General features: G+C 48.4%; 3 protein-coding genes across 4 annotated transcripts in view; 2 read left to right on the forward strand and 1 right to left on the reverse strand.

The window, feature by feature from the left end:
• The window catches only part of atp1b2a (ATPase Na+/K+ transporting subunit beta 2a), an 8,010-nt gene extending 873 nt beyond the window's left edge, over positions 1–7,137 (forward strand). The window contains 5 exon segments of the mRNA XM_063901248.1: positions 6,105–6,184; positions 6,267–6,392; positions 6,581–6,640; positions 6,774–6,869; positions 6,973–7,137. Of these exon segments, the coding sequence (XP_063757318.1) occupies positions 6,105–6,184; positions 6,267–6,392; positions 6,581–6,640; positions 6,774–6,869; positions 6,973–7,137 (527 nt within the window).
• A 4,042-nt stretch (positions 7,138–11,179) lies between these two features.
• On the reverse strand, positions 11,180–20,159 carry hmgb2b (high mobility group box 2b). Of its 2 annotated transcripts, none has more exons than XR_010167331.1 (5): positions 19,997–20,159; positions 17,936–18,094; positions 17,526–17,677; positions 16,265–16,554; positions 11,180–11,689 (listed from the first exon to the last, which is right to left on the reverse strand). XR_010167331.1 is itself a non-coding variant. In XM_063900899.1 (5 exons), exons 2-5 carry the CDS (start codon positions 18,083–18,085, stop codon positions 11,561–11,563), a joined length of 606 nt encoding a protein of 201 aa, XP_063756969.1. In that variant the 5' UTR covers positions 18,086–18,094; positions 19,997–20,159; the 3' UTR covers positions 11,180–11,560. The 2 variants fall into 2 exon arrangements, 1 of the variants encoding a protein (XP_063756969.1); XM_063900899.1 differs by having other exon boundaries at positions 16,380–16,554.
• Positions 20,160–48,214: 28,055 nt separating this feature from the next.
• Positions 48,215–88,601, forward strand: ctc1 (CTS telomere maintenance complex component 1). Its single transcript, XM_063900551.1, is given in 25 exon segments — positions 48,215–48,393; positions 56,788–56,887; positions 57,000–57,078; positions 57,165–57,387; positions 58,535–58,592; positions 58,595–58,766; positions 59,302–59,449; positions 59,575–59,874; positions 62,089–62,315; positions 62,461–62,602; positions 63,282–63,329; positions 63,331–63,470; positions 64,458–64,609; positions 68,126–68,240; positions 78,178–78,535; positions 79,186–79,278; positions 79,385–79,519; positions 79,598–79,644; positions 79,768–79,998; positions 80,200–80,268; positions 80,344–80,503; positions 85,905–85,960; positions 87,149–87,305; positions 88,108–88,222; positions 88,295–88,601. Coding segments are annotated over 25 exon segments (3,468 nt in total). The 5' UTR covers positions 48,215–48,342; the 3' UTR covers positions 88,387–88,601.
• The last annotated feature ends 13,899 nt before the right edge of the window (positions 88,602–102,500 follow it).

Raw genomic sequence — 102,500 nt, forward strand, 5'->3', positions numbered from 1 at the left:
GAGACTCAGGCTGTGAGAGGTTAACGAGACCCAGACTGTGAGAGGTTAACGAGACCCAGACTGTGACTGGTTAACGAGACTCAGGCAATGACTGGTTAACAAGACTCAGGCTGTGAAAGGTTAACGACACTCAGGCAGTGACAGGTTAACAAGACTCAGCCAGTGACAGGTTAACGAGACTCAGGCAGTGACAGGTTAACGAGACTCAGGCAGTGACAAGTTAACGAGACTCAGGCTGTGACAGGTTAACGACACTCAGGCAGTGACAGGTTAACGAGACTCAGGCAGTGACTAGTTAACGAGACTCAGGCTGTGAGAGGTTAACGAGACTCAGGCAGTGACAGGTTAACGAGACTCAGGCAGTGACTAGTTAACGAGACTCAGGCTGTGAGAGGTTAACGAGACTCAGGCAGTGACAGGTTAACGAGACTCAGGCAGTGACTGGTTAACGAGACTCAGGCTGTGAGAGGTTAACGAGACTCAGGCAGTGACAGGTTAACGAGACTCAGGCAGTGACTAGTTAACGAGACTCAGGCTGTGACAAGTTAACGAGACTCAGGCAGTCACTAATTAACGAGACTCAGGCTGTGACAGGTTAACGACACTCAGGCAGTGGTGGTTAACGAGACTCAGGCTGTGAGAGGTTAACGAGACTCAGGCAGTGAGAGGTTAACGACACTCAGGCAGTGAGAGGTTAACGAGGCTCACACTGTGACAGGTTAACGAGACTCAGGCTGTGAGAGGTTAACGAGACTCAGGCTGTGAGAGGTTAACGAGACTCAGGCTGTGACTGGTTAACAAGATTCAGGCTGTGACTGGTTAACGACACTCAGGCAGTGAGAGGTTAACGAGACTCAGGCTGTGACAAGTTAACGAGACTCAGGCAGGGACAGGTTAACGAGACTCAGGCAGTGACAGGTTAACGAGACTCAGGCAGTGACAGGTTAACGAGACTCAGGCTGTGAGAGGTTAACGAGACTCATGCAGTGACAGGTTAACGAGACTCAGGCAGTGACAGGTTAACGAGACTCATGCAGTGACAGGTTAACGAGACTCAGGCAGTGACAGGTTAACGAGACTCATGCAGTGACAGGTTAACGAGATTCAGGCTGTGACTTGTTAACGAGACTCAGGCAGTGACTGGTTAACGAGACTCAGGCTGTGAGAGGTTAACGAGACTCAGGCAGTGACAGGTTAACGAGACTCAGGCAGTGACAGGTTAACGAGATTCAGGCTGTGAGAGGTTAACGAAGCTCAGGCAGTGACAGGTTAACGAGACTCAGGCAGTGACAGGTTAACGAGACTCAGGCAGTGACAGGTTAACGAGACTCAGGCTGTGACTTGTTAACGAGACTCAGGCAGTGACTGGTTAACGAGACTCAGGCAGTGACAGGTTAACAAGACTCAGGCAGTGACAGGTTAACGAGATTCAGGTTGTGAGAGGTTAACGAAGCTCAGGCAGTGACAGGTTAACGAGACTCAGGCAGTGACAGGTTAACGAGACTCATGCAGTGACAGGTTAACGAGATTCAGGCTGTGACTTGTTAACGAGACTCAGGCAGTGACTGGTTAACGAGACTCAGGCTGTGAGAGGTTAACGAGACTCAGGCAGTGACAGGTTAACGAGACTCAGGCTGTGACTTGTTAACGAGACTCACACAGTGACTGGTTAACGAGACTCAGGCAGTGGATGGTTAACGAGACTCAGGCAGTGACAGGTTAACGAGACTCAGGCAGTGACAGGTTAACGAGACTCAGGCAGTGACAGGTTAACGAGGCTCACACTTTGACAGGTTAACCAGATTCAGGCTGTGAGAGGTTAAGGAGACTCAGGCAGTGACAGGTTAACAAGACTCAGGCAGTGACAGGTTAACAAGACTCAGGCAATGACTGGTTAACGAGATTCAGGCAGTGACAGGTTAACGAGACTCAGGCAGTGACAGGTTAACGAGACTCAGGCAGTGACTAGTTAACGAGACTCAGGCAGTGACTGGTTAACGAGATTCAGGCAGTGACAGGTTAACGAGACTCAGGCAGTGAGAGGTTAACGAGACTCAGGCTGTGAGAGGTTAACGAGACTCAGGCAGTGAGAGGTTAACGAGACTCAGGCAGTGACTGGTAAACGAGACTCAGGCAGTGAGAGGTTAACGAGACTCAGGCTGTGAGAGGTTAACGAAACTCAGGCAGTGACAGGTTAACGAGACTCAGGCAGTGATAGTTTAATGAGACTCAGGCAGTGAGAGGTTAACGAAGCTCAGGCAGTGACATGTTAACGAGACTCAGGCAGTGACAAGTTAACGAGACTCACGCTGTGATAGGTTAACGAGACTCAGGCAGTGACAGGTTAACGAGACTCAGGCAGTGACAGGTTAACGAGACTCAGGCTGTGAGAGGCTAACGAGACTCAGGCCGTGACTAGTTAACGAGACTCAGGCAGTGACATGTTAACGAGACTCAGGCAGTGACAGGTTAACGAGACTCAGGCAGTGACTGGTTAACGAGATTCAGGCAGTGACAGGTTAACGAGACTCAGGCAGTGACTGGTTAACGAGACTCAGGCTGTGAGAGGTTAACGAGACTCAAGCTGTGACAGGTTAAGGAGACTCAGGCTGTGACAGGTTAACGAGATTCAGGCAGTGACTGGTTAACGAGACTCAGGCAGTGACTGGTTAACGAGACTCAGGCAGTGACAGGTTAACGAGACTCAGGCAGTGACTGGTTAACGAGATTCAGGCAGTGACTGGTTAACGAGACTCAGGCAGTGACATGTTAACGAGACTTAGGCAGTGAGAGGTTAACGAAGCTCAGGCAGTGACAGGTTAACGACACTCAGGCAGTGACAGGTTAACGAGACTCACGCAGTGACAGGTTAACGAGACTCAGGCTGTGACTAGTTAACGAGACTCAGGCTGTGACTGGTTAACGAGACTCAGGCAGTGACTGGTTAACGAGACTCAGGCAGTGACAGGTTAACGAGACTCAGGCAGTGACAGGTTAACGAGACTCAGGCAGTGACTGGTTAACGAGATTCAGGCAGTGACTGGTTAACGAGACTCAGGCAGTGACAGGTTAACGAGACTCAGGCAGTGACAGGTTAATGAGACTCAGGCAGTGACAGGTTAACGAGACTCAGGCAGTGACTGGTTAACGAGACGCAGGCAGTGACAGGTTAACGAGACTCAGGCAGTGACTGGTTAACGAGACTCAGGCTGTGACAGGTTAAGGAGACTCAGGCAGTGACAGGTTAACGAGACTCAGGCAGTGAGAGGTTAACGAAGCTCAGGCAGTGACAGGTTAACGAGACTCAGGCAGTGACAGGTTAACGAGACTCAGGCTGTGAGAGGTTAACGAGACTCAGGCAGTGACAGGTTAACGAGACTCAGGCAGTGAGAGGTTAACGAAGCTCAGGCAGTGACAGGTTAACGAGACTCAGGCTGTGACAAGTTAACGAGACTCAGGCTGTGACTAGTTAACGAGACTCAGGCTGTGACTAGTTAACGAGACTCAGGCAGTGACTGGTTAACGAGACTCAGGCAGTGACAGGTTAACGAGACTCAGGCAGTGACAGGTTAACGAGACTCAGGCAGTGACAGGTTAACGAGACTCAGGCAGTGACTGGTTAACGAGATTCAGGCAGTGACTGGCTAACGAGACTCAGGCAGTGACAGGTTAACGAGACTCAGGCAGTGACAGGTTAATGAGACTCAGGCAGTGACTGGTTAACGAGACGCAGGCAGTGACAGGTTAACGAGACTCAGGCAGTGACAGGTTAACGAGACTCAGGCAGTGACTGGTTAACGAGATTCAGGCTGTGACTGGTTAACGAGACTCAGGCAGTGACAGGTTAACGAGACGCAGGCAGTGACTGGTTAAAGAGACTCAGGCAGTGACAGGTTAACGAGACTCAGGCAGTGACAGGTTAATGAGACTCAGGCAGTGACTGGTTAACGAGACGCAGGCAGTGACAGGTTAACGAGACTCAGGCAGTGACTGGTTAACGAGACTCAGGCGGTGACAGGTTAACGAGACGCAGGCAGTGACTGGTTAACGAGACTCAGGCAGTGACAGGTTAACGAGACTCAGGCAGTGACAGGTTAATGAGACTCAGGCAGTGACTGGTTAACGAGACGCAGGCAGTGACAGGTTAACGAGACTCAGGCAGTGACTGGTTAACGAGACTCAGGCAGTGACAGGTTAATGAGACTCAGGCAGTGACAGGTTAACGAGACTCAGGCAGTGACAGGTTAATGAGACTCAGGCAGTGACTGGTTAACGAGACGCAGGCAGTGACAGGTTAACGAGACTCAGGCAGTGACTGGTTAACGAGACTCAGGCTGTGACAGGTTAAGGAGACTCAGGCAGTGACAGGTTAACGAGACTCAGGCAGTGAGAGGTTAACGAAGCTCAGGCAGTGACAGGTTAACGAGACTCAGGCAGTGACAGGTTAACGAGATTCAGGCTGTGACAGGTTAACGAGACTCAGGCAGTGACAGGTTAACGAGACTAAGGCTATGACAGGTTAACGAGACTCAGGCAGTGACAGGTTAACGAGACTCAGGCAGTGACAGGTTAACGAGACTAAGGCTGTGACAGGTTAACGAGACTCAGGCAGTGACAGGTTAACGAGACTCAGGCAGTGACTGGTTAACGAGATTCAGGCAGTGACAGGTTAACGAGACTCAGGCTGTGAGAGGTTAACGAGACTCAGGCAGTGACAGGTAAACGAGACTCAGGCTGTGACAGGTTAACGACACTCAGGCAGTGAGAGGTTAACGAGGCTCACACTGTGAGAGGCTAACGAGACTCAGGCAGTGACAGGTTAACGACACTCAGGCTGTGAGAGGTTAACGAGTCTCAGGCAGTGACAGGTTAACGAGGCTCACACTGTGAGAGGCTAACGAGACTCAGGCAGTGAGAGGTTAACGAGGCTCACACTGTGAGAGGCTAACGAGACTCAGGCAGTGACAGGTTAACGACACTCAGGCTGTGAGAGGTTAACGAGTCTCAGGCAGTGACAGGTTAACGAGGCTCACACTGTGAGAGGCTAACGAGACTCAGGCAGTGACAGGTTAACGAGACTCAGGCTGTGAGAGGTTAACGAGACTCAGGCTGTGACTGGTTAACGAGACTCAGGCTGTGAGAGGCTAACGAGACTCAGGCAGTGTGAGGTTAAGGAGACTCAGGCTGTGACTTGTTAACGAAGCTCAGGCAGTGACAGGTTAACGAGACTCAGGCAGTGACAGGTTAACGAGACTCAGGCAGTGTGAGGTTAACGAGACTCAGGCTGTGACTTGTTAACGAGACTCAGGCAGTGACTGGTTAACGAGACTCAGGCAGTGACTGGTTAACGAGACTCAGGCAGTGACAGGTTAACGAGACTCAGGCAATGACTGGTTAACGAGACTCAGGCACTGCCTGGTTAACGAGACTCAGGCAGTGACTGGTTAACGAGAGTCAGGCAGTGACAGGTTAACAAGACTCAGGTAGTGACAGGTTAACGAGATTCAGGCTGTGAGAGGTTAACGAAGCTCAGGCAGTGACAGGTTAACGAGACTCAGGCAGTGTGAGGTTAACGAGACTCAGGCAGTGACTGGTAAACGAGACTCAGGCAGTGGATGGTTAACGAGACTCAGGCAGTGACAGGTTAACGAGACTCAGGCAGTGACAGGTTAACGAGACTCACGCAGTGACAGGTTAACGAGGCTCACACTTTGACAGGTTAACCAGATTCAGGCAGTGACTGGTTAACGAGACTCAGGCAGTGAGAAGTTAACGAGGCTCACACTTTGACAGGTTAACCAGATTCAGGCAGTGACAGTTTAACGAGATTCAGGCTGTGAGAGGTTAACGAGACTCAGGCTGTACTAGGTTAACGAGACTCAGGCAGTGACAGGTTAATGAGGCTCAGGCAGTGAGAGTTTAACGAATCTCAGGCTGTGAGAGGTTATCGAGACTCAGGCTGTGAGAGGTTAAGGAGACTCAGGCAGTGACAGGTTAACGAGACTCAGGCCGTGACAGGTTAACGAGACTCAGGCAGTACATCATTAGGGTTCTGATTCAACCTGTCTGTCTGTCTGTCTGTCTGTCTGTCTGTCTGTCTACAGCTTACAACGACAGTTACCAGGTCCCGACCAACGTTAACTGTAAGCCAGATCAGTTTTTCATCCAGGAGGACAGTGGAAAGGTAACACTGTTTCACCCTCTCCTGCAGCCTGTCTTAGACTTTGTTTCACCCTTTGTCTCCTCCGCTGTCTCCCCCTCTCCAGGTGAGGAACAATCCGAAGCGTTCCTGTCAGTTCAACAGGACGTTGCTGCAGGATTGCTCTGGAGTCTCTGATCGTTTCTATGGTTATAGCCAAGGGAAGCCCTGCGTCCTCATCAAACTCAACCGGGTACACGACCTCTGACGACCTCCCACTTCTAATGACCTCTGACCTCTAAGGCCCTCCCATTGCCTTCTGACCGCCTCCCATTCCTTCTAATGACCTCTGACCTCTAAAGACCTCCCGATGAACTCTTAAGGTCAGTCCCTGTAAGACCATCTGTCCTTACCTTTCTCTCTACCTGTCTGTCTCTCCAGGTGATCGGCATGTTGCCGGGGAAGGATCGTCAATCTCCGTACGTCACCTGTGGAGCCAAGGTCAGAACCTGTCTGACTCTCTTACTTCCTGTCCGTCAGTCAGTTAAGATGTAAATGTGTCACTGTTATCAATCAGTGTGTGTGTGTGTGTCTGTGTGTGTGTGTGTGTGTGTGCGTGCGTGCGTGCATGCAGAGGGAGGACAGTGATGATATTGGTCCCTTGGCATATTTTCCTCCTAACGGAACCTTTAACCTCATGTACTACCCATACTACGGCAAGGAAGCTCAGGTAACGCACACACACGCATACACGCACACACACACGCACACACACGCACACACACACACACACACACTTCCTCATGTCACTAATGGTGCGTTCATTGTCTCAGGTGAACTACACGCAGCCCCTGGTGGCAGTGCAGTTCCTGAACGCCTCCCTTAATGTGGACATCGACGTGGAGTGTAAGATCTGGCCCAACACTCTGCTGGAGGGCAGTGAGAGAGACAAGTTCGCCGGGCGCGTTTCCTTCAGGCTGCGCATCAACGAAAAATAGACACACACACACACGCACGCACACACACACACACACATTAAAGCTGCACTTTCCCACGTCTTTGGATGACACTCAAACACACCCTCTGTAATGATGATGCGTTCACTGACTATCTGTCTTCCCTTTAGTTACAGCCTGAATGTGCCTGTGCTCGTTTTGTAATTCTTCTACAGCTTTAACACAAACACACACACACACACTGACCAGTCAGTCCTGTAACCGACCAATCAGCTGGCTCTCAGGTTAATCATGTTGGTGGTCTTGATGGCTCTTTATTTATTATTTATTTATTGTCATTTGTTTATTGTTATTTATTTATTGGTATTTATTCTTTATTTATTGGTATTTATTTATTGTTATTTATTTATTGGTATTTATTCTTTATTTATTGGTATTTATTTATTGGTATTTATTTATTGGTATTTATTTATTGGTATTTATTCTTTATTTATTGGTATTTATTCTTTATTTATTGGTATTTATTTATTGTCATTTGTTTATTGTTATTTATTTATTGGTATTTATTCTTTATTTATTGGTATTTATTCTTTATTTATTGGTATTTATTTATTGTCATTTGTTTATTGTTATTTATTTATTGGTATTTATTCTTTATTTATTGGTATTTATTTATTGGTATTTATTTATTGGTATTTATTTATTGGTATTTATTCTTTATTTATTGGTATTTATTTATTGGTATTTGTTCTTTATTTATTGGTATTTATTCTTTATTTATTGGTATTTATTCTTTATTTATTGGTATTTCTTTATTGGTATTTGTTCTTTATTTATTGGTATTTATTCTTTATTTATTGGTATTTATTTATTGGTATTTATTTATTGGTATTTATTCTTTATTTATTGGTATTTATTTATTGGTATTTATTTATTGGTATTTATTTATTGGTATTTATTTATTGGTATTTCTTTATTGGTATTTATTCTTTATTTATTGGTATTTATTCTTTATTTATTGGTATTTATTCTTTATTTATTGGTATTTATTTATTGGTATTTATTCTTTATTTATTGGTATTTGTTTATTGTTGTTTATAAATGTGACAGTGCTGAGACCTGGCTCTCCATGTGTTTTACCCTGACAGCCGAATCACGGCCAATCAGATGATAGCTCTCGTAACCAAGGCAACAGTGTTAATGTGTGACGTCATATCTTTTTGTGTTGGTCTGTTTTCAGGGGTTAACCAGTTAATGAGTTAGTGAGGGGTTAACCAGTTAATGAGTTAGTGAGGGGTTAACCAGTTAATGAGTTAGTGAGGGGTTAACCAGTTAATGAGTTAGTGAGGGGCTACCCAGTTAATGAGTTAGTGAGGGGTTAACCAGTTAATGAGTTAGTGAGGGGTTAACCAGTTAATGAGTTAGTGAGGGGTTAACCAGTTAATGAGTTAGTGAGGGGTTAACCAGTTAATGAGTTAGTGAGGGGCTACCCAGTTAATGAGTTAGGGAGGGGTTAACCAGTTAATGAGTTAGTGAGGGGTTAACCAGTTAATGAGTTAGTGAGGGGTTAACCAGTTAATGAGTAAGTGAGGGGTTAACCAGTTAATGAGTTAGTGAGGGGCTACCCAGTTAATGAGTTAGGGAGGGGTTAACCAGTTAATGAGTTAGTGAGGGGTTAACCAGTTAATGAGTTAGTGAGGGGTTAACCAGTTAATGAGTTAGTGAGGGGTTAACCAGTTAATGAGTTAGTGAGGGGCTACCCAGTTAATGAGTTAGTGAGGGGTTAACCAGTTAATGAGTTAGTGAGGGGTTAACCACTTAATGAGTTAGTGAGGGGTTAACCAGTTAATGAGTTAGTGAGGGGTTAACCAGTTAGTGAGGGGTTAACCAGTTAATGAGTTAGTGAGGGGTTAATGAGTTAGTGAGGGGTTAATGAGTTAATGAGTTAGTGAGGGGTTAATGAGTTAGTGAGTTAGTGAGGGGTTAATGAGTTAGTGAGGGGTTAACCAGTTAATGAGTTAGTGAGGGGTTAACCAGTTAATGAGTTAGTGAGGGGTTAACCAGTTAATGAGTTAGTGAGGGGTTAACCAGTTAATGAGTTAGTGAGGGGTTAACCAGTTAAGGAGTTAGTGAGGGGTTAACCAGTTAATGAGTTAGTGAGGGGTTAACCAGTTAATGAGTTAGTGAGGGGTTAACCAGTTAAGGAGTTAGTGAGGGGTTAACCAGTTAGTGAGTGGTTAATGAGTTAGTGAGGGGTTAACCAGTTAATGAGTTAGTGAGGGGTTAATGAGTTAGTGAGGGGTTAATGAGTTAGTGAGGGGTTAATGAGTTAGTGAGTGGTTAATGAGGTAGTGAGGGGTTAACCAGTTAATGAGTTAGTGAGGGGTTAATGAGTTAGTGAGTTAGTGAGGGGTTAATGAGTTAGTGAGGGGTTAATGAGTTAGTGAGTGGTTAATGAGTTAGTGAGGGGTTTATGAGTTAGTGAGGGGTTAATGAGTTAGTAAGGGGTTAATGAGTTAGTGAGGGGGTTAATGAGTTAGTTAGTGAGGGGTTAATGAGTTAGTGAGGGGTTAATGAGTTAGTGAGGGGTTAATGAGTTAGTTAGTGAGGGGTTAATGAGTTAGTGAGGGGTTAATGAGTTAGTTAGTGAGGGGTTAATGAGTTAGTGAGTTAGTGAGGGGTTAATGAGTTAACATTCGAAACCCACCTGTTGAGACCAGCCTGTGCTGCTGACCACCCTGTCCCCTGAAGACCCTGTCCCTATTGGTCCCCTTGACTGTCCTCCCTCACTACCTGTCGGTTTGTCTCATGATCGGTTGCCTAACCTCTGAGACTATTACCAAATTGTACGGTGTCCTAAGGGTGTCATGAAAGGAGTCCTTAGAGAAAAGGTTTTATTGTTATTTGTTTGCTGCACGTTTTTTCTGTTTGATATCGTCGTCACAGGGACTGAGCATGACAGCGGTCACCATGACAACGGGTCATATGGGACTTTGTGTCTTCACCTGTCCATCACTCATTGTGCCACACAGCCTTTCCGATGGTCCTGCTGTATGATGTCATGAGATACTCGTTTGTGATTTGTTGAATTCTCCTGCCTGAAAAAAAGATAATAAACCAAAAAACACCTGTGTGTTAAAGACTACAAACTGCATCACTTCCTGGTTAAAGACTACAAACTGCATCACTTCCTGGTTTAAAGGCTACAAACTGCATCACTTCCTGGTTTAAAGCTACAAACTGCATCACTTCCTGGTTTAAAAGACTACAAACTGCATCACTTCCTGGTTTAAAGACTACAAACTGCATCACTTCCTGGTTTAAAGGCTACAAACTGCATCACTTCCTGGTTTAAAGACTACAAACTGCATCACTTCCTGGTTTTAAAGGCTACAAACTGCATCACTTCCTGGTTTAAAGACTACAAACTGCATCACTTCCTGGTTTAAAAGGCTACAAACTGCATCACTTCCTGGTTTAAAAGGCTACAAACTGCATCACTTCCTGGTTTAAAGACTACAAACTGCATCACTTCCTGGTTTTAAAGACTACAAACTGCATCACTTCCTGGTTTAAAGACTACAAACTGCATCACTTCCTGGTTTTAAAGACTACAAACTGCATCACTTCCTGGTTTAAAGACTACAAACTGCATCACTCCTGGTTTAAAGACTACAAACTGCATCACTTCCTGGTTTAAAGGCTACAAAACTGCATCACTTCCTGGTTTAAAGACTACAAACTGCATCACTTCCTGGTTTAAAGACTACAAACTGCATCACTTCCTGGTTTAAAGACTACAAACTGCATCACTTCCTGGTTTAAAGGCTACAAACCGCATCACTTCCTGGTTTAAAGACTACAAACTGCATCACTTCCTGGTTTAAAGACTACAACCAGTTCATCCCAATTGCGTATTTGGCCTCCTCGTTTCCCTCCTTTTACCATAGACGCAAGGACGGAGGAGGAGTCAGGAATATTTCAGACACTTTAAAGTTCATACTGAGTATGATGTCATCACTCATTAGAGATGTGTTTATGTGACTACAGATTAAAGCACAAACACACACACACACACACAGGCTGTGTTTTCCCTCGGCCGTTTTATTATAAAAGTTGAGTTTCTACTGACAGTGAACAGGAAATAAAAAAACATGAAGAAGAGGGGGGGTAACCATGGTGACTGTGAGGGGGGGCAGTTTAACATCTGACGACCTCACACACACACACACACACACACACACACAGAGGTCCAGTGTGTGTGTTTCAGAGTTGCTGTCTGTCTGTAACCTGTCTGTCTGTTATACCCATTATAATGATGACTGAAGTATTAATATGTCAGCGTGATTAAAGTCAGCCACCTGTCTGTCTGTCTCAGAAGAGGCGGAGCCACAGGAGGCAGGATATGTGTTCACCTGTCTGTCTGCTCTGAAACACACACACCTACAAGTCTCACTCTATCTGTCTACTCGTCCTCTTCGTCGTCATCGTCGTCATCCTCCCCCTCGTCGTCATCGTCCTCCCCCCCCGCCTGGGTTGAGGATCCAGGGGTCCTGGCGTACGTAGTGCCACCGCCACGGTACGCCACCATGTCCTGCAGACAGACAGGTACAAGTTAGATTCAGACAGGAATCAAAAGAAACTCTGGTGGGTGAGACAGCATACAAGCCCTGTGGGTATCTCCAAGTTATCTGGCTTAACCAACCCTAACCAACGCCGGTTATCTGGCTTAACCAACGCCGGTTATCTGGCTCAACCAACGCCAGTTATCTGGCTTAACCAACCCTAACCAACGCCGGTTATCTGGCTCAACCAACGCCGGTTATCTGGCTTAACCAACCCTAACTAACGCCGGTTATCTGGCTTAACCAACCATAACCAACGCGGTTATCTCGCTCAACCAACGCCGGTTATCTGGCTTAACCGACCCTAACCAACGCCGGTTATCTGGCTTAACCAACCCTAACCAACGCCGGCTATCTGGGGTCAACCGACCCTAACCAACGCCGGTTATCTGGCTCAAACCAACGCCGGTTATCTGGCTTAACCAACCCTAACCAACGCCGGTTATCTAGCTTAACCGACCCTAACCAACGCCGGTTATCTGGCTTAACCAACCCTAACCAACGCCGGTTATCTGGCTTAACCGACCCTAACCAACGACGGTTATCTGGCTCAACCGACCCTAACCAACGCCGGTTATCTGGCTCAACCAACGCCGGTTATCTAGCTTAACCAACCCCTAACCACGCCGGTTATCTAGCTAACCGACCCTAACCAGCGCCGGTTATCTGGCTTAACCGACCCTAACCAACGCCGGTTATCTGGCTTAACCAACGCCGGTTATCTGGCTTAACCAACCCTAATCAACGCCGGTTATCTGGCTTAACCGACCCTAACCAACGCCGGTTATCTGGCTCAACCAACGCCAGTTATCTGGCTTAACCAACCCTAACCAACGCCGGTTATCTGGCTCAACCAACGCCGGTTATCTGGCTTAACCAACCCTAACCAACGCCGGTTATCTGGCTCAACCAACGCCGGTTATCTGGCTTAACCAACCCTAACCAACGCCGGTTATCTAGCTTAACCGACCCTAACCAACGCCGGTTATCTGGCTTAACCGACCCTAACCAACGCCGGTTATCTGGCTTAACCGACCCTAACCAACGCCGGTTATCTCGCTCAACCAACCCTAACCAATGCCGGTTATCTCGCTCAACCAACGCCGGTTATCTGGCTTAACCAACCCTAACCAACGCCGGTTATCTGGCTCAACCAACGCCGGTTATCTGGCTTAACCAACCCTAACCAACGCCGGTTATCTGGCTCAACCAACGCCGGTTATCTGGCTTAACCGACCCTAACCAACGGCGGTTATCTGGCTTAACCAACCCTAACCAACGCCGGTTATCTGGCTTAACCGACCCTAACCAACGCCGGTTATCTGGCTTAACCGACCCTAACCAACGCCGGTTATCTCGCTCAACCAACCCTAACCAATGCCGGTTATCTCGCTCAACCAACGCCGGTTATCTGGCTTAACCAACCCTAACCAACGCCGGTTATCTGGCTCAACCAACGCCGGTTATCTGGCTTAACCAACCCTAACCAACGCCGGTTATCTGGCTCAACCAACGCCGGTTATCTGGCTCAACCGACCCTAACCAACGCCGGTTATCTAGCTTAACCGACCCTAACCAACGCCGGTTATCTGGCTTAACCGACCCTAACCAACGCCGGTTATCTGGCTTAACCAACCCTAACCATGCCGGTTATCTGGCTTAACCGACCCTAACCAACGCCGGTTATCTGGCTCAACCGACCCTAACCAACGCCGGTTATCTGGCTCAACCAATGCCGGTTATCTAGCTTAACCAACCCTAACCAACGCCGGTTATCTAGCTTAACCGACCCTAACCAACGCCGGTTATCTGGCTTAACCGACCCTAACCAACGCCGGTTATCTGGCTTAACCAACGCCGGTTATCTGGCTCAACCAACGCCGGTTCTCTGGCTTAACCAACCCTAACCAACGCCGGTTATCTGGCTTAACCGACCCTAACCAACGCCGGTTATCTGGCTTAACCAACGCCAGTTATCTGGCTCAACCAACGCCGGTTATCTGGCTTAACCAACCCTAACCAACGCCGGTTATCTGGCTTAACCGACCCTAACCAACGCCGGTTATCTGGCTTAACCAACGCCGGTTATCTGGCTCAACCAACGCCGGTTATCTGGCTTAACCAACCCTAACCAACGCCAGTTATCTGGCTCAACCAACGCCGGTTATCTGGCTTAACCAACCCTAACCAACGCCGGTTATCTGGCTTAACCAACCCTAACCAACGCCAGTTATCTGGCTCAACCAACGCCGGTTATCTGGCTTAACCAACCCTAACCAACGCCGGTTATCTGGCTCAACCAACGCCGGTTATCTGGCTCAACCAACGCCGGTTATCTGGCTTAACCAACCCTAACCAACGCCGGTTATCTGGCTCAACCAACGCCGGTTATCTGGCTTAACCAACCCTAACCAACGCCGGTTATCTGGCTCAACCAACGCCGGTTATCTGGCTTCACCAATCCTAACCAACGCCGTTTATCTGGCTCAACCAACGCCGGTTATCTGGCTTAACCAACCCTAACCAACGCCGGTTATCTGGCTTAACCAACCCTAACCAACGCCGGTTATCTGGCTTAACCGACCCTAACCAACGCCGGTTATCTGGCTTAACCATTCCTAACCAATGCCGGTTATCTCGCTCAACCAACGCCGGTTATCTGGCTTAAACCGACCCTAACCAACGCCGGTTATCTGGCTCAACCGACCCTAACCAACGCCGGTTATCTGGCTCAACCAACGCCGGTTATCTGGCTCAACCAACGCCGGTTATCTAGCTTAACCAACCCTAACCAACGCCGGTTATCTAGCTTAACCGACCCTAACCAACGCAGGTTATCTGGCTTAACCGACCCTAACCAACGCCGGTTATCTGGCTTAACCAACCCTAACCAACGCCGGTTATCTGGCTCAACCAACGCCGGTTATCTGGCTTCACCAACCCTAACCAACGCCGGTTATCTGGCTCAACCAACGCCGGTTATCTGGCTTAACCAACCCTAACCAACGCCGGTTATCTGGCTTAACCAACCCTAACCAACGCCGGTTATCTGGCTTAACCGACCCTAACCAACGCCGGTTATCTGGCTTAACCAACCCTAACCAACGCCGGCTATCTGGCTCAACCGACCCTAACCAACGCCGGTTATCTGGCTCAACCAACGCCGGTTATCTGGCTTAACCAACCCTAACCAACGCCAGTTATCTAGCTTAACCGACCCTAACAACCGCCGGTTATCTGGCTTAACCGACCCTAACCAACGCCGGTTATCTGGCTTAACCAACCCTAACCAATGCCGGTTATCTCGCTCAACCAACGCCGGTTATCTGGCTTAACCGACCCTAACCAACGCCGGTTATCTGGCTTAACCAACCCTAACCAACGCCGGTTATCTGGCTCAACCGACCCTAACCAACGCCGGTTATCTGGCTCAACCAACGCCGGTTATCTGGCTTAACCAACGCCGGTTATCTAGCTTAACCAACCCTAACCAACGCCGGTTATCTAGCTTAACCGACCCTAACCAACGCCGGTTATCTGGCTTAACCGACCCTAACCAACGCCGGTTATCTGGCTTAAACCAACCCTAACCAACGCCGGTTGTCTGGCTTAACCAACCCTAACCAACGCCGGTTATCTGGCTCAACCGACCCTAACCAACGCCGGTTATCCGGCTCAACCAACGCCGGTTATCTAGCTTAACCGACCCTAACCGACCCTAACCAACGCCGGTTATCTGGCTCAACCGACCCTAACCAACGCCGGTTATCTGGCTCAACCGACCCTAACCAACGCCGGTTATCTGGCTCAACCAACGCCGGTTATCTAGCTTAACCAACCCTAACCAACGCCGGTTATCTGGCTTAACCAACCCTAACCAACGCCGGTTATCTGGCTTAACCGACCCTAACCAACGCCGGTTATCTGACTTAACCGACCCTAACCAACGCCGGTTATCTGGCTTAACCGACCCTAACCAACGCCGGTTATCTGGCTTAACCGACCCTAACCAACGCCGGTTATCTGGCTTAATCTACCCTAACCAACGCCGGTTATCTGGCTTAACCAACCCTAACCAACGCCGGTTATCTGGCTTAACCGACCCTAACCAACGTCGGTTATCTGGCTTAACCAACGCCGGTTATCAACTCATCCAGCCTGGCCAAGTTCCAATCACATGAGAGGGGCGGGGTTAGCATGAGACCAATCACAAACGTGAGCGCACTGACAGCGTCACAGTGAACCCTTACAGGCAGAAGGGCTGCTTAGAGGAGCCCCCCTGAAGAGCTCTGACTCTTTCAACTCACTGTTTGAAAAGCTTTTACATCCCATAATCAAATAGGAACAGCACGCTTTCAGACAGCCGTCATCAAGTGTCCCTCTGATTAGCAGTGTATATCCTGTCCGTCTCTCAGCCTGTGTCTGTCTGTTAATCTATCTGTTTCTCAGCCTCTCTATGTATCTGTCTCTCAGACTGGCTCTATCTGTCTCTCTCTCGCTGTGTCACTCTCTGTCTCACTCTGTCTCTCTGCAGGTTGTCTCACCCGGTCGTATTTCTCTCTCAGTTTCTGGGCCTTCTCCTCGTAAGGCAGCTTCTCAGACTGGCTCTATCTGTCTCTCTCTCGCTGTCTCACTCTGTCTCTCTGCAGGTTGTCTCACCCGGTCGTATTTCTCTCTCAGTTTCTGGGCCTTCTCCTCGTAAGGCAGCTTCTCAGACTGGCTCTGCTTGCTCCACATTTCCCCCAGCTTCTTGGCACAGTCTCCTATAGAGAGACCCGGGAACTGCTGCTTCACACTGGGCCGGTACTCACTGCAGAACACAAAGAACGCAGAGCTGGGGGAGACAGGGAGGGGGGGGAGAGAGACAAGGAGAGAGAGAGAGAGATACAGAGAAAGACAGGGAGAGAGAGGGGGAAAGAGGGAGAGAGACACCGGGGAGAGAGAGAGACAAGGAGAGAGAGAGAGCGAGAGGGAGGGAGACAGGGAGATACAGCGAAAGACAGGGAGAAACAGGAAGAGAGACAGGGAGGGGGGGGAGAGAGAGACAAGGAGAGAGAGAGAGAGATACAGAGAAAGACGGAGAAACAGGGAGAGAGAGAGGAAAAGAGGGAGAGACAGGGAGGGGGGAGAGAGAGAGACAAGGAGAGAGAGAGAGAGATACAGAGAAAGACAGGGAGAAACCGGGAGAGAGAGAGAGACAGGGAGGGAGGGAGCAGTTATAGCAGAGGTCTGGGGTTATAACACCTGAGTTAGGGTCAGACACACACCTGAGTTAGGGTCAGACACACACCTGAGTTAGGGTCAGACACACACCTGAGTTAGGGTCAGATCAAGTATTTATCTGAATTCAGGCAGGATATTCTATGGGGGTCTCTGGGGTTACAGTAGGGGGACTTATGGGGGTCTCTGGGGTTACAGCAGGAGGACTTATGGGGGTCTCTGGGGTTACAGCAGGAGGACTTATGGGGGTCTCTGGGGTTACAGCAGGAGGACTTATGGGAGTCTCTGGGGTTACAGTAGGAGGACTTATGGGGGTCTCTGGGGTTACAGCAGGAGGACTTACGGGGGTCTCTGGGGTTACAGCAGGAGGACTTACGGGGGTCTCTGGGGTTACAGCAGGAGGACTTACGAGGGTCTTTGGGGTTACAGCAGGAGGACTTACGGGGGTCTCTGGGGTTACAGCAGGAGGACTTACGGGGGTCTCTGGGGTTACAGCAGGAGGACTTACGGGGGTCTTTGGGGTTTCAGCAGGAGGACTTACGGGGGTCTCTGGGGTTACAGTAGGGGGACAGTAGGAGGACTTACGGGGGTCTCTTGGGGGCGTTGGGATCTTTCCTCTTGCGGCCCCTCTTGCCGAAGCCTTTGGGGGGGATGTAGTCGCTCATCTCACGGTTGTAGCGTACCTTGTCCGCCTTCGCCATGTCCTCGAAACACTTCTTATCGTTGGCCGTCAGACCCTGGAACCACAGCAGACTCTTATTGTGAAGGACTCTTATTGTGAAGGACTCTTATTGTGAAGGACTACATTTATTCTGATTCACACAAAACCACATTTACTTCTCTCGAATCATAGTGTACCTGTCTGTCTGTCTGATTGCCTGTCTCACCTTCCACTTTTCAGAGAACAGTCCCTCTAGCTGTCTGTCTGACTGCCTGTCTCACCTTCCACCTCTCAGCGCAGTCCCTCTACCTGTCTGTCTGATTGCCTGTCTCACCTTCCACCTCTCGGAGCACTTCTTGGAGAACTCGGCGAAGTTGACCGACTGCTCTGGGTGCTTCTTACGATGCTCCTCCCGACACGTCTGGACGAAGAAGGCGTACGCCGACGTCTTCCCCTTTGGCTTGTTTACATCTTTGCGCATCATACTGGCGGCCTGGCAGACAGACAGGAAGACAGACAGGTACAGAGAAACACAGAGGTTAGGGTCTGACTTATTATTTATTTCCCATTTTATTCAATGACTTGTACATCTAGACAGAACACGGAAATAATAATAATGATAATAATAAGTTGTATTTGTAGAGCACGCTTTAAAAACAACGTTTTCTCAAGGTGCTTCACAATCCTATGGGGAGAAAGAAACACACTAAAATGAAATAAAATAAAAGCTACTTAAGAATCATATTTAATCAAATACATGAAAAAAATGATAAATTAAAAACATTCAGCGAGTGAGCTGAGAGTCAAAAAGATAAAAGAAAAGGTTGAAATATAAAGTGAAGCACAGTCAGGGAGACGCGGCGAGGAACAGCTGGGTCTTCAGGCTTTTCTTGAAGACTGAGAGCGATGCAGAGGTCCTTAAGTCTTCTGGGAGCTGATTCCACAGACGAGGGCCGAGGGAGGAGAAAGCACGCTCTCCCATCCTGGCCAGTTTTGTCGGGGAACAGCTAGGAGATTGGTGCTGAATGACCTGATGCAGCCGAAATGATATGTTTGCCTGGGGAGCATAGGGATAGGTATAGGGAACGGTGCCTTGCTCAGGGACGCCACGGTAGCACTTGGTCTTTTTCGTGGACTTCGCCACCACCGCCCTACTAAGCTGCTGCTGAAGATTAATTTTCATGTGAACAGAAACCCCTGTGAAATATCATAACCTGTGTGAAGCTGTGTGATGAATCCAGAAAGAAGACAGTGTCTAACAGCTGGACAGCAGTGTACACAAAGAGATCAGAGGATAATGAAACCTGTTCATATAATGATGACTCTTCCTTATTAACTCCGAACAGAAGAAAGACATATCTTTATAGTTTCTTTGTAATCTAAATGTAAAAGGTTTGCTGTGTTTTATAAATCAGACTTGATATTGAACATACTGACTGACCCACTGACAGATCCTAAATCAAAGCATTATCTATTACTAAGATGCGTGTTTTTACTGGCGGGTTGACCCTTTAACCTGTGAGTCTGTTTGTCCCCATAGTCGGAATTTCACCAGCTTTCAGCTTGTAATGTTGTATTTTAAACCCTTCAGGGACGTGCAGCTCTTTAGCCTGCTCCGGTAGGATTCCCGGAGGTTCTCCGGTATCCGGAGCCTACCGGCCGTGTGACGGAAACACAAAGAGAACAAAGCGGGTCCATTTTCTCCCGGGGGTCAGAGGGCCTCCGAGCAGAGCAGGAGGCTCCTCCAGCCGGGTTGAACCGGGAAGAGTCCCGGTGCTCCTCTGTCCGGGGGAGGCACAGAGATTAACCATACTCCCGCTAACCAAGGGTCCTGTTGAGGACTGCTGCAGTTAGCTTAGCCACTAAAGCCTAGCCTAGCTAAAAACTAGCAGCAGAACAATGGACCACCATTTGCTTCCCGCCCTCTGCGGAGCTAGCCGCCTCATCCCCCTCTGCGAGGAGGTTCAACCTCAGCCTTTCTGCTGGAGCTCCGACACAACTGTTTATACAGAGCACCTGTGCATTGGAAACATAAGGAACAGACGATGGGCTCCGTCTATGTTCCGGAGAGTCATTGACTATAACCCGGACCCGGCTAGTAACTGGCATTCATGCTCCCTAAATGGGCGTTTCTTGTTCACAAAAACACGTCGGTCCGCAGAACACACACACACACACACACACACACACACACACACACACACACACACACACACACACACACACACACACACACACACACACACACACACACACACACACACACACACACACACACACACACACACACACAGTTATTCACAGCGGCCATTTTCCCGTTATTCCTCGTTATTCGCTCTGCAGTCAGACTGTCCTTACAGAGACTTTATAAAGGTGATTACAGGAGGGTACTCACTCTGAGGAGCTGCAGGCTGATGGTCTCTGGTTCTCTCTGGTTCTCAGGTGTTGGTGTTGTTGAGTTGAAGCAGCGACTGCAGATCTGCTTCTCTTTCAAACTGGGTCGAGCTCGCGCACGGACACGCCCCCCAGCAACGCCCCCGTTGGTTGTTCCTATTCAGAGGGCGGGAACATGGCAGGCAAGCCTGGGCGGAGTTTGGAGGAATACTCGCCTATGATTGGCTCAGGGGGCCGCAGGTCAGAGCTGCGTTGCTACACGGCTCCGCCTGCCCAGCAACGCCAGCAGGGCGCGAACTGTACACGCAGGGCGGCGGGGCTAGTGTACGGTCCTGCGTCTGATTGGACAGAAGTGCTGTACGTCAAAACAACCAGCCAGTCCAGGAGGAGGTGGAGGAGGGACAACGGACAGCAGCAGCACGAAGATGGAGATTGTATAATTACGGTATACATTTTGTGGTAGTCATTTATTAAAGTGCTTTGTGATTCACAGTGACACAGACAGGGATATAGATGAAGAGAGAAAACATGTTTTCTTTATCAAATACCACAAGCAGTCTGTGTTTGTGGACCTTTGTTTCTGGTGTTTGACAAAGACATCCGTGTAAACATATCAGAATCAGAAGAACTTGATTTATCCCAAACTGGGAATTGTTTTCGTTGCAGCAGCGAAAAACAAAAGAAATTAAAACAAATACAAATAATTAGAACAAAAAAATGAGAAATATACAAAAAGGTTTTTGTTTTTTAAACACAGGGAGCTGCAGGCTGAGGTTGTGCAGTCTGCAGGTTGTGGTCGTACAGTCTGCAGGTTGAGGTTGTACAGTCTGCAGGTTGAGGTCGTGCAGTCTGCAGGTTGAGGTCGTGCAGTCTGCAGGTTGTGGTCGTGCAGTCTACAGGTTGTAGTTGTGCAGTCTGCAGGCGGAGGTTGTACAGTCTGCAGGTTAGGTCGTACAGTCTGCAGGTTGAGGTTGTACAGTCTGCAGGTTGAGGTTGTACAGTCTGCAGGTTGAGGTCGTGCAGTCTGCAGGTTGAGGTCGTGCAGTCTGCAGGTTGTGGTCGTGCAGTCTACAGGTTGTAGTTGTGCAGTCTGCAGGCGGAGGTTGTGCAGTCTGCAGGTTGTGGTCGTACAGTCTACAGGTTGAGGTTGTACAGTCTGCAAGTTGAGGTCGTGCAGTCTGCAGGTTGTGGTCGTGCAGGCTGAGGTTGTGCAGTCTGCAGGCGGAGGTTGTGCAGTCTGCAGGTTGTAGTTGTGCAGTCTGCAGGCTGAGGTTGTGCAGTCTGCAGGTTGAGGTCCTGCAGTCTGCAGCTTGAGGTCGTGCAGTCTGCATGTTGAGGTCGTGCAGTCTGCAGGTTGAGGTCGTGCAGTCTGCAGGCTGAGGTCGTGCAGTCTGCAGGTTGAGGTTGTGCAGTCTGCAGGTTGAGGTAGTGCAGTGTGCAGGCTGAGGTCGTGCAGTCTGCAGGTTGAGGTCGTGCAGTCTGCAGGTTGAGGTTGTACAGTCTGCAGGCTGAGGTCGTGCAGTCTGCAGGTTGAAGTCGTGCAGTGTGCAGGCTGAGGTCGTGCAGTCTGCAGGTTTAGGTTGTGCAGTCTGCAGGTTGAGGTCGTGCAGTCTGCAGGTTGAGGTCGTGCAGTCTGCAGCTTGAGGTCGTGCAGGTTGAGGTCGTGCAGTCTGCAGGTTTAGGTCGTACAGTCTGCAGGTTGAGGTCGTGCAGTCTGCAGGTTGAGGTTGTGCAGTCTGCAGGTTGAGGTCGTGCAGTCTGCAGGTTGAGGTCGTGCAGTGTGCAGGTTGAGGTCGTGCAGTGTGCAGGCTGAGGTTGTGCAGTCTGCAGGTTGTAGTCGTGCAGTCTGCAGGCTGAGGTCGTGCAGTCTGCAGGTTGAGGTTGTGCAGTCTGCAAGTTGAGGTCGTGCAGTCTACAGCTTGAGGTCATACAGGTTGAGGTCGTGCAGTCTGCAGGTTGAGGTTGTGCAGGTTGAGGTTGTGCAGTCTGCAGCTTGAGGTTGTGCAGGTTGAGGTTGTGCAGTCTGCAGGTTGAGGTCGTGCAGGTTGAGGTCGAGCAGTCTGCAAGTTGAGGTTGTGCAGGTTGAGGTCGTGCAGTCTGCAGGTTGAGGTCGTGCAGTCTGCAGGTTGAGGTCGTGCTGTCTGCAGGTTGAGGTCGTGCAGTCTGCAGGTTGAGGTCGTGCAGGTTGAGGTCGTGCAGTCTGCAGGTTGAGGTCGAGCAGTCTGCAGGTTGAGGTCGTGCAGTCTGCAGGTTGAGGTCGTGCAGTCTGCAGGTTGAGGTCGTGCAGGTTGAGGTCGTGCAGTCTGCAGGTTGAGGTCGTGCAGTCTGCAGGTTGAGGTCGTGCAGTCTGCAGGTTGAGGTCGTGCAGGTTGAGGTCGTGCAGTCTGCAGGTTGAGGTCGTGCAGTCTGCAGGTTGAGGTCGTGCTGTCTGCAGGTTGAGGTCGTGCAGTCTACAGCTTGAGGTCGTACAGTCTGCAGGCTGAGGTCATGCAGGTTGATGTCGTGCAGTCTGCAGGTTGAGATCGTGCAGGTTGATGTTGTGCAGTCTGCAGGTTGAGGTTGTGCAGGTTGATGTTGTGCAGTCTGCACGCTGAGGTCGTGCAGGTTGAGGTCGTGCAGTCTGCAGGTTGAGGTCGTGCAGGTTGATGTTGTGCAGTCTGCAGGCTGAGGTCGTGCAGGTTGATGTTGTGCAGTCTGCAGGCTGAGGTCGTGCAGGTTGAGGTCGTGCAGTCTGCAGGTTGAAGTCGTGCAGGTTGATGTCGTGCAGTCTGCAGGTTGAGGTCGTGCAGGTTGATGTCGTGCAGTCTGCAGGCTGAGGTCGTGCAGGTTGAGGTCGTGCAGTCTGCAGGTTGAGGTCGTGCAGGTTGATGTCGTGCAGTCTGCAGGTTGAGGTCGTGCAGGTTGAGGTCGTGCAGTCTGCAGGTTGAGGTCGTGCAGGTTGATGTCGTGCAGTCTGCAGGCTGAGGTCGTGCAGGTTGAGGTCGTGCAGTCTGCAGGTTGAGGTTGTGCAGTCTGCAGGTTGAGGTCGTGCAGTCTGCAGGTTGAGGTTGTGCAGTCTGCAGGTTGAGGTTGTGCAGTCTGCAGGTTGAGGTCGTGCAGGTTGATGTCGTGCAGTCTGCAGGTTGAGGTCGTGCAGGTTGAGGTCGTGCAGTCTGCAGGTTGAGGTTGATGTCGTGCAGTCTGCAGGCTGAGGTCATGCAGGTTGATGTCGTGCAGTCTGCAGGCAGAGGTCGTGCAGTCTGCAGGTTGAGGTCGTGCAGTCTGCAGGTTGAGGTCGTGCAGTCTGCAGGTTGAGGTTGTGCAGTCTGCAGGTTGAGGTTGTGCAGTCTGCAGGTTGAGGTTGATGTCGTGCAGTCTGCAGGTTGATGTCGTGCAGTCTGCAGGCTGAGGTCGTGCAGGTTGAGGTCGTGCAGTCTGCAGGTTGAGGTCGTGCAGGTTGATGTCGTGCAGTCTGCAGGTTGAGGTCGTGCAGGTTGAGGTCGTGCAGTCTGCAGGTTGAGGTCGTGCAGTCTGCAGGTTGAGGTTGTGCAGGTTGATGTCGTGCAGTCTGCAGGTTGAGGTCGTGCAGGTTGAGGTCGTGCAGTCTGCAGGTTGAGGTCGTGCAGGTTGATGTCGTGCAGTCTGCAGGCTGAGGTCGTGCAGGTTGAGGTTGTGCAGTCTGCAGGTTGAGGTCATGCAGGTTGAGGTCTTGCAGTCTGCAGGCTGAGGTTGTGCAGGTTGATGTTGTGCAGTCTGCAGGCTGAGGTCGTGCAGGTTGATGTTGTGCAGTCTGCAGGCTGAGGTCGTGCAGGTTGAGGTCGTGCAGTCTGCAGGCTGAGGTTGTGCAGGTTGATGTTGTGCAGTCTGCAGGCTGAGGTTGTGCAGGTTGAGGTCGTGCAGTCTGCAGGCTGAGGTTGTGAAGGTTGATGTTGTGCAGTCTGCAGGCTGAGGTTGTGCAGGTTGAGGTCGTGCAGTCTGCAGGCTGATGTTGTGAAGGTTGATGTTGTGCAGTCTGCAGGCTGAGGTCGTGCAAGTTGAGGTCGTGCAGTCTGCAGGCTGAGGTCGTGCAGGTTGAGGTTGTACAGTCTGCAGGTTGAGGTCGTGCAGTCTGCAGGTTGAGGTTGTACAGTCTGCAGGCTGAGGTCGTGCAGTCTGCAGGTTGAAGTCTTGCAGTGTGCAGGCTGAGGTCGTGCATTCTGCAGGTTGAGGTTGTGCAGTCTGCAGGTTGAGGTCGTGCAGTTTGCAGGTTGAGGTCGTGCAGGTTGAGGTTTTGCAGTCTGCAGCTTGAGGTCGTGCAGGTTGAGGTCGTACAGTCTGCAGCTTGAGGTTGTGCAGGTTGAGGTTGTGCAGTCTGCAGGCTGAGGTCGTGCGGTCTGCAGCTTGAGGTCGTGCAGGTTGAGGTCGTACAGTCTGCAGGTTGAGGTCGTGCAGTCTACAGGTTGAGGTTGTGCAGTTTGCAGGTTGAGGTCGTACAGTCTGCAGGTTGAGGTCGTGCAGTCTGCAAGTTGAGGTTGATGTCGTGCAGTCTGCAGGCTGAGGTCGTGCAGGTTGATGTCGTGCAGTCTGCAGGCAGAGGTCGTGCAGTCTGCAGGTTGAGGTCGTGCAGTCTGCAGCTTGAGTTCGTGCAGTCTGCAGGTTGAGGTCGTGCAGTCTGCAGGTTGAGGTCGTGCAGTCTGCAGCTTGAGGTCGTGCAGGTTGAGGTTTTGCAGTCTGCAGCTTGAGGTCGTGCAGGTTGAGGTTTTGCAGTCTGCAGGTTGAGGTCGTGCAGTCTGCAGGTTGAGGTCGTGCAGTCTACAGGTTGAGGTTGTGCAGTTTGCAGGTTGAGGTCGTACAGTCTGCAGGTTGAGGTCGTGCAGTCTGCAGGTTGAGGTTGATGTCGTGCAGTCTGCAGGCTGAGGTCGTGCAGGTTGATGTCGTGCAGTCTGCAGGCTGAGGTCGTGCAGTCTGCAGGTTGAGGTTGAGGTCGTGCAGTCTGCAGGTTGAGGTTGAGGTCGTGCAGTCTGCAGGTTGAGGTCGTGCAGTCTACAGGTTGATGTCGTGCAGTCTGCAGGTTGAGGTTGTGCAGTTTGCAGGTTGATGTCGTGCAGTCTGCAGGTTGAGGTTGTGCAGTCTGCAGGTTGAGGTTGATGTCGTGCAGGCTGAGGTCGTGCAGGTTGATGTCGTGCAGTCTGCAGGCAGAGGTCGTGCAGTCTGCAGGTTGAGGTCGTGCAGTCTGCAGGTTGAGGTCGTGCAGTCTGCAGGTTGAGGTCTTGCAGTTTGCAGGTTGAGATCGTGCAGTCTGCAGGTTGAGGTCGTGCAGTCTACAGGTTGAGGTTGTGCAGTTTGCAGGTTGAGGATGTGCAGTCTGCAGGTTGTAGTCGTGCAGTCTACAGGTTGAGGATGTGCAGTCTGCAGGTTGTAGTCGTGCAGTCTGCAGGTTGAGGTTGTGCGGTTTGCAGGTTGAGGTCGTGCAGTCTGCAGGTTGAGGATGTGCAGTCTGCAGGTTGTAGTCGTGCAGTCTGCAGGTTGAGGATGTGCAGTCTGCAGGTTGTAGTCGTACAGTCTGCACGTTGAGGTCGTGCAGTCTGCAGGTTGAGGTTGTGCAGTCTGCAGGTTGAGGTTGATGTCGTGCAGTCTGCAGGCTGAGGTCGTGCAGGTTGATGTCGTGCAGTCTGCAGGCTGAGGTCGTGCAGTCTGCAGGTTGAGGTCGTGCAGTCTGCAGGTTGAGGTCGTGCAGGTTGATGTCGTGCAGTCTGCAGGTTGAGGTCGTACAGTCTGCAGGTTGAGGTTGTGCAGTCTGCAGGCTGAGGTCGTGCGGTCTGCAGCTTGAGGTCGTGCAGGTTGAGGTCGTACAGTCTGCAGGTTGAGGTCGTGCAGTCTACAGGTTGAGGTTGTGCAGTTTGCAGGTTGAGGTCGTACAGTCTGCAGGTTGAGGTCGTGCAGTCTGCAGGTTGAGGTTGATGTCGTGCAGTCTGCAGGTTGAGGTCGTGCAGGTTGAGGTTTTGCAGTCTGCAGCTTGAGGTTGTGCAGGTTGAGGTCGTACAGTCTGCAGCTTGAGGTCGTGCAGGTTGAGGTCGTACAGTCTGCAGGTTGAGGTCGTGCAGTCTACAGGTTGAGGTTGATGTCGTGCAGTCTGCAGGTTGAGGTTGTGCAGTCTGCAGGTTGAGGTTGATGTCGTGCAGTCTGCAGGCTGAGGTCGTGCAGGTTGATGTCGTGCAGTCTGCAGGCTGAGGTCGTGCAGTCTGCAGGTTGAGGTCGTGCAGTCTGCAGGTTGAGGTCGTGCAGGTTGATGTCGTGCAGTCTGCAGGTTGAGGTCGTACAGTCTGCAGGTTGAGGTTGTGCAGTCTGCAGGCTGAGGTCGTGCGGTCTGCAGCTTGAGGTCGTGCAGGTTGAGGTCGTACAGTCTGCAGGTTGAGGTCGTGCAGTCTACAGGTTGAGGTTGTGCAGTTTGCAGGTTGAGGTCGTACAGTCTGCAGGTTGAGGTCGTGCAGTCTGCAGGTTGAGGTTGATGTCGTGCAGTCTGCAGGCTGAGGTCGTGCAGGTTGAGGTCGTACAGTCTGCAGGTTGAGGTCGTGCAGTCTACAGGTTGAGGTTGTGCAGTTTGCAGGTTGAGGTCGTACAGTCTGCAGGTTGAGGTCGTGCAGTCTGCAGGTTGAGGTTGATGTCGTGCAGTCTGCAGGTTGAGGTCGTGCAGGTTGAGGTTTTGCAGTCTGCAGCTTGAGGTCGTGCAGGTTGAGGTCGTACAGTCTGCAGCTTGAGGTCGTGCAGGTTGAGGTCGTACAGTCTGCAGCTTGAGGTCGTGCAGGTTGAGGTCGTACAGTCTGCAGCTTGAGGTCGTGCAGGTTGAGGTCGTACAGTCTGCAGGTTGAGGTCGTACAGTCTGCAGGTTGAGGTCGTGCAGGTTGAGGTTGTGCAGTTTGCAGGTTGAGGTCGTACAGTCTGCAGGTTGAGGTCGTGCAGTCTGCAGGTTGAGGTTGATGTCGTGCAGTCTGCAGGCTGAGGTCGTGCAGGTTGATGTCGTGCAGTCTGCAGGCTGAGGTCGTGCAGTCTGCAGGTTGAGGTTGTGCAGTCTGCAGGTTGAGGTTGATGTCGTGCAGTCTGCAGGCTGAGGTCGTGCAGGTTGATGTCGTGCAGTCTGCAGGCAGAGGTCGTGCAGTCTGCAGGTTGAGATCGTGCAGTCTGCAGGTTGAGGTTGATGTCGTGCAGTCTGCAGGCTGAGGTCGTGCAGGTTGATGTCGTGCAGTCTGCAGGCAGAGGTCGTGCAGTCTACAGGTTGAGGTCTTGCAGTTTGCAGGTTGAGATCGTGCAGTCTACAGGTTGAGGTTGTGCAGTTTGCAGGTTGAGGTCTTGCAGTCTGCAGGTTGAGGTCGTGCAGTCTACAGGTTGAGGTTGTGCAGTCTGCAGGTTGTAGTCGTACAGTCTGCAGGTTGAGGTCGTGCAGTCTGCAGGTTGAGGTCGTGCAGGTTGAGGTCGTGCAGTCTGCAGGTCGAGGTCGTGCAGTCTACTGGTTGAGGTCGTGCAGTCTGCAGGTTGAGGTTGTGCAGTCTGCAGGTTGAGGTCGTGCAGTCTACAGGTTGAGGTCGTGCAGTCTGCAGGTTGAGGATGTGCAGTCTGCAGGTTGTAGTCGTGCAGTCTGCAGGTTGAGGATGTGCAGTCTGCAGGTTGTAGTCGTACAGTCTGCACGTTGAGGTCGTGCAGTCTGCAGGTTGAGGTTGTGCAGTCTGCAGGTTGAGGTTGATGTCGTGCAGTCTGCAGGCTGAGGTCGTGCAGGTTGATGTCGTGCAGTCTGCAGGTTGAGGTCGTACAGTCTGCAGGTTGAGGTTGTGCAGTCTGCAGGCTGAGGTCGTGCGGTCTGCAGCTTGAGGTCGTGCAGGTTGAGGTCGTACAGTCTGCAGGTTGAGGTCGTGCAGTCTACAGGTTGAGGTTGTGCAGTTTGCAGGTTGAGGTCGTACAGTCTGCAGGTTGAGGTTGATGTCGTGCAGTCTGCAGGTTGAGGTCGTGCAGGTTGATGTCGTGCAGTCTGCAGGTTGAGGTCGTACAGTCTGCAGGTTGAGGTTGTGCAGTCTGCAGGCTGAGGTCGTGCGGTCTGCAGCTTGAGGTCGTGCAGGTTGAGGTCGTACAGTCTGCAGGTTGAGGTCGTGCAGTCTACAGGTTGAGGTTGTGCAGTTTGCAGGTTGAGGTCGTACAGTCTGCAGGTTGAGGTCGTGCAGTCTGCAGGTTGAGGTTGATGTCGTGCAGTCTGCAGGCTGAGGTCGTGCAGGTTGAGGTCGTGCAGTCTGCAGCTTGAGTTCGTGCAGGTTGAGGTTTTGCAGTCTGCAGCTTGAGGTCGTGCAGGTTGAGGTCGTACAGTCTGCAGGTTGAGGTCGTGCAGTCTACAGGTTGAGGTTGTGCAGTTTGCAGGTTGAGGTCGTACAGTCTGCAGGTTGAGGTCGTGCAGTCTGCAGATTGAGGTTGATGTCGTGCAGTCTGCAGGCTGAGGTCGTGCAGTCTGCAGGTTGAGGTTGTGCAGTCTGCAGGTTGAGGTTGATGTCGTGCAGTCTGCAGGCTGAGGTCGTGCAGGTTGATGTCGTGCAGTCTGCAGGCAGAGGTCGTGCAGTCTGCAGGTTGAGGTCTTGCAGTTTGCAGGTTGAGGTCGTGCAGTCTGCAGGCTGAGGTTGATGTCGTGCAGTCTGCAGGCTGAGGTCGTGCAGGTTGAGGTCGTGCAGTCTGCAGCTTGAGTTCGTGCAGGTTGAGGTTTTGCAGTCTGCAGCTTGAGGTCGTGCAGGTTGAGGTCGTACAGTCTGCAGGTTGAGGTCGTGCAGTCTACAGGTTGAGGTCGTGCAGTCTACAGGTTGAGGTTGTGCAGTTTGCAGGTTGAGGTCGTACAGTCTGCAGGTTGAGGTCGTGCAGTCTGCAGATTGAGGTTGATGTCGTGCAGTCTGCAGGCTGAGGTCGTGCAGTCTGCAGGTTGAGGTTGTGCAGTCTGCAGGTTGAGGTTGATGTCGTGCAGTCTGCAGGCTGAGGTCGTGCAGGTTGATGTCGTGCAGTCTGCAGGCAGAGGTCGTGCAGTCTGCAGGTTGAGGTCTTGCAGTTTGCAGGTTGAGGTCGTGCAGTCTGCAGGCTGAGGTCGTGCAGTCTGCAGGTTGAGGTTGTGCAGTCTGCAGGTTGAGGTTGATGTCGTGCAGTCTGCAGGCTGAGGTCGTGCAGGTTGATGTCGTGCAGTCTGCAGGCAGAGGTCGTGCAGTCTGCAGGTTGAGGTCTTGCAGTTTGCAGGTTGATGTTGTGCAGTCTGCAGGCTGAGGTCGTGCAGGTTGATGTCGTGCAGTCTGCAGGCTGAGGTCGTGCAGTCTGCAGGTTGAGGTTGTGCAGTCTGCAGGTTGAGGTTGATGTCGTGCAGTCTGCAGGCTGAGGTCGTGCAGGTTGATGTCGTGCAGTCTGCAGGCAGAGGTCGTGCAGTCTGCAGGTTGAGGTCTTGCAGTCTGCAGGTTGAGGTTGTGCAGTCTGCAGGTTGAGGTTGTGCAGGTTGATGTCGTGCAGTCTGCAGGTTGAGGTCGTGCAGGTTGAGGTCGTGCAGTCTGCAGGCTGAGGTCATGCAGGTTGATGTCGTGCAGTCTGCAGGTTGAGGTTGTGCAGGTTGATGTTGTGCAGTCTGCACGCTGAGGTCGTGCAGGTTGAGGTCGTGCAGTCTGCAGGTTGAGGTCGTGCAGGTTGATGTTGTGCAGTCTGCAGGCTGAGGTCGTGCAGGTTGATGTTGTGCAGTCTGCAGGCTGAGGTCGTGCAGGTTGAGGTCGTGCAGTCTGCAGGTTGAAGTCGTGCAGGTTGATGTCGTGCAGTCTGCAGGTTGAGGTCGTGCAGGTTGATGTCGTGCAGTCTGCAGGCTGAGGTCGTGCAGGTTGAGGTCGTGCAGTCTGCAGGTTGAGGTCGTGCAGGTTGATGTCGTGCAGTCTGCAGGTTGAGGTCGTGCAGGTTGAGGTCGTGCAGTCTGCAGGTTGAGGTCGTGCAGGTTGATGTCGTGCAGTCTGCAGGCTGAGGTCGTGCAGGTTGAGGTCGTGCAGTCTGCAGGTTGAGGTTGTGCAGTCTGCAGGTTGAGGTCGTGCAGTCTGCAGGTTGAGGTTGTGCAGTCTGCAGGTTGAGGTTGTGCAGTCTGCAGGTTGAGGTCGTGCAGGTTGATGTCGTGCAGTCTGCAGGTTGAGGTCGTGCAGGTTGAGGTCGTGCAGTCTGCAGGTTGAGGTTGATGTCGTGCAGTCTGCAGGCTGAGGTCATGCAGGTTGATGTCGTGCAGTCTGCAGGCAGAGGTCGTGCAGTCTGCAGGTTGAGGTCGTGCAGTCTGCAGGTTGAGGTTGTGCAGTCTGCAGGTTGAGGTTGTGCAGTCTGCAGGTTGAGGTTGATGTCGTGCAGTCTGCAGGTTGATGTCGTGCAGTCTGCAGGCTGAGGTCGTGCAGGTTGAGGTCGTGCAGTCTGCAGGTTGAGGTCGTGCAGGTTGATGTCGTGCAGTCTGCAGGTTGAGGTCGTGCAGGTTGAGGTCGTGCAGTCTGCAGGTTGAGGTCGTGCAGTCTGCAGGTTGAGGTTGTGCAGGTTGATGTCGTGCAGTCTGCAGGTTGAGGTCGTGCAGGTTGAGGTCGTGCAGTCTGCAGGTTGAGGTCGTGCAGGTTGATGTCGTGCAGTCTGCAGGCTGAGGTCGTGCAGGTTGAGGTTGTGCAGTCTGCAGGTTGAGGTCATGCAGGTTGAGGTCTTGCAGTCTGCAGGCTGAGGTTGTGCAGGTTGATGTTGTGCAGTCTGCAGGCTGAGGTCGTGCAGGTTGATGTTGTGCAGTCTGCAGGCTGAGGTCGTGCAGGTTGAGGTCGTGCAGTCTGCAGGCTGAGGTTGTGCAGGTTGATGTTGTGCAGTCTGCAGGCTGAGGTTGTGCAGGTTGAGGTCGTGCAGTCTGCAGGCTGAGGTTGTGAAGGTTGATGTTGTGCAGTCTGCAGGCTGAGGTTGTGCAGGTTGAGGTCGTGCAGTCTGCAGGCTGATGTTGTGAAGGTTGATGTTGTGCAGTCTGCAGGCTGAGGTCGTGCAAGTTGAGGTCGTGCAGTCTGCAGGCTGAGGTCGTGCAGGTTGAGGTTGTACAGTCTGCAGGTTGAGGTCGTGCAGTCTGCAGGTTGAGGTTGTACAGTCTGCAGGCTGAGGTCGTGCAGTCTGCAGGTTGAAGTCTTGCAGTGTGCAGGCTGAGGTCGTGCATTCTGCAGGTTGAGGTTGTGCAGTCTGCAGGTTGAGGTCGTGCAGTTTGCAGGTTGAGGTCGTGCAGGTTGAGGTTTTGCAGTCTGCAGCTTGAGGTCGTGCAGGTTGAGGTCGTACAGTCTGCAGCTTGAGGTTGTGCAGGTTGAGGTTGTGCAGTCTGCAGGCTGAGGTCGTGCGGTCTGCAGCTTGAGGTCGTGCAGGTTGAGGTCGTACAGTCTGCAGGTTGAGGTCGTGCAGTCTACAGGTTGAGGTTGTGCAGTTTGCAGGTTGAGGTCGTACAGTCTGCAGGTTGAGGTCGTGCAGTCTGCAAGTTGAGGTTGATGTCGTGCAGTCTGCAGGCTGAGGTCGTGCAGGTTGATGTCGTGCAGTCTGCAGGCAGAGGTCGTGCAGTCTGCAGGTTGAGGTCGTGCAGTCTGCAGCTTGAGTTCGTGCAGTCTGCAGGTTGAGGTCGTGCAGTCTGCAGGTTGAGGTCGTGCAGTCTGCAGCTTGAGGTCGTGCAGGTTGAGGTTTTGCAGTCTGCAGCTTGAGGTCGTGCAGGTTGAGGTTTTGCAGTCTGCAGGTTGAGGTCGTGCAGTCTGCAGGTTGAGGTCGTGCAGTCTACAGGTTGAGGTTGTGCAGTTTGCAGGTTGAGGTCGTACAGTCTGCAGGTTGAGGTCGTGCAGTCTGCAGGTTGAGGTTGATGTCGTGCAGTCTGCAGGCTGAGGTCGTGCAGGTTGATGTCGTGCAGTCTGCAGGCTGAGGTCGTGCAGTCTGCAGGTTGAGGTTGAGGTCGTGCAGTCTGCAGGTTGAGGTTGAGGTCGTGCAGTCTGCAGGTTGAGGTCGTGCAGTCTACAGGTTGATGTCGTGCAGTCTGCAGGTTGAGGTTGTGCAGTTTGCAGGTTGATGTCGTGCAGTCTGCAGGTTGAGGTTGTGCAGTCTGCAGGTTGAGGTTGATGTCGTGCAGGCTGAGGTCGTGCAGGTTGATGTCGTGCAGTCTGCAGGCAGAGGTCGTGCAGTCTGCAGGTTGAGGTCGTGCAGTCTGCAGGTTGAGGTCGTGCAGTCTGCAGGTTGAGGTCTTGCAGTTTGCAGGTTGAGATCGTGCAGTCTGCAGGTTGAGGTTGTGCAGTTTGCAGGTTGAGGATGTGCAGTCTGCAGGTTGTAGTCGTGCAGTCTACAGGTTGAGGATGTGCAGTCTGCAGGTTGTAGTCGTGCAGTCTGCAGGTTGAGGTTGTGCGGTTTGCAGGTTGAGGTCGTGCAGTCTGCAGGTTGAGGATGTGCAGTCTGCAGGTTGTAGTCGTGCAGTCTGCAGGTTGAGGATGTGCAGTCTGCAGGTTGTAGTCGTACAGTCTGCACGTTGAGGTCGTGCAGTCTGCAGGTTGAGGTTGTGCAGTCTGCAGGTTGAGGTTGATGTCGTGCAGTCTGCAGGCTGAGGTCGTGCAGGTTGATGTCGTGCAGTCTGCAGGCTGAGGTCGTGCAGTCTGCAGGTTGAGGTCGTGCAGTCTGCAGGTTGAGGTCGTGCAGGTTGATGTCGTGCAGTCTGCAGGTTGAGGTCGTACAGTCTGCAGGTTGAGGTTGTGCAGTCTGCAGGCTGAGGTCGTGCGGTCTGCAGCTTGAGGTCGTGCAGGTTGAGGTCGTACAGTCTGCAGGTTGAGGTCGTGCAGTCTACAGGTTGAGGTTGTGCAGTTTGCAGGTTGAGGTCGTACAGTCTGCAGGTTGAGGTCGTGCAGTCTGCAGGTTGAGGTTGATGTCGTGCAGTCTGCAGGTTGAGGTCGTGCAGGTTGAGGTTTTGCAGTCTGCAGCTTGAGGTTGTGCAGGTTGAGGTCGTACAGTCTGCAGCTTGAGGTCGTGCAGGTTGAGGTCGTACAGTCTGCAGGTTGAGGTCGTGCAGTCTACAGGTTGAGGTTGATGTCGTGCAGTCTGCAGGTTGAGGTTGTGCAGTCTGCAGGTTGAGGTTGATGTCGTGCAGTCTGCAGGCTGAGGTCGTGCAGGTTGATGTCGTGCAGTCTGCAGGCTGAGGTCGTGCAGTCTGCAGGTTGAGGTCGTGCAGTCTGCAGGTTGAGGTCGTGCAGGTTGATGTCGTGCAGTCTGCAGGTTGAGGTCGTACAGTCTGCAGGTTGAGGTTGTGCAGTCTGCAGGCTGAGGTCGTGCGGTCTGCAGCTTGAGGTCGTGCAGGTTGAGGTCGTACAGTCTGCAGGTTGAGGTCGTGCAGTCTACAGGTTGAGGTTGTGCAGTTTGCAGGTTGAGGTCGTACAGTCTGCAGGTTGAGGTCGTGCAGTCTGCAGGTTGAGGTTGATGTCGTGCAGTCTGCAGGCTGAGGTCGTGCAGGTTGAGGTCGTACAGTCTGCAGGTTGAGGTCGTGCAGTCTACAGGTTGAGGTTGTGCAGTTTGCAGGTTGAGGTCGTACAGTCTGCAGGTTGAGGTCGTGCAGTCTGCAGGTTGAGGTTGATGTCGTGCAGTCTGCAGGTTGAGGTCGTGCAGGTTGAGGTTTTGCAGTCTGCAGCTTGAGGTCGTGCAGGTTGAGGTCGTACAGTCTGCAGCTTGAGGTCGTGCAGGTTGAGGTCGTACAGTCTGCAGCTTGAGGTCGTGCAGGTTGAGGTCGTACAGTCTGCAGCTTGAGGTCGTGCAGGTTGAGGTCGTACAGTCTGCAGGTTGAGGTCGTACAGTCTGCAGGTTGAGGTCGTGCAGGTTGAGGTTGTGCAGTTTGCAGGTTGAGGTCGTACAGTCTGCAGGTTGAGGTCGTGCAGTCTGCAGGTTGAGGTTGATGTCGTGCAGTCTGCAGGCTGAGGTCGTGCAGTCTGCAGGTTGAGGTTGTGCAGTCTGCAGGTTGAGGTTGATGTCGTGCAGTCTGCAGGCTGAGGTCGTGCAGGTTGATGTCGTGCAGTCTGCAGGCAGAGGTCGTGCAGTCTGCAGGTTGAGATCGTGCAGTCTGCAGGTTGAGGTTGATGTCGTGCAGTCTGCAGGCTGAGGTCGTGCAGGTTGATGTCGTGCAGTCTGCAGGCAGAGGTCGTGCAGTCTACAGGTTGAGGTCTTGCAGTTTGCAGGTTGAGATCGTGCAGTCTACAGGTTGAGGTTGTGCAGTTTGCAGGTTGAGGTCTTGCAGTCTGCAGGTTGAGGTCGTGCAGTCTACAGGTTGAGGTTGTGCAGTCTGCAGGTTGTAGTCGTACAGTCTGCAGGTTGAGGTCGTGCAGTCTGCAGGTTGAGGTCGTGCAGGTTGAGGTCGTGCAGTCTGCAGGTCGAGGTCGTGCAGTCTACTGGTTGAGGTCGTGCAGTCTGCAGGTTGAGGTTGTGCAGTCTGCAGGTTGAGGTCGTGCAGTCTACAGGTTGAGGTCGTGCAGTCTGCAGGTTGAGGATGTGCAGTCTGCAGGTTGTAGTCGTGCAGTCTGCAGGTTGAGGATGTGCAGTCTGCAGGTTGTAGTCGTACAGTCTGCACGTTGAGGTCGTGCAGTCTGCAGGTTGAGGTTGTGCAGTCTGCAGGTTGAGGTTGATGTCGTGCAGTCTGCAGGCTGAGGTCGTGCAGGTTGATGTCGTGCAGTCTGCAGGTTGAGGTCGTACAGTCTGCAGGTTGAGGTTGTGCAGTCTGCAGGCTGAGGTCGTGCGGTCTGCAGCTTGAGGTCGTGCAGGTTGAGGTCGTACAGTCTGCAGGTTGAGGTCGTGCAGTCTACAGGTTGAGGTTGTGCAGTTTGCAGGTTGAGGTCGTACAGTCTGCAGGTTGAGGTTGATGTCGTGCAGTCTGCAGGTTGAGGTCGTGCAGGTTGATGTCGTGCAGTCTGCAGGTTGAGGTCGTACAGTCTGCAGGTTGAGGTTGTGCAGTCTGCAGGCTGAGGTCGTGCGGTCTGCAGCTTGAGGTCGTGCAGGTTGAGGTCGTACAGTCTGCAGGTTGAGGTCGTGCAGTCTACAGGTTGAGGTTGTGCAGTTTGCAGGTTGAGGTCGTACAGTCTGCAGGTTGAGGTCGTGCAGTCTGCAGGTTGAGGTTGATGTCGTGCAGTCTGCAGGCTGAGGTCGTGCAGGTTGAGGTCGTGCAGTCTGCAGCTTGAGTTCGTGCAGGTTGAGGTTTTGCAGTCTGCAGCTTGAGGTCGTGCAGGTTGAGGTCGTACAGTCTGCAGGTTGAGGTCGTGCAGTCTACAGGTTGAGGTTGTGCAGTTTGCAGGTTGAGGTCGTACAGTCTGCAGGTTGAGGTCGTGCAGTCTGCAGATTGAGGTTGATGTCGTGCAGTCTGCAGGCTGAGGTCGTGCAGTCTGCAGGTTGAGGTTGTGCAGTCTGCAGGTTGAGGTTGATGTCGTGCAGTCTGCAGGCTGAGGTCGTGCAGGTTGATGTCGTGCAGTCTGCAGGCAGAGGTCGTGCAGTCTGCAGGTTGAGGTCTTGCAGTTTGCAGGTTGAGGTCGTGCAGTCTGCAGGCTGAGGTCGTGCAGTCTGCAGGTTGAGGTTGTGCAGTCTGCAGGTTGAGGTTGATGTCGTGCAGTCTGCAGGCTGAGGTCGTGCAGGTTGATGTCGTGCAGTCTGCAGGCAGAGGTCGTGCAGTCTGCAGGTTGAGGTCTTGCAGTTTGCAGGTTGATGTTGTGCAGTCTGCAGGCTGAGGTCGTGCAGTCTGCAGGTTGAGGTTGTGCAGTCTGCAGGTTGAGGTTGATGTCGTGCAGTCTGCAGGCTGAGGTCGTGCAGGTTGATGTCGTGCAGTCTGCAGGCAGAGGTCGTGCAGTCTGCAGGTTGAGGTCTTGCAGTTTGCAGGTTGAGGTCTTGCAGTCTGCAGGTTGAGGTTGTGCAGTCTACAGGTTGAGGTTGTGCAGTTTGCAGGTTGAGGTCTTGCAGTCTGCAGGTTGAGGTCTTGCAGTCTGCAGGTTGAGGTCGTGCAGTCTGCAGGTTGAGGTCGTACAGTCTGCAGGTTGAGGTCGTGCAGTCTGCAGGTTGAGGTCGTGCAGTCTACAGGTTGAGGTTGTCTAGTTTGCAGGTTGAGGTCTTGCAGTCTGCAGGTTGAGGTCTTGCAGTCTGCAGGTTGAGGTCGTGCAGTCTGCAGGTTGAGGTCGTACAGTCTGCAGGTTGAGGTCGTGCAGTCTACAGGTTGAGGTCGTGCAGTCTGCAGGTTGAGGTTGTGCAGTCTGCAGGTTGAGGTCGTGCAGTCTACAGGTTGAGGTCGTGCAGTCTGCAGGTTGAGGATGTGCAGTCTGCAGGTTGTAGTCGTACAGTCTGCAGGTTGAGGTCGTGCAGGTTGAGGTCGTGCAGTCTACAGGTTGTAGTCGTACAGTCTGCAGGTTGAGGTTGTGCAGTCTGCAGGTTGAGGTCGTGCAGTCTACAGGTTGAGGTCGTACAGTCTGCAGGTTGAGGTCGTACAGTCTGCAGGTTGAGGATGTGCAGTCTGCAGGTTGTAGTCGTACAGTCTGCAGGTTGAGGTCGTGCAGGTTGAGGTCGTGCAGTCTACAGGTTGTAGTCGTACAGTCTGCAGGTTGAGGATGTGCAGTCTGCAGGTTGTAGTCGTACAGTCTGCAGGTTGAGGTCGTGCAGGTTGAGGTCGTGCAGTCTACAGGTTGTAGTCGTACAGTCTGCAGGTTGAGGTTGTGCAGTCTGCAGGTTGAGGTCGTGCAGTCTACAGGTTGAGGTCGTGCAGTCTGCAGGTTGTAGTCGTACAGTCTGCAGGTTGAGGTCGTGCAGGTTGAGGTCGTGCAGTCTACAGGTTGAGGTCGTGCAGTCTGCAGGTTGAGGTTGTGCAGTCTGCAGGTTGTAGTCGTACAGTCTGCAGGTTGAGGTCGTGCAGGTTGAGGTCGTGCAGTCTGCAGGTTGTAGTCGTACAGTCTGCAGGTTGAGGTCGTGCAGGTTGAGGTCGTGCAGTCTGCAGGTTGTAGTCGTACAGTCTGCAGGTTGAGGTCGTGCAGGTTGAGGTCGTGCAGTCTACAGGTTGAGGTCGTGCAGTCTGCAGGTTGAGGATGTGCAGTCTGCAGGTTGTAGTCGTACAGTCTGCAGGTTGAGGTCGTGCAGGTTGAGGTCGTGCAGTCTGCAGGTTGAGGTCGTGCAGTCTGCAGGTTGAGGATGTGCAGTCTGCAGGTTGAGGTCGTGCAGTCTGCAGGTTGAGGATGTGCAGTCTGCAGGTTGTAGTCGTGCAGTCTGCAGGTTGAGGATGTGCAGTCTGCAGGTTGTAGTCGTACAGTCTGCACGTTGAGGTCGTGCAGTCTGCAGGTTGAGGTTGTGCAGTCTGCAGGTTGAGGTTGATGTCGTGCAGTCTGCAGGCTGAGGTCGTGCAGGTTGATGTCGTGCAGTCTGCAGGTTGAGGTCGTACAGTCTGCAGGTTGAGGTTGTGCAGTCTGCAGGCTGAGGTCGTGCGGTCTGCAGCTTGAGGTCGTGCAGGTTGAGGTCGTACAGTCTGCAGGTTGAGGTCGTGCAGTCTACAGGTTGAGGTTGTGCAGTTTGCAGGTTGAGGTCGTACAGTCTGCAGGTTGAGGTTGATGTCGTGCAGTCTGCAGGTTGAGGTCGTGCAGGTTGATGTCGTGCAGTCTGCAGGTTGAGGTCGTACAGTCTGCAGGTTGAGGTTGTGCAGTCTGCAGGCTGAGGTCGTGCGGTCTGCAGCTTGAGGTCGTGCAGGTTGAGGTCGTACAGTCTGCAGGTTGAGGTCGTGCAGTCTACAGGTTGAGGTTGTGCAGTTTGCAGGTTGAGGTCGTACAGTCTGCAGGTTGAGGTCGTGCAGTCTGCAGGTTGAGGTTGATGTCGTGCAGTCTGCAGGCTGAGGTCGTGCAGGTTGAGGTCGTGCAGTCTGCAGCTTGAGTTCGTGCAGGTTGAGGTTTTGCAGTCTGCAGCTTGAGGTCGTGCAGGTTGAGGTCGTACAGTCTGCAGGTTGAGGTCGTGCAGTCTACAGGTTGAGGTTGTGCAGTTTGCAGGTTGAGGTCGTACAGTCTGCAGGTTGAGGTCGTGCAGTCTGCAGATTGAGGTTGATGTCGTGCAGTCTGCAGGCTGAGGTCGTGCAGTCTGCAGGTTGAGGTTGTGCAGTCTGCAGGTTGAGGTTGATGTCGTGCAGTCTGCAGGCTGAGGTCGTGCAGGTTGATGTCGTGCAGTCTGCAGGCAGAGGTCGTGCAGTCTGCAGGTTGAGGTCTTGCAGTTTGCAGGTTGAGGTCGTGCAGTCTGCAGGCTGAGGTCGTGCAGTCTGCAGGTTGAGGTTGTGCAGTCTGCAGGTTGAGGTTGATGTCGTGCAGTCTGCAGGCTGAGGTCGTGCAGGTTGATGTCGTGCAGTCTGCAGGCAGAGGTCGTGCAGTCTGCAGGTTGAGGTCTTGCAGTTTGCAGGTTGATGTTGTGCAGTCTGCAGGCTGAGGTCGTGCAGTCTGCAGGTTGAGGTTGTGCAGTCTGCAGGTTGAGGTTGATGTCGTGCAGTCTGCAGGCTGAGGTCGTGCAGGTTGATGTCGTGCAGTCTGCAGGCAGAGGTCGTGCAGTCTGCAGGTTGAGGTCTTGCAGTTTGCAGGTTGAGGTCTTGCAGTCTGCAGGTTGAGGTTGTGCAGTCTGCAGGTTGAGGTCTTGCAGTCTGCAGGTTGAGGTCTTGCAGTCTGCAGGTTGATGTTGTGCATTTTGCAGGCTGAGGTCGTGCAGGTTGATGTCGTGCAGTCTGCAGGTTGAGGTCCTGCAGTCTGCAGCTTGAGGTCGTGCGGTCTGCAGGTTGAGGTCTTGCAGTCTGCAGGCTGAGGTCTTGCAGTCTGCAGGCGGAGGTCGTGCAGTCTGCAGCTTGAGGTCGTGCAATCTGCAGGTTGAGGTTTTGCAGTCTGAGGTCTTGCAGTCTGCAGGTTGATGTCGTGCAGTCTGCAGGTTGAGGTCCTGCAGTCTGCAGCTTGAGGTCGTGCAATCTGCAGGTTGAGGTTTTGCAGTCTGAGGTCTTGCAGTCTGCAGGTTGAGGTCTTGCAGTCTGCAGGTTGAGGTCTTGCAGTCTGCAGGTTGAGGTTTTGCAGTCTGCAGGTTGAGGTCGTGCAGTCTGCAGTCTGAGGTCGTGCAGTCTGCAGTCTGAGGTCTTGCAGTCTGCAGGCTGAGGTTGTGCGGTCTGCAGGTTGTAGTCGCGGACAGTTCGGCTGCAGGCTTTCATTTTATTTTGAAGGAATAATTTGAAGAGTGCTTTATCAGTATATCAGGCCCTGGTCCACTGTGCTCTAGATTTGTTTTTAAAAGCAGTTTCACTTTTTAACATTTTCACAAATAGAATAAAGCTTACACAAATCCAAAACTGTGTTATGAAGAATGTTGCGACTCTCTGGGATAATCTAGTCCAAATAAATCGGCTATGCAGCGATTTAAGAGGTTCAAAGAACAGAGGATTGGTCGCTCAGCGCTGTCAATGAAATATCCCTTAACTTTCCCCTTAACTGCCAAATCGAAGGCTTTGAATCGGATGCTAACTTCAGGCTCGTGGACTAAGATGAGTTAGTGTTAAGAGCAGTGGCGATTCTAGAGTCTGTTGGGGCCCCAAGCAAAAATTCCCAGGGGCCCTTCCGACCGGTGTCTTTTACAAATGCTGCTTACGGGCCTTGGCTTGTGCAAATGCTGACACTATGTCCTCCAGATCCACAGACCTTCGCACACTGTGCTCTATTGAAATAAGAGCCAGTCCTGAAAGTCTCTCTTGTGACATGGTTGACCTGAGATAGGTTTTGATTCGTTTAAAGCTGAGAAACTTCTCTCTCCAGAGGCAACAGTGACTGGAAGAGTTGATGGCAGACGGAAGGCAATGCTGAGATTTCCATAAAGATCCAGAAGCTGTTCCTTGTAAATGTAATCAAGCATCTCTCTTGGGGAGGCAGATACATGATCAGGAAAGGCATAGACAGCAGCCCTGATCTCCAGAACCAAATCCTCAGAATCAATGTCATGTAGTGTGTTTTCCAGTTTCTTGCAGCCTGTCTTCAAGTTTGCCACCCTAAATATTTGTTGACATATTTCCTTTGGAGAAGATAAAACCCTAAAGGGCATCAACATCCTCCATTTTTGAAAGTCTTTCATCCAAACGAGTGAGGGCTGTGTCCTCTAGGGGCAGAAGAAACTCTCTGTTAAAGTGCTCATCTGGAGTGGGCTGGTTTCTTCTCGGCCCTCAGACAGGAACTGCCTGGTTGTTTTCCGCTTTCTTTTTTCAGGAAACTTCATATCAATCTCTGGGTTTTCTGCTATCTCTCTAGCATCAGTCCGAGAGGCAGCAAGTCCATTTCCCCTGAAATTCTCCAGATACACTCTCACTGTGCTTGTTTCTCTTTTAAGTGTTTCAAGAGGAACAGTGGGACTCTGGAGAATCTTGCTGACGTGGTTGATCTGATACAATATGTTGTACCAGATTACAGTGCACATTACAAAACTCCATGTCAGGAATTCATCCTTAATGCTGGTTGCTGTGGACAATGTCTCTGAGTCCTTCTTCTGCACTGAAAGTTTTTGGAGAGCAGACAAAGCTTGTATGATCTCCGGCAGGTGGTAACGCACCACTTTCACACTGTCAATCCTGGCTTCCCATCTGGTCACTGACAACGATTTTACTGTTAACTGTTTGACATGTTCCTGTAAAACTGCCCAGCGTTGCACAGAGGAGCTAAAAAGATTATACAGTCTCTGGAGAACACCAAAAAAGGAGATGGAGACTACTGAAGATTTTGCAGCATCTGCTACAGCCAGATTAAGAGTGTGACTACTGCATGGGACACACAGTGCCTTCTCATTCATTTGCAATATTCTTGCTTGAACCCCTTGTTTATGTCCCATCATGTTGCTCCCATTATCGTAGGATTGTCCACGGCAATCTGCAATGCTCAAGCTGAACTGGTCCAGCTTCTCCAGGAATGTGTCACACAGACCTTTGCCAGTGGTGTCTTGAACATCAACAAATCCTACGAAATGTTCAGAGATAGATGCGCCAACTGATGGCTCGCAGTTCACCGCTCTCAAGACAACAGAAAGCTGCTCGGTGTGGCTAATGTCAGGAGCACAGTCCATTATGACAGAAAAGTACTTTGCTTCTTTCCCCTTTTTATCTATCTCATGAATTACTTTGTCTCCAATTAGTGCTATGATTTCCTTTTGGATTTGACTGCTGAGGTAGTGCACCTTTGTTTCCTTGTTTTGGATCCTCCTCAAATGTTCATTCATGATTGGATCAAATTGTGCCATTAATTCCACCTGTGACCAAAATGACCATTATGTGGGTCATATAGCACATTTGTATGCCCTCTCAAGGCGAGGTTCCTTTCAGCTAGGTGGCATATTATGGCAATCACTCTGCGTATGACACCTCTCCAGTGCTGCATCTCAAGATGCATCAAATCCTTGTTGATCTGATCAATGGCTGTTTTAGTTTTGAGCCTCATCTGGAGTTCATGCCAAGTTGTCATACAGGTAATGTGTGTTTTGGAATATTCATGTTCCTTTAGATGTCCAGCCAGATTCCTCCAATTTCTGAAACCTCCTTTTGTAAGTGCATTGTCCTGTTTACCAAAAACTTTGCACGCAAAGCAGAAGACAGAGTCTGTGCTAACTGAATAAAGAAGCCGTGTTCGCTGTATCTTTTCCCCATTTCTCATTACCATTTCATAGTTTCCTTTGTGAATCTACGTGGATTTTTCTCAGAATTCTGTGGGAACATCTTTGATCTGCTTAGGCCTACTTGTGACTAATGCACACACTTCAGTATGGATGGAACACTGGACTTACGGTTTTCATCGTCAGCATTTGGTAGGGGCACTTCATCTGTGTTTTTTGGGGTCATAAATGTAAGTAAAGATCCTGAGGAGAGATCTGAAAGAGATGTGTACTTGTTCTCCTCGGGCATAGCTTTCATTATTCATTGCTATCATAGCATTCATAGTAGCTAGCTTAACACTAGCTGCTAGTCTGTCTCCCTGTTAGTTCAACAATAACTAACACTAGTCAGTAGTTCAATAACAGGAGTCATTTACTGTTGATGTTATCTTAGATCAGTATCTGCTCCGCTTACCTCTGTCTGTCTGTCTGTCTGTCTGTCTGTCTGTCTGTCTGTCTGTCTGTCTGTCTGTCTGTCTGTCTGTCTGTCTGTCTGTCTGTCTGTCTGTCTGTCTGTCTGTCTGTCTGTTTCTTCATCATCTTTTTTTCCTTCTTCTTCTCACAACCAGATGGATAGCTCCTCTTCATTTTCCTCCAGCTTAGTTTCCAATTGAATGAACGATGGCATCACACGGGTTAACGTGAAGTGGGATAACTGACCTAGAGTCGTCACCCATTCACTTACGTTCATTTTCGAAACCGGGCGGGAAGTTGGGTTTCTGACTCGGCAAAGCCAATGTCAATCAACATTCCATCCTTACTTACTTTCATAAGGTAACTAGTAGTTGGCTTAACATGCCAGCTCTTGGGGGCCCCCTAGCGGCTCGGGGCCCCAAGCAGTTGCCTGCCTCGCCTGTTCACAAGCTGCACGTCTGGACGGAGCAGATCCGTCACAACCGGCACGTGGCGCAGCAGACCGCGCAGTCCGTGCCTCCCCACCGGCATCACTTAACCCTTTCATCACCCTGACTAAGCAACGAGCGCTCACTGTAAGTGAGTTTATAAGCCCCTTTGAGCCAACATGTGACTGTTTAATGAACATGGCATCGACCCCATTGAAAGCTGTACATTGTGGGGGAGGACAACACTCGTCTCCGCTAAATAACCCCTTCACTGCCGTGGATTATCACTATTCATGTGACCATGCTGTAGTTCCTTTATAGCCCAACATTAGCCGCCTTTAGCTTAGCGGTGGTGACGTGAAGTCATGTGACCGTGCTGTAGTTCCTTTATAGCCCAATATTAGCCGCCTTTAGCTTAGCGGTGGTGACCTGAAGTCATGTGACCGTGCTGTAGTTCCTTTATAGCCCAATATTAGCCGCCTTTAGCTTAGCGGTGGTGAGGTGAAGTCATGTGACCGTGCTGTAGTTCCTTTATAGCCCAACATTAGCCTCCTTTAGCTTAGCGGTGGTGGAACGAAGTCATGTGACCGTGCTGTAGTTCCTTTATAGTCCAATATTAGCCGCCTTTAGCTTAGCGGTGGTGGAACGAAGTCATGTGACCGTGCTGTAGTTCCTTTATAGCCCAACATTAGCCGCCTTTAGCTTAGCGGTGGAGATGTGAAGTCATGTGACCGTGCTGTAGTTCCTTTATAGCCCAACATTAGCCTCCTTTAGCTTAGCGGTGGTGGAACGAAGTCATGTGACCATGCTGTATTTCCTTTATAGCCCAACATTAGCCTCCTTTAGCTTAGCGGTGGTGGAACGAAGTCATGTGACCGTGCTGTAGTTCCTTTATAGCCCAACATTAGCCTCCTTTAGCTTAGCGGTGGTGGAACGAAGTCATGTGACCGTGCTGTAGTTCCTTTATAGCCCAATATTAGCCTCCTTTAGCTTAGCGGTGGTGGAACGAAGTCATGTGACCGTGCTGTAGTTCCTTTATAGCCCAACATTAGCCTCCTTTAGCTTAGCGGTGGTGGAACGAAGTCATGTGACCGTGCTGTAGTTCCTTTATAGCCCAACATTAGCCTCCTTTAGCTTAGCGGTGGTGGAACGAAGTCATGTGACCGTGCTGTAGTTCCTTTATAGCCCAACATTAGCCGCCTTTAGCTTAGCGGTGGAGACGTGAAGTCATGTGACCGTGCTGTAGTTCCTTTATAGCTAGGGTGACCATTTCCATAACACCGAAAAGGAGGACATTATGCGGCATATCAATAAATTGCTATGATGTACATAGGACTCTGGTATACTCTCATTTACAATACAATTTTGTGTGGTTCAAAGATGATGTTTGTGTAGCTGAATAGGAAAAAATATGAATGAAAAGTCAAAAAGGGTTTGTTCACAGTATTTGTATTTATTCAATACATTGTGGTGTTCAAAAACTGACCACTGAGATGAATCTTTTAAAGTGCAGAGTGCCACAAAGCATAACATGTGTGGACTTAAATGGAAAAAACAAATAACAGGTAACATACATAATAATACAAAAATGCTTTTTTGAAAAGCATAAATAACCTTTTATGTAAACAACAAAGGAGATTGTAAAAAACCAACATTCACATTCAACTGCTCAAAAAGTATAGCATTTCTAAAGTGCTTCAGTCTTTTGGGGACTTGTCTTCAGTGTCTTCATCTGTATATGTGTGTGTGTGTGTGTGTGTGTGTGTGTGTGTGTGTGTGTGTGTGTGTGTGTGTGTGTGTGTGTGTGTGTGTGTGTGTGTGTGTGTGTGTGTGTGTGTGTGTGTGTGTGTGTGTGTACAGCAGTCCACCTGTATTTAGGCAAACTCCACATTCACCCTCTGTAGCAGCTCAGGAGACAACAGCACCTCTGACATCATGGCTTCCAAGCCCCCACTGCCCCTGGGCCTGTTTATATCCTGCAGGGACTGGTACAAGATAACAACATAGCAAGAATACTGTTATCAACCTTCAAAAATCTGTATTGTTTTCAACCCGATAAATATAAATATTTCATGCAGCCCATCAGTGAAATCATAAGACTAGTGTACTCACCAAAGTAGTTGATTGTCTATCTGCAATACTTCTGTTCTGTCCTGGCTGCATCCAAGAGTTTTTTGTTTTCAATGAACTTCTTGTACACCTCTGTGCAGGGATAAGTGAAATCGACACACACTTGCAGCTCAGCCTTGACACTGTCCACATCCAGGCGATTCCTCTCGTTTCTCCATGCAGTTATCATTGAAAAGACACGTTCTGTGTGTGCATTGCTGCATGGGATGGAGAAAATATAGGCGCTGACCTTCCTGAGATTCACAAGTGGTACATCTGCTTTGGAAAACAGTTTCAAATATCGTTCCTCACTGTGGCAACCTTCCATTTCTGGTGAGCTGAAGGAACCTTCCACCATGGCATATTCCTCATACAGTCCATCCATATCAATGTCCAGATTGCAGGCCTGGACAGCAGCACTGTAGTCTTCAAATGGCACAGAAGTTTTGAGGCCAAGCTTGGCCACTTTGCTATGAAAGCTTGTGTCAGAGAAGTCATATCTTTCACTGATGTATTTCTTTGCTCTTTCATAAAAAAGCAGAACATCTGCTTCACAATTTTTTGACTGGCAAGGGGGCAGCTGCTTCAGTTTGCTGTTAACAGTAACCCCAAAGAACCTGTCCTTCATCCTTCTTTCTAGCTTTTGTTTTAGTTCAGTCATTACCTTAAACACTGATGTAATGCTGAAGGATTTTGCCTCAAGTGCTTCGATCGTGTCGGAGAAGACCTTAAGAACATGGCTGAGAAACAGAAAATATGTCTCTGACACCTCATTGCTTTCCTCTCCAAAACATCTCCACACAGTTCTGGCACAGTCCCCCTCACCCTCACTCTGGAAGTAGCTGGTCAGGGCCTTCCAATATTTCAGGATTCTGTCAATGGATGGCAGCAGGGACAACCACCTGGTGACAACATGCCGCAGCAGGTTGCATTCCTCCACCTCCACAAACTCACAGAATTCCTTTAATTGCGCTGTTCTGCTTGCTGATATGCTGAAATGGCTGTAAACCTTCAGCACAGCATTTTCCACATCAAAATCAAGGCTGTTTGCTGCATATCTGGTTGCGTTATGCAGAATATGGGCCAAACTGTTTGCAGGGAGCACATCTTTTTGGCTCAGTTTCAACTTCTGATACACACTGTTATGTTTGCCATAATTGACACTGGCATTGTCTGCTGCATATGCAGACATGTTCTTCACTTCTAAGCCAGACATCTCAAGTTTTGCCAGCAGCTGGATTGTTATGGCGTGTGACGTTTCGTTGCTGTCACTATAGAAATCCAACAGGACATGTTGGATGCCTTCATCAAAGTGAAAATACCTTACCACAATGAGAAAACACTTGGTCGTTCCTTTATTTGAGGCGTCGGTTGCCACGGAAAAGGGTAGGTTGTTTTCTTTTATGTAGTCGGTATGTAACTGTACAGAATAGGGCCGAGGACGTTCTCGCACAATGCCTTGGCTTTTGTTCGGCCACAGGTCATCCCTTTAGCTGTGGGCGAGTCACTGAAAATCTCCCGGTCCACTTTCACGCTGCAGTCTACACTTCTGTACCACTGGTGTTGCTTTACAGCATGGTAAACCTTGCACAGCTCAGCAGCGGTTATTTTATTATCCAGGGGCGACGAGGCTTCACGAAAAAATGTCCTCATTGAAGAGGTACCTGCCGCACGTCTATTAGTTTTATGCTTCTCCGTATCCGCATGTCGTTCAATGGCAGCTTTTCCCTTACTGCTTATGTCAAAATCACAACGACAAAGTGTGCAGAAGCCATGAAAGGAGTCTCGACTGCTTTTAGATATAAAATCGTGCTCTTTCGTCCATTCTGGATTGAATGAGGTCTTACGTTTTGGTATGATGCACACTTTCTGTCAAAGAAGCCGGCATATGTATGACGTGGCAGCACATGGAGCCTTGTTTACGTTTTTAACCAATGATATAGCAGATATTTATCTGACACCGCTCTTAGCCAATCATTTGTTAGAACAGATATGTTACGGCATTGGACGTTGTGCTGCGTCCCAGCAAAGATTATAGAACTCCGCTCTTCAAGCCTAGTGCCTCAAGAAGGAGGACAAATACGCGTCCGGCTTGATGCTGCGCCGGACAGGGCATTGAAAAGCCGGACGTCTGGCCACCCTATTTATAGCCCAATATTAGCCACCTTTAGCTTAGCCTAGTTTATATTAATCACATTATAGTTTTATATTAATCACATTATATTAATCACATTATATTAATCACATTATATTAATCACATTATATTAATCACATTATATTAATCACATTATATTAATCACATTATATTAATCACATTATATTAATCACATTATAGTTTATATTAATCACATTATATTAATCACATTATATTAATCACATTATATTAATCACATTATATTAATCACATTATATTAATCACATTATTTAATCACATTATATTAATCACATTATATTAATCACATTATATTAATCACATTATAGTTTATATGAATCACATTTATAGTTTAAGTATAAATCACATTATAGTTTATATTAATCACATTATATAATCACATTTTATTAATCACATTATAGTTTATATTAATCACATTATAGTTTATATTAGTCACATTAAAGTCTATATTAATCACATATATTAATCACATTTTATTAATCACTTCTATTAATCACATTATATTTAATCACTTTATAGTCTATATAATCACTTATAGTCTATATTTAATCACATTATATAATCACATTATTGTAATACATTTTATTAATCACATTTTGTTATATCACATAATAGTAATCACATTATATTAATCACTTTATAGTAATCACATTATATTAATATTTTTTCAAACATTATATTAATCACATTATATTAATAACATTTTATATTAAATCATTTAGTTATATAATCACAGTATAGTCTTATTAATCACATTATAGTTTATATTAATCACTTAGAGTTTATATAATCACAAATTATATTAATCACATTTAGTTTATATTAATCACATTATAGTCTGTATTAAACTCTACATTGATCAGGACCTCAGACTTTGCCTGTAGCTTCTGCTCTTGGCCTTAAACCCTGACCCTTTATTTCAGTGCTTCTTGTACTCGAAATGAACCTGAGAGGGATATTTCTGTGAAAGGACAAATGTGATTTCTAGAATAGTGTGTGTTAAATAGTAATAGTATACTCATTATGAATGATCAATCATGCTTGTTATAGTGTGTGTTCAGTACAGTGAACACAGTTGTTTTGCCTCAGAGATAATATGCTGCAGAGGTCCAGTCCCGCTACAGCTCTCGGTCGTTTGATGGTCTTGGTCCCCCTCAGGTTTCCTGCCCACAGTCTGTCCCCCCGTTGAGATTGGCTGTATTCTCTGCTGTGTGTTCCTCTGGTCTCCGCTGAAAGGGGGGGGGGGCTCTGTGAATCAGCGCTATGATTGGCCGGCAGGTGGGAGGTAAACTCTTCGTCCTCCGGGGGACTCTTCGCTCTGACAGCGCTCATTAACCCCGGCAGGCTTCATACAGAGCGAGGGTTTCAGTGCCCGGAGTATCGGACTGTATGCACCGGGCATTCACGCTGCGCAGTCTCGCACTCTGAGCCTCACAGGGTTCCGTAGCGGACCCGGAAGTGAGCTGGGCGGGATCGTTTTGTTTACATCAGAGCGGCACGTTGTTGTTAGTTGTTGTTAGTTGTTGTTAGTTGTTGTTTGTTGGTGACTCGGTAATAAGACCGGCAATGAGGATCTGATGGAGTCCCTGCAGCTGTTCCTGGATCAGTTCCCGCCCTACGGAGAGGCCGTCAGTAACTATATACAGAACTATTACTCTAACCTGTCTGAGAAGAGAAGTACTAAACTACCACTAATATAACTAATATCACTAATATAACTAATATAACTCATATAACTAATATCACTAATATAACTAATATCACTAATATAACTAATATAACTCATCATGTATATCACTAATATAACTAATATCACTAATATAACTCATCATGTATATCACTAATATAACTAATATCACTAATATAACTCATCATGTATATCACTAATATAACTAATATCACTAATATAACTCATCATGTATATAACTAATATAACTCATCATGTATACCACTAATATAACTCATCATGTATATAACTAATATCACTAATATAACTAATATAACTCATCATGTATATCACTAATATAACTCATATAACTAATATAACTAATAACTAATATAACTAATATAACTCATATAACTCATATAACTAATATAACTCATAACTAATATAACTAATATAACTAATATCACTAATATAACTCATATAACTAATATAACTCATAACTAATATAACTAATATAACTAATATCACTAATATAACTCATATCACTAATATAACTAATATAACTAATATAACTAATATCACTAATATCACTAATATAACTCATCATGTATATCACTAATATCACTAATATAACTAATATAACTCATCATGTATATCACTAATATCACTAATATAACTAATATAACTCATCATGTATATCACTAATATAACTAATATAACTCATCATGTATACCACTAATATAACTCATCATGTATATCACTAATATAACTAATATAACTCATCATGTATATAACTAATATAACTCATCATGTATATCACTAATATAACTCATAACTAATATAACTCATCATGTATATCACTAATATAACTCATAACTAATATAACTAATATCACTAATATAACTAATATAACTCATCATGTATATCACTAATATAACTCATAACTAATATAACTAATATCACTAATATAACTAATATAACTCATCATGTTTATCACTAATATAACTCATAACTAATATAACTCATCATTGTATATCACTAATATAACTCATAACTAATATAACTAATATCACTAATATAACTAATATAACTCATCATGTTTATCACTAATATAACTCATAACTAATATAACTCATATCACTAATATAACTAATATAACTAATATAACTCATATAACTCATATAACTAATATAACTAATATAACTAATATAACTCATAACTAATATAACTCATCATGTATATCACTAATATAACTCATAACTAATATCACTAATATAACTAATATAACTAATATAACTCATATAACTAATATAACTAATATAACTCATATAACTCATATAACTAATATAACTAATATAACTCATATAACTAATATAACTCATATAACTAATATAACTAATATAACTCATAACTAATATAACTAATATAACTAATATAACTCATAACTAATATAACTAATATCACTAATATAACTCATATAACTAATATAACTCATAACTAATATAACTAATATAACTAATATAACTCATAACTAATATAACTCATCATGTATATAACTCATAACTAATATAACTAATATAACTCATAATGTATATAACTCATAACTAATATAACTAATATAACTAATATAACTCATATAACTCATATAACTAATATAACTAATATAACTAATATAACTCATATAACTAATATAACTCATATAACTAATATAACTCATAACTAATATAACTAATATAACTAATATAACTCATAACTAATATAACTAATATCACTAATATAACTCATATAACTAATATAACTCATAACTAATATAACTAATATAACTCATAACTAATATAACTCATCATGTATATAACTCATAACTAATATAACTAATATAACTCATAATGTATATAACTCATCATGTATATAACTCATAACTAATATAACTAATATAACTCATAACTAATATAACTCATCATGTATATAACTCATAACTAATATAACTAATATAACTCATAATGTATATAACTCATAACTAATATAACTAATATAACTCATATAACTCATAACTAATATAACTCATAACTAATATAACTCATCATGTATATAACTCATAACTAATATAACTAATATAACTCATAATGTATATAACTCATAACTAATATAACTAATATAACTCATAACTAATATAACTCATAATGTATATAACTCATAACTAATATAACTAATATAACTCATATAACTAATATAACTAATATAACTCATATAACTCATATAACTCATATAACTCATATAACTAATATAACTAATATCACTAATATCACTAATATAACTCATAACTAATATAACTCATCATGTATATAACTAATATAACTCATAACTAATATAACTCATATAACTCATATAACTAATATAACTCACCATGTATATAACTAATATAAACTAATATAACTCATAACTAATATAACTCATCATGTATATAACTAATATAACTCATAACTAATATAACTAATATAACTCATAACTAATATAACTCATAATGTATATAACTCATAACTAATATAACTAATATAACTCATCATGTATATAACTAATATAACTCATAACTAATATAACTAATATAACTCATAACTAATATAACTCATCATGTATATCACTAATATAACTCATAACTAATATAACTCATAACTAATATAACTAATATAACTCATAACTAATATAACTCATAACTAATATAACTCATAACTAATATAACTCATAACTAATATAACTAATATAACTCATAATGTATATAACTCATAACTAATATAACTAATATAACTCATATAACTCATATAACTCATATAACTCATATAACTAATATAACTAATATAACTAATATCACTAATATAACTAATATAACTCATCATGTATATAACTCATAACTAATATAACTAATATAACTCATCATGTATATCAGATCAGATCTGGAAGGCATAGCAATCTAGATTAGGGACCCTCAGGCCTCCTGTGAGCTTACTTCTTTTTAAGTGTTTAATTAAATTCTGGCACGTTTTCCACCCCAGAGACACTGAAATGAGAGAGTGCATTCAGAGACATGTTTAGGGGGGAGCAGGAATCCTAAAGAACAGGACATGTGAGGTAAAGCATTGTTTCAATAGTGCAGATTCTGCCTTGCATAGAAACTTGAAGAGAGCCCCATCTCTTTAGATCATGTTCTAATTTCCTTTTTACTCCATAAAAGCTTTCTTTAACGATTCGATGAAGGTTAGGGCACATCTTTATGCCAATGTAGGTGAAAGAGGTGCAGACAGGGACACCAGCTGGTAGATGGACATCCTTCGCTGCTGAGTTTAGAGGGGGGAGAGCAGGTTTAGACCAGTTTATGTATCCTGACATGAAAATCATTGAAAAGAGTCAGGACATGTGGTAAAGACTCCTGGATGTTGGAAAGGAAAGGAATCATCGGCATACAATGAGAGTTTAGGGTTAGAGAGGTCTATACTTACTGGAGATAGGACATGGCCTGTGCCATAGGTTCTAGTGATAGGCCAAACAAGAGGGGTGAGCACTGGCAGCCCTGCCTCCTTCCTCTATGCAGGGAAAAGGCTGGTGACTGAAAGGTGCCAGTGAGGACAGAGGCTGTGGCCCCCCCATATAACAATCATAGAGATATACTTTGGCCCAAAGCCAAATCTTTCTAGGACCAACCAGAAATAGCCCCATTCAAGGCGGTCCAAAGCCTTCTCTGCATCGAGCGAAAGCACAGCACACTTCGCTGGCCTCTGGAATGATCCCTGTTGGATGCAGAGTTTATAGAGTCTCACCTTAATGGTCCCACCTGGTCCCAGCATGTTAGCGTAGAATGAGCATAGAACTCTGGAGGTAGGCCGTCAACACCAGGTGCCTATGTTCAAGGGTTTCAGTGAAATAGGGGTTTCAAGGTCTGCCATGTCATCGTCATCCACTTTAGGCAAAGCTAACCTCTGAAGAAACGTACCGCAAGTATCAACATTCAGTGAAGCTTAGAGATCGCTGTAAAGCGTTTTCAACTCGTCGTTAATGGCAGCAGGTTGTGTCACAACCTCACCCTGTGTCGTTCGGATTGCACTGATTAGTGCTCTGGACTCACACGGTCTAAGAGCTAGCAGTGTGCTTGGGCAGTCACATCATAGTAATATCTTTGCTTTGTTCAGGTCTTATAGACTCTGCCGTTCCTAAGGACAGGCTGCGGGATTCCCCTCAGTGCAGGAGAAAGGTAGTGTTGCTCACTGAAGGTGCTGTTAGTGGTTCCTGTTCTTTCGTTCTCAGTGCCATTAAGCCGGCTAGTGAGTGCACTTCATAGGAGAAACCAATACATGTACCTGACCCCTTTAGCTGATTCCCACATTGCTTGTGCTTGGTGCAGCTTTCTTTGTTGTGGTGAATACCTCCTTTAAGTAGATCCTTCATATGGGATATAACTGTGTTGTTACTGAGGACAGAGGCATTGAATCTCCATCTGCGTGCTTTAGGGTGACTAACAACTGGTGCCAGTACACAAGTAACTGGGGCATGATCAGAAACAAACTGGGGGGCATATTAATATGACTCCTGTTATTTATTATGGAGGGACTTACTAATACATCGTCTATTCTGGAGGATGTGCCATGGCGGCCTGAATGGAATGAGTATGCCTTAAGTGTATCATCACGGAGACGCCAGAGATCCACCGCATTTAGATCAGTCAGGAAGGATCTCAGAGATGAAGACGAGGGGGGTGCAAGAAGGGCTTCTGCTGGACCGTTCTGGACACAGAGTTGCATTGAAACCACGTCCCATAATACTCCGTCACGGTATTTCAGTAAAGAGCTGCTGATGGATGGTAGAAGACCTTCATCGTGTCTGTTGGGTGCATAGATATCGGCAGCTAGAGCCTTCGCACAATTAATAGAGATCAAAAACGCAATGATCGTTACCATGATCCACACACACTGTTTCAGCAATGATTAGTGCACCCTCTGGTTTGGAGGAGGCGCAGGACTGAGCTATGGCTTTGTAGTACTGTTTTCATAATAGATGACATTATTAACAGGGCTGCAACTGACGCTTATTTTAGTAGTCGACTAGTCGGGAGATTATTTTTTGATTAGTCAACGATTATCAGCCCCCCCCCATTATTACAGGTGTCAGGACATATTTGACCTCACTTGCTCAAACCTGCATCCCTCAACATTAAGTCTCTTAGTAGATACATTAAAAGAGTGACTACAGCACCGGTAGGATAAGAAACTTAAGCTTCACAGCTTTGATGTATTTTAATACATTCATGTATTGTAATACACATAAAAAGTATTGGCCCAAACAAATAGTCATACAATCATTTAATAACAGCAAGTAAAGTGCGAGAGCCTGTAGAGTAACACAAGGTAGCACCCTCTGCCCCAGCACGGGGCAATGTAAACACTGAGGAATAACTTCGCTCAAAGTGACATTCATTTTATGTTACTTAAACTGATGGCTTATTGCAGTGCATTAAAGTAAGCGTGTCTACATGTTCAGGGTCAAGACGAGCTCTTTTCCTGGAGAATATGTTCCCTGCTGCAGAGAAGAGGCGCTCAGATGGTGTGGAGGTAGCAGGATTGCATAAGAATGACTTGGGTAAAATTGCCAGTGTTGGGTACTTGGTCTCGTTGAGCTTCCACCAGGACAACGGACACTGTTTCTTCGAGACTGGTGGCTCAGCAAAGTACATCAGCACCTGTCATGAGACATAAGATGAAAATTAGCATGGTGGATGAATCTGATATGTTGCATCTCCAATAAAACCAGAAGAAAAACTGACTTCATTAGTGACTAGTTGCTCATGTGATTCCTGCTGATCAGCATCATCATCACTATCTGAATCGAGGACTGACCCAGACTTGTGTGTTTCATTAGCCGAGGATGTTGCATACACATCATCTGATGGTGTGGACTCCCCTCTGCTGTGCTGGTTCCTCTCCGAGGCACTCTGTAGGGCTAGAGCTTGTAGTTTATTCTGCATGCTGAACTTCTCCTCTGGTGTCAGGAATTTCAGTTTTTGAAATCTTGGGTCAGGTGCAGCTGCAATGACGTGTTAGCTTGAACTATCATCTGTGACATTGACCACTTTAGAGTAGCATTCGTTCATCTCCAATGAGGCCGCAGTCTGAAAAGCCTGCACTGGCGCTGCATCATAGGCAACACTGGTGGACTTCAATAGCCCTCTGTACAGAGGAGGCAAGGTAGAGATTGTCACATACCTTTCTCCGCTCAAGTACACAGTGGCACATTCAAATGCCTCAAGCGCTTTTGCTAGGTCTTCCAAGGTCGGGTTTCAGGTCCAGGTACCTTTTACCTTGCTGCGTTGTTGTTGGATCTGACAGAGAGGCAGTAACTGGCCATCTTTGTAAAGTAGACGGGTGATCATGTGATAAGTACTATTCCATCTAGTGGAGATGTCCTGGATGAGACGGTGATCCGGGGTCTCCATCTGTTTCTGCTTAACCTTTAGTTTGCTTGAAGCCAATTCACTTTTTTTTAAAGTGCTCCACAACAGCCCTCACCTCAGTGCATTACTGATCTGTGTTTGCTTCAGAGCATGGTTGACCACCAGCTGTAAGGTGTGGCCTGCACAACGGACCGAAGCCACCCATGTCTAACTGGTAAAAGGTTAGCAGCCAGCCCCATATTACGGCATTGTCATGGACAATCCCTACAATCTTAGAGGGGGGAGTTTCTTTTCTAAAGCCTCCTCGATCCACTCTGCGATGTTGGCGCCAGTGTGCCGTTCCTCAAGTGGCATTGCTGTCAGGCAGAAGTTTTTGATCACCCAATCATCACTTAAATAATGGCAAGTGATGCCCAGGTATGCTTCTGTGGCAATACTGGTCCAGGCAATTGGTAGTCAGGGCGATCTTGCCCCTTGCTGATTTGAGAGCATCTTTAACATGATTGAGAATTGCTTCATACTCTCCCTCCATGAGCTTGGTAAAATGTGTTCTTGAAGGTAACGTGTAGTCAGGATTGAAAGTGTGGATCATTTGCTTGAAACCCTCGCATTCCACCGTTGACATTGGCCTCATGTCGTGGACCAGCATGTTTAGAACGCTGTCAGAGAGGAGTCTGTCCATTTGAGGGGTGCAGACGCCTCTCCGCAGGTCGAAGTCATCCACAAGCCTTTGGCAAATGGCAAAATGAAAATAGAAAACTATGAGGCATAGTTATTGTAGACTTACATTAATCAATTCTATTGATTTTATCTGACAAATGAATGATTTATAATCAGTGATGTATACACTTATTATCTACGGTATGTATCTATCTTCCTATCCATTTAGCATACGTGCAGTCATGCAGAGCTAGGTAAAGTTAGGTAGGCGAGGTGACCGTGTGAATTTACAACGTTACCATGAGGGAAGAGGGACACTTAGACTGTAATTCAATGTTCTTATGCATTTGGGTTAACACACTATCTTTCATGAGAGGGCCTAAAAGTAACTAATGTCACTCTGGAGTAGAGGACGCGTTTTCCGAAAGGTCAACAAAAACCGGCTAACTTACCCATCCGGAACTTCGGGCGCTAGACGTCCTGGTGTTTGCGTTTAAGATGCTGATGCATCGCCGTTGTACTGCCGTGGTAGGCCCGCCCTGCGTTGCAGACAGTACACTTGACTTGTTTATGAGCTTTATTTTCTTTAAAAATGCCCAGACTTTAGAAAATCGCGGCAGAGTCGGCGCCAGAGCAGATCTACTGGAGGGGCATTGGGTCATTGGCGGAGGGGCTTGCTTGCTTTTGTGACATTAAAAACTCTTTAGCAGCTTCGAACTCAGCGTCAATTATAGTCGATTGTGACAGATCGAGAATATGCTTCACAGCTGGTAGGAGGGGCATCAATGACCGCTAGGGGGGGCACGGCCCTCGAATGCCCCCCCTTAGCGCCGGCACTGAATCGCGGTCTCAATTTTACTGCAGTCTGCTCACGCTGATCCGGAGCCTCTGCCATGATTCATCTGTTAAAGTCAGTGGTTGGTTTAGGACGCAGATGGTGCAAAGATGAAGCTACTTCTATTTTATTGGCGGTTGGCATCCAACATTACCGCCACCACCTGTTTTGCTTGCCCTTCAGAACCGGAAGCAGTAAAATGCTAATCCGCAGCATACTAAATGACGGCGGTGGGTTGCCAACTCTATTGCAATTTCGTTCGGTGTTCTAATGAGTCATGAGTTAAATGCTTAGGTTGCTTAAATAATACGACGCGTCGACAACTGCACTTTGCGAGTCGTTGCAGCTTTAGTTATTAATAATAATTCTAATAACAACAACAACAACAACAGCTCCTGGATGTGTTTAACCCTCACCTCTCTCTGCAGGAGTCTCTGTGGCTGCAGCAGATTTTCAGCTTCGTCTCAGATCACCTGTTTCCGGTCCTCACTGGCCCCGCCCCTCCTGCAGATGACCCCTTACTGACAGGTCAGGCAGCCAATCAGCTCTGACTATCCCCTAGCTGATGTGGAAACAACATGCTGCAAGAAGAAGCTTTTCAATTACAGCAGGGGTTGAGAGTGTGTGTGTTGTGTTGCAGGTGTGTGTCAACTGAGTGTGTGTGTGGTGAAGCAGCTCCAGCAGAGTTGTGTCACACACAGCTTACCTGTCAGCTACAGGTATGCCAGCAGCAGCAGCATCATCATTATTACCATTAAACATTACTTTACTAACCATGATTAAAGTGACCCCCCCCCCCCAACAGGCCGGTGTGTGTGTCCGAGCTGCTCTCACGGCAGCACCTGCCCTGCTGCAGTCACCTGTCCTGGAGCACCCATCAGCATCGAGCGTGGGTCAGGGAGGCGGAGCTCTCAGTGCCAGGTCAGCAGGCTCTGCCACGGGTCAGCCTGCTGCTGATTGGCTGTCTGAGGGAGGGGCGGGGCGGAGAGTGGAGGCTGACCGACGCCAGCGGCAGCGTCAGGTGTGAGGTGAGGTGATGCGTTCAGGGACCTGCAGTGTGATGCTTTCAGGGACCTGCAGCGTGATGCCTTTAGGGATTGAGGGACCTGCAGCGTGATGCCTTCAGGGACCTGCAGTGTGATGCCTTCAGGGACCTGCAGCGTGAAGCCTTTAGGGATTGAGGGACCTGCAGTGTGATGCCTTCAGGGATTGAGGGACCTGCAGTGTGATGCCTTCAGGGATCTGCAGTGTGATGCCTTCAGGGACCTGCAGTGTGATGCCTTCAGGGATTCAGGGACTTGTAGCACGATGCCTTCAGGGACCTGCAGCGTGATGCCTTCAGGGACCTGCAGCCTGATATCTACAGGGACCTGCAGCATGATGCCTTCAGGGAATCAGGGACCTGCAGCGTGATGCCTTCAGGGAATCAGGGACCTGCAGTGTGATGCCTTCAGGGACCTGCAGTGTGATGCCTTCAGGGACCTGCAGCGCGATGCCTTCAGGGACCTGCAGCGCGATGCCTTCAGGGACCTGCAGCGCGATGCCTTCAGGGACCTGCAGCGCGATGCCTTCAGGGACCTGCAGCGCGATGCCTTCAGGGACCTGCAGCGCGATGCCTTCAGGGACCTGTAGTGTGATGCCTTCAGGGACCTGCAGTGTGATGCCTTCAGGGATTCAGGGACCTGCAGTGTGATGCCTTCAGGGATTCAGGGACCTGCAGTGCGATGCTTGCAGGGACCTGCAGTGCGATGCCTTCAGGGACCTGCATCGTGATGCCTTCAGGGACCTGCAGGGCGATGCTTGCAGGGACCTGCAGCGCGATGCCTTCAGGGACCTGCAGCGCGATGCCTTCAGGGACCTGCATCGTGATGCCTTCAGGGACCTGCAGTGTGATACCTTCATGAACCTGCAGTGTGATGCTTTCCGGGACCTGCAGCGTGATGCCTTCAGGGATCTGCAGTGTGATGCCTTCATGAACCTGCAGTGTGATGCTTTCCGGGACCTGCAGCGTGATGCTTTCAGGGACCTGTAGCGTGATGCGTTCAGGGACCTGTAGCGTGATGCGTTCAGGGACCTGCAGTATGATGCCTTCATGAACCTGTAGTGTGATGCTTTCAGGGGTGAAGGACAGTGGGATGCGTTCAAGGCTCTAAGTTCCTGTCTGTCTCTCTGCAGTGCATGTCTCCCTCTCCTCTGTGGCTGAACCGTCCTGTCTTCCTGCCCCACTGGAACTACATCCCCACAATGCCATAGGGCAGGAGGAGGCCGGGGGCTGGGTGGAACTGATTGGACCTCCTGTAGTGCTGTGTCGTGGAGCTGAGGAGGGATTGGCTGTCGGCCCTGATAGAGGGGCGGGGCTTAGCGGAGTGGTTGGAGTCAGAGAGGCAGCGGACTTTCTGAAGAACAGGTGAGTGACCCGTCTGTCTCTGTTTGTCTCTGACCTGTCTGTCTCTGACCTGTCTGTCTCTCAGGACTTGGGGTCAGCATGTCTCACCTGTGAATCTCTCACCTGTCTGTCTCTCAGAGTCAGCGTGTCTCACCTCCCTGTCTCTCAGGACTCGGGGTGGCATGTCTCACCTGTCTGTCTCTCACCAGTCTGTCTCTCAGGACTCGGGGGTGGCGTGTCTCACCTTTCTGTCTCTCAGCTGTTTGTCTCTCAGGACTTGGGGTCAGCGTGTCTCACCTGTCTGTCTCTCACCTGTCTGTCTCTCAGGATTTGGGGTCAGCGTGTCTCACTTGTCTGTCTCTCACTCATCTGTCTCTCAGGACTCGGGGTTCAGCGTGTCTCACCTGTCTGTTTCTCAGGACTCGGGGTCAGCATGTCTCACCTGTCTGTCTCTCAGAGTCAGCGTGTCTCACCTGTCTGTCTCTCACTCATCTGTCTCTCAGGACTCGGGGTCAGCGTGTCTCACCTGTCTGTCTCTCACCTGTCTGTCTCTCAGGACTCGGGGGCAGCGTGTCTCAGTGGCTGGTCTAGTGGGTTCAGTTTGCCCTCAGCTGGAAGTTACAGGAACGTCTTTCTTCTGCTTCTCACTGTCAGACGACTCTTCACCTGTCTCACCACCTGTCTCACTACCTGTACTCGTCAAGGTGAGTTCAGCTGCTGGATTTATTCTCCCTAGTAAATCAATTTAACAGGACTACAGCAAACATCATTATCATGTTATAGTTTACAGTGTGTGTGTGTGTGTGTGTGTGTGTGTGTGTGAGAGCAGGGCAGCAGGCTATGGTGGGCTCAGTGTGTGTGTGTGGGTCAGCGTGTGTGTGTGACGGCGCTGCGTGTGTGTGTCCTGCGAGGCTGGAGAGGAAACAACATCCTGTGTGTGACCGAGTGCTCTGAAATACACACCGACTACACACACCCTGCTGCGCCCCACACACACACTCCCGCTGTCACACCTGGCCCGCCGATGATGTCTCAGGTCGAAGGTGAGGACTGTGAGGAGGCGGGGCCTGAGAGAGACCCAGGCCAATCAGCTGCCAGGGTGAAGAAGTCCCGAGTCATCAGTTACCAGGTAAACTACTTACCATTGTGTAAGCCCCGCCCCTGTCCTCTGATATACTGTTACCTGTGTAAGCCCCGCCCCTGTCCTCTGATATACTGTTACCTGTGTGTAAGCCCCGCCCCTGTCCTCTGATATACTGTTACCTGTGTAAGCCCCGCCCCTGTCCTCTGATATACTGTTACCTGTGTAAGCCCCGCCCCTGTCCTCTGATATACTGTTACCTGTGTGTAAGCCCCGCCCCTGTCCTCTGATATACTGTTACCTGTGTAAGCCCCGCCCCTGTCCTCTGATATACTGTTACCTGTGTAAGCCCCGCCCCTGTCCTCTGATATACTGTTACCTGTGTGTAAGCCCCACCCCTGTCCTCTGATATACTGTTACCTGTGTGTAAGCCCCGCCCCTGTCCTCTGATATGCTGTTACCTGTGTAAGCCCCGCCCCTGTCCTCTGATATGCTGTTACCTGTGTGTAAGCCCCGCCCCTGTCCTCTGATATACTGTTACCTGTGTGTAAGCCCCGCCCCTGTCCTCTGATATGCTGTTACCTGTGTAAGCCCCGCCCCTGTCCTCTGATATGCTGTTACCTGTGTGTAAGCCCCGCCCCTGTCCTCTGATATACTGTTACCTGTGTGTAAGCCCCGCCCCTGTCCTCTGATATGCTGTTACCTGTGTAAGCCCCGCCCCTGTCCTCTGATATGCTGTTACCTGTGTGTAAGCCCCGCCCCTGTCCTCTGATATACTGTTACCTGTGTAAGCCCCGCCCCTGTCCTCTGATATACTGTTACCTGTGTGTAAGCCCCGCCCCTGTCCTCTGATATGCTGTTACCTGTGTAAGCCCCGCCCCTGTCCTCTGATATACTGTTACCTGTGTAAGCCCCGCCCCTGTCCTCTGATATACTGTTACCTGTGTAAGCCCTGCCCCTGTCCTCTGATATACTGTTACCTGTGTAAGCCCCGCCCCTGTCCTCTGATATGCTGTTACCTGTGTAAGCCCCGCCCCTGTCCTCTGATATACTGTTACCTGTGTGTAAGCCCCGCCCCTGTCCTCTGATATGCTTTTACCTGTGTGTAAGCCCCGCCCCTGTCCTCTGATAAGCTGTTACCTGTGTGTAAGCCCCGCCCCTGTCCTCTGATATACTGTTACCTGTGTGTAAGCCCCGCCCCTCTCTTCTGATAGGGCATAGTGACAGAGGTGGTGAGCGAGGGGGCGGGGCTGTACGTGATGGACAGGAGGGTGGGGCTGTGCCTTGCCTATCAGCCGTCTCTGAGGAGGAAGCTGAGAAGGAGACACCTTGAAGGATAGAGACACCTTGAAGGTGAGACACATTTCACAATAAAAGTCAGGATCAGATTCTTCCTTCTACAGTGTTCCTGTGCAGGGCTTTTATTGTGAAAGGAAAGATATGAGTGTTCCTGTGCAGGGCTTTTATTGTGAAAGGAAAGATATGAGTGTTCCTGTGCAGGGCTTTTATTGTGAAAGGAAAGATATGAGTGTTCCTGTGCAGGGCTTTTATTGTGAAAGGAAAGATATGAGTGTTCCTGTGCAGGGCTTTTATTGTGAAAGGAAAGATATGAGTGTTCCTGTGCAGGGCTTTTATTGTGAAAGGGCAGATGTGAGTGTTCCTGTGCAGGGCTTTTATTGTGAAAGGAAAGATATGAGTCTTCCTGTGCAGGGCTTTTATTGTGAAAGGAAAGATATGAGTGTTCCTGTGCAGGGCTTTTATTGTGAAAGGAGAGATATGATTGTTCCTGTGCAGGGCTTTTATTGTGAAAGGGCAGATGTGATTGTTCCTGTGCAGGGCTTTTATTGTGAAAGGAAAGATATGAGTCTTCCTGTGCAGGGCTTTTATTGTGAAAGGAAAGATATAATTGTTCCTGTGCAGGGCTTTTATTGTGAAAGGGCAGATGTGATTGTTCCTGTGCAGGGCTTTTATTGTGAAAGGAAAGATATGAGTCTTCCTGTGCAGGGCTTTTATTGTGAAAGGGCAGATGTGAGTGTTCCTGTGCAGGGCTTTTATTGTGAAAGGAAAGATATGAGTCTTCCTGTGCAGGGCTTTTATTGTGAAAGGAAAGATATGAGTGTTCCTGTGCAGGGCTTTTATTGTGAAAGGAAAGATATGACTGTTCCTGTGCAGGGCTTTTATTGTGAAAGGGCAGATGTGAGTGTTCCTGTGCAGGGCTTTTATTGTGAAAGGAAAGATATGAGTGTTCCTGTCCCCCTGTAGCTCCACCACGTCCACTTTCTGTACCGGCCCTGTCCCGACTTCCCTCCCAGCATGCTTTGCACCTGCCTGCGCTCCAGCCTCAGGGTGACTTCATTCAGCAGGGGGGGGCCGGCACCCACCTTCACCTGCCCTGGGGATGGAGCGTTACTACATTTACTGCTGCAGGGGGACAGGGGCGTGTCCGAATTCCTATGGAGCGCTCACCTGAGCTCCCAGCTGCAGCACAGGTGAGACACACACACACACACTGATTAACTCACCTGAGCTCCCAGCTGCAGCACAGGTGAGACACACACACGCACACGTGATGCGTTCAAGGACCTCTGAAATGTGACAACTTGTAATGTTTGTTTGTCCACCTGTCCCCCCCAGTCTTGTCCCAGGTGTCTTGAAGCAGTGTGTGTGTGTTCTGTCCTGGAAGCTGATGGAGTGTGTGTGGAGAGGACAAGAAGGACGGAGGAGAGACATCTATTGCGAGATGCTAGACGAGCCTCACACCTGTCCTCTGTCTCAGGTACACTCTCCTCTGTCTCAGGTACACCCACCTGTCCTCTGTCTCAGGTACACTCACCTCTCCTCTGTCTCAGGTACACTCTCCTCTGTCTCAGGTACACTCACCTGCCCTCTGTCTCAGGTACACTCTCCTCTCTCTCAGGTACACCCACCTGTCCTCTGTCTCAGGTACACTCTCCTCTGTGTCAGGTACACTCTCCTCTGTCTCAGGTACACCCACCTGTCCTCTGTCTCAGGTACACTCTCCTCTGTCTCAGGTTCACTCCTGTCCTCTGTCTCAGGTGCACTCTCTCTGTGTCAGGTACACTCTCCTCTGTCTCAGGTACACTCTCCTCTGTCTCAGGTACACCACCTTCCTCTGTCTCAGGTACACTCTCTCTGTGTCAGGTACACTCTCCTCTGTCTCAGGTACACTCTCCTCTGTCTCAGGTACACCACTTCCTCTGTCTCAGGTACACTCTCCTCTGTCTCAGGTACACTCTCCTCTGTCTCAGGTACACCCACCTGTCCTCTGTCTCAGGTACACCCACCTGTCCTCTGTCTCAGGTGCACTCTCCTCTGTCTCAGGTACACTCTCCTCTGTCTCAGGTACACCCACCTGTCCTGTTTCAGGTACACCCACCTGTCCTCTGTCTCAGGTACACTCACCTGTCCTCTGACTCACCTGTCTGTCCCCACAGTACCGGACGGACCCAGCTGTCCCTCAGGTCTTCAGTGTCTCTGCACTGGTTGAAGGTCCCACAGATGGACAGCTGGTCCTCAGTGTCTCTGCTGCCCCCTGGTGGGGGTCTGTCCTCAGAGCAGATCAACTCAGCGCTGTCATGGTCCTACAGGACGCTGACCTCTGACCCCCCCAGAGACACAAACAGGTAGATCCCCCCTGCTGTGATACTAATATAGAGTGTGTACAGGAGACCCCCCCTGATAGTGATACTAATATAGAGTGTGTACAGGAGACCCCCCCCTGCTGTGATACTAATATAGAGTGTGTACAGGAGACCCCCCCCTGATAGTGATACTAATATAGAGTGTGTACAGGAGACCCCCCCCTGATAGTGAGACTAATATAGAGTGTGTACAGGAGACCCCCCCCCTGATAGTGAGACTAATATAGAGTGTGTACAGGAGACCCCCCCCTGATAGTGATACTAATATAGAGTGTGTACAGGAGACCCCCCCTGATAGTGAGACTAATATAGAGTGTGTACAGGAGACCCCCCCCTGATAGTGATACTAATATAGAGTGTGTACAGGAGACCCCCCCCTGATAGTGAGACTAATATAGAGTGTGTACAGGAAACCCCCCCCTGATAGTGAGACTAATATAGAGTGTGTACAGGAGACCCCCCCCTGATAGTGAGACTAATATAGAGTGTGTACAGGAGACCCCCCCTGATAGTGAGACTAATATAGAGTGTGTACAGGAGACCCCCCCCCTGATAGTGATACTAATATAGAGTGTGTACAGGAGACCCCCCCCTGATAGTGAGACTAATATAGAGTGTGTACAGGAGACCCCCCCCTGATAGTGAGACTAATATAGAGTGTGTACAGGAGACCCCCCCCTGATAGTGAGACTAATATAGAGTGTGTACAGGAGACCCCCCCCTGATAGTGAGACTAATATAGAGTGTGTACAGGAGACCCCCCCTGATAGTGAGACTAATATAGAGTGTGTACAGGAGACCCCCCCCCTGATAGTGATACTAATATAGAGTGTGTACAGGAGACCCCCCCCCTGATAGTGATACTAATATAGAGTGTGTACAGGAGACCCCCCCCTGATAGTGATACTAATATAGAGTGTGTACAGGAGACCCCCCCCTGATAGTGATACTAATATAGAGTGTGTACAGGAGACCCCTCCTGCTGGTGGGGGTCCTGGAGCTGCCCTCTCTGGCGGGACAGACGCTGCAGCTCAGAGACGTGACGGGGGCCGTGGCCTGCGTCATCACGGAAACCAGTGAGGGGGGGGGTCAGAGGGCAGCCTTCAACACTGCATGGATAGGTACACACACACACACACACACACACACACACACACACACACACACACACACACACACACACACACACACACACAGAGTGAAATTCCAGAGGAAGAATAGGTTGATAACCTTTAAGAACCAAAAGGGCAAATTACATTCCACATCAGTACGCATCAATCCTGATCATCAAACTAAACATCTCATTTAAATTCAACACAGATCAAACTCAAACAGAAAACAGCAAACAAATGATTCTCTCAAACTAAACATTTGAAGTCCATACCAGTTGCGTCTGTGGTTGAACATGAGCTGTCAGTAGGCTGAGGAGACCGAGCAAAGAGGGCTCGCCGAGCTAACTCCAAACATGTTATACCCATGCTTGATTAGAGGTGCGCAGGTGAAATCGGTCCCTCCAGAAACATGGGTTGCATCCTGTCTGTTGGGTGAGCTCTCTCTGCGCCCTTCAGGCCTGGAGTTCCTCCACAGATGCTGGTCCTATGCTCACACTTGTTTGACGCCACACCTCCCACTTGACCTCCTGGTTCTTGAACTCAAGGAGGTCACAGCACCTTAGTGTTGGGCAGGGTTTGTTTAAGTTGCCCCTTCAGTGTTGCTCTTCTCTTGACATCTCTGAAGAACTGTAGCTGATATTTTGGCTTTGAGTCTTTTTGCCTTCTGGTTTTGAGCAGGCTTCATAGTTGGGACCGGGTAGCTAGGAAAAGTTCTGACGTGAACATCCCTGACGATGCCCTTCTTGTCAGCGTTGACATTGATCACTTTGGCGAGCCTATACTGACCCCTCAGGGCGTTTTGGTCCGCTAGCCAGACAACATCTCCAACTGCCACATTCCTTTGCACTGTGTGCCACTTAGTCCTCACGAATAGGTTGGGCCCAGCTAACTGACTCCATTTCCTCCAGAATCGGTCGATTTCTGTTTGAATAGCCCTCAATCTTCTGTAGGGGTAGCCTTCAAGGTTAAAGCTTCCAAGATCTCCTCTGGGTCCAGTCCGTCCAAGCAGAAGGGTATTTGGGCTAATGTAGTCTATGCAGTCCTCCCGGCTCTGCACCCTGGCATCAATGGGTCTTTCATTAGCAAGATTGGCAGCCATGAACAAGAATGTCTGGAACTCACTCCATGTGAAGAGTCCTTCTCCTCCCAGGTTTTGCAAGGCCCGCTTCACAGCACGAACAGCTGCTTCTGCAGCTCCATCCCTGTGAGGAGAGTCTGCTGGGAGGATTTTCCAACTCCATTCTGTTCCATGCTTGGAAGCTTCATTCTCAAGCTCAGATTTTCCCAGTTGGTCCAGGAAGAGGTAGAGCTCTTTGAGGGCCGGTCTGGCTCCCACAAAGTTCTTTCCAGGATCTGACCACAGTTTCTTCGGATGCCCTCTAAGTGCTGTGAATCTCTGGTACGCCAGTAAGAAGCCTTCAGTTGACTGGTCACTGACAACATCTGTGTGCATAGCTCTGGATGCCATGCAGCAGAAGACAATTCCCCACACCTTGAGCTTGACTTTCTTTCTCACCTCATCCTTGACTTCACAAGGTCCAAATAAGTCCACTGTTGTGTACTCAAATGGTTTGGCCGGTGTTATCCGCTCCAATGGAAGGTCTCCCATGATCTGCTGGCACTTTCTTGCCCGAGCTTTTCTGCATGTCACACAGCTGTCAACAATCTTCTGAGCCAGTTTCCGGCCTTTTATCACCCAGGCTCTGCTTCTCATCCGGAGTAGTGTGCCCGCTATTTCTTCATGGTTTGCATCGTGGGCTTCTTGAGCTAGAAGCGTGGATATCCATGCATCATATGGTATAATTGGTACTGTAGTTTTGTCCTCGTTAAATATTTGGAATCTTCCTCCACAGAGCAAAAGTCCTGTGTCTTCCTCCTTGTACACGACAAGTGTGTTCAGTGTGGTGTCTGGAAAGGTTTCACCTTCTTGAGCCGCAAGGAATAGATCGCGGAGTGCATCTTCACATTCTGCAATGGTGAGTACAGCTTCTTCAGCTCGGGACGTTATCTCTGGTGTTGAAGGAATTCCCTCCCACTTTGGCTTGCTAGAGCCTGAGGTCTTTGTCAGTAGTTTCCTCCACTTCTTTACAGCTCTCCATACCCAGGCGATGACTCTGGTCAGCTTGGTCAAATTGCTGAACTTCCTGATGTCAAGGATTCCCTCCATTGCAGAACCAGCTGGTACTCTCTGGAATTGGATCTTGGGTTCTTTTCATCAGGGCTACTTTGCTGTGCATCCTCCTGGTCACTCATCACTTGAATTGAGACTGGAGACTCTGGCATTGCAGTCAAAGAAGGGACATCACTTTGTTTTTTGACCTTGGTTCTGGTCAGTGCTGCTGTGAAAGACTTCCTTTGGAGCTGGTCTATGCCTTCTTTGGCAAATGCAGCGACTTCTTTGGCTGGCTTTTTTGGCCACTCTTCCACAGGGTCCTTCAGAAAGTCTGGTCCGTTCTGCCACACAGAATCCTCTTTAAGGTATTCTGGCCTTGCTCCTCTTGTTACGAGGTCAGCAATGTTCAGGTCTCCTGGGATCCACCACCAGTCTCCGACAGAGGTGGATTTCTGGATCTCTCCAACTCTGTTTGCAAAGAAGGTTTGATATCCATAGCTGTCTCTTTGGATTGCTCCCAACACAGTCCGACTGTCCAGCAGATGGAGCCATCGTTCGATTTCCATTCGTTTTCAATGTACTTCCTGAGTCGTGCTGCAAAGACCGCTCCGCAGGTTTCAGCTTTCACTGGTTCTCCCTTTTGGTCCAATGGTGTGAGCTTTGCTTTGGATTCAGCCAGTCTGACTCGGATGCCTTGTTCAGTTTCCATCTGAAGTACACCACAGCTCCATAGCTCTTGTCACTTCCATCAGAGAATGTTACTCCCCAAGGTTTTCCAATCCAATCGACTGGTGTGAGGCTTCTGTGGAAGGTGATTTGCCTAAGACGTGTGTATTCCTCAAACAGCAGGATGACTTCTTCCCTCAATTTTTCAGACAGAGGTTTGTCCCAAGTGTCTCTGGTCAGAGCTTTGCCTCCAGCTTCCTGAAATGCCTTCCTGACAAGAATAGCACCCTTCTGTTTGACAGGTGTGACAAGGTCTATCGGGTCATACAGGCTTGCTACTTGGCTTAGCAGTTGTCTTCTCGTCAGTGGGTTTGGAGTGTTCTCTCTCACCTCTTCACCAAGGAGATTTTGGCCGACTCTCATTTTCCTTTTCCTCTTTGAGAAGTTGATTGAGGTCATGAGGTAAAGTTTATCCTCTTCAACGAGGTATCCAATTCCAAGGGCTTTGTTGTCTCCTTCCCTCATCTGGTTTGGAAGAACGAGTATTCTGACAACCTGTAACACACACACACACACACACACACACACACACACACACACACACACACACACACACACACACACACACACACACACACACACACACACACACAAGAGGTCAGATGTCATCTTTTATAATGTGTGTGTGTGTGTGTGGGTGTATGTGTGTGTGTGTGTGTGTGTGTGTGTGTGTGTGTGTGTTACAGGTTGTCTGGTATGTGTGGAGAGGTTCACCATGGTAACGGAGAGATTCCTTCAATCAGATTTCCCCTCAGACCAACATCTGGACCAGGACAAGTACATCAGACACACACACTGCAGGTACACACACACACACACACACACACACACACACACACACACACACACACACACACACACTGCAGGTACACACACACACACACACACACACACACACACACACACACACTGCAGGTACACACACACACACACACACACACACACACACACACACACACACACTGCAGGTACACACACACACACACACACACACACACACACACACACACACACTGCAGGTACACACACACACACACACACACACACACACACACACACACACACACACACACTGCAGGCACACACACACACACACACACACACTGCAGGTACACACACACACACACACACACACACACACACACACACTGCAGGTACACACACACACACACACACACACATTGCAGGTACACACACACACACACACACACGGACACACTGCAGGTACACACACACACTGCAGGTACACACACACACACACACACATACGCACACACACACTGCAGGTACACACACACACACACACACACACACTGCAGGTACACACACACATACTCACACACACACACTGCAGGTACACACACACACACACACACACACTGCAGGTACACACACACACACATTCTCACACACACACACTGCAGGTACACACACACACACACACACACACACACACACACACACACACACACTGCAGGTACACACACACACACACACACACACACACACACACACACACACACACACACACACACACACACAACACACACATACTCACACACCACACTGCAGGTACACACACACACACACACACACACACACACACACACACATACACACACACACACTGCAGGTAGATGATGCAGTACTCTAGTCTGGATGGAGTACCACAGAGGATGCAGTACTCTAGTCTGGATGGAGTACCACAGAGGATGCAGTACTCTAGTCTGGATGGAGTACCACAGAGGGATGCAGTACTCTAGTCTGGATGGAGTACCACAGAGGATGCTGTACTTTAGTCTGGATGGAGTACCACAGAGGATGCAGTACTCTAGTCTGGATGGAGTACCACAGAGGATGCAGTACTCTAGTCTGGATGGAGTACCACAGAGGATGCAGTACTCTAGTCTGGATGGAGTACCACAGAGGATGCAGTACTCTAGTCTGGATGGAGTACCACAGAGGATGCAGTACTCTAGTCTGGATGGAGTACCACAGAGGATGCAGTACTTTAGTCTGGATGGGAGTACTACAGAGGATGCAGTACTCTAGTCTGGATGGAGTACCACAGAGGATGCAGTACTCTAGTCTGGATGGAGTACCACAGAGGATGCAGTACTCTAGTCTGGATGGAGTACCACAGAGGATGCAGTACTCTAGTCTGGATGGAGTTCCACAGAGGATGCAGTACTCTAGTCTGGATGGAGTACCACAGAGGATGCAGGTACTCTAGTCTGGATGGAGTACCACAGAGGATGCAGTACTCTAGTCCTGGATGGAGTACTACAGAGGATGCAGTACTCTAGTCTGGATGGAGTACTACAGAGGATGCAGTACTCTAGTCTGGATGGAGTACCACAGAGGATGCAGTACTCTTAGTCTGGATGGAGTACCACAGAGGATGCAGTACTCTAGTCTGGATGGAGTACCACAGAGGATGCAGTACTCTAGTCTGGATGGAGTACTACAGAGGATGCAGTACTCTAGTCTGGATGGAGTACCACAGAGGATGCAGTACTTTAGTCTGGATGGAGTACCACAGAGGATGCAGTACTCTAGTCTGGATGGAGTACCACAGAGGATGCAGTACTCTAGTCTGGATGGAGTACCACAGAGGATGCAGTACTCTAGTCTGGATGGAGTACCACAGAGGATGCAGTACTCTAGTCTGGATGGAGTACTACAGAGGATGCAGTACTCTAGTCTGGATGGAGTACCACAGAGGATGCCAGTACTTTAGTCTGGATGGAGTACCACAGAGGATGCAGTACTCTAGTCTGGATGGAAGTACCACAGAGGATGCAGTACTCTAGTCTGGATGGAGTACTACAGAGGATGCAGTACTCTAGTCTGGATGGAGTACCACAGAGGATGCAGTACTTTAGTCTGGATGGAGTACTACAGAGGATGCAGTACTCTAGTCTGGATGGAGTACCACAGAGGATGCAGTACTTTAGTCTGGATGGAGTACTACAGAGGATGCAGTACTCTAGTCTGGATGGTGTACCACAGAGGATGCAGTACTCTAGTCTGGATGGAGTACCACAGAGGATGCAGTACTCTAGTCTGGATGGAGTACCACAGAGGATGCAGTACTCTAGTCTGGATGGTGTACCACAGAGGATGCAGTACTCTAGTCTGGATGGAGTACCACAGAGGATGCAGTACTCTAGTCTGGATGGAGTACCACAGAGGATGCAGTACTCTAGTCTGGATGGAGTACCACAGAGGATGCAGTACTCTAGTCTGGATGGAGTACCACAGAGGATGCAGTACTCTAGTCTGGATGGAGTACTACAGAGGATGCAGTACTCTAGTCTGGATGGAGGTACCACAGAGGATGCTGTACTTTAGTCTGGATGGAGTACCACAGAGGAAGCAGTACTCTTGTCTGGATGGAGTACCACAGAGGATGCAGTACTCTAGTCTGGATGGAGATACTACAGAGATGCAGTACTCTAGTCTGGATGGAGTTACCACAGAGGATGCAGTACTTTATCTGGATGGAGTACTACAGAGGATGCAGTACTCTAGTCTGGATGGTGTACCACAGAGGATGCAGTACTCTAGTCTGGATGGAGTACCACAGAGGATGCAGTACTCTAGTCTGGATGGAGTACTACAGAGGATGCAGTACTCTAGTCTGGATGGTGTACCACAGAGGATGCAGTACTCTAGTCGGATGGAGTAACACAGAGGATGCAGCACTTTAGTCTGGATGGAGTACTACAGAGGATGCAGTACTCTAGTCTGGATGGAGTACCACAGAGGATGCAGTACTTTAGTCTGGATGGAGTACTACAGAGGATGCAGTACTCTAGTCTGGATGGTGTACCACAGAGGATGCAGTACTCTAGTCTGATGAGTACCACAGAGGATGCAGTACTCTAGTTCTGGATGGAGTACCACAGAGGATGCAGTACTCTAGTCTGGATGGAGTACCACAGAGGATGCAGTACTCTAGTCTGGATGGTGTACCACAGAGGATGCAGTACTAGTCTGGATGGAGTACCACAGAGGATGCAGTACTCTAGTCTGGATGGAGTACCACAGAGGATGCTGTACTGTAGTCTGGATGGAGTACCACAGAGGATGCAGTACTCTAGTCTGGATGGAGTACCACAGAGGATGCAGTACTCTAGTCTGGATGGAGTACCACAGAGGATGCAGTACTCTAGTCTGGATGGAGTACTACAGAGGATGCAGTACTCTAGTCTGGATGAGATGAAGACATGGATCAGGGTTTCGGCAGCAGAGAAGGAGACGCATATATTTTTGAGGTGGAAGAAGGCAGTTCTGGTGATGTGGTTCTCAAAGGAGAGGTTGCTGTCGAAGAGGACTCCAGGTTTGGGATGTGAGGGGAGGCAGTCAGCGTGGTGAGGGATAGGTTGTTGTTGTTGGTGGTAAGGGATAGGTTGTTGTTGTTGTTGTTGGTGAGGGATAGGTTGTTGTTGTTGATGGTGAGGGATAGGTTGTTGTTGTTTTTGGTGAGGGATAGGTTGTTGTTGTTGGTGAGGGATAGGTTGTTGTTGTTGTTGTTGTTGGTGAGGGATAGGTTGTTGTTGTTTTTGGTGAGGGATTGGTTGTTGTTGTTGATGGTGAGGGATAGGTTGTTGTTGTTGTTGAGGATAGGTTGTTGTTGTTTTTGGTGAGGGATTGGTTGTTGTTGTTGATGGTGAGGGATAGGTTGTTGTTGTTGTTGGTGAGGGATAGGTTGTTGTTGTTGATGGTGAGGGATAGGTTGTTGTTGTTTTTGGTGAGGGATAGGTTGTTGTTGTTGGTGAGGGATAGGTTGTTGTTGTTGTTGTTGTTGGTGAGGGATAGGTTGTTGTTGTTTTTGGTGAGGGATTGGTTGTTGTTGTTGATGGTGAGGGATAGGTTGTTGTTGTTGTTGTTGTTGTTGTTGGTGTTGGTGTGTGACTGGATCCTGAGCTTCCTGACGGGCAGATCCCAGGCAGTGCGGATGGGGAACATCACATCCTCCACCTTGACCCTCAACACCGGAGCCCCTCAGGGTTGTGTGCTCAGCCCTCTCCTCTACTCCCTGTTCACGCACGACTGCGTGGCCACACACAGCTCCAACACCATCATCAAGTTTGCTGACGGCACGACCGTCATCGGCCTGATCACAGACGGCGACGAGACGGCGTACAGAGAGGAGGTCAGAGCCCTGACATCTTGGTGCCAGGACAACAACCTCCATCTCAACGTCAGCAAAACAAAGGAGCTGATTGTGGACTACAGGAAGAGGCAGAGAGAGGCACACACACCCATCACCATCGACGGGACTCCTGTGGAGAGAGTCAGCAGCTTCAGGTTCCTCGGGGTAAACATCAGTGAGGACCTGACATGGACACATCACACCAGGGTCATATCCAAGACGGCTCGACAGCGGCTCTTCTTCCTCCGCAGGCTGCGGAAGTTCAACATGGACTCCAGGATACTCTGCAACTTCTACAGGTGCACCATCGAGAGTATCCTGACTGGCTGCATCACCGCCTGGTATGGCAGTTGCACCGCCCTCAACCGTAAGACTCTACAGAGGGTGGTGAAAACTGCTCAGCACATCACCAGGACGGAGCTGCCATCCATGGAGGACCTCTACACCCAGCGGTTGTAGGAAGAAGGCCTGTAGGATATTAAAGGACCCCTATCACCCCAGCAACAATCTGTTCTGTCTGCTGCCGTCTGGCAGACGGTACCGCAGCATCCGGACCAAGACCACCAGACTCAGAGACAGTTTTATACCACAGGCTGTAAGACTGCTGAACTCCTGAGCTGTGTGAATGTCTACTCACATCTGTTTATAGTACACACACACATATATATATATATATATATATATATATATATATATAGATATGTGTGTACTATAGACAGATGTGTATAATATATAGATATATCTATATATTATACACATCTGTTTATAGTACACATATCTATACATAATATATGCATCTGTCCATACCTCCTCATTCCACAGTGTAAAGTGTTTAAATACTTTCAATGTATTCCACATATGTATATATTTCACATCCTCAAATCTTTACTGTTGTTATTGTAAATATTCTTCTCTCTTTTTGCACTATTTTATTATCTTATCTGCACCATGTATGTTGAGTTGTTGGAGGAGCATGGGACATAAGATTTTCATTGCCAACATATACGCTGTATCTGCTGTGCATATGACCAATAACACCTTGAAACCTGGTGAGGGATAGGTTGTTGTTGTTGATGGTGAGGGATAGGTTGTTGTTGTTTTTGGTGAGGGATAGGTTGTTGTTGTTGTTGTTGTTGGTGAGGGATAGGTTGTTGATGGTGAGGGATAGGCTGTTGTTGTTGTTGTTGTTGGTGAGGGATAGGTTGTTGATGGTGAGGGATAGGCTGTTGTTGTTGTTGTTGTTGTTGGTGAGGGATAGGTTGTTGTTGTTTTTGGTGAGGGATAGGTTGTTGTTGTTGTTGTTGTTGGTGAGGGATAGGTTGTTGATGGTGAGGGATAGGCTGTTGTTTTTGGTGAGGGATAGGTTGTTGTTGTTGTTGTTGATGGTGAGGGATAGGTTGTTGTTGCTTTTGGTGAGGGATAGGTTGTTGTTGTTTTTGGTGAGGGATAGGTTGTTGTTGTTGTTGATGGTGAAGGATAGGTTGTTGATGGTGAGGGATAGGTTGTTGTTGCTTTTGGTGAGGGATAGGTTGTTGTTGTTTTTGGTGAGGGATAGGTTGTTGTTGTTGGTGAGGGATAGGTTGTTGTTGTTGGTGAGGGATAGGTTGTTGATGGTGAGGGATAGGTTGTTGTTGTTGTTGGTGAGGGATAGGTTATTGTTGTTTTTGGTGAGGGATAGGTTGTTGTTGTTGGTGAGGGATAGGTTGTTGTTTTTGGTGAGGGATAGGTTGTTGTTGTTGGTGAGGGATAGGTTGTTGTTGTTTTTGGTGAGGGATAGGTTGTTGTTGTTGGTGATGAAGGATAGGTTGTTGTTGGTGAGGGATAGGTTATTGTTGCTTTTGGTGAGGGATAGGTTATTGTTGTTGATGATGAAGGATAGGTTGTTGTTGTTGGTGATGAAGGATAGGTTGTTGTTGGTGAGGGATAGGTTATTGTTGCTTTTGGTGAGGGATAGGTTATTGTTGTTGATGATGAAGGATAGGTTGTTGTTGGTGAGGGATAGGTTATTGTTGCTTTTGGTGAGGGATAGGTTGTTGTTGTTGTTGGTGAGGGATAGGTTGTTGTTGTTGTTGTTGGTGAGGGATAGGTTGTTGTTGCTTTTGGTGAGGGATAGGTTGTTGTTGTTGTTGTTGACGTCATAGCAGGACGTCGGAATGTCAGGCTAGCAGGTGAGGAGAGACAGGCTAGCAGGTGAGGAGACACAGGCTAGCAGGTAAGGAGAGTCAGGCTAGCAGGTGTGGAGAGACAGGCTAGCAGGTGAGGAGAGACAGGCTAGAAGGTGAGGAGAGACAGGCTAGCAGGTAAGGAGAGTCAGGCTAGCAGGTGAGGAGAGACAGGCTAGCAGATGAGGAGAGTGAAGCTAGCAGGTGAGGAGAGACAGGCTAGCAGGTGAGGAGAGACAGGCTAGCAGGTAAGGAGAGTCAGGCTAGCAGGTGAGGAGAGACAGGCTAGCAGGTGAGGAGAGTGAGGCTAGCAGGTGAGGAGAGTGAGGCTAGCAGGTGAGGAGAGTCAGGCTAGCAGATGAGGAGAGACAGGCTAGCAGATGAGGAGAGACAAGCTAGCAGGAGAGGAGAGACAGGCTAGCAGGTGAAGAGAGTCAGGCTAGCAGGTGAGGAGAGACATGCTAGCAGGTGAGGAGAGTCAGGCTAGCAGGTGAGGAGAGTCAGGCTAGCAGGAGAGGAGAGACAGGCTAGCAGGTGAAGAGAGTCAGGCTAGCAGGTGAGGAGAGTCAGGCTAGCAGGTGAGGAGAGTCAGGCTAGCAGGTGAGGAGAGTCAGGCTAGCAGATGAGGAGAGACAGGCTAGCAGGTGAGGAGAGTCAGGCTAGCAGGAGAGGAGAGACAGGCTAGCAGGTGAAGAGAGTCAGGCTAGCAGGTGAGGAGAGACATGCTAGCAGGTGAGGAGAGTCAGGCTAGCAGGTGAGGAGAGTCAGGCTAGCAGGAGAGGAGAGACAGGCTAGCAGGTGAAGAGAGTCAGGCTAGCAGGTGAGGAGAGTCAGGCTAGCAGGTGAGGAGAGTCAGGCTAGCAGGTGAGGAGAGTCAGGCTAGCAGGAGAGGAGAGACAGGCTAGCAGGTGAAGAGAGTCAGGCTAGCAGGTGAGGAGAGTGAGGCTAGCAGGTGAGGGGAGACAGGCTAGCAGGTGAGGAGAGTCAGGCTAGCAGGTGAGGAGAGACAGGCTAGCAGATGAGGAGAGTGAGGCTAGCAGGTGAGGAGAGTCAGGCTAGCAGACAGGCTAGCAGGTGAGGAGAGACAGGCTAGCAGGTGAGGAGAGTGAGGCTAGCAGGTGAGGAGAGTGAGGCTAGCAGATGAGGAGAGACAGGCTAGCAGGTGAGGAGAGTCAGGCTAGCATGTGTGGAGAGACAGGCTAGCAGATGAGGAGAGACAGGCTAGCAGGTGAGGAGAGTCAGGCTAGCATGTGTGGAGAGACAGGCTAGCAGATGAGGAGAGACAGGCTAGCAGGTGAGGAGAGTCAGGCTAGCATGTGTGGAGAGACAGGCTAGCAGATGAGGAGAGACAGGCTAGCAGATGAGGAGAGACAGGCTAGCAGATGAGGAGAGACAGGCTAGCAGGTGAGGAGAGTCAGGCTAGCAGGTGAGGAGAGTCAGGCTAGCAGATGAGGAGAGACAGGCTAGCAGGTGAGGAGAGTCAGGCTAGCATGTGTGGAGAGACAGGCTAGCAGGTGAGGAGAGTGAGGCTAGCAGGTGAGGAGAGACAGGCTAGTAGGTGTGGAGAGACAGGCTAGCAGGTGAGGAGAGACATGCTAGCAGGTGAGGAGAGTGAGGCTAGCAGGTGAGGAGAGACAGGCTAGCAGGTGAGGAGAGTGAGGCTAGCAGGTGAGTAGAGACAGGCTAGCAGGTGAGGAGAGACCAGGCTAGCAGATGAGGAGAGACAGGCTAGCAGGTGAGGAGAGACCAGGCTAGCAGGTGAGGAGAGTCAGGCTAGCAGGTGTGGAGAGACAGGCTAGCAGGTGAGGAGAGACAGGCTAGCAGGTGTGGAGAGACAGGCTAGCAGGTGAGGAGAGTGAGGCTAGCAGGTGAGGAGAGTCAGGCTAGCAGGTGTGGAGAGACAGGCTAGCAGGTGTGGAGAGACAGGCTAGCAGGTGAGGAGAGACAGGCTAGCAGGTGAGGAGAGTCAGGCTAGCAGGTGTGGAGAGACAGGCTAGCAGGTGTGGAGAGACAGGCTAGCAGGTGAGGAGAGACCAGGCTAGCAGATGAGGAGAGTGAGGCTAGCAGGTGAGGAGAGACAGGCTAGCAGGTGAGGAGAGACCAGGCTAGCAGATGAGGAGAGTGAGGCTAGCAGGTGAGGAGAGACAGGCTAGCAGGTGAGGAGAGACCAGGCTAGCAGATGAGGAGAGTGAGGCTAGCAGGTGTGGAGAGACAGGCTAGCAGGTGTGGAGAGACAGGCTAGCAGGTGAGGAGAGACCAGGCTAGCAGATGAGGAGAGTGAGGCTAGCAGGTGAGGAGAGACAGGCTAGCAGGTGAGGAGAGTGAGGCAACACAACAACAGATACACAACAACAACAACACAACAACACATACACAACAACACATACACAACAACAACACAACAACAACAGCAACACAACAACAACAACACATACACAACAACAACACATACACAACAACACATATGCACAACAACAACAACACATACACAACAACAACACATACACAACAACAACACATACACAACAACAACAACACATACACAACAACACATACACAACAACAACAGCAACACAACAACAACACATACACAACAACAACAGCAACACATACACAACAACAACAGCAACACAACAACACATACACAACAACAACAGCAACACATACACAACAACACATACACAACAACAGCAACACATACACAACAACAACAACACATACACAACAACAACACATACACAACAACAACAACATATACACAACAACAACAACACATACACAACACAACAACACATACACAACAACAACAACACATACACAACAACAACAACAGCAACACGTACACAACAACAACACATACACAACAACAGCAACACATACACAACAACAACACATACACAACAACAACAACAGCAACACTTACACAACAAGAGCAACACGTACACAACAACAACACTTACACAACAAGAGCAACACGTACACAACAACAACACATACACAACAACAAGAGCAGCAGCCAAAGTACGCCAAGGAAATGTCTATGGTAGAAATTCACACACACACACACACACACACACACACACACACACACACACACACACTGCAGGTTCACACACTGCAGATACACACACACACACACACACAAGGTTCACACACGGCAGGTGCACACACACACACACAAGGTTCACACACTGCAGGTTCACTCATACACACACACTGCAGGTTCACACACGGCAGGTGCACACATACACACACACTGCAGGTTCACACACACACACACACACACTGCAGGTTCACACATGGCAGGTGCACACACACACACACACTGCAGGTTCACTCACACACACACACTGCAGGTTCACTCACACACACACACACACACACTATTGATGAAGTAAACCCTCATGTCTCTCAGGGTCTACCTGCAGTTTTCTCTGGACCAGCTCCACATCCTGAGCCCGTCCATTGCCATGGAGACTCACCTGAGGGGGGCGGAGCCAAGCTGTGATGTCACAGAGGAAGAGGAGGAGCCGTGTAGCAGCAAGAGAAGAAGAGGAGACCCGCGGCCCTGCGTCTCCAGGGTGATCAGGGTGCAGCAGAAAGAGGGCGTGGCCTGGAGGAACCCGGGGGCGGGGTCACATCAGGAGGAGGCGGGGCTAACCGCAAGCTTCTCCGTCACAGCTGCTGTGATTGGTCCGGTGGTCAGCTGGGGTCGGGACCCGAAGAACAGACCAATGGCAGACAGGGAGACGGAGTCAGAGAGTGAGGACAAGGTGAGACACATCCTATAATGCACCTGTACTAAGCCTGTCTCTACCTGTCTGTCTCTCACCTGTCTGTCTCTACCTGTCCGTCTCTCCTGTTTGTCTCTCACCTGTCTGTCTCTACCTGTCTGTCTCTCACCTGTCTGTCTCTCCCTGTCTGTCTCTCACCTGTCTGTCTCTCCCTGTCTGTCCCTACCTGTCCCTCTCTACCTGTCTCTCTCCTCTCTGTCTCTCTCCTGTCTGTCTCACCTGTCCCTCTCTACCTGTCTGTCTCTCCCTGTCTGTCTCTCACCTGTATGTCTCTACCTGTCTGTCTTTACCTGTCTGTTTATACCTGTCTGTCTCTCCTGTCTGTCTGTACCTGTCTGTCTATACCTGTCTGTCTCTACCTGTCTGTCCCTACCTGTCCCTCTTTACCTGTCTGTCTCTCCCTGTCTGTCTCTCACCTGTCTGTCTCTCCCTGTCTGTTTCACCTGTCTGTCTCTCACGTGTCTGTCTCTCCCTGTCTGTCTCTCACCTGTATGTCTCTCAACTGTCTGTCTCTACCTTTCTGTCCCTACCTGTCCCTCTCTACCTGTCCCTTTTTACCTGTCTGTCTCTGCTGTCCCTCTCTACTTGTCCGTCTCTCACCTGTCTCTCCTCTGTGTCTCACCTGTCAGCAGCTGGTCCTGGTTTTCTCCGGTGTGTGTGCTCGATGGTTTCCTGTCCTGCATCCTGGATGTGTGTACAGACTGATCGCTGCTCACTCTCAGGTGAATATATGTTTAGACCTGTTTACGTTTGTTTTGAGGTGTTATTTAGTCAACACGATGGAGCTGGTGTCTGTGCAGCTGATTGGTGCGTGTGTGTGTCCATCAGGATCCCAGTGTTCTGATTGGCTGTGGAGTCTCTGAGCGGAGGGGGGTGGAACTCCACGCTCACTCCACCCTCCAGGTGCGACCTGATTGGAGGTTCCACACTGTGACCCGCCCCCTGCTGCACACCTGCACACAGGTAAGCACTGAGTGAACGGTCATCATCGATAAGCAGTAATCGTCATGGAGATGAAAATAATAAAGTTGTGATCTCCAGGCTCGCTCGCCCAGCGTCATGACTCTCTCTCAAGTCCTGGACTGCAGGTACAAATACCATTACTATCATCATTTTAATAAATACTATACTAACCGTGTGTGTGTGTGTGTGTGTGTGTGTGTGTGTGTGTGTGTGTGTGTGTGTGTGTGTGTGTGTGTGTGTGTGTGTAGCTCAGACGTGGTGTGTTTTCAGGCTCAGGTTTCAGACAGGATCAGTGTGAAGCGCAGAGACTCTGCAGCAGGTGTGTGTGCAGGTGTGTGTGCAGGTGTTCGGCTCACAGTCTGTGATCAGACTGGGTGTAGTCTGCAGGTGTACCTAGACCTGAGCCACACCCCCTACCCACCTGGACTGTTGCCTGGCAACACACTGCTGCTGTCTGCTTTCCAGAGGAGAGAATCCAGGTGACACACACACACACACACACACACACACACACACACACACACACTTAATACAGACAGTGTAAATACAAACATGTTCAATGTTTACTTACTCTGAGAATCTCACTTTGATTTATTTGGTTCATTTAGCATTGCAGGTGTGTGTGTGTGTGTGTGTGTGTGTGTGTGTGTGTGTGTGTGTGTGTGTGTTTGTGTGTGCAGGTGGGGGGGGGTGTACTGCAGTGACCTGCCTGTCAGCTCAGTGACGGTCACCTCTCTGGGAGACTCCAGGTAACTCCTCTGATCTGACGCGTTGTTTTTCTCTTACTTTGAAATGCTCTGATGTTTGGATCTGCTTCCTGTCAGCTGTGTGAGCCCTCCTCCTGCTCCCATGATGCACCTGGGTGTGTGGGTAGGGAGCAGGGAGCAGAGGTGCACTGTGGGTCGGGTCAGAGGTCACGTGGTGTGTCTGTTGCTGCTGCAGCTGAGGTGGAGCTGCTCGCTGTGCGGAGGGCTCTACACACAGGTGAGTTATTACACACACAGGTGAGTTATTACACACACAGGTGAGTTATTACACACACAGGTGAGTTATTACACACAGAGGTGAGTTACTACACACACAGGTGAGTTATTACACACACAGGTGAGTTATTACACACACAGGTGAGTTACTACACACACAGGTGAGTTATTACACACACAGGTGAGTTATTACACACACAGGTGAGTTATTACACACACAGGTGAGTTACTACACACACAGGTGAGTTATTACACACACAGGTGAGTTATTACACACACAGGTGAGTTACTACACACACAGGTGAGTTACTACACACACAGGTGAGTTACTACACACACAGGTGAGTTACTACACACACAGGTGAGTTATTACACACACAGGTGAGTTATTACACACACAGGTGAGTTATTACACACACAGGTGAGTTACTACACACACAGGTGAGTTATTACACACACAGGTGAGTTATTACACACACAGGTGAGTTACTACACACACAGGTGAGTTACTACACACACAGGTGAGTTACTACACACACAGGTGAGTTACTACACACACAGGTGAGTTATATAGAATAGAATTACTTTTTTGATCCCAATTTGGGAAATGCTTTTGTTGCAGCATAAAAATGAAGCCGCGTCACAAAGGTGTCTTGAGGACTCGGCCGTTAGCAAACGTGGGAAGTTTCAGGCCGATCGGAGAATGTACATGGGAGTTTCAGCTGTAACATAAACATGACGAGTGATCTGTCTGTCGCGAAGCCCACGTCACTCTACGAGAGCGGGTTAGGGTTAGGGTCAACTGTCATGATTTCGGCCCTGTTGGAGTTTCCCCGGTTTTCTGTGTGTTCTCCATGGTTGTGACTCGCAACGCGAGCAACCAAATTGTCGTACAGATACGCTCACCCTAACTGCCGGCATGACCCGAGACCCCGTTTTGTGTTTATTTGGCAGGGTTTTTGCTTGCTTTGCCCCTAATATAAAGCAGGATTTAATAAGTACAGTAAGTGTGAGAGGTGTGGAATATTAATAGAATGTAAATGTAGAGAGTGCACGTTCAGTGTGAAGGAGTGCACGTTGAGCCCAGGTCACAGAGAGTCCTGCAGCCAGAGGGGGGTTATAGCACAGAGTTACTGCAGAGGGCAGGAAGGTTCTCCAGAACCTTGTGACAGCGGAGCTGGAGCAGTCTGTTGGAGAAGGAGCTCCGCTGTCCTTCCAGCTGCAGGTGGAGAGGGTGGGGGGGGTTATCCATGATGGACAGCAGTCTGTTCAGAGTGCTCCTCTCCACCACAGCCTCTAAAGGGTCCAGTTTGATGCGATGACAGAGCCAGCTTTCCTGATCAGTTTATGGATTCTGCTGGTGTCCCCGGCTCTGATGCTGCCCCCCCCCCCCAGCAGCAGCAAAGAAGAGAGCATAGCAACAACAGACTGGTAGAAGATCTCCAACATCTTGCTGCACACGTTGGAGGATCTCAGCCTCCTCAGGAAGTACAGTTGGCTCATCCCCTTCTTGTACACAGCGTCACTGCTGGCCCTCCAGTTCAGTCCGTTGTACTTGTAGTCCTCCACCACAGCCACATCCTCTCCCAGAATGCACAGGGGCAGTGGAGACGTCCTCTTCCTCCTGAAGTCAATGACCATCTCTCTGGTCTTGGCCACATTCAGAAGCAGATGGTTTCTTCCACTCCACTAAACCCTCCACCAGCGCTCTGTACTCCTCCCCCCGTCCATCCCTTAAACACCCTACCACTGCAGAGTCATCAGAGAGCTCCTGCAGGTGGCATGACTCTGAGCTGTATGAGGGTCAGTGGTGTGTAAGGTGAACAGGAAGGGAGACAGCACAGTCCCCTGAGGGGCTCCTGTACTACCAACCACCACCTCAGACAGGACACTGCCCAGCCGGACACACTGTGGCCTGTCTGTGAGGTAGCTGGTGGTCCAGGAGATGGTGGACCCTCATAGCCTGAGCTGGTCCCTCAGGAGCCGGGGCTGGATGGTGTTGAATGCACTGGAGAAATCAGAGAGGGTGATTCTCACAGTGCACCCCGACCCCTCCAGGTCAGTCTGTCTCTCCCCTTGAACCCCGTGATGGTCTTCATCCCAGTCCACACATCCTTGCTGTTGTTCTACTGGAGCTTGGCCTCCAGCTTCTCCCTGTAGGAATCCCTGCTCTCCCTCAGCTTGTCCCTCAGGTCGTCCCTCAGCCTCTCCCTCAGGTCGTCCCTCAGCCTGTCCCTCAGGTCGTGCTGGATGCTCCTCAGCAGTGGTTTGTCCCCAGACTTGAAAGCTTCCTTCTTCTTGTTTAAAAGCTGTTTCAGGTCTCTGGTGATTCAGGGTTTATTGTTTGGAAAGCAGTGAACAGTTTTAGCTGGCAGTGTTTGCTCACAGAAGTTGATGTAGTCGGGTGATGCAGTGGGTCATGCTGTTGATGTCCTCTCCATGTGGCACACAAAGCACATCCCAGTCCGGGGTCTCAAAGCAGTCCTGTAGAGCCTCATTGGCCTCAGGGGTCCACTTCCCCACACTCCTAGTGGATACGGGCTGCCTCTGAACAAGGGGGACATATTTTGGAGCCAGAAAGACCAGGTTGTGGTCAGGGTTAGGGTTAGGGTTGAGGGGGGGGGTATATGCTGATACCATGCATTCTTGGTATCAGCATATAAAAGGTCCAGAGTGTTGTTGTCTCTGGGGGGGCATTTCACATACTGAGTGAGTGTAGGTAGAGTTCTGTCCAGTTTAGCCTGGTTACAGTCCCCAGTGATGGGGATGAAAGCATTTGAGTGTAGTGTTTGGAGTTTGGCCACAGTGGAGTGGATGACGTCCCCAGCCAGCTCCCCATCAGCTGATGGAGGAATGTAAACAACAACAACAACAACAACGGCGCAGTGAAACTCTCGGGGCAGGTAGTGAGGACGCAATCCACCAGCTCACAGCTCAATGTCCGGGCTACAGAAACGCTCCTTCATGGTAACATGTCCGGGATTACACCATCGTTCATTCTCATACAGAGCATCCCCCCTCCCCCCCCCCCCCCCCCTTTCTTCTTACGCTCAGAGTAGCGTCCCTGTCCGCCCGAACGCTCGTGATGCCGGGGAGAGCCGTGCTGTTGTCCGGGATATGCGAGTGCAGTCACGTCTCCGTAAAACACGAGGCTGCTCTCACGGTACTCCCGCTGGGTCTTGGTCAGCACGCCGTGCTCCTCCATCTTATTTGCAGAGGATCTCACGTTCCCCATTACTATCGGCGGCACGGAAGGCTTGTATCTCCTCTTCCTCTTCAACTTCCGCCGGTTCCTCCAGGATGTCATGCCAGTCTCCCGGCAGCAGCACGGGTCTGCAGAGCGTGATCAGCTGCTCGCTTTGAGCGTGGCTCTCCGTCACAAAAAGTGCAGAAAAGTGAAAAACGTTCAAACAGAACGTCAGCCTAGCTGTTCAACAGTTAAGTACATACAGGCTGCCACCTAGCACGGCGCTAACAGCAGAAAGACACACACAGGTGAGTTAGTACACACACACACACACAGGTGAGTTAGTACACACACACAGGTGAGTTAGTACACACACAGGTTAGTTAGTACACACACACACACACACAGTTCAGTTAGTACACACACAGGTGAGTTAGTACACACACAGGTTAGTTAGTACACACACACACACACAGGTGAGTTACAGTGGTATGCAAAAGTTTGGGCACCCCTCTGAGATTTCATGACAATTTGCTTTTCCTTTATAATAGAAGATCACAGCAACAACATTTGTTTTCCTACAAAGATGTAGACGTTTTAGTGTTTTCCAGACCAAAATTCTTAGGGTAGCATTACATAGTTTTATTATAATAAAATAAAATGCAAAAAATGGGATGTGCAAAAGTTTGGGCACCCTTATAAATAGCATTCATTTCAACACCTGTACGGATTTATAGCTGACAGGTTGCTGCACAAAATTGCTTTGATTAGCTCATTAGACCTTCAATTACAAAGACAGGTGGAACCAATCATGAAAAAGGCTATTTAACATAGGTAATAGCTGGCTGTGCCTGGCCTAGGTTCTTTCTTAGGGAGTGGCAAGATGGGGACCTCAAAACAACTCTCCACTGACCTGAAAGCTAAGATAATCCAACATTATAAATTAGGAGAAGGGTACAAAAAATTATCTGACAGGTTTAAACTGTCTGTCTCCACAGTCAGAAACGTAGTTGTGAAATGGAAGGCCACAGGAACAGTCCGTGTGAAGGAAAGATGTGGTAGGCCGACAAAAATAGGGGAAAGGCACAGGCGAAGGATGGTGAAAATGGTCACAGAGAAGCCACAGACCACCTCCAGAGAACTACAACAACATCTGGCTGCTGATGGTGTAGTTGTTCACCGTTCCACAATCCAGCGTACTTTGCACCAGGAAGAGCTCATTGGAAGGGTGATGTGCAAAAAGCCTTTCCTGAGTGTTAATCACAAGAAGAGTCGCATGAGGTATGCAAAAGCACATCTGGACAAGCCAGAAGCATTTTGGAACAAAATACTGTGGTCAGATGAGACCAAGATTGAGTTATTTGGTCATAACATGAACAGGTATGCATGGCGAAAAAAACACACTGCATTCAATGAAAAGAACTTGTTGCCCACTGTAAAATTTGGTGGAGGATCTATCATGTTATGGGGCTGTGTGGCTAGCACAGGTACTGGAAAACTTGTTAAAGTTGAGGGCCACATGAATTCCTTACAGTACCAGGAGATTCTTGACAAGAATGTTCTAGAGTCAGTCACAAAGTTGAAGCTACGCCGGGGTTGGATTTTTCAGCAGGACAATGATCCTAAGCACCGATCAAAATCCACCAAGGAATTCAAGCAGAAGCACAGGTACAATGTTCTGGAATGGCCATCCCAGTCCCCAGACCTTAACATCATTGAAAATGTATGGATTTATTTGAAGAAGGCTGTCCATGCACGGAGGCCAAGAAACCTGACTGAACTGGAGACGTTTTGTGTGGAAGAATGGGCCAAAATACCACCTGCCAGGCTTAAGGGACTTGTCTGTGGCTACAGGAGGCGTCTACAGGCCGTTATTGCAGCAAAAGGAGGCAATACTAAATATTAATGGAATTATTTCTTAGGGGTGCCCAAATTTATGCACATGCCTATTTTTGTTTGAATGCACATAAACATGTTTCTGTTTGACCAATAAAAGTTATTTCACTACTGAGATGTTTCTGTTACCATAAGGTATAACATATGTTAGAATGAAGTTGCTGCTTCAAAAGCTCAGCAAGTGACAAACTGATGCAGTGGTTTTCCTAAGGGGTGCCCAAACTTTTGCATACCACTGTATCTGTACACACAGGTACACACAGGTGAGGTATGAGGGTCTCAGGTAGCTCCAGTAACTAAAGTGTCCTCTGTCTCTCAGTCTTGTTCCAGCACTCCGTGTGGGTCCTCCTCGTCTGTCTTTCAGTCCACAGTGAAGTAAGACCCCTCCCCTCTACCTGTGTACACCTGTGTTGTACCTGTCTGTGTGTACCTGAATTTACTCGGTATTGACCTGTATTTACCTGTCTGTGTGTACCTGTATTTACCTGTCTGTGTGTACCTGTATTTACCTGTCTGTGTGTACCTGAATTTACTCGGTATTGACCTGTATTTACCTGTCGGTGTGTATCTGTATTTACCTGTCTGTGTGTACCTGTATTTACCTGTCTGTGTGTACCTGTATTTACCTGTCTGTGTGTACCTGTATTTACCTGTCTGTGTGTACCTGTATTTACCTGTCTGTGTGTACCTGTATTTACCTGTCTGTGTGTACCTGTATTTACCTGTCTGCGTGTACCTGTATTTACCTGTCTGTGTGTACCTGTATTTACCTGTCTGTGTGTACCTGTGTTTACCTGTCTGTGTGTACCTGTGTTTACCTGTCTGTGTGTTACTGTATTAACCTGTCTGTGTGTAAGTGTATTTACCTGTCTGTGTGTACCTGTGTTTACCTGTCTGTGTGTACCTGTGTTTACCTGTCTGTGTGTACCTGTGTTTACCTGTCTGTGTGTTACTGTATTAACCTGTCTGTGTGTACCTGTATTTACCTGTCTGAGTGTCCCTTGTTTTTACCTGTCTGTGTGTACCTGTGTTTACCTGTCTGTGTGTACCTGTGTTTACCTGTCTGTGTGTACCTGTGTTTACCTGTCTGTGTGTACCTGTGTTTACCTGTCTGTATGTACCTGTATTTACCTGTCTGTGTGTACCTGTGTTTACCTGTCTGTGTGTACCTGTGTTTACCTGTCTGTGTGTACCTGTGTTTACCTGTCTGTATGTACCTGTATTTACCTGTCTGTGTGTACCTGTGTTTACCTGTCTGTATGTACCTGTATTTACCTGTCTGTGTGTACCTGTGTTTACCTGTCTGTATGTACCTGTATTTACCTGTCTGTGTGTACCTGTGTTTACCTGTCTGTGTGTACCTGTGTTTACCTGTCTGTGTGTACCTGTGTTTACCTGTCTGTATGTACCTGTATTTACCTGTCTGTGTGTACCTGTGTTTACCTGTCTGTGTGTACCTGTTTTTACCTGTCTGTGTGTACCTGTGTTTACCTGTCTGTGTGTACCTGTGTTTACCTGTCTGTGTGTACCTGTGTTTACCTGTCTGTGTGTACCTGTTTTCAGGCTGGTGATTGATGACGGAACAGGTGAAGCTCACGTCTGGTTCTCAGGTGCTCAGGTCCGTGCTCTGCTGGGATTGGCTGATTCTCAGTGGGAGGGGCTTCAGAGAGCGCTGCAGGTCAGAGGTCACATCCGAATCTACCCTCGGGGGCGGAGCCTGGTCAGTACCACTTCCTGTTTCACAGCGGCTGCTATGGACGAATCACAGTCTGTGTGTTTACCTGTCTTTATTTCAGCTGTGTATTTACCTGTCTGACTCAGCTGAGTGTATGTTCACCTGTCTGTCTTTCAGGTGTGTATTTACCTGTCTCTCAGGTGTGTGTTTACCTGTCTCTCAGGTGTGTGTTTACCTGTCTCTCAGGTGTGTGTTTAACTGTCTTTGTCTCAGGTGTTTGTTTACCTGTCTGTCTTTCAGGTGTGTGTTTACCTGTCTCTCAGGTGTGTGTTTAACTGTCTTTGTCTCAGGTGTTTGTTTACCTGTCTGTCTTTCAGGTGTGTGTTTACCTGTCTCTCAGGTGTGTGTTTAACTGTCTTTGTCTCAGGTGTTTGTTTACCTGTCTGTCTTTCAGGTGTGTGTTTACCTGTCTCTCAGGTGTGTGTTTAACTGTCTTTGTCTCAGGTGTTTGTTTACCTGTCTGTCTTTCAGGTGTGTGTTTACCTGTCTCTCAGGTGTGTGTTTAACTGTCTTTGTCTCAGGTGTTTGTTTACCTGTCTGTCTCTCAGGTGTGTGTTTACCTGTCTCTCAGGTGTGTGTTTAACTGTCTTTGTCTCAGGTGTTTGTTTACCTGTCTGTCTTTCAGGTGTGTGTTTACCTGTCTGTCTGTCAGGTGTGTGTTTACCTGTCTGTCTCTCAGGTGTATGTTCACCTGTCTGTCTCTCAGGTGTGTGTTTAACTGTCTGTGTCTCAGGTGTGTGTTTAACTGTCTGTGTCTCAGGTGTGTATTTACCTGTCTGTCTCTCAGGTGTGTGACTCAGAGGACCCTCTCCTCCACTTCCTGTTGTGTGTGTGCAGCAGTGAGGTGGTGTGTCGTCAGCTGTCTCTCACCTGCCGGAAACAGAATGCTCAGAGATCAGAAGGTAATGAACTCACCTGTGAACTCACCTGCAGAGCAGCGGCCATGTTGATGAGATTCACCTTTTCTGTTTCAGAGATGAAGAGGTTCAGCCGAGGAGGTCGAGACTTCATGACCAGAGTGACTTCTCCTCTGCAGCTCACCTGTACACACATAAGCTCTGACTGACCTCACCTGTACTCACCTGTACACACATCAGCTCTGACTGACCTCACCTGTACTCACCTGTACACACATCAGCTCTGACTGACCTCACCTGTACACTCAGACTAACCTCACCTGTACACTCTGCCAGGAAGTGGTCCACAGCTCACCTGTATGAATGCATACTGCCAGGTGTCCAGGATATGTTGTTATGTTATTAAACCCTCACTTCTCATGAAGTCTGTTCCAGCTGTTTTTCTCACTCACCTGACAGACACACAGGTATCTCTCTCTGCCGCAGTCACCATCCATTTTAATGTGTATATGCTCTACAACAGGTAATCGTTCATAATGTCTGAAGCGTAATGGTTTAAAGTAGATAAGCAGTGTCATGTGATGCTGAACCAGCAGGGGGCGCTGCAGGTCTGAGCGTAACACCTTCACAGGTAGGAATTAGAACCTTTGAAACAGTAAATCCTGAGTGTGAGGAGTTCCTGCAGCTTCAGAATGAGGTACGGTGTTTCCTGTCTCAGCTGGAATGAGTGATCGTTTCGTGAACAGCAGACCTTTGCCTCAGCGGGTGTTACTGCCCTGCCTCACCTGTAGGGGGCGTCTGAGCCCCGCCTCTCTGTCTCTGTCCACTCACAAACTGCTGCCCCTGGTAACCGATGAGTCATCAGCGGCGCATTTTCTGATTGGCTGCTGGCTGAACAGGAAGTGAAAGCAAAGTGTCGGGACTTTCCCAGAGACGCTGCGTTTCAGGTTCTGGGTGACACACACACACTCACACACACCACACACACACACACACACTCTCACTCACCACACACACACACACACACATACCCACACTCACACACACACACACACACACACCCACCAACAACACACACAACAACCCCCCCATCACACAACAAAACACACAACTTCAACACAAACACACCCCCAACACAACACACACCCCACCCCCCCACACTCTAAACACACAAACCAACACCCCACACAAACACACACCAAACCCCATACCTCTCCCCAAAAACAACCACACATCCACACACCACAAACCCCCCAATTTCCCTACCACCCCCAACACACAACAAAAACAAACCCAAAAACCCCCTTTCCCACCCCACAACACAAAAAAAAAACCCCCAACTTACAACCAAAACCCCCCCAAACACACAAAACACCCCAAACCCAAAAACCCCATCTCTCTTCACCACCACCCACCACACACACAAACAAACCCCCACCCCACACTTCACAAACAAACACACACACAAACCCCCATACTTCCACACACACAAACCCCACACATCTCACACCCCTCCACCCCAACTCCCCACACCCCTTCAAACACAAACACCACCCCACATATATAACACCACACAACCCCTTCACACACAACACACACCCTCACACAACACCCCCAACCCCACACTTCACACACAACAACGTTCTCTGTGACTATATCAAAGGGGCGGATAAGAACCAAAATGAAAAACTAATATATCAACTTCAAAAAAAGGTTTGACTGATTCATCTCTAATCTTTGTTCAATTAATTTACAGGGGAAAGGGTTTCGAAAGTCATTTTATTCTTGTATTTATTCTTATTGACTGTTTTTTGCCTTTGTTTGCTGGTTAGTGTTGGGAAAAAAAGTCATTCGATTTTAAACCGGATTTTTAAGGTGTTGCATAAAATAAAACTAAAAAGTACAGTTCTGTGTTTGAATTTTCAGGGGTGATCAGATTCAAACTAAATCAATCAGAATATTTTATTCATCCCAACGGGGAAATTTTTTTTTTGGTTCCAACATCTCTTTAAACTTTAATTTCATCTTGACTTTAATCTCTAAATCTTCCATGGCCAACTCGGGAGGATGTTCGTAACGAGTCCCCCTAAAAGGCCGAGGCACTGGGGGCCCATCGGGGCCCCAGCAGGAGCAGGCAGACCCGGGGGACTGTCTCCCGGTGATAAAGATCTCACCCGGGTCTCTCCCGAGGGTGTGATGAAAAAAGAAAAAATTTGATCCCGGATTTCGAGACCTGCGTTCAGGGGCTGCAGGAAGCTAAGCCCTCCTCATGACAAAGGGCCCGTGATCCCCAGCGTTTTGGGGCTGAGGTGGGTGGTTTAAGGGGAAAACCCCGAAGGGGGTCTGTGGTCGGGTGGGGTTTGGGGTGAACAGATCCGACAAACAGGAACGGAAAAAACTGTGGTCATTTCCCTTCCAGCACTTTTTATAGGCTCCCCAAGAGAGAAGCAAAGGGCTTTTAAAGTGAGACCCACTTGAATACACCTGAACACAAGGAGAGGAATCTTTAAAATGGACATACAATGAATAACTGAACATAGAGAGAAAGGGCTCTTAAAGTAGAGAACTACATAGATATACACCCAACTCAGCAGGAAAGGGCTCTTTAAAATAAAGACACTACTACTGAATACACCGAACATCAGAAGGGGGAGGCTCTTTAAAATAGAGATTACATATGATATACACCTAACACACGGGGAAAGGGCTCTTTAAATAAGACTAAAAACTGAAAATACACCTGACTCGCGGAGGGACTCTTTAAAGTAAGATTTACAACTGAATTAAAACCGGAAACAACCCGGAAGGCCCTTTAAAGTAGAGACATAATACTGATAAACCTGAAAAATCGGAGGAAGGACTCTTTAAAAAAGACTCTACTACTGATAACATGAAATCAGCGGGGAGGGCTCTTTAAAAGAGATCATAAGATAACACCGAACATCAGCAGGAGAGACTCTTTAAAGTAGAGAAATACAACTGATATACACCTAACATCACAGAGAGGCCTTTAAAATAAACTACATACAATAAAAGAACTGGGAAGGACTCTTTAAAAAGGACTCTAAATACTGATTACACCTGAACAAAGAAAAAAAGACCTTTTAAAGTGGTTACAAATGAATACCCTAAATGGGGAGGACCCTTTAAAGTAGAGACACTAAATTTTTGAATACCCTGAACATCAGCAGGAGAGGATCTTTAAATTTGAGGGGCCACAAATGAAAAAAATGAAAAATCAGCAGGGAAAGGATTTTAAAAAGAGACCCTAATACTGGAAATAACCGAAACATCAGGGGGAGGACCCTCTTTAAAGGGGAGGACCTTTTTAAAACTAATTAACCTTGGGGGGGGGGGAAAAAAATTTTCAAGGGGGAGGGAAAAGGACCTTTAAGTAGAGAAGTTCCCACAAAAGGTTTCCCCCCCCAAAACCGCTTATTTGTTTGGGAAATAGGGGTTAAAGATAGAGATAATTTTCTGCTCTTGATTGGCGCCCGTCTAAGCCGGGTGGCAAACTTTTGTATCATTTAGACAGCTTTAAGAGACAGAACCAGGGACGAAGTACAGACAAAACAGTTTGGGGCAGAAACTAAAAAGAGACAAAAACTTTGAGACAGAAACTTTAGAGGACAGACAGTTCAGAGGACAGACAGCTTTAGAGAGACAACAGGTTACAGATGAAGATAGCTCCCCTTCCTCTGCGGGGGCCCCTTTGTTTCAGTGACGTCATTTCGTTAACACCCGATCAAACAAACAAATGTTTTTTTTGATAAAAAAAAAGTCCTTTTTTACTAACGTCCGGTTTATAACATTTTTACTAACAGTCGTTTTCTAACAGCTGTTTATAACAGTTGTTTTTTCAAATCGTTTACTAACATCTGTTTACTAACATTGTTTTAAAATCGTTTACTACCATTGTGTTTTTTTAAAAGTTGTGTTTACTAACAGTCTTTTTTACTAACTTGTTTCTACAGTCTGTGTTATACAGTCTGTTTTAACAGTCTGTGTTTTACTAAAGTTGTTTTTATAACGTTTTTTTTAACATCTTTTTACTAACAGTTTTTTAACGTTTTTTACAACAGCTTTTACTAAAGTCTGTTTACTAACACTGTTTATAAAAAAGTTGTTTTAAAAAGCTTTTACTAACAGTCTGTGTTTACTAACAGTCTGTGTTTACTAACAGTCTGTTTACTAACAGTCTGTTTACTAACAGTCTGTTTACTAACAGTCTGTTTACTAACAGTCTGTTTACTAACAGTCTGTTTACTAACAGTCTGTGTTTACTAACAGTCTGTTTACTAACAGTCTGTTTACTAACAGTCTGTTTACTAACAGTCTGTTTACTAACAGTCTGTTTACTAACAGTCTGTTTACTAACAGTCTGTTTACTAACAGTCTGTTTACTAACAGTCTGTTTACTAACAGTCTGTTTACTAACAGTCTGTTTACTAACAGTCTGTTTACTAACAGTCTGTTTACTAACAGTCTGTTTACTAACAGTCTGTTTACTAACAGTCTGTTTACTAACAGTCTGTTTACTAACAGTCTGTTTACTAACAGTCTGTTTACTAACAGTCTGTTTACTAACAGTCTGTTTACTAACAGTCTGTTTACTAACAGTCTGTTTACTAACAGTCTGTTTACTAACAGTCTGTTTACTAACAGTCTGTTTACTAACAGTCTGTTTACTAACAGTCTGTTTACTAACAGTCTGTTTACTAACAGTCTGTTTACTAACAGTCTGTTTACTAACAGTCTGTTTACTAACAGTCTGTTTACTAACAGTCTGTTTACTAACAGTCTGTTTACTAACAGTCTGTTTACTAACAGTCTGTTTACTAACAGTCTGTTTACTAACAGTCTGTTTACTAACAGTCTGTTTACTAACAGTCTGTTTACTAACAGTCTGTTTACTAACAGTCTGTTTACTAACAGTCTGTTTACTAACAGTCTGTTTACTAACAGTCTGTTTACTAACAGTCTGTTTACTAACAGTCTGTTTACTAACAGTCTGTTTACTAACAGTCTGTTTACTAACAGTCTGTTTACTAACAGTCTGTTTACTAACAGTCTGTTTACTAACAGTCTGTTTACTAACAGTCTGTTTACTAACAGTCTGTTTACTAACAGTCTGTTTACTAACAGTCTGTTTACTAACAGTCTGTTTACTAACAGTCTGTTTACTAACAGTCTGTTTACTAACAGTCTGTTTACTAACAGTCTGTTTACTAACAGTCTGTTTACTAACAGTCTGTTTACTAACAGTCTGTTTACTAAAACAGTCTACGTCTGTTTACTAACAGTCTGTTTACTAACAGTCTGTTTACTAACAGTCTGTTTACTAACAGTCTGTTTACTAACAGTCTGTTTACTAACAGTCTGTTTACTAACAGTCTGTTTACTAACAGTCTGTGTTTACTAACAGTCTGTTTACTAACAGTCTGTTTACTAACAGTCTGTTTACTAACAGTCTGTTTACTAACAGTCTGTTTACTAACAGTCTGTTTACTAACAGTCTGTTTACTAACAGTCTGTTTACTAACAGTCTGTTTACTAACAGTCTGTTTACTAACATTGTTTCAAACCCGTCGGGGTTTCAACTCTGTTAAAAAACAGTTGTGTTAAACAACTTTTTATAACGCTTTTTATAACAGTTGTTTTACTAACAGCTGTTTACAACAGCTGTATCCTGTTTGTGTTTCTCGCAGTTCATGATTTTTTACTAACCGGCTTTCAGACTCGAGGGAGTTCCTGCAGGTTTGGGGACGGGGGGGATCTGTTTTTAGCTGTTTCAAAGCGGGGATCGGTGGACGCTCAGCCCACTTTAGCCAAACACCCTGTTGGCACTTTGAAGGCGCTCGGTTTTGGCTAAGACCCTGAAAAACCCAACCGGGAATAGCGAAAGCCTTCAAGAACGCCTCCCTGGAGAAGGTACTGTCCCCCCCTGTCTCGCCCCCCCCCTCAGTTATTCCCTGGCTCTCCCTGCTTGGGTTTTCACAGGATACACACACACACACCAACCCCACCAACCCAAAAACCCACACACACCAACAAACACAACAAAAACACCCCCAAAAACCCAACCCACACAACCACTTCCATAAAAGAAAAGGGTGTTGTTTTACACAGCAGTCATCAAGTGATACTAACAGAAGGGTCTCTGCAAGATCCCCCCCCCCCCCCCCGCTCTACACCAAAAGGGGGAAGGGGAAGGGAGAGAAGAACGCCCTCACTGTTTCGGACCGGTTTCTTCGGCTCCCGTGAGCTTCTTCGGCCAAGAACCAAAAGGCGCCGAAGGGGCCAGCATCAACGCCCCCTTCCCCAACAACGATGGGTTTCCTTTAACCCGTTCTCCAGAGGAGTTAAACCCCCCCGCTGGGAGACACTAAGCTGTAGGGCAAACATCTGGGTCTGGACCACCCCCTGCCAAATTTTGGGGTGAGAAAGGGCCAGAAATCATGAAAATACAGTGTTCGTCCCATCTGCTCCATCTTTCCATCTGTCCCTCGTTCCATCTGTTCCCCTTTCCCCGCCCGTTCCTGTCTCCTCTTCCCACGTCCTTTCCCTTGTTCCTGTCTCCCTCGTCTCCATGTTCCATCGTTCCTGTCTCCATCTGTCCCCATCGGTCTCCATCTGTTCCTGTCTCCATCTGTCTCCATCGTTCCTGTCTCCATCTGTCTCCCCGTCTCCAAAGTTCCCGTTCCTTTTTTTCCTTTTCTCCATTGTCCCACTTCTCCATCTGTTCCCCGCTCATCTGTTTCCCGTTCCTTTTCCCCCATTTCTCCACTGTCCCCCCCTGTTTCCAGCTGGTCCGTCTCCATCTGTTCCTCTGTCTCCTCTGTCCCATCTGCTCCTCTGTTCCCTGGCCCCCCATCGTCCCTTTTTGTTCCTGTCTCCTTTGTCCCATCTTCTCCCCAGTTTCCAGCGTTCGTTCTCCCCCTGCTCCACTGTTTTCCGTCTCCCTCTGTCTCCGATGTGGATCCTGAGTCTCTGTTTGTTCCAATTTGGTCCCGATTTTTGTTTGTCCCGAGTGGACCCCTTTGATGTCTTTTTGTTTTTCTCCAGAGTGGGTCCTGGTCTCTGTTTGTCTCCCGTTGGGTCCTAAGGCTTGTTTTCTCCCGTGTGGATCCTGGTCTCTGTTGTTCCCCGAGTGGTCGGGGGTCTCTTTTGTCCCAGATGTGGATCCCGAGCCCCTGTTTTGCCCAGAAGTGGGTCCTGATGTTCTGTTTGTCTCCAGATTGGCTTGTTTTTGTTTTTTTCTGTTTTTCCAAGGGGGTCGTAAGTTCGTTTGTCTCCCGATGTGGGTCCTGAGTCTCTGTTTGCTCCAAGTGGATCCTGAGTCTGTTTGTCCCCCCCCCAGATGTGGATTTATGTCTTTTTGTCTCCAGATGTGGACTAATGTCTTGTTTGTCTCCCGTGTGGATCCGACTCTCTGTTGTCTCCAGATGTGGTCCCGAGTCTCGTTTGTCCCAGATGTGGATCCGAGTCTCTGTTTTTTTTCCAGATGGGATCTGAGTCTCTGTTTTCTCCAGATTGATCCTGAGTCTTGTTTGTCTAATTTGGGTCCTGATCTCTTTTGGGGGGCCCCAAAGTGGCGTATGTCTCTGTTTGTCTCCAAGGGCCTTGGGCTCTTTTGTTCCAGTGTGGTCCTAATTTTTGTTGCCCCAAGTATCTGATGTCTGTTTGTTCCAGATGTGGAAACCGATGTCTGTTTGTCTCCAATGTGGTCCTGATTTCCCGTTTGTCCCAGAGTGGATCCGATTTTTTTTCTCCAAAGTGGACGATTTTCGTTTGTCTCCCGATTGGATCCTGAGTTTGTTTGTCTCCAATGTGGATTATTCTCTTTTTTGTCTCCAGATGTGGGTCCTTGTCTTTTTGTCTCCAAGTGGTCCTGGTCTTTTGCTCCAGATGTGGATTGATGTCTCTGTTTGTCCAAGGTCCCGACGTCCTGTTTTTCTCCCGATTGGATCCCCAGTCCTTTTTGTTCCAGTGGATCCTATGTCTTGTTTTTTCTCCAGATGTGGATGTAAGTCTCGTTTTGGGGCTCCTTTTGGATCCTGAGTCCTGTTTTTCTCCAGATGTGGATCTTTATGTCGTGTTTGTTCCAGAATTGGTGTTAATTCTCTGTTGCTCCAGATGTGGAAATGTTCTGTTTGTCTCCAGATTGGTCCCATGTCTTGTTTGTTCCAGAGGGATCCTGATTTTCTCTGTTTTGTCCCAGCAGGGATCCGATCTCTGTTTGTCTCCCCAAAGTGGATCGTAAAGTCTCTGTTTGTCTCCAGATGTGGGCCTGCGTCTTGTTTTTTCCAGATGTGACCTGAGTCTTTTTTTCTCCAGGTGTGGATCCTGATTTTCTGTTTGTCTCCAAGTGGATCTTATGTCTTGTTTGTCCCAGATTGGATCCTGTGTCCGTTTGTCTCCCTGTGGATCCGTGTCTCTGTTTGTCTCCAGTGGGGACCGACGTCTCTGTTTGTCTCCAGATGTGGACCGATGCTCTGTTTGTCCCAGATGTGGATCCTGATTTCTGTTTTTTCTCCCGATGTGGGTCGTAATGTCCTTTTTTTCCCCGAGGGGGAGTTTTAAGTTTTTCTGTTTTGTTCCAAAGTGGATCCTGAGTCTCGTTTGTCTCCAGTGTGGGGTCCGCGTCTTGTTTTTCTCCGAAGGGGTCGTAATGCCCTGTTTTGTCTCCCGATGTGGATCGTAAGGGGCTCCGTTTGTCCCAGTGTGGATCTTATGTCTTGTTTGTTCCCCTGTGGTCCTGCTCTCTGTTTGTCTCCAATGTGGTCCTGATGTCTTTTTGTCTCCAGATGTGGAGCTTGATGTCTGGTCTGTGTCCAGATGTTGGAGCCTGTCGTCTCATGTTTGTCTCCAGATGTGGATCGTGATGTTCTGTTCGTCTCCAAGGTGGATCGCTGATGTCTGTTTGCGCCGAGATGTGTATCTTGGTGTCTGTGTTTGTCTCAGATGTGGGATCCTGTCGTCTCTGTTTGCTCCAGATGTGGATCTTGATGTCTGTGTTTGTCTCCTGATCTGGATCTGTATGTCTATGTTTGCTCAGATGTGGATCCTGAGGTCTCTGGTTTTCTCCAGATGTGGATCTTGATGTCTCTGTTTGTCTCCAGATGTGGATCCTGATGTCTGTTTGTCTCTAGATGTGGATCTGACTGTCCTGTTTGTCTCCAGATGTGGATCGTAATGTTCTCTGTTGGTCTCCAGATGTGGATCCGGACTGTCTCTGTTTGTCTCCAGCTGTGGATCCTGATGTCTGTTTGTCTCCAGATGTGGATCGTAATGTCTCTGTTTGTCTCCAGATGTGGATCCTGATGTCTGTTTGTCTCCAGATGTGGATCTGATGTCTCTGTTTGTCTCCAGATGTGGATCCTGATGTCTGTTTGTCTCCAGATGTGGATCCTGATGTCTGTTTGTCTCCAGATGTGGATCCTGATGTCTGTTTGTCTCCAGATGTGGATCCTGATGTCTGTTTGTCTCCAGATGTGGATCCTGATGTCTGTTTGTCTCCAGATGTGGATCCTGATGTCTCTGTTTGTCTCCAGATGTGGATCCTGATGTCTCTGTTTGTCTCCAGATGTGGATCCTGATGTCTGTTTGTCTCCAGATGTGGATCCTGATGTCTGTTTGTCTCCAGATGTGGATCCTGATGTCTGTTTGTCTCCAGATGTGGATCCTGATGTCTCTGTTTGTCTCCAGATGTGGATCCTGATGTCTGTTTGTCTCCAGATGTGGATCCTGATGTCTGTTTGTCTCCAGATGTGGATCCTGATGTCTGTTTGTCTCCAGATGTGGATCCTGATGTCTGTTTGTCTCCAGATGTGGATCCTGATGTCTCTGTTTGTCTCCAGATGTGGATCCTGATGTCTGTTTGTCTCCAGATGTGGATCCTGATGTTGTTTGTCTCCAGATGGGATCCTGATGTGTGTTTGTCTCCAGATGTGGATCCTGATGTCTGTTTGTCTCCAGATGTGGATCCTGACCTCTGTGTTTTCTGTCTCCAGATGTGCAGGGTCTCAGCCCAGCGCGGGACCAGCAGTGTTCTGTGGTCTCGGTCTGACGGTGGGTCTGCTCGGGGTGGCTGCTGGGACTTTCTTCCTGATCAAAGGAAACGAGTGCAGCTGAGCGCCAGGATTATCAACCCTCTGTCCGGCGTCCCTCCGGAGGTCACCTGACCACACAGAGGCCTCGACCCTGATCTGAAATCCTCTCTTGTTCCTTCAGTGTAATCCCTCGTCATGCTTAGAGCACGGAGGGGACAGACTGCGTCTCCTGTCTCTGCTCTGACCTTCCTCCAGCTCTGCTAATGATCATCAGTGTGGGGAACCGGGCCTGGGGTATGAAGGCTCGGTTCTGATCGTCCTGCTTTAACCCTTTGATCCAGCTGTCCTCTGAAGGACGTCTCTGTTTCCAATAAAGAGCTTCTCTCAGTTGTGTCTGTGACCTCATTTCCTGTGAAGCCCCTCGAGGGGTCTACACTCAGGTGAGGGGTTGGGGCCAGGTGTGGGGAGGTGTGTGGGTCGGGGCTGTAGGGTGGGTCAGTACCCTCTCTGGCTCTGATTAATGTCAGTGTTCTGTAAATGAGATGTATTCATGAATCCCCAGTTGGAAATGTTTTGGTTGCAGCATGTAAATCAAGTCTCACATGAGATGAGCGGGGGGAGGAAACATGTCTGCTTCAGGAACACCTGGGGAGGGGCTCTCGGGTCAGGCTGAAGCCTGAGCTCCAGAGTAGGGCTGTCACGGTATCAGATGCTCACTCCACGGTTATCGTGGCCAAAATAATTCATGATAGCGATATTATCTCGATGTCTACAGAAAATAACAACACAATAACAATAATGCTATCCGTCAAATTCATCTCAAGTTCATTGGGTTATTGTGCCGTTTGTGTCGAGCGTACACAAACTGCTGTCCTCAGTGCTGTAAACCCTGGCCTCTCTACAGTTCTAAAGGACATCATGCTTTGCTATAAAGCAGGCCAAGGATTTAGTGAGGGCTTCATTCTGACATGCACTACCCATGTGTGCTCTCCTTTCCTTATCCATTAACTCAAACACCGTCAGCTGACCTGAATCCCTGGCTCTGTGTCGCTGCCTAACAAATAACCAGGAGAGAGAGAAGTAGTCCAACACTACGATAACTAAGCTTTAACACAACTAAGACCGCAGTGTAGCATTTACCGCCTCTGGGCTAGCAAGCTAACTGCAGCTTACTCTCTGTACCGGGGGAAGTCTGCAGGGGGATGGACGTGAAGGTGGGCGGACAGGTTGGTAGCATTGCCCCCTTTTGGGCTTACTGCTGCTTGGCTCTTCTTGCAGACTGGGGTCTCTATCTCTAACACCCCGTTTATGAAATCCAAAAACTCCCACACTGACGAGGCAACTCCTTTTGGGTGCGTGAGTGTCTCGCTCTCCTCTGTAATCTCCGACATGGTTTTGTGCGACAGTAGAGTCCACACAGCGTCTTCTGTTTTCAGTTTAATGGCGGGGTGGCGCAACCACCTACTGGTTGGATTATGAACGGTATTATCATATGTGTATTATTTACACACCGTCAGGATTTCACGTTTTAAATATCACGGTTTCTGTAAATACCGGTATAGCGTGACACCCCTACTCCAGAGATGATAAATATCCAGAAGCTTTTCAGGGTCCCCTCAGCAGAGATGGAGTACTCGAGTCCTGGACTCGGACTCGAGTGCCGATTTTCAGGACTCGTGACTGGACTCGGTCTTGCGCACTGTGACTCGGACTCGTACTTGGACTCGAACAAGCTTTGCCTCAAGTCCGGATGTAGCTACTCAGCCACAGGCTTGCAGCTGCGAGGCAAGTTCCCGTTCCGCGCGCCCCGCATTGTGCTGTGTGCTTTGAAGAAAGGGCAGGCACACTGTTCGGTAAGCAGCTGTCCGGACTAACCCTTACCACGGAGAAAAGATGGACGGGGCGATCAGCTGCTGCTGGAAACACCCGTTATTGCTGGTTCCCCACAGTTAACAATAAACAGAGACTGTAATACATCAAACTGAACTGGACACTTCTCTCTCTGACTACTGTCTCTCCCTTCTCTCTCCCTTCTCTCTCCCTTCTCTCTCCCTTCTCTTGTAAACCTGAAATGCTGAGGGTCATCGTGTTTATTATAGAGCGTTTTTATTCCTGAAGCAGCTCTTTGAAGGCGGTCTTTGAGCTCGACCCGACCTTTATTTTATAAGCCTTGTATTATTATCGCAGCTTTTATTTAAGAATTGCAGCCCAAAGTGTTTGCAGCAGTTATAGAGAGGGAATAAAAGCAATGCAGGACAATAACAAATATTGATTGATGAGAACCAAAGCAACAGCTGGATTTAAACAAACTCATCCACTCAGAGTAATACAAGATGACTCAGACTTGGACTCGGTCTCAAAATGTGGGGACTCGAGAATTGGAATCTTGACTACACCACTACGCCTCAGTGTCAGCGGCCTCCCTCCTGACGGGAGCCCTGCACCTCAGGGCTCCAGGGCTCCCGTCAGCCCCCATTTCAGCCTTTAGTCTGGGTCTGTGTTTCAGCCTTTCGTCTGGGTCTGTGTTTCAGTCTTTCGTCTGGAACTGTGTGTCAGCCTTTAGCGTGGGTCTGTGTTTCAGCCTTTAGCCTGGGTCAGTGTTTCAGTCTTTAGTCTGGGTCTGTGTTTCAGTCTTTAGTCTGGGTCTGTGTTTCAGTCTTTAGTCTGGGACTGTGTTTCAGCCTTTAGCGTGGGTCTGTGTTTCAGCCTTTAGTCTGGGTCAGTGTTTCAGTCTTTAGTCTGGGTCTGTGTTTCAGTCTTTAGTCTGGGTCTGTGCTTCAGTCTTTAGTCTGGGTCTGTGTTTCAGCCTTTAGTCTGGGTCAGTGTTTCAGCCCTTAGTCTGGGTCTGTGTTTCAGTCTTGAGTCTGGGTCAGTGTTTCAGTCTTTAGTCTGGGTCAGTGTTTCAGTCTTTAGTCTGGGTCTGTGTTTCAGCCTTTAGTCTGGGTCAGTGTTTCAGCCCTTAGTCTGGGTCAGTGTATCAGCCTTTAGTCTGGGTCTGTGTTTCAGCCTTTAGTCTGGGTCTGTGTTTCAGTCTTTAGTCTGGGTCTGTGTTTCAGCCTTTCGTCTGGGTCTGTGTTTCAGTCTTTAGTCTGGGTCAGTGTTTCAGCCCTTAGTCTGGGTCAGTGTATCAGCCTTTAGTCTGGGTCTGTGTTTCAGCCTTTAGTCTGGGTCTGTGTTTCAGTCTTTAGTCTGGGTCTGTGTTTCAGCCTTTAGTCTGGGTCAGTGTTTCAGCCCTTAGTCTGGGTCAGTGTATCAGCCTTTAGTCTGGGTCTGTGTTTCAGCCTTTAGCCTGGGTCAGTGTTTCAGTCTTTAGTCTGGGTCTGTGTTTCAGCCTTTAGTCTGGGTCAGTGTTTCAGTCTTTAGTCTGGGTCTGTGTTTCAGTCTTTAGTCTGGGTCTGTGCTTCAGTCTTTAGTCTGGGTCTGTGTTTCAGCCTTTAGTCTGGGTCAGTGTTTCAGCCCTTAGTCTGGGTCAGTGTATCAGTCTTTAGTCTGGGTCTGTGTTTCAGTCTTGAGTCTGGGTCAGTGTTTCAGTCTTTAGTCTGGGTCAGTGTTTCAGTCTTTAGTCTGGGTCTGTGCTTCAGTCTTTAGTCTGGGTCTGTGTTTCAGCCTTTAGTCTGGGTCAGTGTTTCAGCCCTTAGTCTGGGTCAGTGTATCAGCCTTTAGTCTGGGTCAGTGTTTCAGTCTTTAGTCTGGGTCTGTGCTTCAGTCTTTAGTCTGGGTCTGTGTTTCAGCCTTTAGTCTGGGTCAGTGTATCAGCCTTTAGTCTGGGTCTGTGTTTCAGTCTTTAGTCTGGGTCTGTGTTTCAGTCTTTAGTCTGGGTCTGTGTTTCAGCCTTTAGTCTGGGTCAGTGTTTCAGCCCTTAGTCTGGGTCAGTGTATCAGCCTTTAGTCTGGGTCTGTGTTTCAGCCTTTAGTCTGGGTCTGTGTGTCAGCCTTTAGCGTGGGTCTGTGTTTCAGCCTTTAGCCTGGGTCAGTGTTTCAGTCTTTAGTCTGGGTCTGTGTTTCAGTCTTTAGTCTGGGACTGTGTATCAGTCTTTAGCGTGGGTCTGTGTTTCAGCCTTTAGTCTGGGTCAGTGTTTCAGTCTTTAGTCTGGGTCTGTGTTTCAGTCTTTAGTCTGGGTCTGTGCTTCAGTCTTTAGTCTGGGTCTGTGTTTCAGCCTTTAGTCTGGGTCAGTGTTTCAGCCCTTAGTCTGGGTCAGTGTATCAGTCTTTAGTCTGGGTCTGTGTTTCAGTCTTGAGTCTGGGTCAGTGTTTCAGTCTTTAGTCTGGGTC

Source organism: Eleginops maclovinus, chromosome 14 (genome assembly GCF_036324505.1).
Source record: "Eleginops maclovinus isolate JMC-PN-2008 ecotype Puerto Natales chromosome 14, JC_Emac_rtc_rv5, whole genome shotgun sequence".
NCBI lineage: Eukaryota > Metazoa > Chordata > Actinopteri > Perciformes > Eleginopidae > Eleginops > Eleginops maclovinus.

Coding starts and splice junctions, on each gene's coding strand:
- hmgb2b (XM_063900899.1), bottom strand. CDS start 18,085: ATGATGCGCAAAGATGTAAACAAGCCAAAGGGGAAGACGTCGGCGTAC. Junction 17,678..17,935: donor AGTGCTCCGAGAGGTGGAAG/GTGAGACAGGCA, acceptor CTGTGGTTCCAG/GGTCTGACGGCCAACGATAA. Junction 11,690..16,379: donor TGAGAGAGAAATACGACCGG/GTGAGACAACCT, acceptor GTCTGTCTGCAG/GACATGGTGGCGTACCGTGG.